The sequence below is a fragment of the Carassius carassius genome, chromosome 1 (assembly GCF_963082965.1).
Source record: "Carassius carassius chromosome 1, fCarCar2.1, whole genome shotgun sequence".
NCBI lineage: Eukaryota > Metazoa > Chordata > Actinopteri > Cypriniformes > Cyprinidae > Carassius > Carassius carassius.
Window position 1 is genome coordinate 41,893,210 of NC_081755.1, and position 111,729 is coordinate 42,004,938.

The 111,729-nt window shown below is 37.5% G+C and overlaps 4 protein-coding genes and 1 pseudogene across 4 annotated transcripts; 2 read left to right on the forward strand and 3 right to left on the reverse strand.

The window, feature by feature from the left end:
* The first annotated feature begins 2,983 nt into the window (after nucleotides 1–2,983).
* trim35-13 (tripartite motif containing 35-13) lies at nucleotides 2,984–7,710 on the forward strand. Its single transcript, XM_059534393.1, has 6 exons — nucleotides 2,984–3,877; nucleotides 5,266–5,361; nucleotides 5,459–5,689; nucleotides 5,779–5,801; nucleotides 5,887–6,005; nucleotides 7,034–7,710. The coding sequence occupies exons 1-6, from the start codon at nucleotides 3,488–3,490 to the stop codon at nucleotides 7,567–7,569; spliced, it is 1,395 nt and encodes a 464-aa protein (XP_059390376.1). The 5' UTR covers nucleotides 2,984–3,487; the 3' UTR covers nucleotides 7,570–7,710.
* Nucleotides 7,711–9,277: 1,567 nt separating this feature from the next.
* slc27a1a (solute carrier family 27 member 1a) lies at nucleotides 9,278–21,401 on the reverse strand. The gene is made up of 13 exons (XM_059559567.1): nucleotides 21,127–21,401; nucleotides 20,822–20,989; nucleotides 19,697–20,091; nucleotides 19,452–19,616; nucleotides 16,912–16,981; nucleotides 16,722–16,813; nucleotides 16,499–16,608; nucleotides 14,894–15,103; nucleotides 14,674–14,800; nucleotides 13,340–13,477; nucleotides 11,549–11,713; nucleotides 11,290–11,436; nucleotides 9,278–10,299 (listed from the first exon to the last, which is right to left on the reverse strand). Exons 2-13 carry the CDS (start codon nucleotides 20,986–20,988, stop codon nucleotides 10,142–10,144), a joined length of 1,944 nt encoding a protein of 647 aa, XP_059415550.1. The 5' UTR covers nucleotide 20,989; nucleotides 21,127–21,401; the 3' UTR covers nucleotides 9,278–10,141.
* A 185-nt stretch (nucleotides 21,402–21,586) lies between these two features.
* LOC132151469 (prostaglandin E2 receptor EP1 subtype-like) lies at nucleotides 21,587–29,029 on the reverse strand. The gene is made up of 3 exons (XM_059559579.1): nucleotides 28,993–29,029; nucleotides 26,021–27,042; nucleotides 21,587–22,714 (listed from the first exon to the last, which is right to left on the reverse strand). Exons 2-3 carry the CDS (start codon nucleotides 26,909–26,911, stop codon nucleotides 22,466–22,468), a joined length of 1,140 nt encoding a protein of 379 aa, XP_059415562.1. The 5' UTR covers nucleotides 26,912–27,042; nucleotides 28,993–29,029; the 3' UTR covers nucleotides 21,587–22,465.
* A 13,616-nt stretch (nucleotides 29,030–42,645) lies between these two features.
* Nucleotides 42,646–52,521, reverse strand: LOC132151477 (adhesion G protein-coupled receptor E1-like). Its single transcript, XM_059559591.1, has 18 exons — nucleotides 52,240–52,521; nucleotides 50,452–50,535; nucleotides 50,030–50,185; nucleotides 49,794–49,946; nucleotides 48,900–49,052; nucleotides 48,659–48,702; nucleotides 48,450–48,569; nucleotides 47,896–48,049; nucleotides 47,690–47,806; nucleotides 47,390–47,577; nucleotides 47,125–47,295; nucleotides 45,653–45,847; nucleotides 45,352–45,569; nucleotides 45,192–45,258; nucleotides 44,944–45,035; nucleotides 44,642–44,810; nucleotides 43,945–44,040; nucleotides 42,646–43,102 (listed from the first exon to the last, which is right to left on the reverse strand). The coding sequence occupies exons 1-18, from the start codon at nucleotides 52,265–52,267 to the stop codon at nucleotides 43,061–43,063; spliced, it is 2,247 nt and encodes a 748-aa protein (XP_059415574.1). The 5' UTR covers nucleotides 52,268–52,521; the 3' UTR covers nucleotides 42,646–43,060.
* A 51,560-nt stretch (nucleotides 52,522–104,081) lies between these two features.
* Nucleotides 104,082–106,883, forward strand: LOC132141385 (4-galactosyl-N-acetylglucosaminide 3-alpha-L-fucosyltransferase 9-like; annotated as a pseudogene).
* Nucleotides 106,884–111,729: the final 4,846 nt, after the last annotated feature.

Consider the following 111,729-nt stretch of genomic DNA (forward strand, 5'->3'; position numbering starts at 1 on the left):
GATGTTATTTCAGCAATTTCTCTATTCCCAGCAGTGTTACAACCCACTCCAGTAGTGGGGTAGACTGTAACAACAGAATCATTGTATTTGACATTAACTCACATAATCTGCGATTAATATGCAGTATACACATCCAAGTGAGTTTTAATTGTAGTAGACAAATGTGGCTACCATATAGTAGGTCCCATAGGGACACATTAAAGTGTTCAGACCTCAAAGAAATGGAGGCTGAAACCCCTGATGAGTCCCTGCACCTTGCAGAGAGGTTTTTCAAAGTCCTAGTGCCTCCCATGTGGACGTGGCTTTTATAGTCTTTCACAGGTTTGGGAGGCACACAAAGCTCTAAAGGCTGTCCTCTTCTCACAGTAAAGAATATGTGAGCAGCATGACAAGAAGCTGTCTGTCTTCTGCTCTGGGGACTCCTGACCGTGGGCAATGCCTTCAATTAGGGAGCCAGAAAATCAGAGCGTATCCTCTGAAGAGACACTGAGGTGTGATGGAAATTCACTGCATTCCACATAATTTTCAGAATTCATATGATAACGATAATTTTGTGTACTGTACATATACAGATTAAGCTCATGATACAGCATGATCATTTGATTTATTGTACATCAAGATGCTAAGGTTTACGGCAAATCCCGAAGCACATCATTATTCAGCTAATGGAAATTATTAATAGGAACAAATGCTGACTTCACCTCAGACCTCAATATAGATCTGTCTGTGAGCATTTATGTCCAGACACCAAGTCTAAAGGTCAAGCGTCTGGAGTATGAAAAGGCACATAGGGAGCAGTGGTCTTTTTATCTACAACACTTAGGACCGAAGACGCAGTATATCTGTTCAGCTCAAATAATCAGAGAAAATAGAGGATAATTTGCCGCTCTTAGAGGAAGACCCTTCTTGTTCGGTGTGTGGAGAAGTGTTCAGTGTTCCAGCGGTCCTCTACTGTGTTTCTTGCAGGTGCAGCTTCTGTGAAATTAGCTGTCATCAGTTTTGGGAGATGCATTGTCCCCTCTGCTGAAAAGAGGGCTCTGGATCCCATCTCAGAAAGTTCAGGGAGCAAAAACTGAAGGTATTAAACACAGCACAGCTCAGTGATAAAGATATAGTAAAGACTGCATCAGATTGCACAAGCTTATCGATGCATGCAAATAATCACTAAATCTTATCTTGTATATTGTATCACTATCTTGTGTAATCTATCTTATGTTTTACTTAGTAAAATAAATTAAAGGTCCAGTCCTTTTCACTCAGTATGTCAACAACGACTTGTTACAGTCTTACAAGATTCTCTCTCTCTCTCTCTCTCTCTCTCTCTCTCTCTCTCACTATATATATATATATATATATATATATATATATATATATATATATATATATATATATAGGCATCTAAATGTAGAAAAACGACTTGGTAAAGTCTAACTGAGCATCAGAATGGGGACGAAATGGGATTTCAGTGTCTTTGAACGTGGAATGGTTGTTGGTGTCAGACGGGATGGTCTGATTATTTCAAAAACTGCTGATCTACTGGGATTTATTTATTTTTTTTTTTTTTTAGCACAAACATCTTGTTTACACAGAATGGTCAGGAAAAGAAAAAATATCCAGTGAGCGGCAGTTGTGTGTATGAAAATGCCTTGTTGATGTCAGAGGTCAGAGGAGAATGGGCAGACTGGTTAGAGATGATAGAAAGGCAACAGTGATTCAAATAATCACTCCAAACAAGGAATACAGAATATCATCTCTGAACACACAACACGTCAATCCCTGAAGCAGATGGGCTACAGCAGCATAAGACCACACAGAGTGCCACTCCTGTCAGCTAAGAACAGGAAATGGAGGCTACAATTCGCACAGGCTCACCAAATTTGGACAATAGAAGATTGGAAAAACGTAGTCTGATCTGATGAGTCTCGATTTCTGCTGCAACATTCAGATGGTAGGGTCAGAATTTGGTGTAAAGAACATGAAAACATGGCAGAAGAATTAAGGCAGCTCTGAAGGCAAAAGGGGGTTCCGTCTGGTACTAGCAAGGTGTACCTCATAAAGTGGCTAGTGAGTGCGTATTTATAATTTGAATGTGCGAGGTTTCAGGTGTCATTTGCTTCAGGCCTGTTATGCTGCTTGACATTACAAACTGCTATTACTTATCTCATTATTTGAATTTATTCTCGTTATTATGAACTTACTGTCTCGTAGCTCAAATACATCTAGTTCACTGCATTTTCTTTGTTTTAAAATAGGTTTATTTTATATTCTTCTATTTAGTAATAGAGCATAATGAATCGAAAGTCTCACACATAGTTTACCATACATTGAAACACAATCAGAATCATATTATCAAATTGTATATGGTTTGGAATAGTTAATAATCTTTTATAAATAGTTCACCTTTAATAGTTAGCTTATCTTCCAAGGAGTGGTTGTTTGGCCAAAACATGTCCAAGAGCAAGGCACAAAATTATTCTGGGAGTCACCAAGAATCCTAGAGCAATTTCTAAAGATCTTGAAACCTCTCTTGCCTGCATTTCATAAAAATAACTGGTCAAAAGCAGTAATGCTATAATCTGATGGGTTGGGAATGTTTAGCTGTATCAGTAACTGGACATCTTGGCATCATTTAAGAGTGATAAATTCTGCTCTGTACCAGAAAATTATTGAGGAGAATGTAAAGACGCTGGTTTTAAATTTAAGGTGAAGCCTGGCTGGGTTATGGTCCAAAACAATGATCCCTAAAGAAAACTAAACTTCTGAAATGGTCTTGACATATTCCAGAATGAACCCCAACGAAGTGTGGTTGAAGTGGCAACGCGACAACACCTACAAATGTCACTTAGCTGAAGCAGTTAGTTCTGCAAGCAGGAGTGAGCCAAAATTCCTCCATAGAAATAACTACAGGAAACATTTGGTTGCAGTTACTGCTGCTAATGGGGGTGCAACCAGATACTGGTTACAGCTCCATTAGCAGCATTAACTACAAATAGCGCTGAATGTTTTATAACCATCTCTAATGAATGCATGAAAGATTTAACTTGTTGTGGTGAAGATTCATGGAAATGTTTCAGTTAAAGTACCGATGATATTCAGAGTAACACTGAAAATCAGGAGGGTGCAAAAACTTTTTCCACACCACTGTTCTTGCCAGTTTTATGTTTATTTATCCTGCCTTTTAATTATTCTTATGAGGTGGCATACATTATCTTCTCAAAAGAAAATCTTGACATATTTCCTCTTACGTCAGTGCCGGGTTCAAATCGCTTTCCAGGAGCTTGATGTTACATAATATACAGAAAGAATGTTTAGGCATTCATCAGTAGATATCATGTGTCTGCCAAGACCTTGCTCAGTGATGTACAGTATTCTTTGAGCAAATACTGCAGCCAATCAGAAGACAGATCTCCCAAGGGTAATCTAAGTGAGAGGGAGGGCATAGTATCCCCTTGTGACCCAACTGGGCAATGAAGGGCTCAAAGGAGCAATGGCCTCCAAGCAGTCACATCTCGCAGAAGACCTGTCATGCCCCATTTGTGGAAATATCCTACAAAAGCCCATAGTGCTGTTTTGCAGACATCGCTTCTGTAAACTCTGTCTGGAGAGCCTGTGGAATGGTGGAGGATCTTGCGAATGCCCCCTTTGCTGTCAGCCATCATCTATGGGGGAGCTCATAGTCAACACCACACTTGAAAAGACCTGCGAGGGCTTTCTGGAGCACTGCAAAAATGACCCTCTTGCGTGCAAGGAGCATGGCGAGACCTTGACACTCTTTTGTTTGGAGGACCTGGAACCCACTTGTAGCACATGCAAATCATCTGCCTACCACAAGAGTCACAGGTTATATCCCTTAAATGAAGCTTCACATGACTGCAAGGTATGTCTACATACAGATTCATGGTCACTTGCATCAATGTTTGACATTGTTTAGATACAATGTTGATTCTAATCTATAGTTTCAACAATTGTGCCTTCAATTCAAGGACAAGAAGGAAACCAAAAACCTTTGCATGAGAATAAACATTTGGACAACTGTTCCTTCTCTTTAGGTCCTTGGAAATTGTATTTATGGATTGGTAGCTGGGTTCCTTATCAGACTATTAATAGCAGTATGCTAGGGCTGAGGCCTCCTGCTAGGGCTGAAACCAGATGCCCATGTGCTTAGTTTAGAGTTGATGAAAGTATACACTAGTATCTAAAAAAAAAAAACTCCTCAGAATCTTAAAATCTTTTAAGGTCAAGACCAAGGACGGATTAGGGTTACAAGGCCCCATCTTATCATTCTGATTATACCAGGGAGTTGAAAAGGGTAACAAGACATTATCATATCTTGGTTTCACTAAAATGTCAGAATATTTATCTTATGATATTGGCCTGATCTAAGAAGCTAAGCAAGGTCTGGCTTGGTTATAGAATTTAGAAGGGATTGCAGTCCATCCAAGGTGGTTCTCAAAACATTGGGATAGACTCCAGTGCTGGACAAGCATTTTGGAAAATGAATGGATGGATTTATTTCCCACAGTTATGTTTGAACAACTCTACACTTTCAAAAGTAATGTTTCCAAAAATGGGAGTTTTGCAGTGATGACAGAAGAATTGTTTTGGATTCCCAAAGAAGCTTTCAGTGAACAGTTCTTAATAGAACCTTTTTTTTTCTTTCTAGTGTTCTAGTGTGAAGAACCTTTTATCTAGTGGTGGGGTTTCAAGGATGTTCAATTCTAATCCCATTGGTCTGGGCTGTAATTCATCCGTGGTCAAGACTTAATTCTAATGGCTTTTCCTCCTAATGAACCCTTTTCACACTTTGAAGTTTGGAAAACTGCAATAAACTATAGCAGGGTGAACTTCTCTAGAGTTAGAAAATATTACTTTTGCACTCGTTTCTCCCAAAAGCAAAAAAAAAACAAAACATGCCTTTCTGCGAAAAAGATAAAATATAAAGTGAAAGCATTTTGAATCCCTTGCAGCATCGTTGACTAGACTTTCGTGAGTAAGTTCCAGGGTTATGTAACACAAAGCATAATGCTATAAATGTACATTACATTAATAAAAAATAAACATTAAAAAGTCATCAAAGGCTGATAAGGGTCCATTCTTATTGTGGATGCTGGTGTCTATATATTTTGTTTTCGTCCCAAAGATATTTAACAGAAAAGTTCAAAAAGGTTTCGGTGTATGTAAATGAATAATTAAACAGGTGGGTTTCATTACAGGCACATCTAGTGATTACTAACTCTTTTTTTGTGTGTTATCATTTGTATTCAGGAGGAACTCAAAAATGCTTTGAAACCACTTCAGCATAAACTGAAGCTCTTCCAAAAAGCAAAACTCACTTGTGAGCAAGCAATAGACCATATTAAGGTATTTTAATTTTGAATCGGCTTTGTTAACACAATTATAGAAAGAGAAAATCAATTACCCATTTCAGAAAAAGTAAATGATAACGTTCTCATTACAGAGTCAGGCAGAGAACACAGAGAGGCAGATACGAGAGGAGTTTGAGGCACTGCACCAGTTCCTGAGACACGAGGAGGCCTCCAGGCTTTCGGTGCTAAAGCAGGAGGAGGATCAGAAAAGGCAGATGATGAATGATAAGATTGAAGATTTGGACAATGACATCTCTTCACTTAGCAACACTATAAGAATTGTTGAACAGGAGATGAGATCTCAGGATATCCCATTCCTCAAGGTGAACATATGTAAAGGAATGACTTAAAACACAAATTACAATTCATATGCTGCACTTTTAGTAATCTGCTTCTATTTTATTTAACCTAGAATTATAAAGACACCATAAAGAGGTACTCCTTTGTCCCCTCATCTTAAGTATAATTTGATCTGTGACCTAGTCCCGGAATAACTCTGTATTCTTTGCTATATTGACAGAACCTGGCGTATTCCCCAGGATCCAGAGATGATAACAGGTTCACTGCTTGATGTAGCCAAACATCTAGGCTCATTAAAGTTTAAAGTCTGGGAAAGAATGATGGAAATCATTCAATATAGTGAGTATATTCAGTATCAAACCACCAAGTCATTTGCACATTTATCAGGACCCGTAAAAGCTTTGTTTGTCTTCTGAATACAATTGAAGATATTTGGATGAAAACCGGGAGGCTTATGACTGTCCCATTGACTGCCAAGTAAATTACACTGTCAAGGTCCAGAAAAGATCAGAATAGTCCATCTGCCATCAGTGGTTCAACTGTAACATTATGAAGCAACGAGAATACTTTTTGTACTAGAAAACAAAAAACAAAAATAACGACTTTATTAAACAATTCCTCTCCTCTGTATCTCTCCACACATCACCTTGCACCATTTTGGAAAACACCTACATGTATTTACCCTTTGATTTGAAAGAAAACAGCACATTCTGGCAGAGTAAATACACGTAGAAAACGTGTTCTTGTGGTGCGTCTGACACAGAAGAGCCTACAATACAGAGACGAATTTTTGAATAAAGTCATTATTTTTGTTTTCTTTTCGTACAAAAAGTATTCCCGTTGCTTCATAATGTTACAGTTGAACCACTGATGACAGATGGACTACTCTGATGTTGTCTTTCATACTTTTCTGGACCTTGACAGCGTAATATACTTGCCAGTCAATAGGACAGTCATAAGCCTCCCGGTTTTCACCCAAAATACGAACAAAACTTTTACGGGTTTGGAACGACATGGGGGTAAATAATTAAGGACAAAATGTTCATTTCGGGGTGGAGCATCTCTTTAAGTGAGTGGAATTCATTGAGGCAAATAACAGAGGATAGTATTGAAATTACAGTGGATAAATGTTCATGGGCTGTAAAGCAATCTTCCCTTTTGTTTGAACCTGCTCACCAAACGTCCATCTTTTGTTCTGGGAGTATGTAAAAAAAAAACTAAACCATTCACCTTATTAGAAGTCACTGCACCAAAATTGATATTTTAGAGTACAAAACAAAAAAACAAAACTTACTCACAGTTGCTTTAAAGATGCCATTAAATATAAACATTAGCATTTTACCTTTCAAACTATTCCTTTGTTGCAGCTCCAGTGACTCTTGATCCAAACACTGCGGCAAGCTGCTTCCTCCTGTCAGAGGATCTGACTACAATACAGTGCTGCTCGCAGACCTTTAAACTCCCAGAAAACCCTGAGCGCTTCGATATAGGTGCAGAGGTGCTGGGCTATGAGGGCTTCAGCTCAGGGCGACACAGCTGGGACGTGGAGGTCAAAAACAACACTTACTGGGTCATTGGAGTTGCAAGCGCATCCATCAGCCGGAAGGGAAAGCATGTACTGACCCCTGCAGAGGGATTCTGGACCATTAGGCTACGAAACGGAGAGTATAAGGCCTGTACTGCCCCATGGTCACCGCTAACTATGACTAAGGAGCCGCAGGTGGTGAGAGTCGTATTGGACATGAACAGGTCCAGGGTGACTTTCTACGACCCACGAGAGAGAACGCCTCTGTTCACCTTCACGGACATCATCACTTCGAGAGGATTCCCATACTTCTGCAGCGCCTGTAAGGAGCACCCACTGAAAGTGTTGCCAGCATGGATCTCTATTAAGACAGACTGATGCGAAGAACGTGCCTCTCAGCGTCTCTTTCTTCAAGTCTCACCTCTCATGTTAAGCCCGGCTCAAACTGAGTGAATTTGGCAACTATTTGGTCGCCTTAGACAAATTTTAATTCCTATAATCCAAGGCTAAAATCTGTTGTCTTTGATTGCTGATTTGACACATTCACTAACAGCTTGTTTATGAAATTCTGGCAGTGTCAGAAGATTTGGTGCACAGTCCTGCAGTGACTTCTCCTACCAGGAACGCCAAACTGTTTTCAAGACAAGCCATGATCATAATTAATGCTAGAGATTTCTTATAGCTGCATAAACTCCGGCCCTCCTGTCCTCTGCTCACAGAATTCATACGATATGTTGTCTTTGCTATGATAAACACCGGTGGTGCCACTGTTTTCATTTGGGTGTGTAGTGCTGCTTACACTATTCTTCTTAAAGGGGATAGTTCACCCAAAAATTTAAATTCTGTCATTAATTATTCACCCTCATCTATAAGACCTTCGTTCATCTTTTGAACACAAATTAAGAATTTTTTTATGCATTTCTATAGCTCTCTGACCCAGCCATAGACAGCAATGATCCTTACACGATCAAGGCTCAGAAACATTTCAGCCTTGAGTGAAATGCAGCTCGCGTTCTTGCACGCATTTGTTTTTAATGCGTCTTGACTGTCATAAAGTCTGACATTGACAACTGAGATCCCACAGTGTGACATGATCATCACGTTCGTACAGTCTGACAAGTATCAATCATAAAGGACTATTAAAAATGGCAGTGTGCGCCCGACTTTACACGTTGCGTGTGGGTGACTTAAGAAATAAGAAATAACCTTTAGTTTCACTTGTTTTGGATTTAAAAAATCCTGATAGTTGATATAGTAGGCAAAAAACAGTGTGTGAAATAAATAGTATTTATGAATTTACAGTATACACAAGTGCCCAGGTGACCTACCGGCGTGATTCTGAAGTGTACATCCAATGGATGTTTCTATGCCATAAGGCCACAGGAGAGGAGTTGTGAATGACAATGTGACAAAGGTAGTATGTCCAAATTACATTAATTCTACATTTTACTTTTTTTCATGGTCGCAAAGTAATTACTTATTCAAAAGTGCCCACTCGGAGAGTATGTGAAACAGCCAATGTCTTGCTACTGCTGCCACACAAAATCACATCAGAGATGACAGATGGAAGAGAGATACTCTACCCGCACCTGAACAAAGTTTGCTTGTTTATTTGGATTCCGTAAAAATCCGTATTTTGAGTGTTATTTAAGTTAAAGATGAATAGACATCGATAATTGTGTAGTGAAAATGTGATATTGTGACAGCCATCATAAGAATTATATTATTAAAATGTGAACATTTTTGCATGTATTTTTTACAATTATTATATATTTTAACATATGACCTATGCACAATTTTTGTGAGATTCGAGAAAAAGTAAACATCAATACAAGGAGATGAAAATAAGGAGTGTAGTGAAAATTATGATATATATATATATTTATAACATTAAATAACAATTAAATGTCAGGCTCAGGATAATAAAATTAGAAAAATGCAGTGAAAATCTGAAATTGTAACAGCGCTAATAAGAATTATTTTATTTATTTATTTGGTAATTATATTATTTAAGTATGACCCATACATTTAACAAAAATGTCATGTTTATGTCAGGACATTAGAATCAGAAAAGAGAAGTCTGTAGTAAAAACGATTATTTATTCTTTTAACCAGTCAGAAGTCTGAAGTAAATTAATGTGATCACACGGTTTTAGTTTTCAAAACATCTTTGTTCTCATGTCAGTGTGAGGCATTTCATCTTGTCATATCCCACAAGAGTAAAACTTTGAGGAGGTAAAATCTAAGGCACTTTGTTGTGGCTCTTTACAATGATATGCTGTATCTTTCAGCTTTCTAAAAGTCACTTTGGAGTTAGGCATTTTAACAACAGTTTTGTAGTAAAAAGCTCAAGTCTGTTAAAATACACTCATTATCATCTTTTCAGGCTCAAAAGGTATTGATTTAAGTCTATAGCAGTGGTGACGAACTCCAGTCCTGGAGAGTTCAGCTCCAACCCTAATAAAAACTCACCTGCCTGTAGCGTCCTAGTAAACCTTCAGACCTCGGTGAGCTTGTTCAGGTGTGTTTGATTAGGTTAAAACCAAAACTCTACAGGACAGACGTTCACCACGCCTGGTCTACAGTGTCCAAACCAGACAGTGGAGTTTTGTATCTTTCATCCTGTTGACTTAAGTGGTTGTGTTTTAAAAAAAAAACTGGTTAAATTGGGAGTGCACATATATTTTGTCACCTGTATGCTACCATCAAATCAGAATAACAAACTAGAATAATTCTCTCTCACTGTCTCATCTATTGCATATCAGATATTCAGCTCGTCATTGTGAAGACAGCTTGCTACCAAATTGAAGAAACCCAAATTGAAGATATTTAAACTAAATTTTAAATGCAAAAACTGTCTAAATACTAGAAATCTGAATGGGTTCTGTTGCACCATGGTAACACTGGGAGCCGTCACAGGTTAGAAGACCAGGTAGGTCTCTTCTTTGTCTCAAAGGGATGTCCTGCCTTCTTCCAAAGCATTGTACAGCTCCTCGGTCACGAGCTCGTAACGGCCTGCTCTGGAGTTCAGAAAGTAGATCTGGTCAGCTGTGAGCCGTGGATCGTATCCTTCCCTCTGCAGTCTGGTCTTTTGAATTTTAAATGTTCCTGTGAATAGTTTAGAGTAGGAAATCAGCTCGCAGCATGCATATTAATAATTTAGAAAAGGATGATTTTTTTTTTCATAATTTTAAACAAACGGCCACTGTAGCCAGGTAGATGAAAAAAAAAAAATTCAAGATGCAAACTAGCTCTGATAAAGATTATAAAACCCTAATCTAGTCAACATGAAAATATGAAGGTTTTATTAAAAAAAAAAAAAAATTGTAAATATATTTTATTTAAATCATATGACCTGTACTTTTCTTTCTGAGATTACATGCCCATGTCAGGACAGAAAAATTAGAAATTAGGAATACAGTGAAAATCTGATATTGTGACAGCCCTAATAATCATTTAATAAAATAAAACAAATTGTAAATATATTAAAATTTGACCCATACATTTATTTGAGATAAAAAAAAATATATATATATAAAAAATTAGACTGTAGTAAAAATCTGATATTGTGACAGCCCTAATAAAAGTTCTATATTTTAAATATATAATATATAAATAGTAATTATATGTTTTATTTAAATATGACCAATGCCATGACCAAACTAATTTTAAAAGTTCAGTAGAAATCTAGTTTAAATAAACAACATAATGCACAATTATATTTAGTAATTTCTTTACATTTTACCTATGTTATATGTAGTTATTAAGAGAAACATTGACATTTTTTTACTCAAATATTTTAATATATGAGAATTTTAATATATGAGAAATGTTATGCTGAGATTTCTGCAGATATTTTTTAAATGATGATGAGAAATCGATCCTTTGAAACAGACTGTTTGAAGAAAGCAAACATCTCTGTCTAAATGCTCTCGTATTTACAATTTCTGAGTTTTCTAAATGAAAAGCTTAATAGCTCAATAAAAGCACATTAATCATAGTGATATTCACATTTTATATTGCTTGCGTGCATATATGGCATAATACTTAATATGTCGTGGATTCCAGGCCGTATAGCATCTGGAGATCTGTCCTCACCTGTGGTATCTACACATGGGGAGATGCGCAGAAATATTGGCCGTGCATAAGGAGGAAGAGCTTGCTGAACCTCTTTCAGGAAAGAATTACAGTTGAAGTTTCCTGTTGAGTCAGCAATGGCAGCCATTCCAGCCTTTCCCTCCACACCTATAAAACACACACACACACACACACTGTATATGACGATATCTGACGTATACATATGGAATTATGGGTCCTGTGAATTTTAGGACAACAAAATTTGCTTTATCTGTCTCACCTGGTACGTTTACTCCAAACACTGCTACATCAGTTTGTCCCAGCAGGCTGCTCAGTGTTCCCTCCACTTCAGTAGTGGACACGTTCTCACCTTTCCAACGAAACGTGTCACCACTCCTGTCCCGGAAGTACATGTATCCAAGCTCGTCCATAACTAAAACATCACCTAAGAGACACCATACCAACACAATAAGTGTACTGCGTAGTGCAACAGCAAATTTCAGAAGTCTAAAATGTGCTGAACCACAAAACCTTTGAGGGTGTTGAAGAAAAATAACAATTATCTCTTGACTAAGAAAAACATAATGAAAGGAGACTTCAGTATGCCACAAATAATTTGGATAGACCTGTGGTGTTTTGGAAGAATGTTTTATGGAATAATGTGACAAACTGGAATTTTTTGGACCCATCAGTGGTATGTCTGGTGCAAATAATAAGCTTACGAGCGGAAGAACACAATCCTCACGATCATACAATGGAGGTCGACTAGTCTTTTTATGGGGTTGCTTTGCTGTTGCAGAAGTGGGAATCTTGACATCATGTATTCTTGGAAATATCATGGCAGTATCAAGCCATTTTGGCAAAAATTGTGACTGAAGCTTGATGATAACTGGACTTCAAGCAATGCAATCATCCCAAATTATACAGAGCTTCGTTCAGGGATCAGTCGTAGAATGTTCACAAATGACGCATCAATACAACACACATTTCACACACGTTTTTAGAATTCAGATTTGGATATATTATAAAAAAAAAAAAAAAAAAAAAAAAAAAACTAAACAGTGTTTTTTTTGTTGTTGTTGTTGAAGCCGCAGTTGGCATACAGGTTTTGCCGTTTTCAAAGACATCAATTACATGTTCATGTTACATTTCGGTTGTATTTGTAAATTAATAAAAAAAAAATAATATCCTAATACCGATCGCAGGCCACCACAATACCGATTGTTTTGCGTGTCTGTAAGTACTGTTTAATAAAATAATATTGAGAGTCGTCGTGATCAGAACTTCACATCGTATTAGCCATATACAGCTGTGCTCATAAATTTACATACCCCTTGCAGAATGAGCAAAATATTAATAATTGAAACAAAATAAGAGGGATCATGAAAGTTATTTTTTATTTAGTAGGTCATACTGTCCTGAATACGCCATTTCACAAAACAGAGATTTACATATGCTCCAGAAGACAAAATAATAACTGAATTTATAAAAATAATAATACTTAATACTATGTGTCATTTCCTGGATGATCCATGTCTGTTTTTATATTTTGTAATAGTTGTTCATGAGTCCCTTGTTTGTCCTGAGCAGTTCAACTGCCTGCTGTTCTTCAGAAAAATCCTCCAGGTCTTGCATATTTTTTGGTTTTCCAGCATCTTGTGCATATTTGAACCCTTTCCAAAAGTGACTGTATGTTTTTGAGATCCATATTTTCACTCTGAGGACATCTGAGGGACTCGTACACAACCTTTACAAAAGGTGGAAACATGTACGGATGCTCATTTGTATAAATTAAATTATTATTTTGTCTTCTGGAGCATATGTAAATCTCTGTTTTGTGAACTAGCTTATTCAGAACAGTACTAAATAAAAAATAACATGCAATTTTCAGGATCCCTCTTATTTTGTTTCAATTATTAACATTTTGCACATTCTGCAAGGGTTATGTAAACTTATGCGCACAACTGAATAGATTTAAATAACTTTTCATTTCACCTTCCACAGCGGTAACTTTCACACTGTTAGAAACTTCTAGTCACTGACGCTTCTTTGCAGTGTGTTACAGGTGCACCTGACAGATATGCAGAGTCGTTTTTCTTGAATACATTGTAGGCGATCTTCTTCCTGGTGGCATCCTGACTAGCGTACCCATCAAACCGACGCAGAGGATCCTCCTGATTTATTCTCCCCACCAACAGCCCAGGCTCTCCTGTGAATGGAAGTCAAAACACGAAGAGAAAAACCTATGATAAGAGAACAAAAGAAGTCTGAGGGAGCAAAATGCTAATTTTTCTAGTCTGATGGAGTCAAATAATAACCCTTTTAACTTGATAAGTGTGCTTATTGTTTTTTTAAACAAATGAAAATAAATGCCATTTGGAATTTTTTTTATGGCATTTAGTTTGATATTTTACGTAACGCAATGACATTAATACACTTATAAAGGGGTCATGACTTGAGAAATCAAATTTGCCTTGATCATTTGGCATATAAGTGGTCTTGTACCATTAAAACATCCTGCAAGTTTAATTTCTTAAAATCCCCTCCTCATTATAAACAAAGCATTTATTTAATTAAGCTCCAAAAATGGCTAATTTTGGATCTAATGGCTGACACTTGATCCCGCTGAATGTGAGTGTCGCGTTGTGTCAAAAGCAAACAGAAATTACAACACTGCCGCCATCTTGTCTACACTGGATCACTTTCTGACACAGTCCATGCGCTCGAGTCTACCAACAGGACAAAGTGAAAGAATGTTCACTTTGATGCATTTGGTTTAAACAGCTCGTTTGTGTCTTTTTACCGATATCAGAAGGATCTCAGTGTAAGCAACAAGTAGATAGTTTATTTTTAATGGCTTGTGTCTAGGCACGGTGTCATGGAGTGTTCACAAAGAAACATTTGTTGAAAGATGAAGCGGTTCTAGCCATAAGTAAATGGCCATAAGCCATAAGTAAATGATTTCATAATGCTTTGTCTGGAAATGTGCATTTTATTTTTGATCATGTTGTCAAAACACTCGCATGCAATAGCGAGGGGGTGTTGATACCGTTTCTTGTGCTATAATGTTAGCCAATCATAACAGTGGCTGATTCCTGACCTGCCCCTTAAAACAATTAGCTTTAGAGAGAGGGTCAGAATGAGGGTGAAAAAATCTTTTTTTTTTACATATTCATTGTGCAAAAAAACTTTATTAACATTTTAAGTAAACCTCAGGGAACCTATTAAAATAATAATAAAAAAAAAATCCATGTCATGACCCATTTCAAGTGTCCAAATATGTTTTGAGGCCACCGTATATCAGATTTCTATTAGAAGGATTAGATCTAAAATGATGTGAAACCTAGTTCATTAACTTATATTTGGGAAACATATAAATCAAAGAGTATTTGGCTGTGAACGCACCAGGTCGGCAAGACACACACAGTCCCTGCTTGTCCCGAACCAGTTCCATGGTTTCCTCATTCACTTTCACCAGCCGGATGGGGTACACGTTTGGCAGAATGCGACTGTTAAAACCACAAGCCCCAACCTGCAGCGTTCAGAGTGAGTTTTTACTATTCAGTTACCTGTTACAATGGATAATTGCATATTCAACGTTCTCAGAACAACACTGATACTCTACCTTGCCATCCATATTGGCAATGCTGCAGTTGCACTCGGTGGCTCCATAGAACTCGCCGATCTGTTTCACTCCGAAACGCTCCATAAAAGCCTCCCACACGCTCGGCCGCAGCCCATTTCCCACAGCTAGACGCACACGGTGCTGTCGCTCAGAGGGGCGCACAGGCTGAGACAGCAAGTAACGGCAAATCTCACCTATGTACTGCACAACCTGCAAGAAAGTGAGCAAAAAAAAAACTGCTGTAAGAGTACGAACTATCCATGATTATGTGACCTATTTATATTTTTTTATTACTCAGTTTACTTATTCATTAACAATTAATAATTAAGATACTTATAAACGAATCATGCTCTGGATGTATTATTTAAAAGAACATAAAAAATGCATTTCATTCAAAAAATGGCTTGTTTTTTCTTGTGTTTTCTATTCTATATTATAATACATTTTTATATTTTTTAGGGCATTATATAAAATCGCACTTTCCACAACCTTCACCCTCTCTGTTCCTCTCTGGTGGAATAAGCTAACAACCTCCATCCGAACTGCTGACACTGTCACATTTTTTAAAAAGCAGCTGAAGACACACCTCTTCTATAAGCCCTTGACCACTCCAACCTTAAACCAATCCATTTAATACACACACACACACACACACACACACACACACAAATTCTCCTCTTCTTAAGCCTACTTTCTAATCTAGTTGTGAAATAAACCTGGCATTGAATATCAAGATTGCTAAATGCACATATAACCAACATGCAGAATGCTATTCTATCATCATGTGAAAAGATAACCATAGAAACAGAACTGGTTTGCAAAGAGAGGACCCTTGGAGATCCTTAAAGTCTGTACATCTTTTAAAAATATCATATAAATTACATTTTATTTGAGGTTAGATCAGTTTCAAATGGTATAAACCCAAGAGAAAGATGATTTTTTATTTTTTTATTCAAAGTAACATGCACTCAAAAGGTGTGTACACTCAGATGTATATAATGTGTAAAGAAAATGTGACCCTGGAGCACAAAACCAGTCTTAAGTCCCTGGGGTATATTTGTAGTAATATCCAAAAACACATATTTGGGTCAATTTTAATGATTTAAATTTTATGCCAAAAATCATTAGAATATTAAGTAAAGATCATGTTCCATGAAGATATTTTGTAAATTTCCTACCGTAAGTATAGCAAAACGTAATTTTTGATTAGTGATATGCATTGCTAAGGACTTCATTTGGACAACTTTAAAGGCGATTTTCCTCAATATTTAGATTTTTTTGCACCTTCAGATTCCAGATTTTCATATAGTTGTATCTTGGCCAAATATCATCATATCCTAAAAAACCATACATCAATGTAAATCTTATTTATTTAGCTTTCAGATTCTTTCTCAGTTTTTAAAAATTGACCCTTAATGACTGGTTTTGTTGTACAGGGTCACAAATATGAATTTCTCATCTCTCAAATCTTTGTTGGAATTGTATAAAGTTTATTTTCTTAAACTATATGTAAATAGTAAAAATGTAACCAACTGCTTAAAATGATCATATTCATAATGTTGGGCATTCATATTTGTCATTAATAATATAATAAGAGTGACTTACAGTGCAGTTATGTTTGATGCAGTCTTCCCAGAAGCGGCTTGCAGAGAACTTCTTCTTAACCACCACAGTTATACCCTGAATCAGACACTGGCCCACCCCCATAATATTACCTGTAAAAGAATCAATTCAACAGACGCACAGCACAGCTCATGACATATTCATTGAAAGCTTATAATGTCAGCAGCTGATCAGAAGCAACATGTCTGTCATATGTACAATATACCTGCTGAATGGTAGAGGGGTAAACAGTCATAGATGATGTCATCTGGCCGCATTCGAAAAGAATGGTACCCAAAGGCAGCAATCCTGTAATATCTTGGAAACAAGCAGTATATGAAAACTCATTTAAAAAATGGGCCTAATAGTATTTCTCTCTGAGATTTATGAGTGTGACGTGGCTGTGAGCAAGTTACCGGCTGTGCACCACTATAGCAGCTTTAGGGAGTCCTGTGGTGCCAGACGTGTAGATATAGAACAAACGATCTGTGACAGAAAGGGGGAAAAAATTGATAAAAATTAATAAATGCAGATGTAATGTAAATATAAATCAGTGATGAGACTATTAGGGTGATGCTTAGACTACTAGTTTACTGCTAACAGTGTAGTGCGCAGGATATAGTTCACTATACGTTTAATTGCGTAAATATAAATGATGAACATCTCATAATATATTTGCTTAATTCAGTAAGTTCCATCGTTTTGTAATCACAGAATTAAATTTAACTACATGTCTTCACTATTAGCAGTCTGGTTGAATATTGACTTATTAACTAATTTACTTCTAATTGACTTATTATTATAAAAACAGTAGCACATTATCTTTTGCTGTAGTATCAGAAATCTGATTGACAATCGTGAAATTTTACTGCTATTAGTATCAACTACTGAAATTTTTGTACTGTATCATATCTAGTGGACGATTTACATATTCATATTGAATTTTGCATTGGCTATGCCGAAGAGAACACAGTGCAATTATGCCATTCTAAGATTTTGAAATTCGGAAACATTCTAAATGATTCTATTCTGAGATTTTGAAAATCTGAAACATTCTAAAATTATGCTATACTGACATTCAGATATTTCGGTCTCTGTTTTTTCTGACGCTTGCCTTTCTCACGCAGACACTTACCTTCAATTAGTTTATTTTCTTGTATCATTAAAGGAGCTCTTGACAGAACTGAGGACCACTTCAGACGAGTGGATACATTTATGTGAGTTAATAGATCTCTGTGACTTGCAGATTAAAAATCTAATTAATATGCTACTCAAACTTTGTCACTGATTTGGGCTTATATGCAAAGAAACCAACAACTCTGCCAGCAGCACATTCTGAAGTGGTCTTATTACGACTTGAGCAATAGGTAATCCATCATATTTTGTAATAAATAGAGGGCAAATGCAGTCTGAGAACTGGAATACTTTCTCACGGAAGGGAGGACATCAAAAATACACTTACTAATAACTGAAAATAAACACAACTAGCCACCAGGATAAGCAGACACTGTTTTCACATGGTTCTAATACCATCTGTCCATTGTTATGGCTTTAAACTAACTGTCTAGAAGTTTCTAACTTACCTCAATAAAAACTTAAATAATGGCCCACAACAGACATTGTGCTACAAAACTGCAGCAGCAGAGATGGTAAAAGCACAAGACATGGAATAAATGTAACACTCCAGTGCGCTGATAGTCAAAGTAATGTGCACACAGAGACGATGATAATGCCACCTGATCCATTCATTTGAATGAACCTTTACAGTACAAGTGTCAAACTCATTTGAATTGTGCATGCTGCGTTTTAAAAGGGGAATAACTTGGTGTTCTTGTAGGATAAAAAGATGTGGGTTTACATGCAACAGAAAAAAAATTAACAGTTTATCTGTCTTTCCGTAGCTAAAAAATAATATTTTAAATACATTATACCCATTTACAGGGGTCATGAATTGATAATTTTTTTAAATAATATTCCCCGAGTTCCACTTATAATATTGGCACATCAAATGCAGTCATAATCGGAAAATTAATAGCCTTTTTACCCTGTTTTTGAAACTGTTTGAACACAATGTAATGTAAATATGAAATTACTTTTGGAGATGGTTTCAGTGATTATAACGTGAGTTTTGGTGAGAGCAGAACTCACACTGAACTGAAGTGATTGACAGCTCAAGTCAATATCAGCTATTGTTGTTATTTTAACAGCATTGACACATTAAATATATTTTGTTAATATTTTGAACTAAATTTTAATTTTACATTTTCTGCTTGCATTTTCATTTTATTTGAAGTATTAGTAACTTTGATGTGTTTTTTTTTAAATATGTCTATATGGTTTTTAAGGTTTAGTTATTTTAGTACTTGTCGGTTTGACTTTAGTACAATGTAAATATGAATATTCAGTTAATGGCTTGATCTTGCATGATGAATAAACCAAAATTCATTTATTTTACCTATCAACACCTTACATATCAAAACAATTTATCACAGCCCAGACTCTAGAATTTTCATTCTTACTTATGTGTTGCAGCATTACAGTCCTGTCCCTTTTTTTCAAAGAAGTGTGTTTGCAAAGCTTGTGGTCAAGGCATGCAAAGACAGTGTTCTTCCACACCTAAACCCTGCACAACATTTGGAAAATCTATATATAAATCTATATTTATTCCAAGTGACCCTGTTGTGATCCAAACATGTGCAAGAGAGGGAGATGCGTTTATCTGTGTCAATATCGACTGCATAATTAAATCCTTGTAGTAAGAAATGAGTCTGCTTGACTTCAATAAAAGCTGTTTTTGGACTAACAAGGAAGTTTTTAGGAAAATTTGATATATCAATTGATGACCCTTTTAATAAAAAATAAAAAAAGACTCGTCCACAAGCCGTATCCGACCCGTGACCCATGTGTTCGACAACTCTGCTCTACAGCTAAAACCTCGTAATGCTGTTGAACTCACCGTTGAAGCCCTTGGACACGGCACAGGCTGGTGGGTTTCGAGGGGCAGATGCCAGAATGGAGTCAAGGGGGTGACATTTCAGAGCGTCCATCTGGTCCGGTCTGAGGTCTCCCGTGCTAAACCGCACCATGCTCTCACTCAAAGAGGAGCTCACTTCAGACACGGCTGCATGCACACAGAGAGGCACGTGGAATTAATTAGTTGCATGATCCAGGTAAAAGTTAGAGAGAAGGTCATAGGCTCACCGTCTACTAGCTCTGCTCCGAAAACCAGCGCTCGGGATGCTGACACCCCCAAGCAGTGCAGGAGCGAATCCCGTCGGAGGTTAAAGTTGATGAGCGCGGCTTCTACGCCTACTTTGGCCAGGCCCAGCCAGAGCGCCACCTGGAGCGGCCGGCTCTCCATGAAGAGCGCCACCACATCTCCTGCGGCCCAGCCTTGGCTCAGTGCCCAGTGGGACACAGCATTGGAGATCTGATCTAACTGGGAGAAAGTCCACGTTTCACCAGTGGCTTCATACACAAGCGCAGGCTTGTCTGGGTGCCGAGCCACGGTTTGTGCGAAGATGGAGGGTATGGTGTTTCGGTTTCGAATATGATGCCATAATGCCAGTTTAACCCTCATCAGCACATAAAGACCACTGATGGGACAAGAGGAGAAGTCGGTTATTCAAGCAGGCTGAAAATAATACAGTGAATCACTAGTCATTTATGTTGCTATGCACTTGTTTAATATTCACATCTTTCATAGCTCTTATCTGAAGTCTCTATTAATAATTGCAAAATTTTGCAGCCGAAATCCAGACTGAGAATTTTGTGTGAGGAGGAAAGATTTCCCCATGCTTATTTCACAACAGGTTCAACAGGATTATGTTAATGTGAACACACACAGGCAGCGATTCTTTGGTTTCATAACCAAACTTGCTCTGATTTGCCAACCACTTAAAGCTGGCACAAAACGGATGTTGCAACAGGAAGAGAACATTATTATGCATGGATGAACTGTTTACAATAAGACCAGAGACATGCATTAAAAAAATGGATAGGGTCAATTTTGATTGCATGCCTAGGTTTAATTTCAAAGTTTCATTGAACAAACGAACAAACGACAACAAACAGCTAAAACCAGCATATGCTAGTCGTCTGGTATTTGCTTGTTTAAGCTGGTCTACCAGCAAAAATGTGCCAGTCAGGTTTTGTCCGTAGTAGTCTCCCAGTCTGATGGCTAAAGAAGTGGATAAAGCCCTTCTAAAACCAGCCTGCAAACCATTTCTGACCACGCTTGAAGACCAGATAAAACCAGACAACCAGTTTAGGTTGTTTTTTTCCCAGCAGGGCAGAATTTATAGATCCAAAATATCAGTCACTCACTTGATGTCCCTTTTAGCCGTACGAACCACCACATACAGGTACTGCCAGCCTCCTGTTCCTAAGTAAACACCCAAACTTGCTGCGAGGCTCCAGGACCAGGATGCCCCAAACAGACGGAGCAGGCCCAGGGAACCGAAGGACAGGGAGCCACTCGCCACATAGTGCATCCTGAAACAGGTCCATGCTGTACATCACTTTTCAATCACAAACACAGCTGGTCTCCACTTTGGTATTCAGAGGACATGTGTGTCTACAGATTGTTTATGGTGGTATCATAAAGCAATAACACAGTCATGAAAGCTTACCTATGGTAGAGAGAGATACAGTTCAGTCAGCCCTGATCTGTGGAGACATGAGACGACCTTGCAGTGCAGTTAGAGGTTGACTGACCACAGTTATGTCCAAACTACTGACCCCTGTGAAAGTACCCCGAGCGGTGGGGGTGGGAGTGACTCGCTGCGATAGTCTGTTACATTCAGAAGTACACTATTCTGTAAGTATCTTAACTTCCTATGCAGCAACTTTTTGACAAAATATGTGTTTACGAACAAGCACTGGCTGTCTGGAGCAACATGAAGCCGGAGTTGGTGAGAAAGCTGTTCAAAATGGCTGAAAGGAAAGGAAAGGGTGTTTCACAATAAAAGCGTGGAGCTCGTCGAGTCATTCATGAACGGGTAGTTCGCTGTTTATGATGTTGTTTGCAATTTTTTATTTATACTTAACGTGAAACACACACGCGACATTGTTTTTAAACTTAATTAAAAAAAGAAAAGAAAGAAAATCAAGACATCAAGTGTTTTTTTAACAACAGAATGCATTTAACAGGTTGATAAGTAGACATACTGTAGACATCGATAGCACTGTAACTTTCATGCACAAACTTTTGTGACAATAAATAACAGATTTACTGCTAAAGTAATTGCACCCGTTAAAAAGTAAGCATTCGCTAAGTACCAACGTAGAAAACTAAACCATATATAGATATAATTAAATAGTAAATATATTGTAAACTTTTTTTTTAAAGTAGTTAAAAAAACAATAAAAGAAACATAAATGTAGAGGACATTTGTGGGGCATTTGAGCGATTATAAAATTGCAGATGTTCCATAAGTGCCAATGAAGCCAAGGTTGTAGCATACTTCACCACTGAGATGAATGGGATGCGTTTTTTTCTTTTATTTATTTCTTTTATTTATTTTGTTATAACTATTATGGTGGTTACTATACACATTTTTGTAAACTGTAAGATCAACCCTTGTGAAAAAGAAGTACACTTCAGCATATTTCTTACTAAATAAGGGACCAAGTTGGAAATAATAATACAGCTACTTTAAAAGAATAACACGTTTTTATTAATAAATAATTCATAAAATGATATCAAATGTACTTTTAAGTAAGGAAAAAATCTTACATTACTACAAAATGCACTTTTTAAAGATGTATTTAAACAGTGATGAAAGTGTTCTCTCTCGATTAACCTTTTATTGAATAATTTTTGCTAAAAGATTGCTTCTTTTACAAGGAAAAACTATAATTTTCCACACAGTTTTCTTTTGAGCACATTCTTTAAATGCTTCATTTCATATATTTTTGGTGAGTGACCACATGTAAACATATTTGAAATGAGAGTAAACAGGTGTGTGATCAGTGTAAACTAATTTTCTTCCTGTGTGAGTCTCCGTAGGAGCCGCTGTGTGTATACACGAGTCTGTCTGGCTGCAGAAGCTGAAGCAGTCTGCGCAGAACCGCTCTCCGGAGGAGGATGTAGACCCACGGGTCCAGAATCTGGTTCCAGCTCGCCAAGCGAAGAGCCAAGAGAAGCATCTTCTCACACGGACGCCTCGGCCTTCGGATCCCTTCATAAAACCTGCTAACGGATATGAGGATGTAAATCTGTGAAACGAAGAGGAAGATGGTCAAACAGTCTAGAAAATCACAAATGAAGTGACACATAGGCCTAAGTGTGCATCAAATACACAACGCCTCACAATGTGAAAAGTGTTAGTAGCCTATATTTTTTAACAGCAAAAGACTATTATAAACCTTTTAACTGGTTAATGTTCCTGTATTCGGTGTCATTTGCTTTTATGTTATTTGTACGAAATAGCTCGTTAAATCAGACTGGTATTTTTTCAATCATATTCTTTTAATAGTGCTGTCAAACGATTAGTCACGATTATCACATCCAAAATAAGTTTTTGTATAGCCTACATAATGCGTGTGTACTGTGTATATTTATTATGTATATATAAATACACACCCATACAGTATATATTTTACATGTATATATTTATATAATTTATAATACATTTAAATCTATTTAAGATAACATATTTTTGTTAAACAGGTGCATTTGTGTGTATTTATGTATACACAGTACACGCATACATATTATTTAAAAAAAAACTTTCATTTTGGATGCGATTAATAAGGATTCATTGTTTTACAGCACTATATTTTAATGAATTGTTCTGTAACACAAATAGTTTTACATTTACTTATTGAGAAGTCTGGAATTTGCACAGAAAATAGCTTAGGCCTACTTCTGCTTTGCACAATGTGGTTGGTAAATGGTAAACCATGTGTTTGCCCACAAGACAAAATACTATAGTAAACACTATAGTGTTTTTTTAACCATACTATAGTAAATTACTTGAATGAATTGAATTTGTTGTGGTAAAATAACATCTATAAACAAATTACTTTACCCAATACTGTACCCAAGTTTTCTACAACTATAGGGTATATTATACTACATTACACTACAGTTTACTGTAGTAAAAACTAATGTATACTACAGTATTTATTACAGTTTATCAGTTCACTACAGTTAATACTACAGTATGCTGTAGCAATCATTTTACACAGTGTTGTAAATACTATAATATATACAGTATAATACACTTTAGTGTAGTTTAAAAACACTATAGTATTTCCTATAAATTACTATAGTATTTTTTCAAGTGGGAAAGACAAAAGAACAAGTAGTCATATAATTTATAGTGAAACAACCTAAATTGACATTAACCAAATTCCCTGTGTGACACTTATCATTTGACTATATTTAACTCTTTCTTCTCTTTTTTTAATTCATTTATTTATTTTTATCGTCAATTATGTACATTAGGGTTTATATTACATCTTATGCTGTTAAATCAATGTTGGTTGTGATGTTTTACTTTCGTGTGTTACCAAGATTAACCACTCTCCGTTGAATAAACCAGCATATGCAGGTACAGTCATGGTCAGAATTGCAGGAGGCTATTGGAACCCTTGGTTAATATGATCAAAGAAAGCTGTGAAAATAAAACATTCACCTAAATCTAAACTTTCATTGGAGAATAAGATATGAAAATGGGGGGAAATATCATTATGACATAAATGTTTTTCTCTAATACACATTGGACACAATTAACGCCCCCCTTTTATTCAATGCTTTATGAAACCTCCATTTGGTATAGTATCAGCTCTGAGTTATCTCCTATAATGCCTGATGAGGTTAGAGAACACCTGACAAGAGATGCTTCTCTTCAGTTCACTTCTCTCATTTTCAGTAAAATTCAGGTCAGAGAAACTGGGATGGCCATAGCAAAAGCTTGGTTTTGTGCTCAGTGACCCATTTTTGTGTTGTTTTTAAGGTTTGTTTTTGGATAATTGTCCGGTTAGAAGATCCAAACATGGCCCATTATGAAATAAAAAATCACTTTTTGATTTTTTTATCTGTTGGTATTTGATAGAATCAAATATGCCATGCATCTAAACTTGATATCCAGGACCTCCAGTAGAAACATGGGCCCACAACATTAAAAATACAGCTCTATTTCATTGTACACATGGGGTACTTTTTATCCCTGTGTACACCAAACCCATCTTGAGTGTTTGTTGCTAAAAAGCAAATTTTTTAGTTACATCTGACCATAGAAGCAAGTACCATTTGAAGTTCCAGTCATGTCTGACAACAGAATATTCTATAGGGATTGTTTTTGGATGAGAGCATTTTCTTTTCTTGAAATCCTCCCAAACAACATGTGGTTATTTTTATATAAGGTTTTCTGACCTTGAGACTCAACTATTTTCTGCAATTCTCCAGCTGTGATCCTTGGAGAGTCTTTAGCCACTCAAACTCTCCTTCTCACCGTGCATCAGGACGATATAGACACACGTCCTCTTCCAGGCAGATTTGTAACATTTTATGTTGATTGCTCAGTTATCTTTTGCTGCACATCAGAAATATATTTATTGGTTTTTCTCATTGTGATGGATGATCAAGAGAATTTCGACTTTGGTTTCCCTCCTATGTATATTCCTGTGAAACAGGAAGCCATGTCTGGATAATTTCATGTTCATAATCACCCTGGAGTGCTCAAAATTGTAAATATGAATGGGAATATACTTCACAGATATTTTACTCATAAGAATTTCTAGGGATACCAATAATTGTGTCCAACGTGTATTTGAGAAAAACATTTATGTCATAATGAGATTTTCCCCCCATTTTCAATTATTTTAGTTCAATAAAAGGATTCATTAAATCCAAAGGATTCAATAAAAGGATATTTCTGATAATAAAAAAAAAAAAAAAAAAAGGCCGATTTATTTTCACATTCTTCTTTGATCATATTTACCAAGGGTGCCACTAATTCTGACCACGGTGTTTAAAAGCAGGGTAGCTGGTTTGAGCTGGTCCTTAATTGGACATGACCTGGTTTAAGCTGGTCCTAAGCAACTAGTTCCTGCCCAGGACCAGCTCATGACCAACTAAGGACCAGCTTAAACCAGCTCATGACCAACTAAGGACCAGCTTAAACCAGCTGCCATGCTTCTGCTGTTTTTTTCAACAGGGCTGTGTTTTATCAGTCCACACACTGTATTGTCAATTAATGAATTTTTTTTTTCTTCAAAATTGCAAATATAAATTAAAGGGTTAGTTCACCCCAAAATCAAAATTATGTCATTAATTACATTACTACACTGCAGTGTTGTGAACGCGCTCACAACAGACCCAGAAGAGAAGACAATGCTGAATAAAGTGTTATTTTTGGAGCAAAATGTATTTTCGATGCTTTAACAAATTCTGACTGACCCTCTGATGTCACATGGACTACTCTGATGTTTTTTTATTACCTTTATGGACAGTATACCGTGCCATTTTTAACCTAAATTTCATAGATACTCATTTATTTTTGACTGTGCACTTACAAGAAATGGACTCCAACAGACACAGGAGACCACTGTTATCGCGGCCAACTGCGTCATCATCTCCACATCCAGGGAGTGCAGAGACGAAGATGAGTACGATCCATGTCTCCGAGTGATGTTTGACTTAACACATCGGTCCTTAAACCTTGCCTGGAACAACTTCAGCCCACTTATAGTATTGGACACAACAGACAAAGTCAATGTTACAAGCCCCAGTGTGGAAAAAGCCAAAGCGAGGTTTGCATCAGTGATGGAGAGCAGACTGTTAACAGGTAAGAAACACCAAGTGCCAGGGAACTGTGGTTTGTAATCGCCCACATTTAGCAGAGGGAGTCCTGCCAAAATGAGGGCTGTGAAGGTGATCAGCAGCACGGTGAGGCGGACGCGTGTCATGGTGACGATCGTTGGGTGCAGGAGAGGTTGTGTTATGCCTATGCAGCGCTCCACGGCCATCGCACTGCCAAGCAGCAGAGGGCAAAGGCCAAAAAACACCATGCAACCGCCAAATAATTTGCAGTAGACCTGTGGGGGCTCCACTATTACTGCCACCCTGTGATGTTTCACCCTCCCAAGATGGAGGTGAAGCGCCAAAGCCCCTGTGATCACATGACCAGCCAGGTCGCTAACAAGCAGGACTGAAGCCAGCAGTAGAAACGGTACTTTGGCTCGTCGGCGTAAGCGGGCGTAGGAATGGGCAAGGATTGCTAGTGCAGTTAGGTTAGACAGCGCACCAAGGGTCATGGTGAAGTAGGACATCCCAAATGCTGGAGGGTTAAGCAGAGCTGGAGATGTTGAGTTTACAGTTTGGTTGTCAGGACAGATGACTGTGAGATTATAGTCTAAAGAGTTCTGGCATGAAACAGGTAAGGAAGAGGTGAAACGATTCTCCATGCTGTGACAGTCAGGAAATCCTTACAGGTGAGTTTGGTCACAGGAAGCTGCGATGAACGTTTCTCTTCAGGGATGCTTCTTCAGGGATGCTTTCAACTGTGTGTCAGCAAGAAGGGTTTCATCTACTATTTCTGCAAGTAGAATCATTCAAAAAAAGCAATTCAGACTCTGTATTCACTGCTGAAGTCTACATTAATATTCATTACTGCAGTCATACTTGAGGAGAACACTGGCACCTTTAATATATGCTGGCTCACTGAATGAAATTGTTTTATCTCAAGGGGCAATTTCTAGCTGTTCTGACTTGTAAAAATTGTATAGTTTAAAATGACCAAATCAGCCTGATAACCTTTTGATTTATAACCAGCTTAATAGCAGAGGCTTAAAAAAACATAAAGCATTAGATGACAAAACCGGACATTACATTTTTTAAATGCTAACATTTTGAAAAAATTTAAGGGATACACTTTACTAAGGTCCATTAGTTAACATGAGTTAATGCCTGAACTAAAATCAACTAACCAAGAGCAGTACATTAATCTTTGTTAACATTGGTAAATAAAAATACATCTGTTCATCATTGGTTAATGTTAGCTCAGGTCCAACAAATAATATTAACAGATGCAACTTTGGATTAATAAGATCTAAGATGTGCTTTAAAAGTATTTTTTATTGGTAGTTCATGTTAAAGTTGTGGAAATGAAACCTTAGTGTAAAGTGCAAAAAACATTTTTCATTGCATACACAATGTTACAGGCACAAAAAGCCCCAAAGTCTTGTTGAGCACAGTTTTTCTTTCTGTTTTGACATAATTTCACAGTGTCAAATGCATTAAACATTATAAACCTTGATATTACTATTTCTAATTACACCCTGGATGTATAATCTAGGGGGAGCAGAGATTCTCCTTCCTTGTAGAGCATTTTTCCACAGTAATTTGGTAACATTTTGCCAATGTACCTACAACTTTACTGTGACAAAATGACTGTCACAGCATTCCCCTTACTCTGAAAATGCTGTGCACATTTACCCAACAGTTACTGACAGTCATCAGAAACACAGAAATTATGTTTTCTTCTTTCAGACAGACAGATGGGATAATATCGCATGGAGGTGTACTCTAAAAAATGGACTTGGGAGAGTTGAGAGGGCAGTCTCTTTTTTTTTAACACAATAATGACATGCTGTTCCACAATGCACTGAATTGAAACTGCTGTGCGGCTGTAATGGAGTAATCAGTGCACCCGTTCTAACTTGGCAAATTGTAATTTTTCTTACTGTCCCCTACACCTTGTTCTCCCTCTGTGCAATCATACATTTCATTTTTAAATCTTTTGCTCTTTTTAAATCTTCATTCTCCTTATCTTGGGCAACATTGAGCCGATCACAGTGATTTCAGTGAGGGATGGTTGATATCAGATGACCAACAAAGAGCAGCAATTTTCTTTTTGAGAAAGTGTGAGGACTTTAGCAGGAAGCCAGTATGATCATAACAGGTCACTGAGAGCCCATCCGACTAAGAGGAATTTCAAGAACATTTAGCTCATTTGAAATGGCTATGGTTTAGTTTCGTTTTGGAGACGGTACATTGCCACTGCATTTTACAGTTTTAAACTCATTTTGAGGTGACCTCAGTATGTTTTGACATTGCTTTCTCAATTTTATCCCAATATCTTTTGGCCACTAAACACTGGAAGAGCCATATCAAATGTTTTCTTATATTGTTAGTAATAAATTAGAATGAATAAAATCATTTATACTTTGATTTATACTATAACAAGATATCTGGATGATCGCTGTGTGCAATCTCATCAGATTGTTATATTCCCAATTATGAGATGAAAATAAATCAACTTTAAGTCCAATCGAGTGGATTTAGCTCTCATTTAATCAGTGTAATTGGTGTTGATGGTATTAAGCCATAGTGACAGCTGTAGAAAAATACCGGTGATTAAATCATAATGTATCATACGGAAAAAATTGTATTCTGCTTTAGATGTTCATATCCAAAGACCTCACCAAAATGCTCTGGCATATGAAATGAAGTGCTAAAACAATGAAGAAATGTCTGTTTGACTCACCCAGCGTCCCTGTGTCTGTTTCTCCCATGTGCTCCAGGCAGCTTTACCCCTTATCAATCTACAGCCGCTGAGCAATACAGCCCCCTCTCTCTCCCTCTCTCTCTCTGACACCTTCATCCCTTTTCTATCTCTCCTTTCTCCACCTTCTTCAAACCTTTTTTTTTAAAGGAACACAATCCTCAAGATTTTCAGTGCTGAGGTTGCATATAAACTAACTTTGAGTCACAGCTTAACTGTCACGTATTGGATGAGTAAGAATCATTATGGTGTCCATTATATATTTTTGAACAAATTAAATATATAAACTCCCGCTGTCAATCACTGAGCTGCAATCCAATTTTAGTTCCTAGAGAACAAGATATTAAAAGTCTTTGTCCACATCATGGAGAACCTGTGGGTTTGATTTGCCTTTATAGAGAAACACAATGAGAGTAATTTCCCTCGGCTCAGTGTTAATATGATTTAAATATGTCTGTATTCCCTTATGAGATAAATGGTACATTGCTACTTTTCCAGAAAATACATACTTTATATTATTATACTTAATGACACCTAGAGTTAGCTTTCAAACTTAATGCACAGTATATTAAAAGTGACTGAAATAGAAATAGTTCCTGTCTTGTTTTTCAAATGCTTGAGGATTTTGACTGGGAAAAAATATGCATGTCTGTTCTTATTGGGTCACATTAGCAAAACAATGCTTAATGTGCATTATATATATATATATATATATATTTTTTTTTTGCCATCTGTCACTTGGAAAAAACTTGGACAGGTTGTGTGATATAAAACATGGCATAAAAATATTGCTGAATAAATTAATTTATATAATTATTATTTTTTGTAAATAAGAAATGGATTTGTATAAAATAAATCTTTATGAATTTTGTATAAGTATAATTATAAGTAAAATGATATGTTACAGTAATTTATTTTTAATTAAAACATACAATATATTGAATGTTTTTACTTAAAGGCCATGGTGCAGGTTTTTTTTTTTTTTTTTTTTTACACTTTTCTAGTTGGTAATAAACATTTAAACAGTTATCCATTGTATTTGATGTTGTAAAGTATTACAAAAAAGAAATATAATAAGGAAAAGTAGGTGATATTTTAGCGGTTAGCGATGATTCTTATTTCTCCCGCATGCATTCCATGACGTCACATGAGGCACTAGCTAGCAGACGAAAGCCCGCCATTGAGAGAGAGTGAGACGAGTAGTGAGAGTAGCAGCTAGTGAAAGAGTGACAGTGTCAGATATATAAGTAAATAGACAGATATAGAGATAGATAGATAGACAGACAGACAGATAGATAGATAGATAGATAGAATAACATAACATAGATAGATAGTGAGAGATAGCATAGCATAGCATAACAGATAGCTTAGAGAAAGAGTAGATAATAAATAGATAAAATGGTGTATCGCTGTGTTTGTGCCGGGTGCAAGAACTCCAGCAAAACTGGACATGGGGTCCATTGTTTCCCTAAGGACAAAGGGATCTTCCGAAGCTGGGTGCAATTTGTCAAGATTAGGCGGGCAGATTTTTCAGCTAGCTCTGTCACCGCCTACTCGAGAATATGCAGCGCGCATTTCAACGAGGAGGATTACCACTCAGGGGACGCCAAGATGGTCGCACTTGGTTTAAAGAATGAGAAAATTCCTACCGCCGTGCCGTCTGTGAATCCAAACCTCTCTGCTTGCCCTGTCCCGAGGTCAAGAGACACCACCGTCTGCCGCAAGCGAGCTATTGCCACGGTAAGCATCATGCTAACGTTAATGTTTACAAGTTGCGTGTTAGCTAGCTCTGTGTGTATGTTCCCTTTGACACAGCCTCCACTACAAACAAGATCACTCAGACGTTAGAAGAGCATATTTTGTGATTCACGAATATGAGCCAAAACCAAATTGCCCTGTAGTAAATGTCCATATCGTCATGAAAGCTTCATGGCTAGTGTTTGGATCAGTGGTGATGATCATCAAGCGGCTTTCACAATAGTGTGTTTGCGTTTTGTGTTAGTCTGCTACGGTTCTCTTTCACATATATTTGACCGTGACCGTGTCGACAGGGCTGTAGTGGAGACTAAACGCAAGTAAACGCAGTTTACCCACCGCTGAAATGTCAGAAACAGTTTATCCACTTCTCACTTCAGAGTTTAGCTACCTCTCAGTAAATTCACTACCTCATAGAGTTTATGGACCACATGTACTCTAGACATCTATTACCACTAGTATTGGTGTAAACATTTAACAGTAACCTTCAACATCATCAAATATGTTCTGAATGTCTTTTATGTATTTTTTAAAACATTGAGTAGCGCATATCAGGGTCCACTGTACTGTAATCTAAGTTTTTTCTCTTGTGTACCCTCTTAGCCTTTTTCTCACCCACTCACACTGTTTTGATTTTGGTACAGCTGTGCCATAGGTTATTGTTTCCACTGGGAAACTAGTTGTAGCACACACGTCCCAATTTATTGATGAACTTATGCAATGACTGGGAATATTTACTTATCGTCTTGGCATTTCAAAGATGATAAGTAAATAATTCTTAGTACTTCCAAGTTGAAAATAAATGATTAAATGTTTCCATGTACCCCTGCAATGTGCTTGTGTACCCTTGGTTGCTAATCACTGATCTAAGTATTCATAGTGTACCCACCTCTTATTTCACCACTACACCCTTGCATTTCGCTGACCCTTTTTTTATATTTGTTTTCGCAAGATGTTGACAGACGTCTCACAGCAGGAGACCGTGGACAGTGTAGACACTGTGGAGAGTGTCGATACTGGGGATCAGCCCTTGCCCTCCTCCACTTCTGACGCTGAGACACAGTGTTATCTGAAGCCCCCCCGATGGTCTCACGATAAATCTTGGGTATTTTAAGGGGTAGATATTCTGTCTAAAACATTGCCAGTATCTATGCAAGCAGGACATTTCCATACACATTGATTAAATTAAAACATAGCCACTTAGATTTGCCATAATTGTCACATGTCTGGGTATGTTTACTGCCTCTCCACAGCTGTGCAGGTTAACCTGAAGCCCAAGATGGTCAGTGTGGGCACACAGACGTCATTTAGCCCACAAACCTCCACTCCCCTCGCTAGTCCAGAACAGACAGATGAAGATGATAATGCCTCTGTCATCAGTGAATTATCATGGGCGCCCGAAGAGCCGATGCATGAGGAGGATGAGGAGGACTTGTTTGATGAGGAGCCACCTTACACTTGTGACCCCCACCACAAGTGAGATAATTTAAAACCAATATATACCATTTTGAATGCTCTTTTTTTTTGTGTGTACTGTAGTTTGAATGACAGTGGCAATGATCTTTATACAGCATTATTATTATTATTATGTCTACAGGTTATGCAACATCATTGATGAAGGCCCTTCGGGAAAGCTACACCAAATCACCTGCAGCTCTTCGAGAGGTTAGTGCCAATTTGTCCTCCGATGCACCCGCCCCCATCGCCAAATCCTTCGAACAGGTTCCTAAGGAGGAGGTCGTCAGCCTCTACCTAGCCCGGCAGTCACGCTACAAAAAAAAACTAATTTCACTTTTTTTTTCTTTTCTTTTTTTCACAGACAAGTCCAATGATTTAGCTGTAAGTATTTATCTTTTTTTCCTTCTGTCCCTGTCCTCTCATTTGGTGGTGGTTTCCTGCATGCTGCATGTTTTGTTTTTTCTTTGTGTGCTGTTGCTTTGGTTTTACTTTGCACAAAATTACTTTTTTTCGTCTTTGTGGCAATAATTGTCGCTGTACCCCATTCAAGGGGTCCTGCATGCTGCATGTCTGCTTCTCTGTCTGTTATTTGCATGGAATTTGTTGTATGTAATTAAAAATAATTTACCAATCATTTTACCTGTGCCTTGTCAACCTCTGTGTGCGGTGTTGTCTGGGCTCACTGTGTGTCTGCTTCATGTGCTTTTGCATGCGTCACTGTGTGTGCGTGTGTGTGTGTGTGGGGTGGGGGGCTCACTGTGTGTCTGCTTGATGTGCTTTTGCATGCATCACTGTGTGTGTGTGTGTGTGTGTGTGTGTGTGTGTGTGTGTGTGAAAGAGAAAGATCAGTTGACCCTCAGGTAAGACCACAATATTGCAGGCAAAAGAAACAATGTGCAAACGTTTCAGTTCTAGCCCTTCATCAGTGTTCCTTGTAGGTTTTGTGCCTAACCATTTTTTTTTATATAGATTTGTTTACTTCCAACCTGTGTCTTTGTTCAGTAAATGTTTAAATGTTCAGTAACCATTACAAGAAATGCCAAATAAACAGTTTTTTCTTATCAAAATCCGTGTGTTCTGTGTACTTTATAACATTTTAAGGGTAATTGGGTGATCACAACAGAATAAGCAATTATTTTTATTCATTTTCATCCAAACGAGGCCATTGAACGCCCTGATAGGTCTGGTCACCACTTTGGAATTTTTGTCTGATGGTTGAAACCACACAAGAGGGTATAGGCTTCCTTATACTCCTGCCTAAAACTCCATAAGCCCAGCGTATAGCCTGTCCGTACGCAGTGTACCGGTATTGCCTAGGAATAAGTAGGAAAGATTTTTAAGTTTAAAACTCTGTAAGTAAGTTGTAAACGTCATTTTAAGCCTGTCTCTTATGCATGTTTATTGTGTATGCAACACATCTCCTGACACCAATTAGCTGTTGTTCAAAGGACTCAGTGTAAAAAGATTGGTAAAGTAAACATAAACCATGAACATACTCGTGCGTGCTGGCTTGAAGGGGACCATGATCCTGCCTGAAGTGTGAGTATGCTATGTGTAGCACAAACGGATTCAGGCAGCATGCCTCAAATCCAGGATGCTGCGTAAGGCACGTTACATCTGCTTAGCACTATCAACAATAATCACACTGAAGACATGACCAGCCTACTCGGCGTCAGATACGTTTGCAAACAACATTTTCACCGGAGAAAGAGGTAAAAGCTTATAAATAAACACTAGGTGATTATTCAATGTAATTATTAAATGTAATATGCCTTCTATTTATAGATCGTCTGACTAAGTTTACTTATCTGAGCCAACGACATAATCACTCTCACTAGATATAAAGAGAACGTTGACTTTCACTCGATGCTATTCACTGAACGCAAAAAGAAGTTTGTTGTATGCACTGCTGTTCATAGACTACTATCTCCAGCAGTCATTGCTGGGTTTCTAAATGGTAGCAACTCTCCAGTCATTCTCCTCTAACCATGCATTTATTTGTCTTTGACGGCCATCGGCTCTCGGTATTTCCTCATTCGCCCTCTCACGTCTAAACGGTTCGAAATTATATGGCTGTGGGCCATCATAAATGTTAACTGTGGGTCTTGCCACCTCTTCCTCATCCCAGTTAGACGCCATAGTCAGTGTTAGAACTAGTTCTAGTAGCTGAGCAAGGCTGAGGAGGCTACGTTCCACCACGGCTGCCTCATGTGACGTCATCGCCGAATTGCGTAAAAAATAACCGTTACTAACCAAAAACTACAAAAACTGGACTTTAACACCATTTTGGAGACATTTCTAACTTTATATACATATCTTGACTGCTTTATGTACCCATTAATCGACAGTGGTGTTTAACCTGCACCATGGCCTTTAAGCAAATAGTCAAATTAAATGTTTGGTACATTTATTCACCTTAATTACATCTCTAAATTGTTTCTATAAAATCTCCAGTATTATTCGGTTTTTAGTACTACAGTGTGCTAGAACATGTAGAGACATATTTAACAAATAAATTGTAATACAGTGCTGCACCACTGACATAAAAACCTAGAAGACTTGGCAGGTTCGGTTTGTGTGTCAATCAGGACCAAAAAAGAAAATGAAACATTTAGTCCTGGTTCACGTAGTGTTTCCTCTGGCATTTTTAACACCAAACCTAAAGATAGAAAATTAACAAACAAACAAAAAATGTGTGAGGCAACTCTGAAAATGTGGATCTTGGTCCATTTCCAAATGAACTCTGATTATGCTGAAATGTAATATGAATGCAACAAGCAACATGTAAACGTACATGTAGAAGTACATGTAAACGATCAAAAAAAAAAAAGAAAAAATGGTATGTCACAAGATTCGCCTCTAAAAAGGACAGAATTTTCAAGCATACCTGTTTTTTCTTCTCATAGTCACAATGTGGTTGATTACAATTTAGTACAGGCAGCAGATCTTCATTTGTGTGCAGCGGGGAAATTCCTGCTATTGTTGTTACTGCCTCCTAATCAGTTTCTAAGTTCTTTGTGAGATTTCAGCTACTACAAAATACCATCGTAAGTATGCACAGACAACAAGCACATTTAGCCCAGCACACAGCACTGTAATCGATGTTTTGGTAAGCTTTGTCACATTATATGTTATAAAAGCCTTTTATTAAGGATCTTTAGGTTTGGTGTTAAAAATGGCAGTGTGAATGCGGCTAAGCGAACCAAAACTAATGTAAAAGGTGTTTTCAAAGCCAGAAAGACAACCTGCTGAAAGTGACATCAGTCCTTTTGGTGTCCACAATAAAGTTGATTTAGACAAAAAGGCATCATCAGACAAAAAGACATCAGACAAAACAGACTCAGACAAAAAGGCATCAGACGAAATTGACTCAGACAAAAAGGCATCAAATGAAAAGGAATCAGACAAAACGGCATCAAACGAAAAGGAATCAGACAAAACGGCATCAGATAAAATGGACTCAGACAAAAAGGCATCAAACGAAATGGACTCAGACAAAAAGGCATCAGACGAAACAGACTCAGGCAAAACTGACTCAGAAGAAACAGACTCAGGCAAAAAGGCATCAGATGAAACAGACTCAGACGAAACTGACTCAGACAAAAAGGCATCATCCGACAAAAAGACATCAGCCACAATGGACTCAGGCGAAACAGACAAACTGGATAATGGTAGGTAATGTTTTTTTTTTTGTTAGAATGAAATTATATTAGACAGTGTATCATCACATATACATGGATTGGAAACTTCTGCTAGTTTTAGTCTCTGTTTTGCCTGATCTGTAGATGAGATTACTCTAAAGAGCTTTGATGCCAGAGTAAAGCATTTATCGCTTGAATGTGTTGCAGAAGGAACATCAGATATTCTGTCTTTTATCTTTACAGACTGGCAAGGCTTATTTCTGCTTAATTAATTTTCTTCTGTATACTTTGTTTTTCTCCTTAACATTCTAGAGACCAGCTAAACAAAAAATCCAAAGACATTCATGGGTAAGACGACAAAAACGTACAGTGTTCTACAGAAATGTTGTAAGTATGTGCAAAGTGGGCCTAGTCTTCAACTTTTAAAGAGGTCATGGCATGCCTTTTCATCCTTCTGAATTAAACATATAAAACCTGTTTGACGATCTGATGAGGAGAATTCTTTAGCATAGACATCTGAATCTGAAGAATGGAGGAATAGTCTCAGATACCTTGTCACGCATTAGTCATTATGCATAGCAGAAGATTCATAGCTGTTACTTTGGGGAAAAAAGGGGGATTGAAATATCATAGACAAATATATTTTGTTATCAAATAATTTTTAAAAAAACTTAAAGATAAAAAAAGAAAAATGGTGTTTGGTGATTATTTCTATACCATGGTAAAAAAAAAAAAGTAAGTTAAACTGTCATTATAAAAGAGTTGTTTTATTTTCTTTGTTGCCTATTCTTTTATTTCAAAATGATTGTTTAATGGAGATCTTATGTCTAAATTACAGATGCAGCACAAATTTTTACCAAGTCAAAACAATTAATAAAAGGAAACCCTTTTAAAGGTTCTGTCTGTCTATCTGTCCGTCCATCCGTTCAAAATTGCATTACAATGGCTTTCTTAACTATTAAACTAAAATTTAAAACTATTGTAAACTTGGATTTAAAAGCACGTCAAAATATACTTTGATTTGTATTTAACATTGAAAATTTCAATGATATAACAACACCTAGACCAACTTATTATTTATCTTTTTCCAAGATAAATATGGCTCCCATGGAGTGAAAACTGAGAACTGCCAGGAAGATATAAAAAAAAAATCATACTTGAAGAGGCACCACCGCATATGATTGTGACAGGTACTGAGGGGTATGACGAGCTCATAAATCTTGGCCAGGATAAATTTTGGTCTGATGAGAGAGGGGAGAGTGTGTTTACTCTCTGCCAAGCAGATGGGACGATGTTGACAAAGGAACAGTTCTATCAGGAATTTGGATCAGTGGCAGAAATCCCAAATGTCTGGAAACGAACATTTTACTTTGGACATAGAGAAATGGCTATTGTAATGTTGAAATAACATTGCATGTGTGTGTTATAAACTTGCTCTTGTGCTAATACAGCACCGATTGCATGTTGTATCTACAGATGTCACTTGCCTCGATGAAAACAGCTTAATATCGGTATTGATATTGAGTTTTGATGACACATTTTAAGTGCCGTGTATGTTTTGGTATACATTAATTATATTGTTTAGTATGTGTTCCATTTATTTATGTATCACTCCCTTCTTTTCTCAGGAATTGGTAAAAGTGAAGTGGACTCATCTATGGTAGCTTCAGTTTTATATTTATATTTTTAAATAAAGTCTTACTAAAATATTGCTGATGAATATTTGGATGTTTAGATAACACTGATCTAGCTGGTTGTTTGTAGGATTTCCAACCAAAGAGATCCAGAATTTTAGGAAGATGTACAGACCACATACACTGGTGAGGGGCTCAGGTTCAGGCCGGCATGCTGGGAAATCAGAAAGCACTGATCAAGTTCCAGGATCAGAAAGATCACTTTACTTACATGAATTCATTCATTCGTTCATCATTAACCAACATTACATGCTGATCCAAATTCAGACTTGTAAACAGTACAGTAGTGTTAAATTGTCATGCATTTCAGTTAAATGCATAAATCATGCATTTCATTAGGTTAGTTTTGCCACTGTCAAGACAGTTTATATAATTTTAAGTAATGTACACAGCAACATTAAAAAAGATAAAGTGATAAAAAAATGAGCTCATGATTTACTTAATCAGTCCACTGTTGGATTGTAACTGTTACTCCTGGTCATACATTTCCATAATCTTATAGTTTATATGTGCGATTACTTATTAACAACTAAGTGTAATGGTGAAAATCATGAATATTTATAAATGGATGGAATTTATTATTGCATTAAAAACTATGCCTGTAACTGAGCCCAGAATACTTTAAATATACTTCATAAATTGTGTGTATGTCTACTTCCTGTCCATCTGGAGTTTGACATCTGTGGTCATTATGAATTGCCCTTATGTAGAAAATGTAATAAACACTGTTACTTTTTCCCTTTTGTGTTTTAAGTGGAAATAATAATACCATATGCAACAGCATGAGGGTGATTAAATCATGGCAGAATGTTAATTTTAAGGCAATCTAAATCTAAATTTGATAATGAATAGCTAATACTTAGTGGCAACCAATGTGTTAACCAATGACCTTATTTTAAAGTGTTACCAGTAAAAAGTAGTTTTTTCATGAAATTTTTTTCATGCATTCATCAGTAGTCAACAATTATTTCTAAATATAATGACAACTTTACATGTGTTATTTTCAGTTAAGCAAATCAGGCAACACAATCTTAACAACATTTTGTGTGTGAAGATCATGCTGTTTTGTGTGTGTAAGTCTTTCTTTGGTGAAATATGACTCTTTCAAACTCTTTCATAAGTCTGTTAATCAAATTTGTATTATATTTGTTTAGTTTTTTTAGCTTGGAGGTGACAGTTATTTTGTTGCCCTCAACATCTTGATGGCCATTGAGTACAGCCATCAAGATTTAAAGCCAGCCAATATTATGGTAATACTATTTCTAGGTAAATCAGTAAGTATATGTTGACAACATATACATTTAATGATTTAAAACCTATTTTTGATACTATAAACAGATCAACCAGTTCTAAAAAGACTGTGTCCTTGCCAACATCAGAGACACGGTTCTATGACAAGGAAGCAGACTGGAGGAGGAATAGGCCCAATGGGTGAAACCTTTCTTTATATGGCTCCAGAGTGTCTGGCTGAATTTAAACAGGCTTCCAGAAGTTCTGACATCTGGTCTCTGGGAGCAACATACCTGGAGATGTTTTTAGTATCAGAAATCAGTGTCATGGACAGTGAAAAACCAAAGAGTCTAATGCCCAAAAAGGTGCCACCACATGCTTTACAACATCTGAGCGACAAGTACCAGTTTATTGGTGCAATGTTGCACTATATGATGCAGCATCAAGACCTGAAGCTTCCAGTGGAGGGGACAGCTGTTATGATTACAATTGGTAAATGTTAAGGATTATCACATGGACAGTTTAACATTTCATGTCATTTTCAGTTTGTAGTGCAAATTACAATGTTGGTAAAATGTTCAAATTATAATCACAGCCCTTCTCTCTCTGTCTAATACTGCTGATTTGTTTTACTATTTGTGTCAGTGCGTGTTAACATCATTAAACATGTTTTGCATCTTCATTTGTAGCACTTTTTTAATCATTTGGTCCCTTTATGTGGATTTATTTTGTTGGATAAGCAGTTACAAAGTCCCTGTCTCATAAGATGTTTCTAACTGTTTCTTTGCTCCTTGCTGCAAGACTTTTATTAATATAATAGCTTAGATATTGAATAGCTACATTATATTTCTCAGCAACTGGGGGTAAAATTAATTAGCACACAGCTTCAATGTTTGCAGAGTGAGATGCACAGAATTCTAACAATCAACTTTCACCTCTCTATCTCTCTGGATAATTAATTCAAGTCAATGCTACATTTCATGCATTCAAACAAAATTTGATCTTCCTACACAACTTTATCTATGTGTATGATTGAAATTGGGCAGAATGCTGGATCTCGGCTGTGCATTGGGTGGTTTGCTTCACGTCATGCATTAAAATTATTTTACACAGCTAGCCATAGATTAAATAAATGACAGCAGATTTTTTTTGTATGGTTGAGTTAACAGTCGGCTTATTTATTTACTTAATTATTTTGTTTGGAAAAAAGAACCATGAGACATAAATGTCTGAAATTATATCAGTAAACAATAGTATAATAATAATAATAATAATAATAATAATAATAATAAAGTACATACCTAAACCAATACAACTAATAAACTGCTTAATTCAACCTCAAGCATTACCGTTATGTTGGTCCACACAAAGTGTACAGAGAACTCATTGCTTTTGTAAATCATGAGGAAATCGAACCACAAATGGATCCACAAACTAACCTTACCCAGACCACCTCTGGTTTTCTCTTTTTGGTCTGGAGATTTTATAACTTGATGATACATGATCTATAATGTGAATTACACACACCCAAACCAAAGCAGTTATGTTTATTTAAAAAAGGATGTTTGTAATAAACTACTTAAGAACATGGCAGCACTCTTGGACCACTTAACGTGGGCCCACTTTGAACCTCTTCTTTGATTCCTCATGACCTTAAGCAACTTATTACTATTATTTATTTAAAATCAGGAGTAAGTGTGGTAGCTGCTATGCAATGTTTTGGGAGTAAATAAGATAAAAACTCTTTTAAACCTGGACATCCTTGAGCTTCTTTTTGAGTAAGTGATTCTCCACAGATAGTCGGCACATAGTCCCCTAAAGCAATTATGAAGTTCATAATGGAAGACAGAGAGAACAAATGTAATTAAGATAAACCTTTACCTGTTCATATGTCTCTGTTTCTCTGTTTGTTTTCTTTGTAACAGAGCCATTAGAGGTCCGCAAAGTTCAATTCAATTCTCTGTTATTTATTTTCCATTGCTCTGTGTCTCTGTGTGAATCATAATAATGTCACGATCTGGTTTATGATTCCCCTGCAGCAGAAGTGTTAATACACAATGACTGCTGAAGCAGAACTTAATTTATACAGTGTTTCTTTCTATATTCAGTGGAACAGAACATTTTTATGAATGACAGTCGAAATTTATGATAAATTACATGGTTCCTCTGAGTCAGTGAACAGAAAGTGACCTGGACAGTAAGATGTCAGCCATTAACAGTGTGTTTGCAAACTTAACTAGTACCAGTATTATTTATTTGAAAGCTACATATGTGACCCTCTCTGTGAAATCCAGGCTAAAGTCTCAAATTCTTATTATGAGATAACTAGCGTCAAAGTTGGATTTCAACCATTAATTTCACCATAACTTCAATCTTTAGCATGGCCTTACTCAGTCAATATTAAAGATATAAAGGCTACATTTTCACAGAATGTTCTTTACCTTATATTTAAAATGTAGAAAACAGTAAATCACACGCACATAAAAAATGACTTTAGCTGAGTTTTCAAAGAGTGGGTCACATATTTGATTCATTATCCTTATCATTACAAAATTATACAAAATGATAGCATGCAAATTTTCATTTGCATACAAAATATGGGTATAAAACAGCTACTGCTATCTGCATCCCATTGTGAATAATAATATATAAGCTACTGTTTAAATGAATGTGAATCCAGTATTGTTTTCTTTTTGCACTGTGGAGGAAATAGCTATATAAATCTCCCATTACTGTACAATCTAGATACATTGATTTATCTCTCTGTTTGAACTCAACCCTCATTTGTTTTGAAGCCTACAGAACAAAAGCCACATAAGCCAGTTTATGTTTTAACTCATATTTCAATCTTTGATATCCTGTTTCACTAGTACCATTAGTAGATTCAGACGAACCATAATAGGACTGCAAGCACTTTCACAAATTTAGCATATCAAAGCAGGTTCCGACTCTAATTTAAAGAAGCAGCAGACATCTGAGACGTGAGGGGAATGAAAGTAAACATTTTAATATGAAAACCCCTGCAACATCAAAAAAACACAATAAGCATTAAATAGTGACAATAAGAAAAAGTGCAGAAAATGAAGGCTTCATGTGCAAAATGTAACACTTCACCATAACTAAATATTCAGGACAAGCCAGGAACCAGTTTACGGAGAATAATAATATGGAAAACAAAAGCATTTTCAGAAGTATGAATATCCTGGGGCAAACCTCAATCATCTGCCTGCAGCATTGGTGATGGTTATTTAAAAAATTTTTTTTTTTAAATTGTACATAATTTTCAAAAAAATAAAAAGTCAATAAAAACTTTTAAAAGCATTTTATGAAACATTATTAGGATGTTATATGTACACTACTGATGAAAACACATTAAAAAAGTAATTCTTTTATTCTGCAAGGACACATTATATTTTCCATAAGTGACACTAAAGACACTTATAATTAAAATGTTAAAACGTATATATTTCTTTCGAAATATCTGTTTATCAAAGAGTCCTGAAAACAAATCTATGAAGCAGCAAGCACCAGTTTTCAGTATTGACAAAGATAATACATGTTTCCTGATCATCAAATAATCATATTAGAACGATTTCTGAAGATCATGTGACACTGAAGAATGGAGGAATGATGCTGAAAATACAGCTTCATAACGCCTTATTATATGTAAATAGAAAACATTAATTTTAAATTAGAAAAATATTACACAATATTGAGTTTTATTGAATTTAAAATAAATAATTTCAGCTTAAGACATAAAATAATAATAATAGTAAAAAAATAAAAATAAAATAAAATAAAATAAAATAAATTCCTCCAGGAGGAAACACAATGTATTAAATCTTTTTGAACTTAAAGATCAGGATAAATTGAACGATTTTTCTGAAGAACAGTGCTCAGTTTAACTGTTTAACTGAATAAAAAACAAGGCTTTCATGAACAACTCTCACAAAAAAGGTCATAATTGGTCATGTATTTTAAATGAGATTGTGCTGTTTAGTCAAACTGCATCATTTTCTTGAGTTTAAGGAGCAATTGCAACAGAACAAGAGATGCTTTTAAAATATGTCCTGGAAAAATAAAGATATCTTTAAAAGCATTTAAAAATGTTAACATTTTCTTTAAAAAAATGATGGAAGGAAAGGATCCCCTAAAAGAAGAATTCCCCAAATACAATATATGAATATTTTCACAGTAAGCAGATAGAGAAATAATGTGACACTCCAACTTGCAAACAGATGGAAAATTGAATGGTCTTGTGGAATTGACCTCTTAAATGTTTGATTCACCGGTGTGAGTATCACTCCTGGAGGCCTGTGAAAAGAGTGCAGGCAGTCAGAGGATTTGTTTAGCTCATTTATATTCACAGTCACAACTATAATTATTATTGGAGAACACACAGCTCAGTTTGACTAAGATACTTCAGTGTTCATCACCTCTCTTCTTAAGCATTCAGAAACTTGCAAATGAGAAAAGCTATTTTCCTTCTGAGCGTGCAGTTAGTATGTGATCTTTGACATGCGTGTAATTATTGTAATGAGTACGCTTCAACTCTTGACCTGATTGAGGATCATGTCAAAGCAGCAAGTAAACACATTTAATAATCTCTAAATCTTAAAGGAATAGTTCAGCCAAAAAAATCATAAATAAATGAGTTTGTTTCTTCATCAGAGCAGATTTCGAAGAATTTAGCATTACATTACTTGCTAACCAAAGCATCCTATGGAGTGAATGGGTGCCATCAGAATGAGAGTCTAAACAGCTGATAAAAACATCACAATAATCCACTCCACTCTAATTTATCAGTTAGCATCTTGCAAAGTGAAAAGCTGCATGTTTGTACCAAACAAATTCATCATTAAGGCATTTTAACTTAATGTCATTACACGCCAAAATACCGGTCCACAATAGAAAGTAATATTATGGACAGAGGATATTTTAGGCAGAAACAATTGTTAAAAACTTTTAATGATGAATTTGTTTTCTTTCAAGGCACCCGTTCACTTCAGAGGATCTATTGGTAAGGAAGTGATGTAATGTTATTTACAGATGTAATCTGCATTTTGGACAGCCTGAGGGTGATTTTTCCTATTCCTTTAGCATGCACACATTCACTAAGCAAGAGCTGACCGGCTCCTCTTTGAGACGGAGTTTACCTGTGGTTTGCTTGTTTGGTTTGAGGTGAACTCTGAATATTTCCTCTTCTGTGGTGTGCAGATAAAGGACAGGAATTTGGCATACTCGTCTCTCACCTGTCAGGAAATCACAGAGACATTAATCACACACAACAGCAAGTGCATTGTTACGATCATGAAATTATCATCATAACAAATGTGTTTAATAGAGTTTAGCGGCTTTTAGTCTGTGTTTACGAACTTTGAAGTCAACTAATGCTAATACTCTCTGAAAGATCTCACATCTTTATATATCAGAGGTGCATAAGATCACCCAAAAATAGAAACATTGTTGGTGTGTGTGTTTTTGTTTTAGATTAGTATTTAAAAAGATGTATCTTGTGTTTTGTGCTTGTTCCGCCCGCTTATAAAACTGCCCCTGAAACTGACTAGCAAGCGGCAAATTAAATTCTATTGACTTCTATTTTTTAATAAGGAAAAAATACGATACGATATTAATAATCATTTTTCAATCATTTGAACAATCAAAATTTAAACCCAGCCACCTCTTACTAAAAATGTTTGCTATTATAAATAAACTGCAGTTTTTAATGTTCTGTTTATCATTCCCTGTCCAGTGTCAATATTTATTGTTTTATTATTACCTATCTCTGGCTTAATATTTAGTCATTACATATTTCTTAGCTAAACTCTGCATAAGGAGACGAACAGGACTCACTTGTTTAGAGAGCCAGCAGTGCATGATGAACATCAGCACCCCCTGCAGGCTGCTTAGTATGGTGAAGATGTATGACATCACCACAGTGTTTTCATCAAACTGAAAACAGCCAAACACCCACATGATGCCAAGGATGCACAGCTGAGCGATTGCAGTAATCGTAAATGCCCTGTAGGTGGAGATAAAGACCTGCTTCAAATACTAAAAGCATAAGTGCATAAGACATGTCATTTAAAAACATTTACAAAATCATAATTATTCCAAACTTGGATTGGTAGTGAGGGTTTAAAAACTGTTCTCACTTGATTTTGTGCAGACTGTCTAAGTCTGGGTTAAGGGAGGAAAACTTCTCTGCCAGCTTCGATATTGTTATGAGGAAGAATAATACATTCGCCTGGAACGAACAGACAAAACGTTAGGTTTAAACAACATCTGTCATTCTTTAGATTTCTTTGAAGAGGTTTTTGATTGTTGGTAATGTGGCACTTTCCAAAAATAGCATAAATTATGCTGTTTAAAAGTGGAAAGTGCAATGTTAAAGGGTACTTACAATAATTATGACACAAACTGGCCCATAAAAGCTCCAGATGAAGCCGTCTTTAATGTTGAGCCAACAGCTACAGATAAAGATAAACATCTTAATGTCATCAGAAACAAACCTGCAATTCTAATTAGCATCTGCAAAGACATCAGTAACGTCTAAAACTCACTGATTTTCGGTGCCATATCCACTTGCGTTCACTGAGGCTGAAATGGCCACGATTACAGCAGGAACTCCATAACCAGCGGCAAACATATAGATGGGTCTCAGCGTTGTGTTGAAGACCAGCACCACCATGCGGAAGAGCTGCACTCCTTCCAGACACATCCAGCAGAAGGAAGCCAGGAAGAAGTAGTGCAGAATACCTGCAACGACTGAACAGCCCACCTGGAGAACAGGAAGTGATGAACACTCAGGATGTTTATTATCAGACACGGACAAACCTGACCCTGTGTGAAGCTGCAGTTCACCTCATTCTCTGTGCGGGTGATGCCCACGAGGAACACAAAGTAGGCGATGAAGAGGCTGATGCACAGGTGCAGGTGGATGGTGTTGCGTGTGCTCTGGATGGATCGCACGAAATAAAACGTGACAATGCAGATGAGGAAGCAGATCAGAGACAGTGACAGTCCCACCAGTGTGATCAGACGCAGCTCGTACACATCCTGGTTAAGAGAGAAAACAAAGAGTCTCCTTAGTAGATTTGTGTGGGCACATGTGAAGTATTCTTCTTTCTTTTGTAGCATGCATTTTAATCATCTGTTGCACTGCACATATCATTAAAAGTCATTGCAGTTATTCAAGGTGTGACCTTTGAGCCTCGCCCACAATCCTGAATGGCTATCCTCCTATATTATATCATTGGCTGCGTCTGCAAGCTTAGGTAGCAAGTTAGTGGCTTTGCAAGGCAGCATTTTCGCATGAAGGAACCTGATGAGACTAATGTTAAACATCTGAGGTAGCATAATGATCTACAACAAATTAGAGGGAGATAACTAAGCAAATATTTAATTACTAGACTATTAATTTTAAAAGTTGTTCAAAAACATACATTTATACAAAAACTGATTGACCTGCTGCAACTTTAAAACACTATTTTATTTGTTAACTGGGATGGAACACAGAGGATAGTGTGACAAAGACTAGCGGCTGTAAGTTATAGGCCTACACTGCATGCAGTCATTTGCACACAAACAGTATGGCCAGTTTTACTAACAGCTTGCACCAATGCAAACCGGCTTTTGGCATTAAAGTAGTACTATCAGAATTTAGTCTATTAAAGATGCGCAGTGATTAGCGCCGAAAAGCTGTGAACAGTTGTTTTTGCTCCTGACCTTACAGAATATGCATTTGTAAGGGTTTCCGTTTCAAATGAAACATTTATGGGAGGAGAGTAGCTATGATTGAAATGAATCACGCAACTCGTTTTACTTTTGCACTTGTCAAATTACTGGTATTTGTGCCATTATTAAATGCCCATGTCAAACTATTTTGTGCTTTAAATCACTGCAATTGTTGTTGCTAGTAGGAGGCACCGTAGAGAGCGCGTGGTAGAAGGGAGAGCCATGTTATTTTTAATTTGCTTCAGGAAATAAAAGACGAATTGGAACCCTCAACTAGGAGTTACGCAATACCAGCTCTGTCAAACTTCTTGCAAAACCATTCATTCTTTTCAACGAACTATGGCTTCTTTATTTCTTTGTTTGCGACTATACTAATTTGCACTGCAGTTATTGTATTGGTCGATATGTAAATGAGATGTTGCGTCTGTGTTCTTTAATTTGCACGTTAGTAAATCACCCACAGAAATGCTAATTTTCCCCAAACTGGCCTGTAATATTTATCTTTTAACAAACTCTTTAGTGCATAAAAATAATTTTGTCTTAATAGTTGAACTTTTATGATGTGCTCAAGTTTTGGTGACAGAAGTAAGAATACAAACCCCAATATCATAGAGAGCCATAAGTACAGCAAAGCTGCTGAGGTGAGAACAGGAGCAGACGGTCTGATCGGGACTGGAGCTCACTGTAGAGCAGCCCCGCGTTGACCACGCACCCCCGTCCAGCTCAGGATCCCAAAACACACACACAGGCCCATGCTTCTCATTCTTTTCCTTGGGGGAAATGTACGTGAAGAATAGTTAATTGATAGTGTATCATAATGATGAAACACATTATATGTGGTGCATTGAGAGAATTGTTCCATACCTCCAAGTGATAAAATGTGAAATTAACTGGTTTCATTAGATTGTTTGTCTCTTTGTTGCTAACAGTGGCGGTCACTACTTTTGAATTGATCTTGAAAGTTTGCTTTTTCTCTGTCTCTAAATGGTCAAAAAAGCCATTGAGTGATTCCTCCAGACCTTTGTAGCTGAGCAGAGCTGCAGTCGTGAAGCCTGGTTGATGCACAAAGACAGTAAAACATGTATTATACTGTCGAATAATAAAAAGGTCTCTTTTATTATTATTATTATTATTTACTCTGTTAATGAAATTAGGAATATATACCGAGGTATGTATTTCCTGTTGCTGTGTCCCAGTGGGAGGTTAACTGTGCTCCACTAGTGTCCATCATGAAATCACCCTCAGGTGGAGAAATGCCCCTCATTACTAACAGTTCCACATCTGAAAGGAAAAAAAAAACACATTACAAATGTAAGACTGAATTCAGTGAACTGGATGTATGATACTGACATGTAATATTTTGGTCTTACCAGTTGTAGTGCTTTCTCTCCTGGTCGGGCTTTCTGACAGCTGATGTCCTATCAGTTTTAGCATGCTTTCCACAATACCAAACAATGCTGAGACCTTAGCACTATCAGCACTGAAGCCACCACGAAGCAGATCATCGAGAGCATTCTGAAATGCCTGTATGAGTGGGTAAAATGAGAGAGATTTGTGGATCGAGGCAGTGTTTAAGTATGAGCACTCATCTGAGCTTATTGAACTTAAGTGCATTTATGGTAAATGCTAATGTCATATTTTTATGTCTTTGTTTATTTTCCTGACAATAGAAAATTTAATTAACATCACAAAGTGCACTTTTTTTTTGCTTAAGTGTGTTAAGAAACAGTCATGAAAGCCTCTACAGATACACTTAAGTTGAACTTTTTTGAATTAATATTATATCATTTGCAAATATTATTGTATAAAAGAATGTAATTTTTTTTTTTTTTTATTGATGTGCTTTTTCCACAAGGTTATATATTTAGCCAAACTTGTGTATTTATGCAATAAAACTGATTTACAAATCAGACTGATTTATCACCTGCAAAAATCTTTTTCCGTCTTGTTTTGTAAAGTCCTTCATTCTCACAGGCTCACTCTGATTCAGTATCTGACTGATGTTGGTCATCAAAGAGGCCAGATTTGTGAACTCTGGAAATGGCTAAAACAGAAAAGAGAAATCAGAATTCTGGGTCATTATGAATGACTGAAGTATTCTGTAACAGTAATCAAGTAAAAGTTATGCTGTACCTGGGATGCTTTTATCGCAGTTAATAATATGTCAGACATAAAATCTAAAAAACAAACAAAACAAAACTATAAACAAAATTCATGACCGTTTTTACTGTTTTTGCAGACTTCTGCTCCACATATAGATTTATCAACATCACATACACCTTCAAAAACACCAAAACAGCATTTTGATTTCTCTAAAACAAACCTAAACTTAAATTAGTCAAAATATGAATTTGAATGGTTTTGAAGGACTTACTCTCACAGAGTTCACTTAGTGAAGTATTAGTGAAGTTAGTTCCTCCTGACTTTAGTCTGAATCCAGCATCACAGATGCAGTAGAAACCTCCAACAGTGTTATTACATGATGCATGTTTTCCACAAAAACTGGGATCTTTGCATTCATCTCTGTCTGTAATTTAGGGACAGATAATAAACAAAAACATGTCAACTTAAAACTCTCACTGCAATCAAACAGATGGTCAAAAAGCCAGCTTCACATGTGCAGTAATAACCTCCTTCAGAATTGACACATATTGTATTCAACACATCAACACTGCCATTCACACATTCATTGATGTCTGAAATGAGATGAACTAGGGCTGCAACTAACCATTATTTTGATAATCGATTAGTTGGCTGATAATTTTTTCAATTAATCGGATTAAACACCCTATTTTCTTTATTTTAATTTTACTGACAAAAACACACTATTGCACATTCTGCCCGATGTCCTTAAAACAAATGTGCCAGCTGAATGCTATGAAAACACACAGTAATTAATTTATTAGACCACCTGTCGTAAGACAGAAATATTTTAGGAATTTGTCAAAAAATATTATAAAAATGTTATTGTAATTTTTGGACAAATAACAAACTGAAACAACTAAATAGTATTTATTCACATAAAAACAAAAATGCCTCCTTTTCCTTTGATAACAGCTAACATGCTTGCTTGCATTGTTTATGTACTTTTTGCTTTGAATTAGCACAAACAGTTCATTTTTTACCTTAAAACTTCTCATAAAAAGTTAAATAAGATGTAGGCCTTAAATATTTAATCATAACACTGTTCAATGTCAAATCTGGGTTATTAAGCAAAACCAGAAGCACTAGATGGCCAATAAATTATTAATGTTAAATAGTTTCTTACCAGTACACTGAACTCCTTGTCCTGAATTAAATATATCTTTTCCATTGCTGGATATGTAGCCAGTTGCACATGTGCAATTATAACCTCCTACAGAATTAACACATTGTGTATTAGGACCACAATCAGCGCTGCCGACCACACATTCATTGATGTCTGAAATGAGATGAACAGAGATTCAGATGTTTTCTCTGCTGCACAGAGATCATGTGAGATTCATCATATCAAGCTCTCTTTACCTTCACATTTAATCGCATCTGCTTGTGTGAAATTATGAGCTGAATGATTATTAGGTTTGAATCCTTCATGACACTGACAGTAGTAGCTGCCAGGAATGTTGAAGCATGTTGCATTTCTTCCACAAATGGATGGATCAGTCTCACACTCATCCTCATCTATAACAATGACAGAGAAAGTCTGAATAACCATAGCACCTTTTCCTGATTTTAATTTACAATTCATTAATAAGTGCTGTTTCATGAATGTGTCCTATATCTGCTATAGAATTTCCAGCTATTCAATAATATAAAACAATATCAACAAAACTTGATTATTATTTGTGTGTGTGTGTATAAATGTTGGCATGCACAACCCAAGTCAAATCCTGTTAGGCTCTGACATCAGAGTATCATACTGTATATGTTAGCTTGTTTAATCATACCTACACACTGTCCTCTTCTGCTTATCTCTCCATGTTTGCAGGATGTTATCATCAGGATGTTCTCTGTCAGTGCTAACAGAAGAACTATAAGCAGAAAATAAAGAGTCTGTTACTGCAGGTTTAGTGTCTTTGGTGTAGTTTGATGCACATATAGTATTTATGAGACCACACTAATAATCTGATATTTTTTTTATGTTAACTTGCAAATATGCAGATAGATTTAGGAACTGTCAAAAGTCAAACCAAAGGCATTCAGAAATTAATTAATAAATTCATGATAATTTTACATTTGAGTAAAGTAGTTATGTAATAAAATGGTAACACTGACTATATTGAAATAATGCATATCAAACTGAGCCACATTTTGACCCATCCTAATCTCATAGGAAAGACACGCTAAAATGAACCACATGACTTATTGCCTATAATGACTTTCTTGGCATTCGATTTACTAGGAGGAAAAGTCTTAGACAAAGTTGGAAGACGAATCAAAGAAAAAAAAAATTCTATTGAGCTAATTGTATTTCCACTCATTGTACATGACAGTTGCACTGAGATGATGTCCAGTCGGGAAGTACACTGCTCGAGAGCGATGGGTGTGGTGCTGCGCTGTACTGTGGTTAACAGATTTAACTTACAGAACCAGCGTACAGATCAACACACTGTCACATGCTCTGACCACAGGCTTGGTCAGCCAGAAGACCGTGAAAAAGTGCTCTAACACTTTTTACCACCCCATCGGTGACTCAGCCATAACCTAAGGTGTGGTCTTGCTAATTTCTTTTTTTGTAACCAAGCACCAGGCAAACAATATTTTTATAATTTTGTGCTTATTCTTTTCAGTTTAACAGTAAGGTTTATGTAACACTTTTTCCCTCGTCATAGTTTTTCCTGGTTTTGATGTCGTTGTCCCATCAGCCTGGGCCTCTCAGCTGTGGACACATGAAAACACCTTGGATTTCCTGTCCTGATTTGGTTTCTGCCAATATTTCTCCATTGTCAATGCCAAGAAACGTCATGATTTAAAGTAGATCACCCCAAAATAAAAGAGTCATTGTTTACTCACCGTCAAGTCGTTTCAAACCTGTATGACTTTCATTCTTGCGTGAAGCATTAAAAAAAGGACATTTCTAAGTGTTTTTGAGTTTATCAAAGTGGCTTTGTTAGCAACATTTTTCAAAATAAATTATTTTGTGTTTCCCAGAAGAAATAAAGCGATAGAGGTTTGCAGCGACAATGAATAAATTATGACAAAACCTTAATTTTTCAGTGAACTAACTCTTTAACTTTGAGCTAAACAACACACAGTTTCACTTGTCATTTTCTCACAATATCACATGAACTCGCAATATTTCGATTTTTACTAGTACAGTGTCTTTAAAGGTTAATGAGTTTGCATCTTTGCACAAAATCACTTCTTTCATTTCATTTCAAGGTTGTTTTATGAACAATTAAACAGCATGTCTAAAGACTATGACAGCAGGAGCGAAACCCTCTGAGAAGACAAATAGTCACATTCAGCTGGTGCTTTCCAGATTACTGGAGCTCTCAGGCCCTGCTTCAGATAAAAAAAGAACGACCCCAGTGTGACATCAGATTTTCCTATCTGTTGCAGTTTCCTTTCATGCCCATTTACTGTTTCTCTATTTTTGAAACCTCAATGATTACGCAGTTGTTGGCAGGGCAACGTTTCATTTAACAGAACCACACAGTGGCTCCATACAAACATCTGTGTCTATATTCATAAGTGGAAACTTCAATCCTGAAGAAATCTGAAGCTTGACTCACCCAGACTCAGCAGATACTTGTGCCGCATGGTCAAAGAGCGAAAGAAACTCACAAAATGAAAAATCAATAATGAAAATGGCTTATAATTCCATACAAGTTTTTGAGGCTCTTCAAAAGTCGATTTTCTTCAGGATCCTCTCAAACTACCTTTGGATTCTATGCAAGGCTAGAAGAGTTACTCCTCACCCTTACCATCCAGAAAAGAAAGAAAAAAAACTTTAAAAGTGAGGCTTTTATATTTGAATGTCTTGCTCTCAGACTAGGTCTTGCATCTCTCTCGCTGACTCTAATGCTGAACAAGTCTGAAGTGCCTAAAACAGTTTTGTTGGTCCAGCCCCCTGCTTTGGGTGACACCGAGAGGGAGGGAGCAGGAAAAAAGTAGCAAGAGAATGAAAATTGTCTTCATGATGTCAGTGTAGTGTTGAGTAACTCTTTATTGGCTGTTAATCTTTTTAACAGAATCTATTTCATTAGGAAGCATAAAAAAAAACAATAATAATAATTAATATAATGAATTTATTTACAGATAAAGCATTCAGGTAAAGTTGTAAATCAAATATAAGTTCAAATATAAGTTTAAATTAAGTTTATATATGTAGTTATTTATGTAGCAGAATACTCTCTGCTGGTTAATGCTGAAGATGCATGTGTGCATTTGTACGTGTGACTTCCTGTTTTTTTTTTTTTTTTGTGTTGTCATGAAGGTGTCGAGGAGCTGCTCTTTAAGAGCATTTTGCTTTCAGAGTTGATATTTTATCACCCATGCAGTTTCTAACACAAGTTTTAACATTTTTTTTATTATTGTTTTAGGTTAACAATACTCCAGTGTTCCTTCCCCCAAATGCATTTGCTAAAATAACCTTTAGCCTTTATTCATATGCAGAGGATCCTATGGGAATGCTTGTTTGACAGATTTAATGTTACATTGCTCTGACATTGTCTAAAGTTACATTTGCTCAAACAATGTTCTTCTAGCTGTTTTCCTTTTGGCTATATTCACAAATGGGACAAGTCAACAAGTAGGCTAAGGTCCCAGACCTCTCAACAATGGCACCCATTTGTGTAGTTCTGGTGTTGCTGGGACCTGTTGATTGATTCTTTGATATTGCAGCTTTACTAGCATTGTGGAAGAAAAATGTTTTTCTTCTTACATTATATTTTAAAATGGATGTTGTTGTCAACATTGGAGAGATTTTATCAATACCCAAAAATAAACGAGGACTACTCAACATCATACAGTAAGTGCACTCTCAACGCAAAAACTGAAAGTGTTTTGATACCTCATTAAGAGACCTCAAGTTTTCTTTTATGGAGAAGACATTCCCAAATGATACACTATGATGAGATATGTATGTTGGCATTCATAAACAAACTGAGGTATGAAACAAGAGATTTGTATGACATTCTTCTTTCAGAGTTATAGTAAAAAATAATGTCCTGGCTCTTCCAAGCTTTATAATGGCAGTGAATGTGGTTGCGATTCTGAAGCAAAAATAAAAAGTAGTCCACACAGCTCCCAGGGGTAAATAAAGTAAACTTTAGCAACCATAAAGCAAAATGTTAAAATATCTACACACAACACGCACTGTGACAGCACACACTATATTCATTTTCTTCAAAACTAGTAATTCGAAAGAAATCTATAATATGTAACACTGTGTTGTTTTGTTGAAGGATTGTTGTTGTTGTTTTTAATTTATGATTAATATGAATACAGAAAGGTTCAGTTGAATCTCTATTTGAACCATCATTCAGCTTTGCGGCCTTATATTATGGTAGACACCAGCTAACAGTACATGGGCAGAACAGGATATGAACAGGAAATTACAACAGATGGAACAGATCTGCTAAACATGTCAAAATAAACTCACATCTCTCTCATACGTTTACATAGTAGTGACTCTGCAGAGGTGTTGAATTTTTAGAGGTGTGACCTAATGGTTAGAGAGTCTTGTGATAAGAGACTAGTAACTCAAAGGTCATGAGTTCAAGTCTCGGTAACTTTAGGGATTGAAGGTGAGGGGAGAAAATACAATGCGCTCTCTTCCACCTTTAATACTCATGACTGAGATGAGACCCTTGAGTAAGGCACTGAACCAAAAACAGCTGCCCCATGTTGTGTGTGAGTGTGTGTTCACTACTCACTGTTGTGAGTGTGCACTTGGATGTGAGAAATGCAGAACACAAATTCTGAGTATGGGGCGCCATACTTAGCCACACGCCACGTCCTTTCCCTTTCCTCAAATCGCTTTTAGAATGTACAGTAATATTGGGTTTCCCAACATGTTAATAGCAAACACTGGGGCATAAATACAGAGAGGATAACAAAACTAGACACAGGAGCAAATGGTCAGAGATAAATGAGGGAAACTACAAGAGCTACAAAAGCACTAGAAACAGAACTAGAAACAGGAACAGAACAAAAAAGTCCAAATGGGAGAAAATATTTGTGTGTTCACAGCGCATGTCTGTAGCTCTGTGGATCCAACAGAAACAGTAAATGACACAGACATATTGTGCTGTGCCTCAAAAATGTTTAAAGTCAAATTTACAGGATAGATCTATGAATGCCACTGTTTTGTCACTTGCTCTATTGGATGATGCTAGGCCACTAGCTTTATATTTCCACTAAAAATGTTTAGCTTTTGCATCACCAGGACTAAATGCAATGAAAGTGAAACATTTTAAACTGTGGCTTAAGAGTCCAAATGAATTATAAAGACACTCTATGCACTACTGTTTAAAAATGTAGGGTCAGTGAGAATTTTTTTTTTTCTCAAAATTATCTGATGCTAACCATGCAAGGCTGAGCAGAAATCCAGTCAAAGTATCATTGCTCCAGTCTTCAGTCACACAATCCTTCAGAAATCATTCTATTTTATAATTGAAGGCACCTTTCTTATGTATTGTTGCCTGTTTCAAGTATTCTAGATCAATCAAGTGTATGTCATTGTTTCCTACCAATGTTTATCTTGAACTACTGAAACCCACAGCTGTTCCTCTTATTCTGCTCTTGTCCTACACGCTGCTGACAGCAAGAGAATGAGTGCTGAGAAATTACTTATTCCCCAGATGTTTGGTGATACCAGTCAGAAAAGGGATTTTGGTGCACAGTATTTATAAAACCCCACACTAGGGAAATATAGCAGGTGTAAGAGAACGCGAATATAAAATAAAGGATGTGACTGCAGACGTGCAAGAAACCACAAGATGCATTATACGAAACTAATATATTCAATGTTATTCACCACCTCAAAATATAACATCACTTTCTCATTTCTCCAAAATAGTGTCTTTAATTTGGGTGTTTATTTTATATAATGTTACATATAGATTTCAAAATCTAAATTATTATTTTTTTTTTGAATAAGAAAATAGCTTAATATGATAGTTAAAAAAAAACTTCCAAACTTTGTTACTAGTAACAAATACTATGTACGTGTATGCTTCTTTCTGTATTATTGTAGTTATTTCTGAAGCAGTGTAAAAATATTTGAAAATGTACACTTTGTGAATTGGTTTTAATAAATAAATGCCCCTTTTCACTATACACAAACACAATATTATACTACACTATTGTCTGCTTGTTGATGGTGTAAATGTTACTGTGTTCTGTCGATGTGCTGTCCTTCCTCTTTCTTAGAATCTCCTCGCTTTTCATCTCTGCTTTCATCTTGAGTGCTTATATAGCGTTTAATTTTAACCAGGAACTACCCAACAGCCACCTCTTCCTCCGCAAACCACAAAACCAACATGGTGTGCGTCATGGCTTCACACTAAATGAGCGGGTAGTTGCTATGTTGTTCTATGTAATTTCTAGAGTGTTGATAAGGGTTTGTAAGTGTAATTAATAAAAGTGGTATAAGCACACCTTTCCTCAATACGATATGATTTGAGATATCATTCATGTCAACAGCACAAACAGGCCAACGTTTAACATTTTATATTTTATTAAAATCCCTAAGTATGAGCAATAATTATGATGTTTGCCTTTTTTATAAGCAGTAGAACAGTTTATAGGTCTTGTATGGTTTCTGTTTTTGCCATTTGCTCTGAACTCCTTCCTATTTTTTTCAGGCTATTGACCTTTTGTACATCTTCTGTGGAGGCCTAGAAGAGGAGTAAGTTTCCATAGTTAACTTCTTCAGTTTCACTTCAAATTTAATTCAGTATACCTCCACAACCCCTCGCACCAAGCCTCTCTTTCATTTCTCTCTCCAGTTTTTTTCAACATATGGTCAGTGAAATGAGGTGAAAACGTTGTTAGTCCTTCTGAAAATAACTGTCAACTTCAAGACATCAAACCTTCTAATAACTGGAGTTCTGGAGTTCCAGATACCCAATTTTGCCATGATTCATGTGATTTCAAACATGTATTTAATTATTTATTTAGTTTGATATATATATATATAGCAGAAAAGGTGATGTCTACACCTATGTTTTGGTGGTCAAATATTACAATGACAGAGTTAATGGTGAAATTAGCAATGTGAGAAGGAAATCACAGTATCTGAGCATCACAGCATTTACAAAAGTCCATATTATAATTTATAATAATTTATTCTTTCTACTAATATAATTCACTATATAATATAACTAACAATTTTTTTATATAATACAAAATAACATAAAAAAATTTTTTTTCAAGAATAATATATTTCAGAATTTTTTTTTAAAATATAATATAAAATAATCTCAGGTAAGTGTATTTTTGCTTACCTCTCAGAGTCAGGAAGGCAGTAGTGTGTTTCCAATACATTCTTGTTCTCTCTCAACAACTCTCTCTAACATCACATGCAGATAAGAAGCAATCAGGTGAACAATTAATGGTTAATTCATTGACTTCATAAGAAGGATTACAATGAAATCTCAGAAGATGCAGAATTAAATTTCAAACATATTACATGTAAACTTAATTGACAATCACTCTTTGGGGCCAGAGTTGTCTAATATGATGTCCATTAGGGGGAAGACAAGAGTCCTGCATGCGGGCGGGTACATGCAAGTGAATCGCTAATATCTGATGTAACGGGTGGAATGAAAATTATGTTTAGGGTGTGGTGCGGGTGCAGAGCAGACAGTGACAAGCATAGATAGAGTGCAGGTGCCATAACCAATACTTTTTCGTCTTGGTCTGAAAGTAGCCGATCGCGCTGCCACTGACTGACAGCTGTAGGGATCATATTAAAGGGAGCGCTCTTCGCTTGCTTTCTGTATTTAATCTTTAATCTAAGTGAGTATTGTCTACCTCAGGTAGAAGATTTAATGAGGGTGTGGTTCGGATCGCAGTTTTTATGTAAAATTGGTCGGGTATGGGATTAAATTAGAGTTCCTGTTAGACATTGTGTCGGGTGTTCTGTTAATTACTTCGATTGTGGGAAGATTATTTTACCAGCCAGGAAAGGTGAACAAAAATGCCTTTGTGTTGTTACCACAAGGCATCGCTTAGTTACAGATTCTGGAGGGGATGTATATTTGTAAGAGTGAGGAGGAAGTAGGTGGGTGATAAGTCTGTGGCTGTTCTATATGCAAACATCAATGTCTTGAACTTTATGCGAGATGTAACCGGTAGCCAGTGCAAGGAGATAAAGAGAGGTGTAATATAGGCCCTTTTGGGCGTGTTGAAGACCAGTCGTGCCACTGCAATATTTCTTCAATGTTTAATTGCTCATGATGGAAGTCTAGCCAGAAGAGCATTGCAGTAGTCCAGCCTAGAAATGACAAGGGCCTGGACAAGAAGTTGTGCAGCAAGTTCTGTTTGGAAGGGCCTGAACCTTCTGATGTTGTGCAATGCAAACCTGCATGATCGAGCTGTCTTTTCAATATTGTCCTTGAAGGTCAGCCAATCACCAAAGAATAATGTTTGATGAACCTAGCAGGATGATGAAATCACACTGTAGAGTTGGAGTGGCAGGGAAGCTCAGCCTTTGCCAGGTTGAGCTGTAGGTGATGATCTTTCATCCATGCAGAGATGTCCGCCAGGCAGCCTGAGATCCGTGCAGATACCGATGGATCATCTGGTTGAAATGAGAGATAGAGCTGTGTCATCAGCATAGCAATTGTAGGAGAAGCCATGTGCCTGTATGATGGGTCCCAGTGATGTTGTCATGTTTATGGAGAAGAGAAGGGATCCCAGAGGAAACCCTGTGGCCAGTTGATGCTCTTTGGATGCCTCTCCTCCCAAGGAAACCCTGAAAGACCTACCAGTGAAATAAAATTCTAACCAGTGGAGTGCAGATCCAGTGATGGCAGACAGGAGAATCTGATAATTTACACTTTTAAAAGTAGCAGAGAGATCCAGCAGATAACAGAACGGACGATTTGGAGTCAGCTTTCACTATCTGCAGGGCTACAGTGACCGACGGTAAAGCAGTCTCTTCTGTGAAATAAATAATGTAACTTTGTCTATAAAGGTGTGTACCAAATAGTCCATTCCATTAGAATAACAAAGGAATAGCATTCCTCACAAACTTCTTGTAGATTGCAGGATCTCCAGCGGGAAGGTCCTGACAGTATCTGTTCAGGACCTCCAGAACTGTGGAAGAAGCTAAGATTCTTACAAGGGCTAAGATTGTTTAAAGGAAGACCTACATCGCCATTGAAGAACTGCTACCCTACCATCTTCAATAAATTCTTCTTGCCACAAACATTTCGGTCAAGCCTACTTATTTTTATTTTTTTGTATTAGAGCAGTCTAGTACATTGGTGAGCCACCCAAAAGACTGCTCAGCAAAAATACAGTAAAGATGATGATACACGGGGCAGCTTTTAAGGTTGGAAGGGGTAGTATGCACTGGCCTGTCTAGACATATACTGTTTTGAAAAGACCTTAAAGTGGATCAAAAAGTTTCAGTTGCTGTATTTATATCCAGAGATGAGAAATGGGTGGGTAAGGGAAGAGAGGATGACACAACAGAGGAAAGATGGAAACTGCTTTGTTTTGAACTCTCTCTCACAACAGACACGGAAGAGAAGACAATGCTGAATAAAGTCGTAGTTTTTGCTATCTTTGGACCAAAATGTATTTTCGATGCTTCAAAAAATTCTAACTGACCCTCTGATGTCACATGGACTACTTTGATGATGTTTTTCTTACCTTTCTGGACATGGACAGTATACCGTGCATACATTTTCAATGGAGGGACCGAAAGCTCTCGGACTAAATCTAAAATATCTTAAACTGTGTTCCGAAGATGAACGGACGATCTTACCGGTTTGGAACGACATGAGGGTGAGTCATTAATGACATAATTTTATTTTTTGGGTGAACTATCTCTTTAATGGGCTCGGTGCACAAGATGGCGACGCGAATGTGTGCAGATTTACTTCCAGTCTTACAACGCTCGCATTTACTGTAAGGAAACTTACGTACGAAACTTTGCTAGATGTATATAATTAATGATTTTCTAATTTAACAGCGGATAGTGGTATATCAAAGACATAGGGAAACATCCTCCCTACATTTTTGTGTACCTCTGGAAATTCATCAAGATACAATGCAGAGATCGCTTTATTCTTTCTTCTGTTGATTATGCGGATCAGCGTCAGCGTCAGCATCAGCGGTTAATCAGTCCAGGGATTTCTTCTTTCAAACACAAACCACACAAATGTGCCATACTTTACATTTTCGGAGAGCTGATTTTGTTCTGACTGTTATGTAAGATCAAGTTTCTGACTGTCAAATGAGACGCACAGAGATTCTTCTTATTCTTCTTCCTTTTAATGGCAAACAACTTTTAAGTGTGCATTACCGCCACCTTCTGATATGGAGTGTGGATCACAATAGCCTTTTCTCACTGTCACTACTACCCTTAAATAAATAAATAAATACATACATAAATAAGCCAATAAATAACTTCATAAATATCTAATAACATTATTAATATTCATACATTATCATTATTATTAAATACAACTTCAAATCACACATCCCAGTCTCATGTTTCCCTATTATTTTAAGCGTACTATTTAATCCAGTATGCCCAAATCTCATTCTCGAATTAATGTCCTCTTCTTTTTTATTCCTATTATTTTCTCTCATACCTCCTACCCTCTTTTGGATACTGTAGTACATTCTCGCTTTTGTTTCTATATTCCACTCCTCTTGCCACTTCTTTCTCATTTCTGCTTTAATTATGCTTTTAACTTCCGCCTTACAATATCTTATTACCATTTCTATCTCTGTTTTTTTGTAGCATTTTTGGCATATTTATCAGCCAATTCATTTACTTCTACTCCTATATGGGCTGGAATCCAGATGAATTTTATTACTACTCCTACTCTATTAATTCTATAAACAGCTTGGGCTATTTCCAACAAAATATCCTGTCTTGCTTCTGATTGCATGTTCTTAATACTGGTTAACGCACTGCTTGAATCTGACCCTATTAACACTTCCCTTGACCTACTATTTTCAACCCACTCAAGGGCTAAGAGAATGGCCAGCATTTCTCCTGTATACACTGACAATTTATCATTTACTCTCTTATTAACCATAACATTCTTTTCTGGTATAATGAACGCAGCTCCTACTCTATCATCTTCTGTTTTTGATGCATCTGTATATATCTTAGTAAACATGGAATACTTCTCCTCTAGGTATCTACTAACCTGACTCCTATCAATATTATTCTCTTTTTTCCACTCTAAAAAATGCAAATCTACCCCAAACTCCCCTAATAACCAAGGTGGAACATTAGATAATGGCACAGTTGGGCTTACCGTAATATCTCCTATCCCTATTTCATTGACTGCATTGCTTATTATCCAACCAAAGCTCTTAATCTGTCATCTTTCCCTTTCTTGACAAGGTTGTAACACCTTCTGAGTTGGGTCTTCCATTATGCCCTTTTAAATTTGCCCAATACGTTGATGTTATCTGATTTCTTCTAATCTCCAATGGCATTTCATTCATTTCTACTTGTAATGCTGCTACTGGAGTTGTTTTAAAAGCACCACAACATAGTCTCAGCGCATGACTTTGAATAACATCCAACTTTTTTAATAATGTTCTTGAAGCAGACTGGTAAACTGCACATCCATAATCAATAACTGCCTTAATTAATCCAATATATACTGCTTTCAACGAGGTCCTACTTGCTCCCCACTCTCTACCTCTCAGACACCTTACCACATTCAATATTCTTTTACATTTTTCAACAACACTCTCAATATGTATTTTCCAGTTAAGTTTTTTGTCAAACCATATCCCGAGATATTTAAAACATTCCACTCTCTCTAGATTTTTGTCATAAAGTTCAAGTTGAATCTGTTCTTGATTTTTCCTTTGAGAAAAACAGACTACTTTGGTCTTTCCCACTGAAAACCTAAAACCCCATTCCATTCCCCATTTCTCTACTTCCCCAATTGCCTCTTGCATCTTCCTCACTAAATATTCTATATTTCTTCCCTTTTTCCACATAACACCGTCATCTGCAAATAAAGCAACACTTATAGATCTATCAACTCTACTAAACACTTCATTTATCATAATTGAAAACAAAACTGGACTAACTATACTCCCTTGAGGAGTTCCATTTTCCACTAAATACTTTGTACTCACTTCTTTACCTACTCTTATTGCGATCCACCTATCAGTTAAAAAGTTTTTGATCCAACTATACATTCTCCCTCTTATTCCCATTTGATAAATCTTAATCATTAGTCCTTGTTTCCACAACATATCGTACGCCTTCTCAACATCAAAAAATACCGATACTATACTTTCTTTATTAATTTGAGCTTTCCTAATTTCATTCTCTAAACATATAGCCAGATCTATTGTGCTTCGTCCCTTTCTAAACCCGCTCTGGTAATCCTTTATCAATTTCTTTGTCTCCAAATAATACTTTAATCTTTCATTTATCATTTTTTCCATAATTTTCCCTACATGTGAAGTTAAAGCAATCGGTCTATAACTTTCTGCCAAAGTCGGATCCTTACCTGGCTTACATATGGGGACAATAATTGATTCTTTCCACTGTTTTGGCAAACATCCCACTTCCCATACCTTATTATATAACTTTAATAACGTTTCTTTACTCTCATCATTTAAATTTTTTATCATACAATAACTTATTTGATCATTCCCTGGCGTTGTTTTTCCTGACTTCCCTAATACATTATTCAACTCACCCATTGTACGCATCACATTTATAGTACTTTCATTATCCCCATCAACTTGTATTACTTCGACACTATCTCTCACTGTTTTCTCCCTCTGTATCTTTTCCTCATTACTCAAATTACCATTACTATGTACTTTAACAAATGTCCTTGCCAGCAACTCTGCTTTACCTTTGTTCTCTACTATTACTTTCTCTCCTTCTTTCATTATAGGATATCCATACTCTCTTTTATTTCCTGACATTCTCTTAATCATACCCCATACTCTATCTAATGGTGTACTTCTTCCTAGAGATTCACAATACTTCCCCCAAAAGTTTTTCTTAACTCTCTTTATTGTCTTCCTTACCACAGCCTGCTTCCTTTTATATTCAATTAAATTCTGAAAGTTATGTGTTCTTTTCAAAACTTTAAATGCTTTATTTCTCTCTTTTATTACCTTTGTGCACTCTTGCGTCCACCATGGTACTATTTTCTTTCTTCTACTGCCTCCTCTTCTTGGTATTGACTCTTTTGCTGCATCTAAAATAATACTACTTATTTCTTCATTCAGATCTTCAACTCCCTGATATATACAAACCTCCTTTAATTTTCCTTTGGACAAAATTCTAAACTTGTTCCAATCTGCTTCCTCAAATTTCCACCTACTTACTCTCTCTTTCTTTTGCATATCCCTTTCTATTCCAATTTCTGTATATACAGGATAATGATCACTCCCTATAGTACTTTCCTTATTTACTTCCCAACTACTTATCCCTACCAAAGACTGGGACACCAACGTAAGATCTATTGCGGTTTCTGTACCCTTACTTAAATTTATCCTTGTTCCAGACCCATCATTTAGACATACTAATTCCTTTTCATCCATTATTTCTTCTAAAATTTCTCCATTTAAATCTTCTCTTTCACCCCACACCTTACTATGTGCATTAAAATCCCCGCACCAAATAATTTTCCCTCTCCACTCCTCCAGTATTGACTCTAATTGTACTCTCTCTAGCTTTTTACATGGGTTATAGAAGTTAATCACTTTAATCTTTTCTTTCTTGTTCCATATTTCAATAACTATTACCTCTATTTCTTGTATTGTTTTTAACCTCCTATATACTATACCCTCTTTAATAAATATGGCACACCCCCCTCCAATTCCATTTCTTCTATCTTCACGTATGGTATTATATCCTTTAATAATGAAATCCAGATTAGGTTTGAGCCATGTTTCCTGAATGCAAATAATATCTGGTTTCTTTCCTAGTTTATCAATAAATCCCTTAAACTCATATCCATTTGCTAACAAACTTCTAGCATTCCATTGAATTACCAACATTAAATAATGTTTTGAGAAGCTGTATCTGCATTCCCTTCTCCATGGTTAAGGTCAGCATGTATCTTTTCCCATGACAAATCTTTCATGTTTAGGAACTTAGCTGCTGCCTTAACTATGATTTTAATCTTCTCTGTTTTTGTTTTTGCTTGTTCTGAACAATTTATGACATATGCTACAAAAAGCACTATCCTATCCATTGACATTCCTGTATTTTCCTGTTCTGACCCCATTCCTTCCTTATTCGTACCAATGTCTTCTTTTCCTCTTCCATTATTACATATTTTCACAGCCTCTGCATATGTTACTTTCTGATTTGATTTCACTTTTTGAACCTCTACTGCCTTTTCCCGGACTTCACAGCCCCCATATGCTGCTGTGTGGTTCCCTCCACAGTTACAACACTTTATTGTAACATTACTCCCACATTCTCCATATGCATGTTCTCCTCCACATCTACCACATCTCTGTTTCCCTTTACATACATTTGCAGTATGCCCATACCGCTGACATTTGTAACATCTTAATGGAGGAGGTACATATTCTCTGACGTTAAAGCTCATGTATCCTACCATCACTTTCATAGGAAGCACCTCATCTTTAAACTGTAGCAGTACGGACTCGCTATCAGTTTTTCCTCCATTCCTGAAAGCCTGCATTCGAGTGATTTTTTTTTTCCTACTTTTTCTACTTTTTTTCCTACTTTTCCCAACCCATCTGCATATCTTCATCCTCTGAAAATCCACTATAATTTGCCATTCTGATCCAGTCACAAATCAGATTATGCCATGAACCCGCAAACAAACAACCAAAATAAACTTTAAAGCAACAAAGAGAAAACAAAACAAAAACTTTCCTCTTCAGCAATGTCTCTGCTCGTGTTCAAATGCCGCTTCCACGTCGGGCAGCCCTCCTCTCGAGCGGACGACGCACAGAGATTTCTGATAAAGCATGTTTTATTAACTTTATTTGGTAACAAATTATAACTGTAACTGTACAGTTAAACGTAATTATGATAGATTTGCATTAATTAAAAGATCGCTGTTTGCATTCATGTGTGTTTTTATCAATGTTTGTTTTGTGAAAGATCTGCAGCATAAATTATTATGTCTATGAGCAGCGCATGTATATTGTTATTCTTTTGCATATCATATAAAACTGATATTAAAATTAGTCATGTATTAGTTTACTGTGTAAAATAATAAAATATGTTGTGAAAACGATTAAACAAATATATTGTGCACAATTGAGAAATTGATTATGAAGATAAATCGCAGCCCACGTCTCTCGAGGTAAATATTTCATTTTTTAAAAATCAATGTAATGCAAACATTTTCGAGAAATAAGTAATTTGTACATTTACATAATTGGTAAGATAAAAATACATCATGTAGCTGTGTATACACACCATGAGTTCAACTTTCATGTCGTGAACAGTAGTGAACATTAGTGTATTTAATTCATTCACCAGACCCAAACATACACAAGTTTCTAATCCACCGGCTCAGTTAACATATATAGTATAGTCATAATAGCACTGTATATCTTATTTGCATTTGAAGTGATATTATAAATCCTGTAAACATATAGAAGGTTAAATTTGAATTTCTCTGGTTCTCTGCACTGACGTTTAGCACAACCAGAAATATCTTTGCACACACTCACAAGACCGGAAATCCAAGATGGCGGAGATAGGCAACTAGCCCATAGGTAGCTAGTGCAGAGACTGTAAAATTGGGGTAATATGATCATATTTTCTTGATCTGGTAAGGACTCATGGACTACTTGTAGCTTGTTTATTGAAGATGCTGGACAACCACCTAGAAGTGCGTTAAAACAGTCCAGTCTAGAGGTCATGAATGCATGAAATAGCTTTTCTGCATCAGAAACAGGTAACATGTTTCGTAGCTTGGAAAGATGGAAGAAAGCTGTTTTTGTAACATGGGAAATAGTTAAAAGTTGTTAAAAGTTGTTAATAGTCAAAAGTTGCTGTCTAATATAACACCCAGATTTTTGACTAAAGGAAGAGGAAGTAACAGTACATCCGTCTAATTACAAAATGTAATCTACGAGATTGAGTTGTGTATGTTTTTTGGTCCAATAAGTAATATCTTTGTCTTATCTGAATTTAATAGGATAAAATTATTGGTCATCCAATCTTTTACATTTTTAACACACTATGTTAGCTTAAATAATTTAGAAGTTTCTTCTCATTTAAATAAACAAAATGGTAGCGATCGGACAGATAAGATCTAAACCATCTTAAAGCATCTCCTTGAATACTTGTAGTTTTGTAATCGATCTATGAGTGTGTCATGATCTATGGTGTCGAACACAGCAATAAGATCAAGTAAAACTAGCAATGAGATGCAGCCTTGATCTGACGCAAGAAGCAGGTCATTTGTAATTTTAACAAGTGCAGTTTCTGTGCTATGGTGGGGTCTGAAACCTGATTGAAATTCTTCATACAGATCATTGTTTTGCAGGAAGGAGCTAAATTGAGCAGACACAACTTTTAATACAATTTAAGACATAAATGAAGATTTGTGTTTCCAGTTGAGGTTTCATAAGAGGATTAAATAACTGCCAGCTTAAATGGTTTTGGGACGTGACCTAAAGATAACACATTAATAATGTTGAGAAGTGGTTCTTCAGCTACAGGTAACACCTCTTTCAGTAATTTAGTGGGTACAGGATCTAATAAACATGTTGTTGGTTTAGATAGAGTGATAAGTTTATTTAGCTCTTCCTGTCCTATAGTTGTAAAGTGCTGCAGTTTATCTTTGGGTGCGATGATGTTATCTATTTATCATTGAAGAAATTCATAAAGTCATTACTATTAAACATTGATGGAATATTTGAATCAGTTGACGTCTGGTTATTTGTTAATTTAGCCACTGTGCTAAATAAAAATGTCTAAGGTTACGTATGTAACCCTGGTTCCTCGAAGGAACGAGACGCTGCGTCGAGAACGTTTGGGGAACGCGTCCAGCGTGACGTCTCTGAATAATGTGTGTAATCAGTCCAAAGGAAGGGCGAGACGTCATAGGCGGGTGACGTCAGAGACCAGGAAGCATAAAGCATGAGCAGCAAAGCCGGAAATCAGCCTCAAAGGATGAAGCAAGCGCCAGCCAGAGATGCCGGAAGTGTGGCACTGCGACGCAGCGTCTCGTTCCTTCGAGGAACCAGGGTTACATACGTAACCTTAGACGTTCCTCTTCAGGAACTCGAGCTGCGTCGAGAACGTTTGGGGAACGAGAATGCCCACGCCGCCAGACTTTCAAATCTCTGCCTAGTGTGGAAGAGCACAGCTAAAGCAAGAGAAGGAGCCTGACAGAATTCGGGGACAACCCGTCCAATGGCCAAACTTCAGAAGGAGTGAGTCTTGACCCCCAGGAGAGAGGAGATCAGAGGACTCGAGGCTTAGGATAACATCCTGATCACCGCTTAGCATAAGCTTCTTCTGGCCGGAGGCCTCAGCCTCAGCGCACCATGGAGGAAACATGTAACCAGAGGGTTTCTGCCCACTGACTGGCCACCGAGAGGGGCGCGGTAGGCCACCATGGCCACCACATAGACCTTCATGGTGGAGTGGGTCAACCCTGCGGAGAGCCTGCAGGAACTCCAGCACTGTACCATACGGGCAGTTAACTGGGTGGAGCTGGCGGTCTCCGCAGCAAGAAGTGAAAAGCTTCCATTTCAAGGCATACAGTTTCCTCATTGAGGGAGCTCTGGATTGGAGAACGGTCTTACAACCTTGGTTGAGAGACCGGAAGCTAAGAGTTGTGCCTCCTCAGAGACAGCACCTACAGCTTCTAAGCTCCATGCGGGGGCGCACCCTCCGCCTGCGAGAGGAGATCTCTCCTGACGGGAACCTCCCATGGAGTGCCGTCAAAAAAAGAAATCAGGCCCAGGAACCATACCCGGCCTGTCCAGAACGGGGCTACTAACAGCAGCCTGACTCCGTCCTGGCGCACTCTCTCCAGAACTCCCGAGAGGAGAGCAATCGGGGGAAAAATGTACAGATGAAGCCTCGGCCATGTCTGTACCATGGCGTCCAGCCCCAGTGGAGCTGGATGAGTTAGAAGAAGCCAGAGGGGACAGTGCGATGTGTCTCGAGTCGCAAACAGATCCACCCGAGTCTGGCCCAACTCTCCAACTCTGCTTCATCACCTTGGTGTGAAGCCGCCATTCCCCGGGCCTTGGCCCCTGCTTCAACAGGATGTCTGCTCCCATATTAAGATGCCCAGGAATGTGAACTGCTCTGAGTGAGAGGAATTCGTCCTGGGCCCACACAAGGATCTGGTACGCTATTTGTATAAACGGCGTGAGTGCAGACCACCTTAGTGGTTGATGTAAGAGACCACCACTGTGTTGTCGGTGTGCACCAACACATGGTGACCTCTTAGGTCTGGGAGAAAATAACGAAGTGCACGAAGCACGGCCAGCATCTCCAGGCAGTTGATGTGCCATGTCAGATGGCGACCACTCCACAGACCGCGGGCAGGGTGGCCACTCATGACCGCACCCCAGCCGGTGAGGGACGCGTCTGTCGCTAGCATCCCGCGGTGACAAGGAGCTCCCAGCACCGGGCCCTGAGACAAGAACCAAGGCTTCCTCCACATATCCAAGGCACGTAGGCAGCACCGCGTGACCTTTAGCATGCGAAGTGGGTTTCCCTTCAGGGAGAACCCCTTGGTCTCGAGCCACCACTGTAGGGGTCTCATGTACAGCAGGCCAATAGTATTCACATTGGACGCAGCTGCCATCAGACCCAGCAATCTCCGTGACTGCTTGACAGTGAGTGACCGGCCTTCTTTCACTCTCACGACTGCAGTGAGGATCGACTCGATCCGAGCAGGTGACATACGTGCCTGCATCGTGGTCGAATCCCACACCATGCCCAGATAAGTGGTTCTCTGAACTGGAGAAAGCACACTTTTCTTGGCGTTAATTCTTAACCCCAGCTCTTTCATGTGAGCGAGAACGACATCTCGGTGCATAACCGTCATCTGCTCAGATTGAGCTGATATCAACCAATCGTCAATGTGGTTGAGTCGTGAAAGTGTGAGGTGAGAGTGCAAGGCCAGAGGAAGATCCGTATTGGTAGGCTTTTGCCCCCAAAAGCAAACCTCAGGAACTTCCGATGAAGAGAGATGGAGTGCAACTTTTGATAGATCGTGACACACCAGTCCTTGGACTTGGCCTGTGCAGGCGTGCTAAACTTCAGTCCCCTGACTGAGAGGTTCAAAAAGCACAGATCTAGAAAAGGACACAACACCTCATCCTTCCTTGGAACAGTGAAGTACCGGCTGTAGGACCGGACTCTGCAACCCAATGAGGGACCACATCGATGGTCTCCGTCCTCAGAGAGAGTCTACTTCTGTTCCATTACCAGAGCCTGCTTGGGGCCCACCAGAACTGGATTCTGTGGCCTCTCACTACAGTGTGCAGGACCCACTGAGACAGCCAAGCTAGCTGCTCTGGAAACCTCCCAGGAGGTCACGAGCCTCTTAGAACCGCTACGTTTCCTGAGAGAAGCGCTCGTTGGAGACCGCTGCGCCCTGGAACACCGGCAGGGTTGGCAGATCGATCTCCTGAGGGCACTGAGGAGAGACGGGCACCGTGTAATGCGCTCTTCCCCAGAGGGGCCTGCCCTCCGAGGTCCTGAGCCGCAGCCTCAATCTCCTCAGAGAAAGACAGAGCCGCCGTGCATCAGCCCCAGCGCGACCGCAACTGCAAGATCGCATGCATGGACACACTCCTCGGAGCGTGCCCGGCGAGAGCGGAGCGCTTAACAGCGAGAAAAGCACAATCAGCCCCCCGAGAGCCAACTGCGTGAGCTCCACTCCTCATTAATGCTGCTTATTATAATATTAGGCATAATATGCGTGTGTAACTGGTGCTTGTGTGACTGGTGCTTGAACAACTGGCGAGCTCATCGACGCCTTTCCATATCAATCTCCTCTGAGAAAGACAGGCAGTGCGTCGCGCCCTCTCATCGGGGAGAAAGTATCGCAAATGCAGGCTTCCGAACCCCCGAGAGCGGGCGCCGGATCTGGTGGCTAAGAAAGAAGATAGGGACTTGAAAAGACCCGTCTTACATTCCTTCCAGCAGATCCGAAAGCGAATCCCGCGAGCACAACCATCGCCCCTTTTTTTCCTCAACAAAAGCGGGGCTGGCACCACGAGAAATGCCAGTGAAAGCTCTCAGTGAAATTAAATCTAGTGTATGATTAAAACGATGAGTGGACCCATTGACGTTTTGCTTTTGCTCCAAAAGAGTTTATTAGGTCAGTAAATGCAAGTCCTAATGCATCATTTGTATTATCAACATGAATATTAAAATCTCCCATGATTAGCGCCTTATCAACTGTAACCAGAAGGTCTGAGAGGAAATCTGCAAATTCTTTTAGGAATTCTGTATACAGCCTTGGAGGTCTATACACAGTAGCCAGAGCAAGAGATACATTAGATTTCTTTTGTATATCTGACAGTGTAACATTAAGCAGAAGTATTTCAAATGAGTTAAATCTGTATCCTGTTTTCTGGGTAACACTGAGAACATCACTTTATATTGTTGCAACACCTCCTACACGACCAGTCTGACGGGGCACATAGAATCGACTCATTCACACCAATGTAGTCATTTGGTTTTTGTCAGGTTTCCGTCAATCAAAGTACATCAAAACTATATTCTGTGATAATTTCATTTACAATAACTGCTTTGGGTGTGAGTGATCTAATGTTTATAAGCCCAAACTTAAAAAAAAAAAATTTTTGTTCATTTATTTTACATTTTTCTGGTTTAAGCACGATAAGATTTTTTTCTAGATCCTACATTAGATTTATATTTTGACATTGGGGGAGCAGACACAGTCTTAAGAGATTGGACAGTGCAAGTACTTCTATCATTTAAGTGGATAGAACAAAAGTCATTATAGTAGTTATTTGAGAATTGGCTAACCAGTCACTGGAGCGAAGTGTCCTGGAGATGCTGTCCAGGAGGAGTTCCGCTTCGACTCTGCTGGGGTGCAGGTCATCAGCGCGAAAAAGCCTAGGACACTCCCAGAAAAGATTCCAATTATTAACAAACGGGCCTGGCTCGCATTCCTCGGCTGTGGATGGGGATTTGAGATTTGTGGATACCATGCTGGCGATGCTAATGGGCTATAAGCTACAGAGCAGACTCGGGAAATCAAAATAAAACTAGTGATAACAAGGCACTCTTGATTATTTTTTGTGTAGAATACGATAGAGGATATGTTCACACATTATAGAAGCAAAAATTATGGTGTATAAAATAGATTTTTAAGATATAAAATAGTCAATAAAAAAAGTTGATTAAAGAATAACGTGATGGAGCTCAAACTCGAGACACACGGCAGCAACTGCAACAAAATTCATTAGTTATGTATAAAAGTAATCTCAACTATACTATTTGGCTTTGTTTACATTCTTGCTGAAGATAATGATTAAAAGTGGGTGGGTGTGGCGAAACTATTTTAGTGTTTCATTTTTGTTATTAAAACATTCTTACCAAGACTTTCATCTGCAGTATTTTTTTTTATTACGATATATTTAATTTAGCTTTTAAACGGTTACAGTTGCATACAACAATTTTGTTTCTTTTCTCTTATACAGGATACGATATAAGACATCATAGCGCCATCTACTGGTAAGAAGCACTAAACATCACAGTCATTTCATTGCCTGTTCGTGGAAAGTATGAGAAACAACAGGAAAAAAGGGAATTTAAAGAGGATAAAATATACAAAAACAGCAATACATAGGCTACAACAACACATCCACAAATATAATGTGCTATTTCTTAAGACAAAATATGCCTAGGGCTTACAGAGGTTATTTGTGCCAGTCGAGTTAGTTTTTCCTGCAGTACAGATGCAATAACTCACAGGAGTGTAACAAGATGTTGCATGCTTTTCACAAGAACTGGGATCATTGCATTCATCTCTGTCTGTAATTCAGGGAAAGATAATAAACAAAAACATGTCAAGTAAAAACTCTCTCTTTTCTGGATGCCACACAATAGATGAATATGAATCCAGTCAGAGTTGTCTTAAAAAGTGTCTTTGACCATTCAAGCAGTTTGATGGCACTCAGTGGGTGTTGCACTGAATTGTTCCTTGAGAAGTTTAATGAAAAACGCATCCATTAAAAACAAAATGTCTCACATGGCTCCAGGGGATGAACAAAGGACTTCTGTAGTGAATCGATGCGTTTTTGTAAGAAAAATGTCCATATTCAAAACATTATTTTTGCACATGTATGGTGGAAAAGTAAAATAAAAAGAAAAGAAAAGAAACGAGTCATCAGAAATTTGAATCTTATTCTGTTATGGCTTTACGTCACAAAGTAACACATATGCATAATGTCTGCACATGTTCTTCATAACCAGCTTGCCCGACCACAAACAAACACATTTTCCGTGTGGTTATCATCATATTGAGAAGACGCTGTGTCCTACGCTGTGAGAGTACATTTGTTTTATCACATCTTTTAATTACCACAAACTGTTCAACACTTGACACCTACCACTGAAACTTCCTGCTCAAGTCCTGCTTGTAAATCAGTCTCTTGTCAATCAGCCAGTTCAACAGTGTCTTCATCAGACACCGGCTCGAGTTGGTGAGGGACAATCCATACCATCTTTTCATGTATCGACAAGTCTTCACAGCTGTTATTCCATCGTGGCAATGGGAATTTCGTTTCTGAAATGCACTGTACGTGTTAGACCAATCCGGAGCCAATATCTGGATGACATCTGGCCAATCACAGCAGTGAGAGCTCATGGAAAGGATGGGTTGGGAGAGACTGATTCTTTGAACTACGTTGTAGGAATCTTTTACGAATCATTAAGAAATTAGGTGTAATAAATCTATTTTTGAGAAAACTAACGTGTTTTTTGACCTTGCATGCATTAAGAGACTCATAAAACAATATTAGCAACCTTAAAATGGCATAATAGGGGCACTTTAAGAGCTAGTTTGGCCAACTAGCATTTAGTCAAGGCAAAGACAAGTCTTACTTTTGGTAACAGAAACACTAGTCAGCAAGTCTTGTCTAGTACTTAAAACAGGATCAGTCTTCTATCAGCAGAGACGTTGACTAAATCCAGTGAAGAGCAGAAGCAGGAGACAAAGTAATGTTGATTAAAAGTTTATTGAATAATTTTAGTTACATATGTTTCAATGCTCAGGCTTCATATGACAAACACAAATCCGACAAATGTTATTAATAGCAATGGAAAATTACTTCACAACAACTGTGACAATAAAAGCCTTGAAATGAACAAACACACACAGTTTGAATTTGAAGATCCTTATATCCTCCAATACTCTGAGTTTGTCTTCTGCATTTAACCCATTCACACACAGCAGTGGTTCAGCAGCCGTTTAAAACTGGGGGTAAGATATCTTTGTTTAAGGGCACCTCAGTTATTGAGGGTGGAAAAGAGATGTTCATTTAGCTCAAGGTTTGCTGTCAAGCTGACAAAAGTTAAGAGTAGGCCTACAGACCCCAGTGTCACAGAGAACCGTCAGCACAGCAAAACTGCCGAGTTTATTACAGGAGCAGACGGTCTGATCGGCTCTGGAGCTCACTGTAGAGCAGCCAAGTGTTGACCACGCACCCCCGTCCAGCTCAGGATCCCAAAACACACACATATGCTTCTCATTCTTTTTCTGGAAGGAAATGTAATGCAGAATTGTTAATTGATAGTGTACCATAATGATGAAACACATTATATGTGGTGCATTGAGAACAAATTGCTCCATACCTCCAAGTGAGAAAATGTGAGCTTTATTGGTTTCTTTAGGTTGGTTGTCTCGGTGTTAATAAAAGTGGCAGTTACTACTTTTGAATTAATCTTATAAGTTTGCTTTTGCTGTGTCTCTAAATGATCAAAACAGCAGTTGAGTGATTCATCCAGACCTTTGTAGCTGAGCAGAGCTGCAGTCGTGAAGCCTGGTTGATGCACAAAGACAGTAAAAATAATTTTATACTGTACAATTAAAATAAAAATATGATTTTTTTTTATGTTGTATTTATAATAATGTGTACCAAGGTATGTATTTCCTGTTGCTGTGTCCCAGTGGGAGGTTAACTGTGCTCCACTGATATTCATCCTGAAATCACCCTCAGGTGGAGAATTGCCCCTCATTACTAACAGTTCCACTTCTGGAGGGCAGAAACCACATTACAAATAATGGTACTTGTGGTGTAATGTTTAGTGACGTATTTCTTACCAGCTTTAGCACTTATTTTCCTGGTTCGGCTTGCTGACAGCAGATGTCCGATCAGTTTTAGTATGTTTACCACAATCCTAAGCAATGCTGAGATCATATCATTATCACCACTGAATCCACCGTGATGCAGATCATCTAGATCACTCAGAAATCCCTGTATTGTGGTGGGTGAAGTGAGAGAGATTTGTGGATCAAGAGGACGTTTAAAACACTCATTTAAGCTCTGTGAATGTCTGCAAGACACTTTACCACATAATTTACCTTTGTGAAAAAGAACTAGTTCTACATTTTAGTATACACTACTTTTAATAGAGTACTTGTTATGGAAATAATATACTTTAAAATAATATACTTAAGTGTTAAATTCTTGATAACAACAATTACATTTTTACTAGTAAAAAGGTTCGTTCTTTATTATCAGGAATTGGATTTCTCCTAGTAACAATGGATATTTTTGATATCATCAGTTACATTTCAACTAAAAAATATTATTCTTGATACCAATAATTTATATCCTGGGAATGGCAATAGGGAAAGATATGAATTCTTGATATCAACAATTAAATTTTCACTAGTTAAAATGCTAATTCTTAAAATTAGGAATTACATTTCAACAAATAAAATTATATTTCTTGATATCTGTAATTGTATTTTCACTAATCAATTGTGACCATAGGCTGCCATTCAAAATCAATTGTTGATATCAAGAATTAATGACATGTAATATGCTAATAACTTGCATTATTTTTATAGGATATGTTGTTCAGTTCTTGAAGTATTAGGCCTACACTAAACAAGATGAATGATAACTGAAACTCTTGTTCACACCGTCTCAGCCATTTCATTGTTAAATATGACATTGCACTGATACATTAACTCTTCTGACAGTTGCTTAAAAAATAATATAAAAAATTAAATATGCAACAGTCTCTATCAATTGTAGGGGGTTCAGAGTGGAACAGACAATGATTTAATAAGAATTATGTGATCTTGCTAATCTGGATCATGGGTTTATTATTATTTTTTATTGGATTTATGTTGTTGTTTTACTTTACAACTATAAATGTGTTTACTTAAGACATAATTAATGAATATGTTATTTATAACCTTTTTCTGTTCTGGAAATATGTCTCTCTATACTTTTCCATTTATCACTGATTGTTGTTTTGGCAAAACAACATGAAATAGAACAGAATAGAGACTATATGTTATCTAAATAAAATGATGTCTTCGTTTTAAATGTACAGCACCATATTTAGCCTAATCATGTCTGGAAACTTTGACAAAAGTGTTTTATTGGGATAGATGTAATAAATGAATAAATAAATAAAACATAATGATCTGTGAGCATTTGCATTTCTATGTACACAAATTATATAAAAATAATTGTCTACACTGCAGTTACACGCATTTATTGCATTTTTTTTAAATAAAACTGGTAAACTAGTAAAAATGTGAATTCTTGATATCAAGTCTAGTCACTAGTTGAAATGTTAATTCTTGATATGTGCAATTATATTTCAAAATGTAAAATTAGTTATTTCTGATATGTGAAAACAATTGGGAGAGTAATTTCTGATATCTAAAATGATTTTTGTTACTAGTAACAAGGCGCTCTGTATTTTTGGGCTTTGCTAGTGATTGAGAGATAACAGATATAGCACACTACGTCAGAACAGTTTGTCCCGAGTTTAGTGGTTATAGCTTGAAAGCTCTGGGAATTTTTAAATAAATGTTGTCTGATAATAACATCAACAACAACTAATAATAATAAGAAAAAGGCTTTCTAAAGCCAACATAATAAAGTAAAACTTTTTACAGCATTACAAAGAGCATTTTTAAAAAATGGTTTAATTTTTGCCACCAAAAAAAAAAAAACTAATTTAAAAAGTTTCACCCCCAAAAGTCTCTCTCCGTCCACTTGTGTATTATTCTGGACAGACTCGCTCTGACTCAGCACCTGACAGCTGTTTTTCAACAAAGAGGTGAGTTTCCTGAGCTTTGGTGATGCCTACAGAACAGAGAAATCAGCATTCTGGTTAATTATGAATGATTGTAATATTCATAATCTGTTTCAGTAGTCTAGTTAAAGTCCCATACCTGAGATTCTTTGCTCTCACTAAATAATCTGTCACACTTAATCTCTGAAAAACAAAACTAACATATCAATATCACATTAAAAGGTATGACTGTGTTTAATTTATCACATCTGATATTAAGATCAGCAGCACAGACTGAGTGTTGCACAACAGCTCATTAAACAAGAATCAATAAAATTTTTTTTTTAATCTTACATAATATCACTGAATCAATATAAATACATCCATTTATAGCAACAAAACTAGTTTTAGGGGCTTGAACAGGTAGAAATAGCTCTTTAAGTGCACACTCTCACTAGGCACAGTTGCGTTGTACCAAACCTGAGCGTGATTATCCCCCGTCCCGCTCCTCAGCTGTCCTGCGCTCAAGCTGCATATAATGTTTTGTTCTGTAGCTGTTTTGTGCTCATGTTAAAACTAAGGCAACTGTTTTGTGTTATGAATTATGGGAAAGCATGAAATATTAGAAATATTTAGGAACTAAAATGAACTTTCAACAGAGAACTCTAACCTGTGCATTTCATTTGTTTGTGACCATAGTTGGTGAATCCTGAGCTACACACACATTCATGACCGTCTTTACTGTTTTTGCAGACTCCTCTTCCACAAATATATTTATCAACATCAAATACACCTTCAACAACATCAAAATAGCATTTTTGGGACAGATCTAATGTTTCTCAGAAATACGTAATAACATAAATGTGTCATAATATAACTTAAATGGTTTTAAAGGACTTACTCTCGCAGAGTTCACTTGTATTAGTGAAGTTAGTTCCTCCTGACTTTAGTCTGAATCCAGCATCACACATGCAGTAGAAACCTCCAGCAGTGTTATGACATGATGCATGTTTTCCACAAAAACTGGGATCTTTGCATTCATCTCTGTCTGTAATTTAGGGACAGATAATAAACTAAAACATGCCAACTGAAAACTCCCACTTTAGACTGCAATCAAAGGCCAAATAAATAAATAAATAAATAAATAAAAATAAAAATAATTCTTACCAGTACACTGAACTCCTTGTCCTGAATTAAATATATCTTTTCCATTGCTGGATATGTAGCCAGTTGCACATGTGCAATTATAACCTCCTACAGAATTAACACATTGTGTATTAGGACCACAATCAGCGCTGCCGACCACACATTCATTGATGTCTGAAATGAGATGAACAGAGATTCAGATGTTTTCTCTGCTGCACAGAGATCATGTGAGATTCATCATATCAAGCTCTCTTTACCTTCACATTTAATCGCATCTTCTTGTGTGAAATTATGAGCTGAATGATTATTAGGTTTGAATCCTTCATGACATTGACAGTAGTAGCTGCCAGGAATGTTGAAGCATGTTGCATTTCTTCCACAAATGGATGAATCAGTCTCACACTCATTCTCATCTATAACAATGACAGAGAAAGTCTGAATAACCATAGCACCTTTTCCTGATTTTAATTTAGTTCATTAATAAGTGCTGTTTCATGAATGTGTCCTATATCTGCTATAATTTCCAGCTCTTCAATAATATAAAACAATATCAACAAAACTTGATTATTATTTTCGTGTGTGTGTATAAATGTTGGCATGCACAACCCAAGTCAAATCCTGTTAGGCTCTGACATCAGAGTATCATACTGTATATGTTAGCTTGTTTAATCATACCTACACACCGTCCTCTGCTTCTTCTCTCTCCAGGTTTGCAGGGTGTTATCATCAGGATGTTCTCTGTCAGTGCTAACAGAAGAACTATAAGCAGAAAATAAAGAGTCTGTTACTGCAGGTTTAGTTTATTTGATGTAGTTTGGTGCTCGTATAGTGAGGTCCGAAAGTCTGAGACCACATTGATAATATGGAATTTTTTTAATGCAAACCTACAAATATGCAGATAGTTTTAGGAATTATCAAAAGTCAAACCAAAGACATTCAGAAAGACCTAATCAGTCTGACTTTTCAGATTTTATGTAGTAATGTAATAAAAATGTTTGTAAGTAAAAAAAAAAAGAAGCAAAATAGCAGCATTTTCACTAGTGATCTCAGACTACTGGACATCCCTGTATTTAAATTGTGTTTGAAATGATGGTGCTGTTGTTGGGGAGCACAGCTTGACCCCAAACAGAGACCAATATGCTGAAAGAAGATGAGGAGTTCATTTATTCATGACCTCTAGACTGGACTCTTGTAATGCACTTCTAGGTGGTTGTCCTGCTTCTTCAATAAACAAGCTACAGGTAGTCCAAAATGCAGCAGCTAGAGTCCTTATCAGGTCAAGAAAATATGATCATATTACCCCAATTATACAGTCTCTGCACTGGCTACCTATTAAGTTCCGTATCAGTTACAAATTATCATTACTTACCTATAAGGCCCTAAATGGTTTAGCTCCCATGTACCTAACTAGCCTTCTACCACGCTACAATCCATCTCACTCCCTAAGGTCACAAAATGCTTGACTTTTTGTAGTTCCTAGGATAGCAAAGTCCACTAAAGGAGGTAGAGCTTTCTCACATTTGGCTCCCAAACCCTGGAATAGCCTTCCTGATAATGTTCGGGGTTCAGACACACTCTCTCTGTTTAAATCTAGATTAAAAACACATCTCTTTCGCCAAGCATTCGAATAATGCATCTCATAATTTGTGTCTGCATGTGTATCTGATCAAATGTGCATTATTATTCATTAGCTTGGGTTAAACAAATTAACAAATTTTGGAACAGCAGCTATGCTAATTATATATCTCTATTTGTTTCTCAGTTCTGCCACGGGATTTACATCCCATGGTAACTAGGATTTACACAAACTCCAGTCTGGATCCAGAACACCAGAGAAGAGATGATGCCAAACACTCAGAGGACCCCAGATGATGCTAACCCTGAAACAACATACAGAACTAACAAATATTGCTACTTACTATGCAATCACATTATAATTACAGTTAATAGTGTTCATCGTCTGGTTTGTTCTGTTCTTTAGACAGACAGACGAACATGAGCTGCTGCGCCATCACATAACTTTATTCCACTTACTTCAGTAAAAAGGATAAACACGTGACTCTGGATGTCATTATATCAGATGACCACTAGATGTCCTCATAACCTCATATATGTATAACATATACAATATGTTACATGGTTGACTATGTCTTGTATACATTTTTATGAAAATTCCTGTCATTTGCACATAAACTGATCACCACTGATAAGCTACTACTAAATATTGTAGAAACTAAATTTTCTGTAAAGTTGCTTTGCAATGATTTGTATCGCATAAAGCGCAATACAAATAAACTTCATTGAATTAAAGTGCCGCTTTAATATTAGGAATAACAATTTGAGGAGACAAAATGAAAATAATTATCAAAGAAATTAATATTTCTATTCAGCCAGTTCACTTTACACTCATTATTCGTGACATTTACATAATTCACCAGTCATGGTCTGCAATTATACGTAATTAACACATTTTTTTATGAATTTAAACTTTACTCATTTTAACTGCTTCTATTAATTTTCATTGTTTATTTTCACTGTGTGGTAATTATAGTGATGAGCTAGCAATGTTTACGTTTAAGTGCTAACTCTTAAAGGATTAGTACACTTCTGAATTCAAATTTCCTTATTTTAGAGGAAAACATTCCAGGGTTTTTCTCTATATGGACTTCAGTGGGGTTCAATGGGTGAAAGGTCCAAATTGCAGCTTCAGTGCAGTTTGAAAGGGCTCTACCGAGGATGAAGGGTCTTTTCTACTGAAAGGTTTGGTCATTAAAAAAAAAATTTTTTTTTTTTTTTTGATATTCTAATAACCCTAAAATGTCTTGTCTAGCTCTGTGCATTCCAGTTCCCCTTGTCAAAAAATCCTATTAGAATTTCAGTTTATCCTTTTGGATCTTACTGGATTCTTAGAATCCTATTGGACATTCTGATTGATTTTAATGGAATTTCACTTTGTCTTGTAGGACTTGATTTGATGTTTAGAATCTTATTGGATGGACATTGTGTTTAATTTAATGGGATTTAATTTTTTCATGTAGGATCTTTTATTGATTTGTATCATATTGGACAATGTGATTTTTAAATGGAAATTCACTTTGTCCTTTAGGATCTTATTTGATTCTGTTATTTACTTTTTAAGAGCAACTTTACTTTTTTAGAGTAACACTGTGTGTATGTGTGTGTACTTGTAACCCATAAAAATGCAGCCTACATATACACAAAATAAAAAATGAAATTCATAATACAGTAAGGCAAATATTTTAAATTTTATATTTCATAATATCCGAATAAGTTAAAATGTATTACATGTGACTAAGAATACATAGAAACAAAAACATCTATTAAAGATGCAAGCAGCATTAATCAGGGTTCAAGCAGTTTAGGCGTTTGGGGTGTTCTTGGCCAACCTGGATGTAAAGCTGACAGTTAAAGACATCCAAAATGGAGAATAGGCTCACAGATACATAACACACATACACACACACTGAAATTAAATTATTAAAGTAGTATATTACTTCTCTATAAGCATATTCACACACACACACACACACACACACACACACACACACACACACACACACACACACTTTTTAAGAGTTTAGATGTCATTTTCAGATTTCACTGTAATCATAATGTGGCAAAATTTTAAAACCTATATGTCTGTATGAACAAAATGAAAAACTTTGAGATTTGAATTTTGAGATTTAAAATGAATCACAATTTTTGAGATTTAAAATGTTGTAAGAGTTTTATAATGGGTTTTATAATGTTTTGGCATGAATCCATAAAAACATTGTCCACTGCGTGCTTGAACCCCTAATAATAATAATAAAAATCCTAACAATTACAATAAGGTTTCAGCACTGCGTGCTTGAACCCCTAATTATAATAATAAAAATCCGGTCGCACTTTATATTAGGTGGCCTAAACTACTATGTACTTACATAAAAAAAATAAGTACAATGTACTTATTGTGTTCATATTGTATTGTAAAACACATTTGCTGCTATTGAGGTGGGATAGGGGTAAGGTTAGGGAGAGGGTTGGTGGTATGGGTAAGTTTAAGGGTGGGTTAAGGTGTAAAGTATGGGTCAACAGTGTAATTATAAATGTAATTACAGAAATTAAATACAGATGTAATTACATGTAGTTTTTTAAAAATATAAGTACAATGTAAAACATGTATGTACACAATAAGTACATTGTACTAAATTATTAATTAAAATGTAAGTACATAGTAGTTAAGGCCACTTAATATAAAGTGGGTCCAAAAATCCTAACAATTACAGTAGGGTTTCAGCACTGCGTGCTTGAACCCCTAAATTAACTTAGAGATTCCTATGTGTACCACTAGAGGGACTCGTAGCACACTTTGAGAACCACTGGTTTAGGTTTAGGCTAACATTAGTGATGCTATCTCCCAAATGACATCACAATGGTATGATTGATAATCAATTACTTATCAATTACTTATCAATTACTTACTTACATAGTCATGAACACATTTTAAACCCTTATAATATTTGCCCGCTCAACTCAATAGCTATGCAGTAACATTCACTTTAAAGATTTTAACTCCAAATTTGTGTACTTTTTTTGTACTGAAGTATAAAGTATAGCAAATGCAGGAATCACAATGTCTCATGTCATTTAATAAAAAAATATGCCCCAACACCAACAGTGTATAAGGGTGAATTATTTAAATACCTAACTAGTTAACTACAAATGAAATAAGGTAAATATTAATGGTATAAAAATTAAATAATGAATTCAATATTTTTAGATTTAATTTAGAAACTACTTTTTTTAATTTTTATTTTTTACTGTAAAAGCTGCTAAATATATTCAGTCAACACAGACTTGTTACTGTTGTAGTTTTGCTACTCTGAATGTAGTCTAAATAACATAATGGACCGCTCTATTTTGACATTGGCTTGTCTTCCGTTATTACTGTCAATCGAAGCAATGAGTCCAGAACAATTTAGCAGATTCACCTGCGTAATATTTAACACCAACGTTTGTCATTCCTGGAATGGTAAATGTGGACATTTGGTCCTCTTAGATAAACAAATATTTTCTTCAAACTGTGAATAGATTTTGTTGAGAAACTGAGAAAAGGGCTCTCTCCTTAAAGCACAGTACAACTGACTGGAAATGACTGAGCTGGCTTATCTAAAACCAGGAAGTAATCGTGCATGTGTTCAATTGACAGAGCATTAGTGATTGCTTTGGAATATATTTGATACAATATTTTTCTGTTTTTACATTACACACAAATAGTACTTTATTACATGAAATTAACAGTTTAAATTCCCTTTGAGGTGTATTATACTGAGTTACCATATCAAATTCTACATATTGTTTAATGTTTTATTGTCAACCTGACAGGCTCTTTATTGTTCTGTGTTGTGATTTGATTGTATTTGCTGTTATTATTATTGTTAGAGTAAAGTGTTATTTTTATATTCAACTTCTGGTCTCCTGTACACACTTTATATGTTCCTCCTCACTCTAGATATGGTACTCCCTTCGGGAACTAGAACTGGTTCAGTGTATATTGTATCGTATGGACCAGATCATGATAACATTCATTCTAATATTCAGAAAGATTTTTAATCTACTGACTGACCTCATGTAAATCACAGCTTAGAGCCAATGAGTCTGCATCAAACTGTGCCATTGACACCTTTAGGAGCCTGTTTGGGCATCACCAGGAACACCTCACATTCCTAGCTCGGACTCATAAGCTTCAAAGAGTTCTTCATCAGTCAATGGCCCAAGCATGCAGAGGAAAAGCCCTTCCCATGCCGCTCACACACACACACACACACACACACACACACACACACACACACACACACACACACACACACAGACACACACAGACACACACACACACACACACACACACACACTCACACTCAAAACTTCTTGCATTTAACTCAGAATGTAAGCCATTACAAATGTATATGATATATGCAAATCAGGTGTCATTGAGACAAAGAAACACTTTCCAGCTGAAACTATATGCCTTGTTATTGGTTCCATACCAATCCAACCAAAAGGGGTGTTCCAGGGAAACCAGATAAAACCTCATCCACACCCAAAAAGTTAGCTTTTTCTCTTAACTTGTGGTTCCCTGGAGACACCCATCACCTTGGACACCTCCCCGACTCCCCGTCGGGGGAAGGGGAGTCCAATCTTCTGGAAGTTTTCAGCAACTTTTTTGATTCACTTCGAAGCAAGTCAACCCATGGATGAAATGACAAAGGTTTCACTCACTCAAAAAATTAAATCTGGGTGTTGTTCGATAAAAATAAATAGAGCATTTTGAAACAAATACAATTAATCAGTTTAAGGGATGTACACAATTATTTTAAATCAGTCTGAACTAAATCCATACAACCTTAAAAGAGCTCAATGTGTCGAAACAATAAAAAAGAATGATTCGAGTCAAACTACTACTTTTGCGCATGCGCAGATGACAGGAAATCCACATGACCTCGTCAGACAGTTACCGCGGGCGCCATTAACGTGGTGGAGTCCAGACTATGGCGGAATGCTGTAGAATTGGTAAGTTCAAAAATCCTTTATCATCTTTGTCTGCATTGTGCTGATAGAGAGTAAAAATATTTAAATCAGTCAGAATTCAACATTAACGCGGATATTTGACCGCTTATTGGAATATTTGAACTACTCTATTAGCCACATGTTCATACTCAATAAAAACATAGTAAATCAATATAAACGCCTGCATGTATGTAACGTTAACATAATTTAACATTAATGCGGTAGTATTGCTTCCACCAGCCAATGGGACATGCGTTGTTTTGTGACAGCATGGCCTTTATTCTTATGTCCAAAAAAGACAAACAGAGACCAAAATGCTGAAAGAAGACAAGGAGTCAAAGATGAAGTGAATCACTTTACAGAGAGTTTACTGAAAACAATGTTGTCTTCACTTCCAAAAGCTGAATAAGAGGATCCAGCCTCAAACTAACTTGAGATACAGAAACACTAAAACTTACAGCCATATGGATGGTCCGTGGATGTGTTTCTGTTTTAACAGTACAGATTATTCTAGCATCTTCTGAAAATAGTATTATGTTCTTACCGCAAATGTGGTTATTACAAGATATTATTATTAAAAAGGCCTCTGACACTAGCTTACTCTATCCTTTTTCTATTCTATCAATTTTCTTTTTATTTATTATATAATTTATATTAAAAATTTACTGCGTTAAACTGAGACTTGTTATAGCACTTGCTTTGCTTTCATTGTCCTCATTGGTAAGTTGCTTTGGATAAAATTGTCTGCTAGATTACTAAATGTAAATGTAAATATTTATCTTAATCTTAAAACATGCAGCCAAAATTAATTTGATTTATTCCATATAATGGCTAAAATGCCATTTTTTTTATTGGGAATAACAGTTTGAGGAGACAAAATGGAAAGAATTATAAAAGAAAGGTATAATTCTATTCAGCCAATTCACTTTACACTCATTCTTCATGACATTTACATAATTCACCTGTAATGAGAGGTAACAACAATGTGTTATTTAATATTTATTACATACTGCATGGACTGTTCCTTTCTCCAGGGTCTAAACATGTGTGAGTCCCTGCCAATAATATCTGATTGATCAAATATAGTAAGGTTAGTTACACATTACCCAAAATAGACCATTCTGTAATCATTTACTCACCCTCATCCAAACCTGTATGACTTTCACTTATTTTCTCTTAGATATAATTATCTGTGATAGTTTCCTCTTATTCATATGTACTTTTTTCTTTTTTGAACAGTTTGAGTTTCTCCCCACAAACATCTGTTTCTATTCATTCCTAAAAATGAACTGAAATGTCACTCACCCAGACTCAGATACATGTGCCTCATAGTCAAAGACTTGCAAAAAGAAAAATAATGACAGAAAATGGCTTATGATCTGATCTTGAGCAATATAATAAAGTTCTTGCGACTCTTCAAACGATGACGAAAAAATGGTAAATATTGTGACTCTCTCTCTCTCTCTCTCTGACTCTAATGCTGAAAAAGCTTGAAGTAACTGAAATAGTTTTGTCAGTGCAGTCCAGCCCACTGCTTTGGCTGAGAGAATTTTTTTTTTTTTTTTACATACGGTATATATTTCTGAGAAAAGCTCTTGGTTTGTATTAAGTTCAGTCTGCTCAGTATTTCATGTGTTTCTTTGTTTTTCTTAAAATTTCAATCTAGCTCTTCTGTAGCATAAATCTAGTTGAACAAACACAAGTGCAATGCAAAACAAGTGCAATGCAAAACAACAAAATGATAATATTGTAATGTTTGCAGATGACAACATTGTGAGGCTCATGAGCAATAATACTGATAGCAGATGAAGTGGTTTCTGCAGATGTGTTATTGACAGTATCTCACCATCTGCTACGAAACCTGCTGCGTAACGAGAATGAACCTCATAGGTTCTTGCATGTCAAACAAACATGCTTAAGCTTCCGTTCACCATGAAATGATGGTGCTATTGTTGGGGGCACAGCTTGACCCCAAACAGAGACCAATATGCTGAAAGAAGACAAGGAGTCAAAGATGAAGTGAATCACTTTACAGAGAGTTTACTGAAAACAATGTTGTCTTCACTTCCAAAAGCTGAATAAGAGGATCCAGCCTCAAACTAACTTGAGATACAGAAACACTAAAACTTACAGCCATATGGATGGTCCGTGGATGTGTTTCTATTTTAATGTGCCTCATAGTCAAAGACTTGCAAAAAGAAAAATAATGACAGAAAATGGCTTATGATCTGATCTTGAGCAATATAATAAAGTTCTTGCGACTCTTCAAACGATGACATAAAAATGGTAAATATTGTGACTCTCTCTCTCTCTCTCTCTCTCTCTCTCTCTCTCTCTCTCTGACTCTAATGCTGAAAAAGCTTGAAGTAACTGAAATAGTTTTGTCAGTGCAGTGCAGCCCACTGCTTTGGCTGAGAGAATTTTTTTTTTTTTACATATATATTTCTGAGAAAAGCTCTTGGTTTGTATTAAGTTGAGTCTTCTCAGTATTTCATGTGTTTCTTTGTTTTTCGTAAAATTTCAATCTAGTTCTTCTGTAGCATAAATCTAGTTGAACAAACACTGTTGTTTGCATTCTGCTCATTCACAAGTGCAATGCAAAACACCAAAGTGATATTGTGATTATTGACAGTATCTCACCATCTGCTACGAAACCTGCTCAGTATCTAACAGGAACGCCCTGCAGTGTGAAGACAGCACAATGTTTCACTGGAGCCAAACTTTCTGCCACTGAAGACTTTCATATCACAAGGTGTGTGTAGAAGACAACCTCCATTAGGAAGGACTCCTCTCATCCTTCCCAAAACTTACATCTATGAAGAAGCTGAGAAGCATTCAGACCAGAGCTCATCAGTTTCTTCCCACAAGCAAACAGGCTTCTGAACAGATAACTGTGAATGCCCAACTGACCTCTCATCACTTTAATAGTGCACTACAACAGAATAAGACTGACCACAAAAAATAAACATAACTTTAAAATCACTGTACCTCACTCAAAAAAGTGATTATTTTATAACTCACTAAAAGTATAGTCTTTATATCACATTCACTTAATAATAGTACTATGAACTGTATATTTATTCACTCAGTACTTACAAATAAATAATATATTACCTACTTAATTGTAAATTCAGTTTTAAATCAGGATTACACTTTATTTCAATAGTTAACTTTAGACATTCTACTAACTATAAGTAACTTTGTAACAATATGTCAACTATATGTCAGCTAATTCTCATTAATTTGCCGCTACATGTCTAATAACTTTCAGAGTAGACTGTTAGGGTTAGTATAAGTTGACAATAAGTTGACAAAGAAAGTGTTAGAAGATTAAGAAGACAGTCTACTAATACTCTTCAAACTTTTAGTTGACATGTAGTTGCAAATTACTTACTGTTAGTAGAATGTCTAATGTGTATTATAGAAATGAAGTGTTACCTAAATCAGTGTACATTGTCTGAACATTTGTCTGTATTTATTGTCCATATTTACTGTTTTCTATTAGTCCTCATGATTGTCTGCTATGTGTCATTGTTGTTTCCTTAAGGACTTGATAATATTTATCCATTGCTTTTTAAGCTGCTAAAATCGACAAAGTTTTCTTTAATTCCCATGAAATAGAATGAATGCAAAGCCCAGGTTAGACTGCAAGTGCGTCTTTGCAACAAAGCCCCTTCAGTTAAGAAAACTGAAAGACTTTATTCGGCTTCCGGTTTTGCTACCGTTCGGAAGTTCTAGCTTACTGCTCTGCGCTTTGCTTCTCATTTCTGTACTTTTCTCAGATTTTTCTAAGATTTCAGTGCTCAAACAACAGATTTTTGGCACAAACGCTAAAACTAAAAACTCTTTGGGACTGGAATAATACTACAAAAAGAAAACTTTGCCTCCCACTGCCAGCAGCTTACATTCCGGAGACAGGAAAACAACTGCCTACATTCAAACAGAAGAGAGAGAAAATGCCTCCTGTTGGATCTACTTGTTGCATGAACTGCTGCAAACTTCTACAAAGGATTGTGATTCTTGAAACAAAGTTACTTGCTGGACTTCCAAAACAGACGGAACACTTAGCAGACCATCGTCATGGACCCTCTCAGCATACAGCCGGTGAGTCCCATGAATCTTATGAATCTCAACAGTTTATACCAAGTGTAGAGGAACAAGCCGAAACTGATCGCCACACTAATCAATGGCACAAACAGGGGGCGAGACACAAAGGAACACGAGACATCAAATTGTAACGAGTTTCTCGTATTGCTGTTGTAGCTTCCTCTACCACAGATTCGACTATGACAAGGCTTGTAAATAATGGCATTCAACCACCCCCTATACATCTTGAGAACAGATTTGAAGCATTAATGAATGTGGGTGAGGAATCCCCAAATGTGATTAAACATCTATTGGATCAGCCAGCAGCTAACACCGCTACTAACAGGCGCTCAAGGTCGAGCAGACAGTGGCATTCAGCTCAGAAAGCAGCCGAGCCAAGGACTCTGATAGTGGGTGACTCTGTTATCAGAAACATTAGTAGCAGGACTACAACAACATGCTGCCTTCCTCAAGCAACGGTCTCTGATGTGAACAAGGAACTTCAGAACATTCCGATGAAGCACAAGACTGCAAATCGAATCATCATCCATGTGGGGAAGAATGATATTCGGAAAGAGCAGTCAGAACTCCTTAAGAAGGACTTCAGTGAACTCTTTGAAACACTTCAAAGACTCAAAGTTTCAATCATTCATCAGTGGACCACTCCCAGCAAGGGGAACAAATATGTTTTCACGGTTGCTTGGGCTGAACACATGGCTACAAAGATCTTGTAATATAAAAGGAGTGAATTTCATTGACAACTTCAATCTTTTTTGGGGCCATAGACAATTGTTTAAACCGGATGGCCTCCACCCAAACAAACTTGGTGCTAGAGTGTTTAAGGACAATATCTACTTTTCCCTCCATCATCCTTCGGCAGAGTGTGTCAATCCATTCAGCACACACTATCCCGGCTGAGCCCTGCCCACAGAGCTCCTCACAGACAGACTGTGATGTATCAAAACAGCTACAAGACTCTGCACTAGGGCTGGGTATCGATTCAGATGTTCCAGATCGATTCGATTTCGATTCTCGATTTGATTTTCGATTTTGATTCTCGATTCAATTTTCTATTAGAGCTGCAATCGGGCCTTAAAAGTTTAGCCCGACAGGACCCGAGTCCGACAAGTATTTTGATTGACAGCTTTTTAAAAGCCCGAACCCATTTACAAGCCGACATAATTCGAATGTATGCACGCACAGCTCTTTTGCCTTTTGTCAGGAATGAGTCATTTATACATGTTTTAACATAATTTATACATGACTAACGTAATAGGCCACTTGGAAGTTTGAACAAAAAAATAAAATAAGTCCTTTGTAACATCGTAATAACTCAGCACTAGCATAGCATAGGCTCATTTAGCATATAAATAGGCCAACACACCGATAAAAACAAGCCTTTCTTAAAAAATGTAATTACGATAAAATGTAAATTAAGATGGGTATTTGGCAATAACGAAATTAATTAAGATAAAGGCTCTGCCGGATTTGCTTCGCCATAGCAGCTGACATAATAAAATAATAATGCCAACATTAGCTTAAATAGCCTACTCTGTCTACATTATGCATTTAAGACTCAATTAATATTTAGTTATTATTTGAAAAACATTTACACACCAAGATTAGGTAAGGCCTAAGTGTTTCTGTGGAGGAAAATGATTGAATCCACTGTAGTTGTCTTCAGCGCGTTCCTGCGCTCACTGATGGTGTGTCCAGCAATATAACCCTCTGGCTCATTATTCGAGGATTCCCATTATAAACAAGGTCAAAACTTTTCCAAACCTCAGACTTTGCTTTAGTTGCTGGTGCTACCAAAAAGTAATCATCAGAGACAAGCCTCCGTTTCAACTACTCATACATTTTCGCATCTTTCTCGCGCTAATCGAAACACATTACATGACCGCTCGTTTACCGCACGAGCCAGAGCCCGTGTAAAATGATATAAATGAAGCCCAAATCGAAATGAAGTCCGATCGGGTTCCATCGGGTTCGGGCAAAGATCTTAAGATCTATTGTCTATACTCGATTCTCGATTCAAGTCAATGAATATAGATTTAATACAAATACTATATGTATTAAAAAGAACAGTGAACAGTCCACAACACTATTGTCATCATCTTGCTTACGAAATCTAAAATGCTTCCATACTTCTGTCTTTTTATGTGAAGGTGGCATCAACGTCGACAAAGCACCTGAAACCCTTTAAGCCAGTGGTTCTCAACCTTTTTTTCCAGCGGGCCGCATTATGGTCCAAGTACAAGTGTCGCGGGCCGCACGCATATTACGTCACCAATGCAAACCAACCTGATGTTTAATATTATAGCCTAAATATTATCATATCTAATCGATTAGATTCATTGAAATAAATAAATCATTTTACTACACCTGACTCTGTCGAGAGCTGAACAATTTTGTGAAATTCAGCTAGATGTAGTAACAGCAAAATGAATTTGCGATTGTAAAGCCTGTATTATACTTTCTGCATGAGCAATTCGGAAGCAGACACGGTCAGCGCGGACGCAGACTTCTTCCATTTATACTTCTGAAAGCACACGATGATGGTCCGCTCTGCAACAAACATGTGAACAAATAATTGCCCAGAATCATTGCACATTGCTGTCTTTATATTCTTTATTGACGGATTGCACAGGTTCGATTGGCAATGAGCTTCTTCACGCTGCCTGATGAACATGTGCAATTGTGCTTTTGAAGCCTACTGACCACATGCACCTGTCCACCTGTGTGTGTGTTCAGCATATGTTCAGCCACAATTGAATTCGTGACGGGCCGCGGGTTGAGAACCACTGCTTTAGGCACTGAATGAATGAATGACGGGTTCGTTGGTAACATCGCACAAGGCACATAAGAGGGTGACATCTAGTGGAGAAGATTTGTAATTAGATTAACGCCAATCTTACGTTCAATGTCTGCGGAAATAAATTTGGAAAAAAATCGATTCATGGCCTTTGAGAATCGATTTTGAATCGACCACATTTTAAAAAAACGATTAATCGAAAAAATCATTTTTTTTACCCAGCCCTACTCAGCACCCAGGGATGACTTTCTGGAAAACAGCCAGGGAAGCCAGGACAACACATCACAGCCACCAGAAACACCAGAGACACAGCCCATCTCACCAGACACATTATCCCTTTCTCCAGCATCTCCACTTCTGTGCTTTTCACAGAAAATGGAGGAATTGGTGTATGCTGGGACTAAACTCTCTCACTCATTTGCTGCAAGCCTGCAGATATCAACAAAAAAACAGCGGGCCCCACAACCACCAAAGCCTGTGGTCCCTGCTCCTGCGAGAGCTCTTCGACCACTGCCACAACGGCAGGGCCCAAACACTCTATCTGCTGAAGGTGAACCAAAAACAACTGATAGCAGCTCTCAGTGATATGTGTCGGGTCCCCGCTATAATAACAGCAACATTCACAAATGCCTACAGAACAGAACAAGAGGGAACCCAGTGTGCCTGTAGCTTTCTCTATTTCAGTTTTATCACGTGATAGAAAGTCTAAGGCCATCTCAAGCTGAAGGGCAAACTCATTTAATCTGCGGCCTATTATGCATCAAACTAAGATTGATGTAAAGACACAAAGCACAGCCATCAAGTTAGCATCTTTAAACATTCGCTCACTAAAAAATAAATCATTTCTAATCAATGACTTTTTAACCACAAACAATCTGGATTTTATGTTTCTAAACGAAACATGGCTTGAAGACAGCTGCAATGCAACAGTCCTTAATGAAGCAGCCCCTCCTAACTTCACTTACATGAGTGTCTGCAGGACTGTTAGGAGAGGTGGGGGTGTAGCTGCTCTATTTAAAGATGTCTATCAATGCAAGCAAGTGTCATTTGGTCAGAACTTGTCTTTTGAAAATCTAGGGATTGTGCTGAAAGGTGCTCCAAGCATTCTGTTTATTATTATTTACAGGCCTCCAAAATACTCTCCAGCCTTTGTTGAAGAGGTCACAGAAATGTTATCAATGATTTCCTCAGAGTTTGACTGTTTTGCTATTGCAGGGGATTTTAATATTCACATAGATAATGCAGAAAACAAAACTACAAAAGAAATAATAACGGTTCTAAACACTTTTGACTTGACTCAGCATGTGCATGGACCCATACACAAAGGTGGACACACTCTAGACTTAATCATCAGTAGGGGTCTAAACATTTCATCCATTGTTATTAAGGACATAGCATGTATTTTCTTTGATATTTTGATGTCTGCTACAACTTAATCTAGATCGGTCTCTGTCAGAATGAGATGCATTAACGAGAACACAAGTGTACTATTTATGGAGGTTATATCTTTAACACCAAGCATTTCTGCAGACTCTGTTGATACTCTCCTTGATTCCTTTAACTCAAAAGTTAAGAATGTTATTGATGATATTGCTCCAATAATAGTAAGAAAACAAAGAGAAAGAAATCAGTTTGGAGAAGATCAACAGCAGTTCAGACTATGAAAAGACAAAGCAGAAAAGCAGAGCGGATGTGGCGGAAGACAAAACTTGAAATACACTATAGCATCTATAAAGACAGCCTTCATGCTTTTAATGTGAAACTAGCCACAGCTAGACAGAATTTCTTCTCAAACCTTATAAACAGTAACTTAAATAACACTCATACTCTTTTTGCCACTGTTGAGAGACTGACAAACCCCCCAAGTCAGATTCCCAGTGAAATGGTCTCAGACAGCAAATGCAATGAGTTTGCATCCTTCTTTTCTGAGAAGATCATCAATATCAGGAAGGCGATTAGCACATCCTCAAGTAATGCAGAGGTCAGACAGATTAGGCCACAATATCAAAAAAATACTATGTCTATTTTTGAAGCAATTAATAGCAAAATTCTGGAAGACATAGTGCAGCACCTAAAATCGTCAACCTGCTATCTTGACACACTTCCCACATCTTTTTTCAAAAGTGTGCTTAACTGCTTAGAAGCAGATCTTTTAGAAGTGGTGAACGCCTCACTTCTTTCTGGGACATTTCCAAACTCCTTAAAAACTGCAGTTGTTAAGCCCCTCCTGAAAAAGAGCAATCTTGATAACACCATTTTGAGCAACTTTAGACCAATATCTAATCTTCCTTTTATAGGCAAAATTATAGAAAAGGTAGTTTTTAATCAGCTGAACAAATACTTAAACTCAAATGGATACCTGGACAATTTTCAATCTGGTTTTCGACTGCATCACAGCACAGAGACAGAACTCATTAAGATAATAAATGATATTCGCTTAAATTGTTACTCTGGCAAAATATCGGTGCTGGTATTGCTAGATCTTAGTGCTCCGTTTGACACTGTCGATCATAACATACTACTAGAGAGACTGGAAAACTGGGTTGGGCTTTCTGGGATGGTACTCAAATGGTTCAGGTCATACTTAGAAGGGAGAGGCTATTATGTGAGTCTAGGAGAGCATAAGTCTAAGTGGATGTCCATGACATGCGGAGTCCCACAAGGGTCAATTCTTGCACCGCTCTTGTTTAGCCTGTATATGCTTCCACTAAGTCAAATAATGAGAAAGAACCAAATTGCCTATCACAGCTATGCTGATGATACCCAGATTTACCTAGCCTTATCTCCAAATGACTACAGGCCCATTGACTCCCTCTGCCAATGCATTGATGAAATTAATAGTTGGTTCTGCCAGAACTTTCTTCAGTTAAACAAGGAAAAAACTGAAGTCATTGCATTTGGAAACAAAGATGAAGTGTTCAAGGTGAATGCATACCTAGACTCTAGGGGTCAAACAACTAAAAATTAAGTCAGGAATCTTGGTGTGAATCTGGAGACAGACCTTAGTTTCAGTAGTCATGTCAAAGCAGTAACTAAATCAGCATACTATCATTTAAAAAACATTGCAAGAATTAGATGTTTTGTTTCAAGTCAAGACTTGGAGAAACTAGTTCATGCCTTCATCACCAGCAGGGTGGACTATTGTAATGGGCTCCTCACCGGCCTTCCCAGACAGACCATTAGACAGCTGCAGCTCATCCAGAACGCTGCTGCCAGGAATCTGACTAGAACCAGAAAATCTGAGCATATCACACCAGTCCTCAGGTCCTTACACTGGCTTCCAGTTACATTTAGGATTGATTTTAAAGTACTTTTACTCGTATATAAGTCACTAAATGACCTAGGGCCAAAATATATTTCAGATATGCTCACTGAATATAAGCCTAACAGACCACTCAGATCATTAGGATCGAGTCAAATCACACAAAACAAGGGGGCCTTTAGTTACTATGCCGCCCGCAGTTGGAATCAGCTTCTAGAAGAGATCAGATGTGCTTAAACACTAGTCACATTTAAATCTAGACTTAAAACTCATCTGTTTAGCTGTGCATTTATTGAATGAGCACTGTGCAATGTCCGAACTGATTGCACTATATTTTCACTTTTTTTTATTTTATGTAAAATCATTTTCTAACTTTTTTTAATTCATTTTAAATAAGTACATTTTTAAATAATTGTAAAAGTTTCAAAATTGCTTGTTTTATTCTTGTTATTATTTTTCTTCATTATTATTTTACTTTCTTTTATGTAAAGCACTTTGAATTACCATTGTGTACGAAATGTGCTATATAAATAAACTTGCCTTGCCTTGCCTTTATTACAGATGCACAGTATTTACATAATCAAATTTGAAACTCTTTCAGAAAAAACAAAAGTGCAAAGTTCAAAATATGTATAAATCTATATCAGCGATGTATGTGTGTGCACGGGTTTATGCAGCCTCATTTGCCATTTACACTTTTGACAAAAAACAAATGCTGTCAAAATGCATAAAAAATCTTGTTCAAATTCTAGAGAAAAAGAAACGTCTTGGTTACATATGTAACCCTTGTTCCCTGAACGAGGGAACGGAGACGTTACGAATGGGATCTTGCTCGAGAGCCCAATCACCTTCGAGTTGTACAAAACGAGCCAATGGTACACAAAGTACCTTGGTTTGTGGGATTTGCATTGCGAGCTCCGCCCCGCAGAGCGGGTATATAATGAGCAACGCGAGCAACTCGCATTCAAGTCTTCGCTGAGGAGCCGAGCCAGTGACCCGGCCGTTCAGCGGAACAGCGATGTGGCAAGGGGACGTAACATCTCCATTCCCTCCTTCAGGGAACGAGGGTTACACACGCAACCAAGACATTCCCATTCAGTCGGTCACGTTCGAAGTTACGAATGGGGTCCCTTACAAAATGCCACATGGCTGTCTTCCAGCGACCCGTGTGAGTGATAGCACCCTGTCGTGAGGCCCAACGAGTGAGGGCCTATAGCTTAGACAGAATACACTGGGTAGCATATTCCAGCTGGACGTATGCTAGCAGGCTGCCTGCCCGTGGGAGGACTTACAGAAGGCAGGTATCTACCAAGGTGGTGATACATAAGAACTCCAGCCCGCAGGGTGGAAGTTTCAATGACAGAGCTGGCAAGGGGCTTGCCAAGGGACAGACACATGCTGCGGAGAGACTTACTGTGGACATACACACGTGGGATTACCCAGAAAAGGGGAATTACAACACATGGAGGCACCTAGTCCCACACAGGGCTGACTAAAGGGCATGTACACAAGTGTTGGACATCAACAGTGCTGGAGGAACCCAGGGTTCTGACTGAGGAACTCACCTGAGGGGAATAGCGCACGCATCCAGTCTGCGGAGTGGAATGGCGCAGCAAGCAAATTGACACAGAGCAGGTCCTTACTGGCCCGAAGGGGCGAGTACCCGGGAGGACACGGGCTCTACACGGAGATTACAAAATCTCGCAATTTGGGTGTTAGCATCTTGAACGGGAGTCTGTGCAGAGCTCGGTTCAAAGCATGCAAGTCCAGGATTGGCCATAACCCACCTGTCTTCTTGGGTACTATGAAGTAAGGGCTGTAAAAGCCGGACTTCATGTCGGCTGGAGGGACCTCGCGACCTCCGCGCGCATGATATGGGCATCTTTGCCCACCATCGTTGCGCGGACACCCCGAAACCTGGGGGGACGCCGGGCAAACTGAATCGCGTAGCCGAGCCTGAGCATCCGGATGAGCCAGCGGGAAGGCCCGGGGAGCTCTAGCCAGGCCCCACAGAAACCGAACCAGTGGGGTCAAGGGGACTACAGGCGTACCCACGGTGGGGCAGCATGGTGGAGCAGACAGCCCCGGCATGGGAGGCATAGCATCCCTTAGCTGGGGCGGAGTGAGGGCACTCGTCTGACTCCAAGTAGCAAAGAGGGCATGAGAAGGCGAAGCGTTCTCGAGCCGGCTTTGCATGGAAACTGGCAAGGGGAGAGGAGAATGAGAGCGGCGAGGATTCACGTTGCCAACTGTCGTTCGTGGCCTCTTGGGACCCGGAGGTAGAGGAAACAGCTCTTTTAGTGAAGGTTTGGGTACCACCTGCCGCAGGGCCAGTGGCGGAACAAAAAGAAAATGCCGCATGAGCAGCCCCCAGGAACCAATCATCCAGCCTCGAGTGCTTGGGACAGGGCGGAGGATTTCACTCAAGCCCGATGCTCTCCGCTGCCCAGGAAAGCACGGTCGTCAGCTCGGGATCAGACTCGGACAATGCTGGCACTCCCAAGGGAGGCAACGCAGCCGAATCCTCATCTCCCAAGGACTCAAGCCCACCTTGTGATGCGGCGATCGACATACAGTCCTCTTCGTGAGCCCCCAATGAGATGTCAGGAGCCTGAGAGGGTCCAGCAAACTCATCCGGAAACTCAACTGGCTGCGGCGTATGTGAGGGGGGTGTGGCCCGAGGAGGTTGGCTCGTCGGGGAAGCCCACACAGTAGCCCTCAGATCACCCTGGCCAACAGCTGAAGTAGCCCTCTTACAAGAAGAGGAGCTAGAACGGGGTGTGGCAGAGGGGACTCTATACCTTTTAAGGTAATCGTGCTGGAAGCCCAGACATGTGACACAACGATCGTGGCCGTCATGAGGAGCGATGTATCGACCGCACCCAGAAACACAAGGGCGAAATGACATCTTTCAAAAGACGCAAATCGGCCCGTATCTCTTTTGTGAAAGAAATTTGCTCTTTTAGAGGTGTTGAAGCGCTCAGGGGAATGCGGGAGCTGTCGCAGGAAACCCAGACGAACCGCTAAATCGCACCGTCACACCAACATCAGTGACTCTTGCTTGTAGCACTCCGGTGAAAGCAGCCAGCATTGTGCTTGACTCAGAAGCGAAAGCTTGAATGCGAGTTGCTCGCGTTGCTCCTTATATACCCGCTCTGCGGGGTGGAGCTCGCGATGCAAATCCCACAGACCAAGGTACTTTGTGTACCATTGGCTCATTTTGTACCACTCGAAGGTGATTGGGCTCTCGGGCGAGATCCCATACATAAAGTCGGCATCTAGTCATAGCTGGGGGCGTGGCGAGGGCGGAGTCGGCATGGGGGAAAACACTGTGAACATCGTGTGTATCTGAATGACAAAAATGCACATATTGAGCGCTCATTCCCAGAGACGCGTAGAACAATTTTAGTCTCTTTTAACTTCAATATTCATATACACAAGTCCATATCGATATTTGATTTATTTTACAGCCCTAATATAGATGTATTCATTCAAAAATAGCCAAATACCGTGGCGTTCTGCTTTACACAGCAAGTTCTATTTTTGACTGGATTCCGCAATTCAATCGTTTCGTAAACGCAGACGGGGTGAATTTATGAATGAAAGTGTAAAAGTTCTGACACAAAACTAAGTTGTTACGTGTCCACACACTTTTTTAAGTGGGTAAACGGGTTTATGTTCGTCACTAGGCTAACGTTACATAGTTTTGCTTAAGGTAAAATGATAAGGCTAATTATATATACATGCCACTTTCTGAAACAACCTTACACAGTTTTGATAGTGTTAATAATGAACACAATGTTAATGTAGCCTGCCTGTGATGAATGCCGACTGCACACATACACATGCTTTGTCTTGGGATTTCCACAACTTCCCTTGATCATCCTCACATCTTATTGCTTGTAGCTATTTTGTCATCCTTTCCAGTTCTGTATGTTTATTAGGAAGGATGTAGAACTTCATTTCATAATTTGAAAGGTAGAATGATAAGGCTAATTATATATACATGCCACTTTCTGAAACAACCTTACACAGTTTTGATAGCGTCAATAATGAACACAATGTTAACGTAGCCTGCCTGTGATGAATGCCGACTGCACACATACACATGCTTAGTCTTGGGATTTCCACAACTTCCCTTGATCATCGTCACAACTTATTGCTTGTAGCCATTTTGTCATCCTTTCCGGTTCTGTATGTTTATTAGGAAGGATGTAGAACTTAATTTCATAATTTGTTAGTTTATTGGAGGTACAGAAAACGACACAACTCTTCGGCATGATTGTCCCGTGTATTTCAGTTGGCGCAAACACAATGTTTTCCCCCACGGGCTAAATTCACATTACGTGACGGGGCGTTCCCGGGGGGCGTTCCCAGGCCAACCGTCTGTATCTATTCGTAACGTCGAACGTAACCGACTGAAAGGGAACTAGATTATTATTAGATAGTTTCCAAAAGATGCAATTTTCAGGGTGATATAACTTGTGTCATGAAATGCAGGAAAATCGTGTTATGACAGGTTAGGCAACAGATTCCATGAGATATGATTAGTTGATAATTGAAAAAAAAAACATGTAGAAATACATTTGCAACAATATATAATCTTTTGTAAAAAAAAAAAAAAAAAGAAAGAAAAAAACAACAACATCAACTATGAAGCCATGCAGACCCCTGTATAATTTATTTTCTTTCTTTTCTTTTTTTGGATTATTGTTTCTTGTTATTATGAGCTGAATTTATAGTATGGAGCAGTTCAAACCTTTTTAAGAGCAACATTATTTTCCTTTTTAAATTGACTAGACCAATATTATTCAACCATGCACCTTCTGAAAATGTATTTATATATCACATACCTACATTCTGCATAAACTGGTCCCAAGCTGGTTCATAAGACGACAGGGCAACACATGTCCGGAGAAGCCTTCAACTTATTTATTTTTTCTATATTTAAGTTAAAATTGAGAATCCAGTTCCGCACATATATGTAGATATGAAAGGTAGTATCAATGTAATGCTTGTTTTGTTTTACAGAATACGAGTAAATGTAATTTGTTACTTTCCACCTCTGTTAAGAACTTCATTTGGACAACTTTAAAGGTCATTTTCTCATTATTAGTTTTTTTTGTACCTTCAGATTCCAGATCTCATAGCAAATATCAGTTGTATCTCAGCCAAATATTGTCCTATCCTAAGAAACCATGCATCATGATGCAATCATGCAGCTTATTTATTCAGCTTTTAGATGATATGTAAATCTCAATTTCAAAAAGTGACTCTTATGACTGGTTTTGTGGTCCAGGGTCACATACAGTATGGTCTTACTCCAGATTTCAGCTTATTCTTTGCTAGTCAAGAAGTATTGCTACAAAGTTTGCATGCAACACCTCCACTATCTTTACTGTGGATCTCTGCTGTTTGATGGATTCCTCTGCTTAATGGATTCCTGTTTTTCTTGTGAAAAAAAAAAAAAATCATAACTGATACTTTTTGACTCAGGCTTTCTCATATTCTACATAAAGCCCACTTGAGGGTCACGACCCAGGGTTTGAAAACCTCTGCAAGACTGAGAGTTTCTAACCAGCAGTATCACCATCTGCTATGAAAACTGCTCAGTATCTAACAGGAATGCCCTGCAGTGTGAAGACAAGGTGTGTAAAGAACGTAACCTCCATTAGGAAGGACTCCTCTCATCCTTCCCAAAACTACTTTAAGCCCCTTCCATCGATGAAGAAGCTGAATGTCCAAACTCATTATCATATTCTATCATATGCAAATTATATATCTTTGTTTTTATTTAAGTTTTTTTATATTAGTATTTTGTTTGTAACTCATACTTAAATATAAATCGAAACTCGTCTGCCAAAAGACTCTGATTTCTAAACTTGAGCAGAAAAGACCACGGAGAAGTCTTCTGTGATCTATTTTGTAAGTATGAAAATTTGAATGCTTATGAGATAGGACAGATTTGACTTGCTTTAGCTAACCTGAGAATAAATAAAACAAGGTAGAAGGTGTAGGAGATTTATAAGTAGGGTAGAGAGGGTATAAGTATACCAGTTTTGCCTGCTGTTTACTGCTTGCTTATGACAAAAAGTTTTATTCACTTAGTCCTTGTCCGTATAACTTTCTAATTTCAGCGACAGACAGAAATCAGAAGGTCTCCGATGGCGTGTCTACTGCTCCTATAATTCATGACCTATCCTGTTCGTAAATTTGCATTAACAAAAGCCTCCTCACAGTTTACTAGTTATGATAATTTCAGGAGAATTCAGAATAAATCAAATATAAAATTTTATAAGAAACAATTAAAAGAGGGTCTTCGCACCGCAGTGCTCAGGCCCTAATTATTAGTCAGGTAAAACTGTACCATGCCAATTACATAATGAAACAATTAGAAGCCAATTTAGAAAAGATAATGCAATTGTGAATCACATTTCAGCCACGTGGCAAACTTGTTCCTGTACATGGTTTACTGTAGCTGTATGTAAAAAGCCAAGTGTTCCACACAGGAGAAAAACTAATTTGATAGAATCACACTTGTAACAGTTATCCTAATTGAACATAAGACACATGGTCTAAAATAAATAGCAAAGCACTAAGGCTAGACAAGTTTACTCTCTAAAACACCTATGCACACATGTAATAGAACTAACAACTATACCGTGTGCTCTGGGCACAATGTGATTAACACAATTACATTTTTGAATAAAAATGAAATGTATAGCCGACAAATCAGTAAACATAAAAGACCTTGAGGTTGTTGGGTTTGGTGATCCAGGGTCACACCTGGCTGGAGATACTGGAGATAAACTTTCCCACAGACCCCTAAAGAGGGACACCCCCCCCCCCCCCCCCCAGCCGAACACAATTCTATAATTATAATACAAGTGACTGCTGTGATATTGAGACCATTTTACCAGTAGCACAGAGACCTTTAAAATGACACCAAACATGAAAAGTTTACGAGCATGAATTCTGAAGATATAGTAAAGGTTTTATGTGACTTTTAGAGTTTTTGGGATTTCTCTGTCAACTTTTAGTGACCTGGATCTGGATCATGTACCCAGGTGAAGGGACCAACAAGCAAATGGTCTTTCTTCCAGGTCCTCCTATCTGATAAGAGTTCCTGAGTGTTTGGCTTCATGAGGAGATCGAAGCCCATTGATTTGTGGCATGGCATTTGCATTGCGATAGTTCCTGAGTGTTTGGCTTCATGAGGAGTTATTTTCATAAGGAAATAATTTCACTCCTTGCAACACTTTGTTCAGTCACTGTGTTGTCCTTCCTCTTTCTTATCAGATTCTTGTGTACTTCTTGAATACTTAAGTAAGCATCATTATTAAATTATGAAAAGGTTCATCATTATGAAAAGGAAAGGTGGCACAAACAATGGGAGGAAGAGAGGAAAGCACAATGGTACAGAGTTCAAAGGAAAGTGGGAGAGATGAGATGTGCAGGAATAAGCAGAAGAGATGAGATAATAATATCAAGGTAAAGATTTGGACACATAAGATTAAACCGTACGCTTTATAAAATGGGTAAACGTTACAGGAAGATGTGAATAGCCACTGTGGACAGGAAGAAACATGTTATATGTCAGAAATACAATGCAAAATGATTCTGACAAAAAATCTAGCAAAGATAAAAAAGCTTTTTAATATAGTTGATATTCTCGATTTAAAATAATTCAGGAAATGATTTTTACAGTTTTCTAGTTCAGTATCTTAAAATGTCTCATTTATGGGAATATAAAATGGGGGGGGGGGGTAATATTACTTATGACTTCAGCATATTTCTATGAGTAAAACATACAGTTTTTTTTTGTACCTATTATTATTATTATTACTGCAGTTTGATTTAAGGCTTACACGAGTGTGCTTTGTCTTAACTTTTTAAACCTAGCATATGACTATTTGTATGGTCTCCTCAGAACCTTTTTTATATATACTTATACACTTATATACTTAATATACTTACACAATTTAGGTGGTAAATTGAAACTGAACCCCCAATCGCTTTGTTAAGCAGGTTACAGGTTTTTACAGTCTGAACATAATGCTCAGCTTCTCCATTGCTTTGAGAAAATCTCGGGCTGCTGGTGATGTGACTAAAGGCATAGTCCACTGCAAAGCATGCAAACATCTGGCTGGAAAATTGATGCCCATTATGCAAGAAAATGATCTTGGAAATGCCATCCATGAAAAAATAGACTTTAAGTGCATTATTACATCATCAGATCTTGAATGTGTTCATTCTCCACAAATGTTGGAAAAACAGTTTTTTATAGGTCATGTGTCCCATTATTTACGACAGGCTAGAGACGCCCCGATAAGAGAATTCTCATGATGAGCTTTTGCAAACTGAATCGTCCAAACTACGCTGGCGACATCTGCTGGACTAAACAATGTAAATGCTACGACAACACAACCCAAACATGTACAGTACAGTAACATATATTATAAACCAATCGCAAATGTTTTCGTTAAAGTATAGTAATCTCTTAAAAGTATTCTGCAAATCAATAGGTCTAACATTAAATATGAAGTGTATTTGTGTTTTATTATTGTGTTTCTTTCATTCCTGATACTGGTTAATTTCTTTTAGAGATGAACTAATGATCAGTGCCATCTTTATGACTACTTTTGTGTTAATGCTCCGTATTAAATAGTGCATAATCAATGTTTACTTCGAATATAGAGTTTGTATATACAGTAGAATTAATATAATAAAAATAATTAAACTGTTTCCATTGTTTACAAAAACATTTTTTTCTTTCTCTGCAGGTCATAACAAAACAATACTTCATCCAAAGTATTTGCTTCTTATATTCTCTGTTGGACTGAACATATTTTTAATATATGAATTCTTACTCCTCCAATGTAATGAATCACCAAAAGTCAGAACAACAGTCTACACTGTAAAAAATAATTCTGAGGCTTAGTAAATATTACAGAAATTTTTAACTTTATTAACTTAAAAAAATCTCTGAATATCGTGTACTTGATTGTTTGAGTTAAACATACCAAAATAATTGAGTAAAAATCCAACAGTTCATTTTATCTAAAATTTACAGATATAATTAAGTTGTTTTCAATAAAATGACTTAGTATTTGACTAACCAATTATTTCTTTATAATATACTTAATATATTTGTGAAATTTCTATCAAAATATTTGAGAATGTTGAATTAAACTGATCTGTTTCAAGAAACAAAAATATTACTTAATTCAAATCAATGTTATTAATATATTTAACACACTCTTAAAATTTGAGTAAGTTTACTCAATTAAAACAATGCACCCCTCCCCCACCCTCTGACGTGACGACAACTCGACGGTTGGTTGAGTCAGTGAGCACGGGCAGTTTGAACTCTCCAGTCTCCAGACAACAGCTCTCTTCTCAGCGTTGCAGATTTGGTGCATTTCCTCTGTGAAATTCAGGTTTGTGTATGTTTTATTTTATCTATAAAATCTTTACTGTGCTTTAAATCATATTTAATGCAAAACAACATACAGAGGCGTAATTCGACACCTAAACGAGAGTCGCGCCTGTCTTTTTGCATGATTGAACAGCTTTGCATAAACACATGACTTCATTCCTAATGATAATAAATATAATTATTATCATTTGGATGATAAAATGTCCTCAGAACTGTCACTGTTTGTTTATTGGCAGGTTATGTCAGTCACTCGCAGTATCTATCGGCTGTGATTGAAACGCAGGATGGCGGTATGAAGTTCAAAGTTCACCCGCGGAGGCGAGTCCGTCTCCGGCACGAGGACCAGCGCTGATCCGGTGGATATTGGGTTGATTTGATTACACTTGAATTAGGCTACCTGAATTTTTAAATATTTAATTTTTACTTATAAAATGTTTGTTAAATGAGTTTAAATGTAGGCAATATTGTATACAGTGTAAAATGTGCTGTATTGCTGTACTCATTGACAATAAAGGCCAATGTCATGTATACTGGTGGTTGTGTGGAGTAAGTTACTATTTTAAAAAGGTTTAGAGAAAATAAAAAGTTGATATTACTCATTAATAAAAACAGTTAATATTACTCATAAATATTGTTTTTAAATGTTTAAATGTTCAATTATTTCTACTCAATTTTATTTGTTAATGTACCAGATGCAGTTACTCAGATTTACTTAATTTTTTTACTTGCATTTACTCAATTCATACAGTATATTTCATTGATTTCACAGCTTTAAAATTTACTCAATTTTTTTGAGTGTAAAAATGTTTCACCAATAAAATTGAGTAAATAATAGTTAAACTTTTTACAGTGTAGTTCTTTAACTAGATGGCGGCGTGTCCACATGCACAGCTTCTGTCGCTCCCGACAGAAGACAGTGTTTTTAGTCTTGTGAGTCGCAGTGTTTTTGTACGTCTTCATTGCATCTACTTGTCTTTAATCCACATTTTTAGAGTTTAACTCTGCACATGCCGAAGAGCTGTGGGACCTCGGTCTGCTCCGGAGGCCTACACCATCACCGACCCCCACTACTGCATCTCGCCCACAGCGGAGGCGCCACAAGCGGCATGAGAAGAAGCAGAAGAGGGGTCAGCGCGGAAGTATCCGGGCTAGGCTAACGGCTAACCCACACAAGCCAGCTATCCCCACCATCATACTGGCTAACATACGCTCTTTGGACAATAAACTGGACTACATTCGACTACCACGTTCAACTCAGAGACATACAATAATACCACTGACCTCCAAGAGTACTCAGAGACTGTCACTGCCTACATCAACAAATGTATTTATGATGTAACAGTCACAAAAACCATCACTGTCCGGGCCAACCAGAAGCCGTGGATGACAGGGGAGGTCTACAGCCTTCAGAGCTGGAGATGAGGTGGGCCTGAGAACAGCCAGAGCCAACCTGTCCTGCAACATCAGAGAGGCTAAAAGACAGTACTCCAGAAGGATAGCCCATCAATTCAGTGACAACAGAGACACTTGAAGCCTGTGGCAGGGGATACAGGCCATTATGGACTACAAGCCATAATGTGACAGCAACATCTCTCTGCTGGAAGAGGAGGTTTGCATACCGGTTCAACTGCCATCATCACTGCCATCCACTCAGCACTCACACATCTGGACAAAAAGGACTCATGTGCCAGAATGCTGTTCATAGACTTCAGTTCAGCATTCAACACAATCATCCCTCAACAGTTCATTTACAAACTAATCCAGCTGGGGCTCAACACTTTGCTGTGCAACTGGCTGTTGGACTTTCTGACTGGAAGATCTCATGCAGTACGGGTCGGCAGCAACACATCCAGCACTAACACACTGAACACTGGGGCCCCCCAAGGATGTGTGCTGAGCCCTTTCCTCTTCACTCTGCTGACCCACGACTGCACACCGTCACACAACTCCAACCTTTTTATTAAGTTTGCGGATGACACAACTTTGGTGGGTCTCATTAGCAACAAAGATGAGACAAACTACAGGAGCGAGGTGAGCCGCCTGGCCGGATGGTGCAGTGACAACAATCTCTCTGAACGTGGAGAAGACGAAGGAGATTGTTGTTGACTTCAGGAGAGCGCACACTCAGCATGATCCTCTCAACATCAACGGTGCGAATGTAGAAAGAGTGAGCAGCACCAAATTCCTGGGTGTGCACATCACAGAGGACCTCTCCTGGACTAAAAACACAGCAGCACTGGCCAAGAAATCACAACAGTGTCTCTACTTCCTCCGCAAACTAAGAAGAGCCAGAGCCCTGCCCCCCATCATGTACACCTTCTACAGAGGCACCATCGAGAGCATTCTGTCGACCTGCATCACTGTGTGGTATGGTGCCTGCAACGCATCCTGCCAGAAGATTCTGCAACGCAGAGATGGGGGAAGTGATCCCACTCACCCATCACACAGCTTCTTCAGTCTGCTGCCATCAGGGAGACTGCAGAGTCTCTGGAACTGACGTCATTCTACCACCTCATCAGTCAGTTTAAATAAAATAACTGCTCTTGAGCCCTTTGTCACTTTAATCAGACTTAATAAGCTTTTTTGCACTAAAAATCTTTTTATCTGCACTGTTTGTTCACTTCACTGGTTTGCACTCTATCTGCCATGAGCCTTGACTTTATGTTTATTTTTATTATATGCTTTTTAACATGCCCTTATTTTATAGTTTTATCTTATATTTTATATTTGATCTAGATTTTTAGGCTGTACAGTTAGTGTTATCTGTATGCACCAAGGGTCTGAGAGTAACACAATTTTGATTCTGTATGTACTGAAGAATTGACAATAAAGCAGACTTGACTTGAGAACTTTTACAGTATCCACAGACAAGCCCCTGGAAAACAGCACTATCCTGCTTATATGTTTTTGACCATTTTGGAAAAACAAATTGACCTACATTCCTGCAGTTCCAATTTTAATATCGATGGTTGTTATTTAACTGTGGACAGTGAGCTTTAGAGCAATGCTCACGGTGAGCTGATAAATCAGAGACATTAAAAGCGACCCGTAAGATTTACCCACAAAGCCACGACCTTTCTTCCAGAAATAGATAAGGATGCACTTTGAGTCCCCACAAAACACAAGACGACTCGGCGGTCTGGAGAACCTACTTGATGTGACACTGAATTACAGACGGGATGCTGATTTTGTGCTTTGTGAACGAATTATGATTAAAACTAAAGATACTGAGGATAAGATATTTCCACAAGTTCTGGACAAAAAGGACAAGCAACTGGAATAAGAAGCATGAAAGGGTAATATACTATAATGAGCTAAAAAACAAAAACATCTTAATGTATGCCTTTGGGCCTCATTTTGGAAAAGCAGTAAGTGATGCTCAATACAAGGAAATATCAACTAGATGCACATTCTGTCTGTTATTTGAGAACACATACGCTTATGACTACATGACAGAAAAGCTGTTAAATAAAAGTTACAAAAGTCACGCTCAGATCAGTGCCAGTGGCTCTGGGGGCTCCATGATATATATACAAAAGTTTTTGTCCATAAGATGCTTTCATCCACGTGAAGGATTTCTCCAGCCCTCAGAAACTGGCTGACATCTACACACACAGGCTGTGTCTGAAAGCTGAAGAATGCTACCTTTGGAGTTACATTCTAAGGTAGGAAGGCACAAGGCTCATCCAAATCCAATGTTCCACTTCCTGTCTCCTGAGATGCCCTCTTCCGATAGATTTTTTGAAGACAGCAAAGATGTATCCCACAATACCATGTATTTATTTCCATCACAGCCGAGCTAAAAAGAAATAAAAATACAAGAAGGAGAAAGGGGCTGGATTCAGTTGCGGGTTACACTGAGCTTTATTGAAAGCAGATAAGACAAGGCAGATGAGTATCGTTCCACAGTTTAGCTCGTTCGACAGCTGAATACCAGAGACATGAGAGCTGGAATCTTCTTGGAGTACTGCATTCGTGAGAACAAAGGCAGAGCAAAACAGCAAAAGACACTGGAGCCTAAAGACAAGACAAGGTGAGTACACACGAGTTATTGGCAAGAGTTAAAACAGTCTGGCAACAGACAGAGAAACACAGGAAATTATAAAGGGAAAAAATTTGAAGAACATTGAGAACAGGTGGCAAACAATTAAGGTTAACAACGGAGAAACAAGGAGGGCGGGGAAAACTCAAAATCAAACAGGCAGACGCAGTCAGACCATCCAAACATTCACAACCCGAAAAAGCAGGTGATTAGCCCCAAACCCTGACAGTACCCCCCCTCCCAGGAGCGTCACCCGATGCTCCAGGAAGGAGCCTACCTTGATAGATTTTGTCAAGACAAACCGAAACAATCTTTAAAGACAGGATAAAACAGACAAGATAGCCCCTTCAGATGGCTGACAACTAGCAGGAGCATCCTCCGAGGGACTCGTCAGAAGCAGCAGACAGCTGGTCTGGTATGATCTCGTGGTCGCAACCTCTAGCAGGAACAACCTCCGCGGGCTTGACAAGGCAAACAGGAACACATCTCCACGGCCATGACCCAACTGGCAAAGATGACCTCAGGACATAACCGAACTGACAGGTACATTTTACATGACCATAACTTGACAGGCAGGAACACCATCTAAGGCCATGACCCAGCTGGGAGGAATGACCTCTGTATGTCTGACAGGACAGGCAGGAACACTTTACATGGCCCAGATGTGACTGGCAGCAACAACACTTGAGGACTTGACAAGACAGGAACAATCTCTATGGCCAAACAAACAAAGTAGGTAGGGGCAACCTCTGAAGGTGTAATCTCTGGACACTTGATAACATCTGTGGTCATGACAGAAAGTTTGGTGGTCAGTTTGTGTGTAAATATATGTTTTTCTTGTGAGAAATTGGTATTGTAGTTATTAAATTTACTGGTAAATCAATATAACTGTTTTTTTGTGGCTTCTTTGGTGCCGTATCAGCCATTTCATTTCCTTTGATATCAATATGTGCCGGTAGGCAACCCCCAAAAATACTATGGTCATATAACCATTATTTAAATTATGTATAGTGTTAGCTGTATTTCTATTAAAATATCTGGTATACTTTGATAATTTCATTGTAAACTAACCAAGGGCGTAGATTTGGTTTGAACATTGGGGGGGGGGGGGGGGCTTGAACTTTGTATGCTGCCCGTTATTTTTTTTTTCAAAAAGAATTTTTTTTATGTGTATTGTTATTGGACAATTTATTTCTTCCTATCTATCTATCTATCTATCTATCTATCTGGCAACATGCTTTAACTGATTACAAATTCAACATATACAAATATGAAAGAGACAACATTTAGACATTTATTTTAAGATTTTTACATTACACCTTAATGCGTTTTAATTTTTTTTCTAAAGGGAAACACATCTTTAAAACATTAAAGGCATTAATGTATAGCCTAACTTTACAAAGCTGCTGTTTTTCTATACTGTTTCCTATTTTATTTTATTGATTGAATGGCATCTTCTTTACCTGATCACCTGCTCCTCCTCTCCCTCTGCTGACTTTTCTACCCTGCAGCTATATTTACCTCGAATCTGTTATAAAAACATGTTAAGAGATTATACACCTCATAACGTTTTGAAATTTGTGTATAATCATCATTCATAAAATTCTAACATAGTAGAGATTATCAAAAGAAAGAAATTAAGTATTGAAACCGCCAGTAGGCGGCAGTGTTTCACTGTTTTAATGAGTTAGCCACTTAAATCGTTAATTCATCCAATTCGTTCAAAAGTCAGATTAATTTAGTAAGAAAACTAACACCGATGTGTATACTTTTGTCGTTGATAATTACAGACACTATTGAAAAATATACTAGCAAAACAGACAGCTGATTTGGTAGCTTGTTATACTGATAGTTATAGCTAAATACATTGCAATGGATTAGCTAGCTAAAATATATGTGGTGTGTACTAACTATTACACAATATTCTCATACCTCATTCTCAGTACATGCTTTATTTTTTTTTATTTTTTTGCATCCCTCTCTGACCAGCAGTTAAATATAATCCGCTGTGCAGCGCTTCTCTTCATTTTTGGCGTTAACATTAACCGTGTGCTCTCCCATTCAAACACCACTCGCTTGTTTTGGTGAAAGTGCGACTCATTGGTTGGGCGTTACCAATCGGTTCAATGGAGGGGGAGTATTTTTTGTCTGATATATTATGACGTACTCCTATTTGATTAGGAACAAAATTATTTTTACAAAATAATTGAATTCTATTTTTTCATATTATATTTTTCATTTGACCTACTGTGATTTTCATGTTGAAATATTGGGGGGGGGGGGGGGGGGGGGGTTGTAACTGATGGATTTGAATATTGGGGGGGTTACCTCCCCCGCATCCCCCCCATAAACTACGCCCCTGAAACTAGCCAATGATGAGTCTGAACAAATCTCCTTACCTCCTCTATACACTGATTTTTGGTAATTGACAATCAAGTCAAGTCTAGTCTCCATGGGGAGAGGTTAGGACAATTCAAAGGGGGCCCAACAAATAGGTAAAAACTAATAAAAAAAATTGTATTATATTAAAAACTATATAAACCATCATCGAGTATATTTCAAATAATAATAAAATGAATGATGTCGTTGATTGTACTTATTTTGGCAATAAAAGTTAAATATCACCCAAAAAATAAAACATCCATATTGACCGGCCACCCCCCTGTATCTGCACGAAATGGTTCAGTCCTGCCTTAGCGCACATCACCAGTGACGGTGTTTAGTTGCAGACAGTTAATCAATGCGCGGCGCGCTAATAAATAATACAACACGAACTAGCAATCTGAAACAATAGCCTCAACACCCGGAGGGGCAAGGATGAGGTGACCAGACGACCCGTTTTTCTCGGGAGTCACAATTAGTGGTCGATTAACTTAAAATTAATGAAGGCGGGATAGGCGAAATCACAGCGCTGATAGAAGTTCTCTCTCTCTCGCGCGCGTGCGCTCCATTTCCTCAGTTCTTATATACAGCACACGATCAGTTCTCAGCGATCAAATACACACACAACAGTCCAGATGTTTATTGGTAGACTATCTCACGTAAATACAGTCGGTAATGGATTAAGTGAACGTGAACAGGTGTGTGAAAACTGAACGTGAGTCAGTATTTGATGCATGCCTTCCAGCTGAAAAGGACAGCATTCCAAATTAAATATCTATGTCATTAATTTTAACCAACAAAAGGCGTTAAATAAATGTTAAGTAAAACCGACAGTATCTGAAAAATGAGTTTAATTTGTATCTCTATTGTATTTGTCTTATTGTGCTTCTTTAACACACACACACACACACACACACACACACACATATATATATATATATATATATATATATATATATATAAGTTGCTCCTTTTTCGCTTCTGTTAAATGGAAAGTTCACCCAAAAATGAAAATTGTCCTAATTTATTCAAGATTTTCCAAATGTATTCCTTGATTAGAATTTCTCATAAGCTTAATTGATTTGGTCAAAGGAGAGAATAATTAATGATTATTTTAATTTGAAAACTACATATAAATTAGCTACCACTGTTAAAGACTTAGCATCATTCCAGAGACTCCAGGGAGGCATAAGTGCCTTTCACCCTGTTACAACTTGATAACCCCTGAAATGATTTTGGAAACATTATTTTAAGGTACAATTTTTTACATAGTGTTGTTTTAAGGACATTTTTATGGTGGCTTTTAATCTTGCATCAAATAGTGAACTGCATACTGTATGCAGATTTGCATTTACAAATCACCAGCAGTAAATATTGTGCTAGTACTAGTATTGAACTACAAGCAGCAAGTTGCAAGCCTGATTAGAGTTATGTAAAGCTTTTGATGGCACAGTTAGGTCCTAGAGATGTGGTGACAACAGCTGCGCAGAGGGGGCCCAATTAGATTTTTTTGTCATGGGGCCCAAAATTCCTGGCAGCGCCCCTGCCAGTCTCCTTTATGTATGTATATAGCACTTTTAATAATACAGATTGTGTCAGCACATAAAAACATAACCTGTAACATGAGTGTAACCCGTATACAACCCGAATTCCGGAAAAGTTGGGACGTTTTTTAAATTTTAATAAAATTAAAAAACTAAAGGAATTTCAAATCACATGAGCCAATATTTTATTCACAATAGAACATAGATAACGTAGCAAATGTTTAAACTGAGAAATTTTACACTTTCATCCACTTAATTAGCTCATTTAAAATTTAATGCCTGCTACAGGTCTCAAAAAAGTTGGCACGGGGGCAACAAATGGCTAAAAAAGCAAGCAGTTTTGAAAAGATTCAGCTGGGAGAACATCTAGTGATTAATTAAGTTAATTGATATCAGGTCTGTAACATGATTAGCTATAAAAGCTTTGTCTTAGAGAAGCAGAGTCTCTCAGAAGTAAAGATGGGCAGAGGCTCTCCAATCTGTGAAAGACTGCGTAAAAAAAATTGTGGAAAACTTTAAAAACAATGTTCCTCAACGTCAAATTGCA

Coding starts and splice junctions, on each gene's coding strand:
- LOC132151477 (XM_059559591.1), bottom strand. CDS start 52,267: ATGCGGCACAAGTATCTGCTGAGTCTGG. Junction 49,053..49,793: donor ACAAGGAGTTCAGTGTACTG/GTAAGAAACTAT, acceptor CCTAAATTACAG/ACAGAGATGAATGCAAAGAT. Junction 45,570..45,652: donor TCACCCGCACAGAGAATGAG/GTGAACTGCAGC, acceptor CCTGTTCTCCAG/GTGGGCTGTTCAGTCGTTGC.
- LOC132151469 (XM_059559579.1), bottom strand. CDS start 26,911: ATGGAGAATCGTTTCACCTCTTCCTTACCTGTTTCATGCCAGAACTCT. Junction 22,715..26,020: donor TCTGTTGGAGTCCATTTCTT/GTAAGTGCACAG, acceptor TTCGTTTCACAG/ATTTACATCCTCATATCCGT.
- slc27a1a (XM_059559567.1), bottom strand. CDS start 20,988: ATGCACTATGTGGCGAGTGGCTCCCTGTCCTTCGGTTCCCTGGGCCTG. Junction 19,617..19,696: donor CGGAGCAGAGCTAGTAGACG/GTGAGCCTATGA, acceptor GTGTGCATGCAG/CCGTGTCTGAAGTGAGCTCC. Junction 15,104..16,498: donor GCATCAAACATAACTGCACT/GTAAGTCACTCT, acceptor ACTTTCTTGCAG/GTTGTGCAGTACATAGGTGA.
- trim35-13 (XM_059534393.1), top strand. CDS start 3,488: ATGGCCTCCAAGCAGTCACATCTCGCAGAAGACCTGTCATGCCCCATT. Junction 5,362..5,458: donor AAGCAATAGACCATATTAAG/GTATTTTAATTT, acceptor TTCTCATTACAG/AGTCAGGCAGAGAACACAGA. Junction 6,006..7,033: donor GATGGAAATCATTCAATATA/GTGAGTATATTC, acceptor CCTTTGTTGCAG/CTCCAGTGACTCTTGATCCA.